This window comes from Bidens hawaiensis, unplaced genomic scaffold (assembly GCF_021521415.1).
Source record: "Bidens hawaiensis isolate Kalapana, Puna unplaced genomic scaffold, B.hawaiensis_p1.1 tig00000780_1, whole genome shotgun sequence".
Classification (NCBI taxonomy): domain Eukaryota; kingdom Viridiplantae; phylum Streptophyta; class Magnoliopsida; order Asterales; family Asteraceae; genus Bidens; species Bidens hawaiensis.
The window spans coordinates 864,637-1,005,314 of record NW_027491045.1 but is presented as its reverse complement, the minus strand read 5'-3'; the positions used below and the strand labels follow the sequence as shown (position 1 = coordinate 1,005,314).

The 140,678-nt window shown below is 36.0% G+C and overlaps 3 protein-coding genes, 1 long non-coding RNA gene and 4 pseudogenes across 8 annotated transcripts; 7 read left to right on the top strand and 1 right to left on the bottom strand.

The window, feature by feature from the left end:
- Positions 1 to 27,445: 27,445 nt before the first annotated feature.
- On the top strand, positions 27,446 to 45,389 carry LOC143535353 (protein LATERAL BRANCHING OXIDOREDUCTASE 1-like; annotated as a pseudogene).
- A 5,488-nt stretch (positions 45,390 to 50,877) lies between these two features.
- On the top strand, positions 50,878 to 66,896 carry LOC143537673 (protein LATERAL BRANCHING OXIDOREDUCTASE 1-like). 2 transcript variants are annotated; one of them, XM_077031399.1, is made up of 3 exons: positions 50,878 to 51,364; positions 66,024 to 66,351; positions 66,539 to 66,896. In XM_077031399.1, exons 1-3 carry the CDS (start codon positions 50,892 to 50,894, stop codon positions 66,845 to 66,847), a joined length of 1,110 nt encoding a protein of 369 aa, XP_076887514.1. In that variant the 5' UTR covers positions 50,878 to 50,891; the 3' UTR covers positions 66,848 to 66,896. The 2 variants fall into 2 exon arrangements, with proteins under 2 accessions (XP_076887514.1, XP_076887509.1); XM_077031394.1 differs by lacking the exon at positions 50,878 to 51,364 and adding an exon at positions 64,982 to 65,454.
- LOC143535142 (protein LATERAL BRANCHING OXIDOREDUCTASE 1 pseudogene) lies at positions 51,800 to 60,272 on the top strand (annotated as a pseudogene). Its single transcript, XR_013135663.1, has 3 exons — positions 51,800 to 51,853; positions 53,448 to 53,663; positions 59,884 to 60,272. The product of XR_013135663.1 is annotated as a protein LATERAL BRANCHING OXIDOREDUCTASE 1 pseudogene (transcript).
- An 11,670-nt stretch (positions 66,897 to 78,566) lies between the features above and the next one.
- On the top strand, positions 78,567 to 86,047 carry LOC143537688 (protein DMR6-LIKE OXYGENASE 2-like; annotated as a pseudogene). The gene is made up of 3 exons (XR_013136107.1): positions 78,567 to 79,151; positions 82,416 to 82,750; positions 85,634 to 86,047. The product of XR_013136107.1 is annotated as a protein DMR6-LIKE OXYGENASE 2-like (transcript).
- A 5,682-nt stretch (positions 86,048 to 91,729) lies between these two features.
- LOC143537700 (protein LATERAL BRANCHING OXIDOREDUCTASE 1-like) lies at positions 91,730 to 94,944 on the top strand (annotated as a pseudogene). The gene is made up of 3 exons (XR_013136111.1): positions 91,730 to 92,016; positions 92,940 to 93,267; positions 94,603 to 94,944. The product of XR_013136111.1 is annotated as a protein LATERAL BRANCHING OXIDOREDUCTASE 1-like (transcript).
- A 5,313-nt stretch (positions 94,945 to 100,257) lies between these two features.
- Positions 100,258 to 101,685, top strand: LOC143536431 (uncharacterized). The gene is made up of 4 exons (XR_013135889.1): positions 100,258 to 100,496; positions 101,045 to 101,100; positions 101,213 to 101,529; positions 101,617 to 101,685. It is a non-coding gene; the product is annotated as an uncharacterized LOC143536431 (long non-coding RNA).
- Positions 101,686 to 106,160: 4,475 nt separating this feature from the next.
- Positions 106,161 to 109,405, top strand: LOC143537663 (uncharacterized). Its single transcript, XM_077031384.1, has 4 exons — positions 106,161 to 106,308; positions 108,184 to 108,603; positions 108,690 to 108,920; positions 109,016 to 109,405. Exons 1-3 carry the CDS (start codon positions 106,231 to 106,233, stop codon positions 108,891 to 108,893), a joined length of 702 nt encoding a protein of 233 aa, XP_076887499.1. The 5' UTR covers positions 106,161 to 106,230; the 3' UTR covers positions 108,894 to 108,920; positions 109,016 to 109,405.
- Positions 109,406 to 113,712: 4,307 nt separating this feature from the next.
- On the bottom strand, positions 113,713 to 115,844 carry LOC143537653 (myb family transcription factor EFM-like). Its single transcript, XM_077031376.1, has 5 exons — positions 115,502 to 115,844; positions 115,015 to 115,253; positions 114,514 to 114,907; positions 114,301 to 114,377; positions 113,713 to 114,198 (listed from the first exon to the last, which is right to left on the bottom strand). The coding sequence occupies exons 1-5, from the start codon at positions 115,722 to 115,724 to the stop codon at positions 113,992 to 113,994; spliced, it is 1,140 nt and encodes a 379-aa protein (XP_076887491.1). The 5' UTR covers positions 115,725 to 115,844; the 3' UTR covers positions 113,713 to 113,991.
- Between the last annotated feature and the right edge of the window lie 24,834 nt (positions 115,845 to 140,678).

Genomic DNA, 140,678 nt, shown 5'->3' with positions numbered 1-140,678 from the left:
TCAAAACATTACAGCGAACTCACAGCAGTCAAAATCATGCGCGACAGAATGTTATTTGTTATTCCCGTTAAATGAAAAATCCAACTAATGCAAGACCAATTGGTTTAGGTTCTTAACTCAACAAGTTAACTTCCATAAGTGTAACCAACCCATTTGGTCTTGTAGTTCATGAGTTATGATATTTACAAAACAACCTAACAGCAGGTCTCACAATTCAGATTTGCACTTCAGTTTTGTAAAACAATAAAAGTTAACTTTTACTCGTCCAAAAATTACAATTTTGGACTTCATAGAAATTAGACTCAACATAGTACCCTGTAGTGTTAACAACCTCGACCAATTTCCACATTAACATTTAGTTACAGTTGTCTAAACATAACTTACAATCTGTCCAGTACCAGTTTTGACCTTTAATCACATTTAAATCGTTTGAATAACCAAAACACCTCCAAATTAGGCGTGGTTTGACTTTCTGAAAACTAGACTCAGAGTACTACCTTGTAGACTCATAAATAGCTCAGTTTGCTTTTATAATTAACAAGTTACATGTCGTTCAAGTTTAACAATTACTGCTGTCAAAACTCAGCAAACACAAACAATCATCTAACATGCATCCTAAGCATACGACATAACCCAAAACATGTAATACACATAATTAATCATAGAAATCAGTAGTAACCCTCTAGGGTTTACAAACAATCAATGATTCAATAATCTTTCACCGTTCAAAATCACATACGATCATCAACATCAATAGCTAACACATAATCAATCATCCTCTAGCAACAACCAATCATAAGAACACTTATTCATAATTTTCGTGACCTAGGGGTTTAGATTAACCCATTCAAGATCAAAATTAAACATGTAAAATACATAGGATAGTTGTTTATACCTTCCTAGCACTTTAATCTTCAACCAAACTTGAAAAATCTTGTGTGTATGTGTGTGTAATGTTGACGGCAGCCAAGGGAGGGAGAAGAAGAGGCCGATCGGTGTGAGGGAGGAAGAAAGAGATTAGGGTTTTGTTATTATTAAATAATAACATGTTACACATACGATTTTACGCGTTTTAAAATTATTATGATAGTTTTGCCATTATCTTTCAAGAAAGTTACAAACTTATAGTTTGTAATCTTCTTGAAAACTCTCATGCAAAACTTCATAGAAATTTTACTTTAAAGATCAAAATAGTTTACTTATTATTTCTCGATTTACAATGCCGGTCATTTAACTTACCATGATATTTTTGTTACACGATACTAAATAACGAACTTGGCAAAAAAAAATTCTCATTTCGCAACTTTGTTTTTCACAAAGACGACATTCATCATTTAATATTGAAACCTCATAACAAAGTTTAACATTCAATTTACGTATTTTAAATTTCCTCATAAGCAATAAATAATAAATTTATTTTAACCTTTATAAAAATTTATGTGATTCACACGCTCGGATCTCAAAAAAAAATTCTATTTATATATATATATATATATATTTATACATATATTAACTTGTAACTTTAATTATCAAAATTTTCATGGATGTTTCAAACATTAGTTATAAATTGTGATATTTTTAAAATTTATATTTATTACTAGTGAAAAATCTCCCTATACACAACCACAAGTTCCCAAACACTCGTATCCCATCTCAAACTACCGCCTTAAATCAAACCATCCTTACACTTCAAAAGTTTTCCCACGCACTTAAATCTTTCCTCAATATGAACGAAACCTAAACATCCAAAAGTATACCCTTATCTACCCAAACCCCCATGCAAGTCCAAGATATACAAAAATCAACCCAACAAAAGGCCGTAACAACCGACACTTCTACGCCACGAAAACTTATCAAACTCACCATCCTAATGCTTCAAAGACACCGACAAACACACTCACGAATGCTTGAAACATATACAAACCAAAGTTTACCCAACTATGACTCAAATCCTTCGACCCATGCTATGTCAAATCACCAAAACATATCGCCGCACCGTTCACATCCAACTATAGAGTTTGTGTGACACTCGTCAATTTCAGGTTAACTCCGTTAACTCAAACTCCGCCAATTCAAACTTAAGATCACTGGATCTATAACGCACATCTCGTTACATTTAAACTAGGGTTTAAATGACGCTTGACAATCACTACATGTGTAGTCTTTCGGGATTGCACCGAAACGCAAACGAGTTGACGCAAACCACTGGTGAATAAACGCAAAACATCAAAACAATAATTATGTGATAATTATGTGTTAGACTTATGTGTTATGTGATAACATGGTATAAAACGCTAACTCAAGATGCAAACGAGTTAATTTAAGCTAGAAAAGTAATACTAAAGAGTTGAGGGACCTATGTGTAACATGTTATTATTTAATAATAACAAAACCCTAATCTCTTTTTTCCTCCCTCACACCGATCGGCCTCTCTCTTTTCTTTAGTATTACTTTTCTAGCTTAAATTAACTCGTTTGCATCTTGAGTTAGCGTTTTATACCATGTTATCACATAACACATAAGTCTAACACATAATTATCGCATAATTATTGTTTTGATGTTTTTCGTTTATTCACCACTGGTTTGCGTCAACTCGTTTGCGTTTCGGTGCAATCCCGAAAGACTACACATGTAGTGATTGTCAAGCGTCATTTAAACCCTAGTTTAAATGTAATGAGATGTGCGTTATAGATCCAGTGATCTTAAGTTTGAATTGACGGAGTTTGAGTTAACGGAGTTAACCTGAAATTGACGAGTGTCACATCATTCCCATGTTAAAGAATTTTCGTCCCGAAAATTTGAGTCAAGTCGTGATGAGTGTCTGAAAAGTAAGAAAAATTTCAGTTTGTCATATCATCCCCTAGTAGAAAGAAATTTCGTCCCGAAATTTAATTCATACCTCCGGTGATTTCTGACGGTTTGTCGGGTTTTGCGGTTTTCTGTGTTTGGTCAGCCCTTCAAAAAGGTGAGGATACTTTTTCATCATTTGATCCTCGCATTCCCACGTGAACTCCGGTCCACGTCTCGTGTTCCAACGAACCTTAACGATTGGAATCTTGCTGTGCTTGAGTGTTTTGGTTTTCCAATCCAAAACTTCGACTGGTTCTTCAATGAAGCGTAACTGTTCATCAACTTGCAATTTGTCCAAAGGGACTGCTTGGGTTTCATCGGAAAGGCATTTCTTCAAATTGGATACATGGAATACATTGTGTACGCCACTGAGTTCTGTTGGTAAGTCCAGTCGGTACGCCACCGGACCAACGCGTTCAGTTATCCGGTAAGGACCAACGTATCGTGGGTTGAGTTTGTTTCGCTTCCCAAAGCGAACCACACCTTTCCAAGGTGAGACTTTGAGTAATACTTGGTCGTTCACTTGAAATTCAAGAGGCTTTCGGCGTTTGTCGGCGTAACTCTTTTGGCGATCTCGTGCTGCTGCCATGCGGTTTCGGATTTGAACAATCTTTTCAGAGGTTTCGAGTACTAGTTCTGGACCAGTGATTTGGCTATCACCCACCGCTGCCCAAGAGAGAGGTGATCGACACTTCCGTCCGTACAACGCTTCAAACGGCGCTGCCTTAATGCTTGCGTGGTAACTGTTATTATACGAAAACTCTACCAAAGGTAAGTGAGGTTCCCAACTTTTTCCGAAATCCAATACGCATGCACGCAACATGTCTTCCAAGGTCTGAATAGTGCGCTCACTTTGCCCATCCGTCTGAGGATAGTAGGCTGTGCTCATATCAAGGCGGGTGCCTAGCGCTCTGTAGTGACTTCCAGAAGTGCGAAGTGAAACGGGAATCTCGATCAGAAATGATTGAGACAGGCACTCCGTGTCTAGACACTACTTCTTTCATGTAGAGGCGAGTCAGTCTGTCCATCTTGTCCGATTCCTTAATCGCTAAAAAGTGTGCAGACTTAGTCAATCGGTCAACGATCACCCAGATGGTATCGCATCCCGTTGGTGTTTTGGGTAATCCCGTGATGAAATCCATTGAAATGTGTTCCCATTTCCACGTTGGAAGTTCCGGTTGTTGTAGCAGACCAGATGGTTTCTGATATTCTATTTTGACTCTTGCACAAGTCAAGCATTTGCTCACGTAGGTGGCAATGTCGGCTTTCATGTTTGGCCACCAGTAAAGTGCCTTTAAGTCATGGTACATCTTATCTCAGCCGGGGTGGATAGAATATCTGGACTTGTGTGCTTCGTCCATCACTAGAGTTCTCAACTCTCCGTATCGTGGAACCCAAATCCGGTTTTCGAAATATCGGACCCCGTCCGATTTGGTTTCAAGCTGCTTGTTCATGCCCCGCATGAGTTCTGATGGAAGATTATCATCTTTCAAGGCTTCGAGTTGCGCATCGCGAATCTGATCGGGTAAGTTGGCGTGAATCGTAAATTGTAATGCTCGCACTCGTCTGGGTTTATCGGTTTCTTTTCTGTTGAGAGCGTCGGCCACTACATTGGCCTTGCCAGGGTGGTACTTGATGGCACAATCATAATCCTTAAGCAGCTCGAGCCAACGACGCTGTCGCATGTTCAGCTCCTTCTGATCGTAGATATGTTGGAGACTCTTGTGGTCGGTGTAAATGGTAAACTTGGTACCGTACAAGTAATGCCTCCATATCTTGTGGTCGGTGTAGATGATCGCATAAATAAAAATCCAGGGTAGACAATTTCGAGACAAGGATTGAAGTCAAATGTTCTCAGCGTGAAGGAATAAGTAAATCATTAAAATCCATGGTTTAAAGTTGGGTCACTAAGTTAGTATAAAATCCGATGAGTGTAAAAGAGAAGCCCAATAAGTGAGTACATGAGGTCGGGGTAAACGCCGTTTCAATTAATAATAGCGTACGATGAGGTTCATACGTGAGCAAACTTGAGGTCATAAGTATTTAAGGATATAATTACATGAAATGCAACAACATGAGAAATAAGGTGAGTTTCTTTGGGGTGACGCATACGTGTATCAATATAAGTAAAATAGTATTTGATTAACAACCAAAACAATCGATGAAATGTGATAAAACGTGAATACGGCCACTATTGTCAAACCATTTATATAATCGTCATTATAATAAAGGTTTCTAATAGTGCCCAAACTTGTAGACAGCCACACATAGGCCATTAATAAATTAGATAAAATGATACAGATAACGTATAAAATCGTGTTCACATAAATGCTCAAATATAAATAACATAGTTAAGAAAGTATCGTTTAAAAGAGAAACGAGATTTTTGACGAAGTCAAAGTTTTGAAAGTATTACACAAATTGTTATTAAATAGTTTACATTCGGTCACAAAAATCAAACACAACAATGAAATCTCATGTGCAAGACATTGTCGTCGAAACATCTCATCAAATGAAAATAACATCGCAAAATTGTGAGACTCGAATTTAATGACTAAATATGTAAATCGCGTAACGTATAATAGACTAAAACTGAAAATGAGGTCTTAAGTAAGGTCGTTTTATTGTTTCTAAGAAATGTACATAATAACGAAGCATCGCGGTAACGCATTGTTAGGGAAAATATTTAAATCATTATTGAATGTAAATCTTGTAACCCAAATTGTTAAAGGAGTTTGTATACATAAAGCGGTTGTGATAAAAAAAATATTTATAAAATAATGCTTGCGATAATAAGAAGTAATAGTTTGCGTAAATCGTTATTGAGCAAAAATTTGTGTAACAATATAAAATCTTTATAAATGCGTCCCAAGATTTACAAAGCCGTGGTCATTGAGTTTATGCAATATGAAAAAAGTTGTAATTTATTACTAAATAAATTTCCGCATTCAACATTCAAAGTGAAACCTCGATTTATAAAGTTATTAAGAGATTTATCACCTTAGGTGACAATATTTAAAATCTTGAAATCATACATATAATCGTTTAATAACCCTTAAATACAATTCCTCATAATAAAATTTTGTTGTCATAACAATACCATATATATATTTAGGGTTTATAATTTTAAAAACGATTATTCGAACACATGAGGTTATTATAAGTACACTAATTGTATGTATGTATGTATGTATGTATGTATATAAACAAAATTTCAGGGAAAAACAAAACTTGCGTGTGTATGGAGAGGTTTTAGGCTTCGGATGGTGAATGGGTTGGAAATTTTAGTAGTAGGTGAAAGTGTTTAGGTCGGCTTGGGTAGTTGAGTTTTCTTAAGTTAAATCGATGGGGTTTGTTGGGTTTAGGTCTTTTGAGTGGGTTAAGCTTGGATGATTTGTGTGAGTAGTTGTTGGGCTATTAGGATGACGTATGCATACTTGAGTTCGGGTAAGTTGATGGGTTGGGTAAGTCGACCTTGACTAGCTTGGGTTTGGATTCAGTTTATACATGTATTTAGTAAGGAGTGTTTGGGTTTCTATTTTGATATCAAACTGTCACACCCTCAAAATCCACTAACGGAGTTTTACCGTCAGAGGGTGTGAACTAACAGGATCAGAATCATTAGTTACAATCAAACCATAAATAAAGTTTTCAAAAAACGAAAACATTTAAGTGTAAATAAGTGCGGAAGCGTAAAAACATAATCCAAGTGTTGCGCCACGCAGGACGACTTAAAAACCCACATAGTAACAGTTTAAAACAAGTTTGCATAATCAATAGTGTTCAAAGTAATGCATGATCCTATATCGCGTGCCCGCCTCGGCTACCTGAGAATAACATACTAAAAGTGTCAACACGGGGTTGGTGAGTTCACAAGTTTATATAAAATAAAGCGTTTAGCGTTTTGCGTTACCAGATAGTGTTAAATCGATTATATATCTATAGGTAGCTAGCCTATAAAGCAAGTATTACTAAGTGTTCGACACCGAAGCTGACTGTTTATCATGTGCCTTGCCACCAGGTCTATCCCGACCATGGTAATGTGTTTAGCCAAGATTACACCCACTCGACCTCCAGTCGAGCTTAGCGTTGGGTGGGGTTTGTCAAACCCAGTAGTACTACTCAACAATGACTCGCTATTTTCCAATACTAAACGGTTCGATGTGTGAAGGACTTCAATTATTTCATTTGCCACTTAGCCTTTACAAGTGATATATAATTTCATAACAAAATCTAAAAGCGTTTCGGAGTATGTTATCTCCCCCAAGTGAAAAACGTTTTAAAAGTTTAAAAGGGGAAAGTGAAACTCACTGTTTGCGAAGAATTCCAAAAACAAGTCACCCAAGTGATGTGCGTCGCAGAAAACCCTCGCTAGCGTTCTAAAGCAACAAGGAGATTTTCTAAGTTTCGGAACTATTATCGAGTCTCTAGACTCGGCACATAATACCTATGCACAATATACGTTTCATGTTTCGTTTGTGAATCGTGTGTGTCTCAACAACCACATTTGTGATACGTTACATGTGTGAACCACCAATTACATATCATGTATTAATATTGTACATTACTAGCAATTATTCCCCGCAAGGGTAATTTGGTCAAAACATAACAATTATTTAACAATTAGCACGTTTCATGTATTTTCACAAAGTTCAGCAGCTAGTTTCATCAATACAGAATTCTACTTGAAAGATTACTCTATTCAACAGGTCATAGAATCTCAATTAATTCACCAAAAATCGTCACAAAAGCATACATGAATTAGGTTTCTAGAACATATTTTATTGTATTTTTATTCTACATAGATTTCTCACAATGATCAAAACATTACAGCGAACTCACAGCAGTCAAAATCATGCGCGACAGAATGTTATTTGTTATTCCCGTTAAATGAAAAATCCAACTAATGCAAGACCAATTGGTTTAGGTTCTTAACTCAACAAGTTAACTTCCATAAGTGTAACCAACCCATTTGGTCTTGTAGTTCATGAGTTATGATATTTACAAAACAACCTAACAGCAGGTCTCACAATTCAGATTTGCACTTCAGTTTTGTAAAACAATAAAAGTTAACTTTTACTCGTCCAAAAATTACAATTTTGGACTTCATAGAAATTAGACTCAACATAGTACCCTGTAGTGTTAACAACCTCGACCAATTTCCACATTAACATTTAGTTACAGTTGTCTAAACATAACTTACAATCTGTCCAGTACCAGTTTTGACCTTTAATCACATTTAAATCGTTTGAATAACCAAAACACCTCCAAATTAGGCGTGGTTTGACTTTCTGAAAACTAGACTCAGAGTACTACCTTGTAGACTCATAAATAGCTCAGTTTGCTTTTATAATTAACAAGTTACATGTCGTTCAAGTTTAACAATTACTGCTGTCAAAACTCAGCAAACACAAACAATCATCTAACATGCATCCTAAGCATACGACATAACCCAAAACATGTAATACACATAATTAATCATAGAAATCAGTAGTAACCCTCTAGGGTTTACAAACAATCAATGATTCAATAATCTTTCACCCTTTAAAAATCACATACGATCATCAACATCAATAGCTAACACATAATCAATCATCCTCTAGCAACAACCAATCATAAGAACACTTATTCATAATTTTCGTGACCTAGGGGTTTAGATTAACCCATTCAAGATCAAAATTAAACATGTAAAATACATAGGATAGTTGTTTATACCTTCCTAGCACTTTAATCTTCAACCAAACTTGAAAAATCTTGTGTGTATGTGTGTGTAATGTTGACGGCAGCCAAGGGAGGGAGAAGAAGAGGCCGATCGGTGTGAGGGAGGAAGAAAGAGATTAGGGTTTTGTTATTATTAAATAATAACATGTTACACATACGATTTTACGCGTTTTAAAATTATTATGATAGTTTTGCCATTATCTTTCAAGAAAGTTACAAACTTATAGTTTGTAATCTTCTTGAAAACTCTCATGCAAAACTTCATAGAAATTTTACTTTAAAGATCAAAATAGTTTACTTATTATTTCTCGATTTACAATGCCGGTCATTTAACTTACCATGATATTTTTGTTACACGATACTAAATAACGAACTTGGCAAAAAAAAATTCTCATTTCGCAACTTTGTTTTTCACAAAGACGACATTCATCATTTAATATTGAAACCTCATAACAAAGTTTAACATTCAATTTACGTATTTTAAATTTCCTCATAAGCAATAAATAATAAATTTATTTTAACCTTTATAAAAATTTATGTGATTCACACGCTCGGATCTCAAAAAAAAATTCTATTTATATATATATATATATATTTATACATATATTAACTTGTAACTTTAATTATCAAAATTTTCATGGATGTTTCAAACATTAGTTATAAATTGTGATATTTTTAAAATTTATATTTATTACTAGTGAAAAATCTCCCTATACACAACCACAAGTTCCCAAACACTCGTATCCCATCTCAAACTACCGCCTTAAATCAAACCATCCTTACACTTCAAAAGTTTTCCCACGCACTTAAATCTTTCCTCAATATGAACGAAACCTAAACATCCAAAAGTATACCCTTATCTACCCAAACCCCCATGCAAGTCCAAGATATACAAAAATCAACCCAACAAAAGGCCGTAACAACCGACACTTCTACGCCACGAAAACTTATCAAACTCACCATCCTAATGCTTCAAAGACACCGACAAACACACTCACGAATGCTTGAAACATATACAAACCAAAGTTTACCCAACTATGACTCAAATCCTTCGACCCATGCTATGTCAAATCACCAAAACATATCGCCGCACCGTTCACATCCAACTATAGAGTTTGTGTGACACTCGTCAATTTCAGGTTAACTCCGTTAACTCAAACTCCGCCAATTCAAACTTAAGATCACTGGATCTATAACGCACATCTCGTTACATTTAAACTAGGGTTTAAATGACGCTTGACAATCACTACATGTGTAGTCTTTCGGGATTGCACCGAAACGCAAACGAGTTGACGCAAACCACTGGTGAATAAACGAAAAACATCAAAACAATAATTATGTGATAATTATGTGTTAGACTTATGTGTTATGTGATAACATGGTATAAAACGCTAACTCAAGATGCAAACGAGTTAATTTAAGCTAGAAAAGTAATACTAAAGAGTTGAGGGACCTATGTGTAACATGTTATTATTTAATAATAACAAAACCCTAATCTCTTTTTTCCTCCCTCACACCGATCGGCCTCTCTCTTTTCTTTAGTATTACTTTTCTAGCTTAAATTAACTCGTTTGCATCTTGAGTTAGCGTTTTATACCATGTTATCACATAACACATAAGTCTAACACATAATTATCGCATAATTATTGTTTTGATGTTTTTCGTTTATTCACCACTGGTTTGCGTCAACTCGTTTGCGTTTCGGTGCAATCCCGAAAGACTACACATGTAGTGATTGTCAAGCGTCATTTAAACCCTAGTTTAAATGTAATGAGATGTGCGTTATAGATCCAGTGATCTTAAGTTTGAATTGACGGAGTTTGAGTTAACGGAGTTAACCTGAAATTGACGAGTGTCACATCATTCCCATGTTAAAGAATTTTCGTCCCGAAAATTTGAGTCAAGTCGTGATGAGTGTCTGAAAAGTAAGAAAAATTTCAGTTTGTCATATCATCCCCTAGTAGAAAGAAATTTCGTCCCGAAATTTAATTCATACCTCCGGTGATTTCTGACGGTTTGTCGGGTTTTGTGGTTTTCTGTGTTTGGTCAGCCCTTCAAAAAGGTGAGGATACTTTTTCATCATTTGATCCTCGCATTCCCACGTGAACTCCGGTCCACGTCTCGTGTTCCAACGAACCTTAACGATTGGAATCTTGCTGTGCTTGAGTGTTTTGGTTTTCCAATCCAAAACTTCGACTGGTTCTTCAATGAAGCGTAACTGTTCATCAACTTGCAATTTGTCCAAAGGGACTGCTTGGGTTTCATCGGAAAGGCATTTCTTCAAATTGGATACATGGAATACATTGTGTACGCCACTGAGTTCTGTTGGTAAGTCCAGTCGGTACGCCACCGGACCAACGCGTTCAGTTATCCGGTAAGGACCAACGTATCGTGGGTTGAGTTTGTTTCGCTTCCCAAAGCGAACCACACCTTTCCAAGGTGAGACTTTGAGTAATACTTGGTCGTTCACTTGAAATTCAAGAGGCTTTCGGCGTTTGTCGGCGTAACTCTTTTGGCGATCTCGTGCTGCTGCCATGCGGTTTCGGATTTGAACAATCTTTTCAGAGGTTTCGAGTACTAGTTCTGGACCAGTGATTTGGCTATCACCCACCGCTGCCCAAGAGAGAGGTGATCGACACTTCCGTCCGTACAACGCTTCAAACGGCGCTGCCTTAATGCTTGCGTGGTAACTGTTATTATACGAAAACTCTACCAAAGGTAAGTGAGGTTCCCAACTTTTTCCGAAATCCAATACGCATGCACGCAACATGTCTTCCAAGGTCTGAATAGTGCGCTCACTTTGCCCATCCGTCTGAGGATAGTAGGCTGTGCTCATATCAAGGCGGGTGCCTAGCGCTCTGTAGTGACTTCCAGAAGTGCGAAGTGAAACGGGAATCTCGATCAGAAATGATTGAGACAGGCACTCCGTGTCTAGACACTACTTCTTTCATGTAGAGGCGAGTCAGTCTGTCCATCTTGTCCGATTCCTTAATCGCTAAAAAGTGTGCAGACTTAGTCAATCGGTCAACGATCACCCAGATGGTATCGCATCCCGTTGGTGTTTTGGGTAATCCCGTGATGAAATCCATTGAAATGTGTTCCCATTTCCACGTTGGAAGTTCCGGTTGTTGTAGCAGACCAGATGGTTTCTGATATTCTATTTTGACTCTTGCACAAGTCAAGCATTTGCTCACGTAGGTGGCAATGTCGGCTTTCATGTTTGGCCACCAGTAAAGTGCCTTTAAGTCATGGTACATCTTATCTCAGCCGGGGTGGATAGAATATCTGGACTTGTGTGCTTCGTCCATCACTAGAGTTCTCAACTCTCCGTATCGTGGAACCCAAATCCGGTTTTCGAAATATCGGACCCCGTCCGATTTGGTTTCAAGCTGCTTGTTCATGCCCCGCATGAGTTCTGATGGAAGATTATCATCTTTCAAGGCTTCGAGTTGCGCATCGCGAATCTGATCGGGTAAGTTGGCGTGAATCGTAAATTGTAATGCTCGCACTCGTCTGGGTTTATCGGTTTCTTTTCTGTTGAGAGCGTCGGCCACTACATTGGCCTTGCCAGGGTGGTACTTGATGGCACAATCATAATCCTTAAGCAGCTCGAGCCAACGACGCTGTCGCATGTTCAGCTCCTTCTGATCGTAGATATGTTGGAGACTCTTGTGGTCGGTGTAAATGGTAAACTTGGTACCGTACAAGTAATGCCTCCATATCTTAAGAGCAAATATCACGGCTCCGAGTTCCAAGTCATGGGTCGTGTAGTTCTTCTCGTGAATCCTTAGTTGTCGAGAGGCATAGGCTATAACCTTCTCGAGTTGCATCAGCACGCAACCGAGACCTTGTATCGATGCGTCACAATGCACCTCAAAATTCTCCGTTCCCTCGGGAAGGGCTAGAATAGGGGCGCTACAGAGTTTGGTTTTCAACAGTTGAAAAGCGGATTCTTGCGCGTCACCCCAATTGTACTTAGTATCCTTGTGGGTCAAAGCGGTGAGGGGTTGAGCAATCTTTTAAAATCCCTAGATGAAATGTCGGTAGTAGCCGGCCAGTCCTAGGAATTGTTGCACCTCAGTCGGAGTCTTGGGTGCTTCCCAGTTTTTGATGGCCTCTACCTTACCGGGATCGACATGGATACCATTCTCATTGATCACATGTCCTAAGAAGTGAACCTCGCGAAGCCAAAATTCGCATTTCGAGAGTTTAGCGTACAATTGTTCCTTCTTTAGTAATTCCAGAATTAACCTCAAGTGTTCTTCATGGTCTGTCTTGTCTTTGGAGTAGACGAGGATATCATCAATAAAAACAATCACAAACTTGTCGAGGTACGCCTTGTATACTCGATTCATGAGATCCATAAATACGGTTGGTGCGTTGGTTAAGCCAAAAGGCATAACCGAAAACTCGTAGTGACCATACCGAGTTCTGAAAGCCGTCTTGAAATATCTTCTTCGCGCACTCTTAATTGATGGTAACCAGATCTCAGATCGATATTCGAGTAGTAACTCGATCCTTGCAGCTGGTCGAAACAGATCATCAATTCGGTGGTAAGGGATAACGGTTCTTGATCGTCACCTTGTTCAGCTCTCGGTAGTCGATGCACATGCGAAAATTCCCGTCCTTCTTTTGAACAAATAAGACAGGGGCTCCCCATGGTGATGAGCTAGGTCGGATAAAACCTTTATCCAACAAATCTTGCAATTGATGTGGACAACTCCTGAAGCTCCGCCGGTGCAAGCCGATACGGGGCTCGTGCTATGGGTGCTGCACCGGGGGTCAATTCGATTTGGAATTCGACTTGTCGAATAGGAGGGAGTCCAGGCAAATCCTCCGGGAAAACTTTCGGAAAATCTCGCACAATCGGTATGTCTTCGATTCGCTTCTCCTCCACGGGTTTCTCAACAATATGGGCTAAAATTGCCGGATGACCCTTTCGTAAATATTTCTGCGCCTTCATGATGGTGATGACACTGGTGGTCATGCCGCTTTTCTCGCCCTGGATCGAAATGATCTCGCCGGAAGGGGTAGTGATGTGGACTATCTTGTCGTGACATATAATCTCCGCTCGGTTCTCGGATAACCAGTCCATGCCGACAACGACATCGAAACTACCAAGCGTAAAAGGTATGAGGTTGATATCAAAAGTATGACCTGACAGTTTCACCTTACATCCGCAAGTACATGAGTTGCTTCTATAGACTTACCATCAGCTAATTCAACGGGAAACTTAGCATCTAACGGGGTTGGAGTTAAGTCTAAGAGTTTACTAAAGGCCTTCGATACAAAGCTCCTATCAGCTCCAGTGTCAAACAAAACAGAAGCAAAACAGTCGTTCGCAGGAAACTTACCGGTCACCACATACGGGTCGCTGCGGGCTTGACCCGAACCAATGACGAAAGCTCTTCCTTTACCACTGCTTCCGCCACCGCTGCTGCCTACATTATTCTCGTTCTGCTTTAGTTTGGGACAATCCTTCCTGAAATGACCCTCTTGACCGCACTCGAAACACCCTTTAGTCGTCATAGGTGGTTTAGGAGCACCCTTTGCCGCTAGGTCTCCCCTACATTCCTTGGCCTGATGGCCCATTTTCCCGCATCTCAGACACTTGACACGGTCACACGGGCCAGCATGGTGATAGTTGCACCTGTTGCATTTCGGGTGTTTCCCAGCATAGCCGCTCGAACCCTGCCCGCCACCGTTGTTGTTATTGGGACCCTGATTATTGAAGCTCTGAGTGAGTTCGGGCTTACGGTAGTGTTGTTGCTGTGGGGGGTTCGATGATGAGGACCTGGTGTCGTCAAATTTCCTCTTTCCATTATCGGGTTGTTGTTGCTATCGTTGTCAGTGCTCGGGTTATCACGGGTTTTAGTGGTTGAACCTCTAGGTGGTAACGCACCTTGGGTCACTGCTTGATCCGTCAGTTTGTGAGCTAACCGGATCGCTTGTTGAATCGTAGCCGGTCTGGAAGACGTCACCATGCCCTGAATTTGCGGTACCAACCCATCGATGTACATCTCGATCCTTTTACTCGGCGGGTCTACCATCCGTGGACACATTACTGCTAGCTCGTGAGAACGGGTGGTGTAGGCTTCAATTTCGGAACCCACCATCTTCCCACCATCTTCAATGACCAAAACTCGGATTCCAGCTTCGCGATCTCCTCTCTAGGACAATACTCTTCCCAGATCATATTCTTGAACTCCTCCCAGTTCATAGCGTTCGCCAATTCTAATCCAAGAATTTGCACATTTGAGTTCCACCAAGTAAGAGCAGAATCTTCCAGTGTTCTAGCAGCAAATTTTACTCTACTGGCAGGTGGACAATTACACATCTCAAACGCTGATTCGGCCTTCTCAGCCAACGCAAGAAACCTATAGCTCCCTCCGTGCCCTTAAACGAATTGGGCTTGCAATCCAGGTAGTTCTTGAAAGTACACGTTCCAGTTGGACCTCCAGCTTGATTCTGAATATGTGCGGCTAGAGCGGCCGCCGCGTGGTCATTCAGCAGAGTTTGGAGTTCTGCTGCAGTCAAGTTCATGTTACCGCGACCGTGTCCAGCGTTTCTTCCTGCCATTTCCTATAATCATAGCATAAAATGTCAGACATGAATTCTCGGTTTCATATGCAACACACCATACATGTAATAAAAAGATAGGTAGGAAAGAAAAATAGAAGAAGTAAACATCACATCACAACCTATAATAATCCAAATAATAATTCATGATTAAAACCATTGTATTCGCTACAAAGTATTTAAAACCAATCCTTAAAATCATAGAAAATAATAGTTTGGATGGAGACAACCCCTCCATCTAAGTGTTATCATCCTTAGATGTCATCGTCTGAGGACACCTCTGAGTGTTCCTCCGGCTCAGCCGGTTCTTCCTCCGGTTCCTCTTCGGGTTCCTCCTCGAGATCTTCCTCAGGTTCCTCTTCGGGATTTTCTTCGGGTTCCTCTTCAGGTTCTGCCTCAGGTTCGGCTGCGTTCTGAGCAATTTGCATTTGTAAGACATCGCAACGCTCTAGCGCTATCTCTGTCCGGGTCCTTGCACTTGGAGTTGCTCTTGCAAGTCTATCATCTCGGCTTGCATTTTTCTCATAATCTTCATCTGCTGATCACTAGCATCTTGCATTTCCTTCATAGCCGCTGTCAGGTGGGAAATTTCCTCCTTAGTTTCGGTTTCATCTCTTAACAGTCCGGAAACGTTCGCTCTCGTCGAGCGCATAAAACCCACGTCACGCTCTAAGCAAGAGACAACAGCTGCGAGAACATGCTCTACAGGTTCGGTTATGGGTGTTAGGGTGTTGGGGTAAGCAGGACGACTCGGGTGAGGTAGTGGGGGAACTTGTTCGCGATAGACCATACGTCTGATCATATTCGGGTACCAATCCCAGCTAACTTCGTCTTCGTACATGCCTCCGGATAAGCGATACCTCTTCGGTGCAGGGGCTTCTAGCTCCGGGACTACTCGGTGGTGGCGAGGAGGTAGGTAACTGCGGTTCCTTCCCATGAGCATGAGTCATCTGATCGGATGATGATGATGGTAGCGTCGACATCCCTACAGGTAAGTCGTGTATGCGCGCGTATGAGTGGATAAGGTAAAGAGATAGAGATAACGAAAGACTACACAAAACATATGCAGTGCGTATAATTATAACTAATGGGTCGTTGCGGTTATAGTCTAGTATGCATGCAGTTTCTAGTTCGCTATAACCAATGGCTCTGATACCAATCTGTCACACCCTCAAAATCCACTAACGGAGTTTTACCGTCAGAGGTTTGAACTAACAGGATCGGAATCATTAGTTACAATCAAACCATAAATAAAGTTTTCAAAACACGAAAACATTTAAGTGTAAATAAGTGCGGAAGCGTAAAAACATAATCCAAGTGTTGCGCCACGCAGGACGACTTAAAAACCCACATAGTAACAGTTTAAAACAAGTTTGCATAATCAATTGTGTTCAAAGTAATGCATGACCCTATATCGCGCGCCCGCCTCGGCTACCTAAGAATAACATACTAAAAGTGTCAACACGGGGTTGGTGAGTTCACAAGTTTATATAAAATAAAGCGTTTAGCGTTTTGCGTTTAGCGTTTTGCGTTACCAGATAGTGTTAAATCGATTATATATCTATAGGTAGCTAGCCTATAAAGCAAGTATTACTAAGTGTTCGACACCGAAGCTGACTGTTTATCATGTGCCTTGCCACCAGGTCTATCCCGACCATGGTAATGTGTTTAGCCAAGATTACACCCACTCGACCTCCAGTCGAGCTTAGCGTTGGGTGGGGTTTGTCAAACCCAGTAGTACTACTCAACAATGACTCGCTATTTTCCAATACTAAACGGTTCGATGTGTGAAGGACTTCAATTATTTCGTTTGCCACTTAGCCTTTACAAGTGATATATAATTTCATAACAAAATCTAAAAGCGTTTCGGAGTATGTTATCTCCCCCAAGTGAAAAGCGTTTTAAAAGTTTAAAAGGGGAAAGTGAAACTCACTGTTTGCGAAGAATTCCAAAAACAAGTCACCCAAGTGATGTGCGTCGCAGAAAACCCTCGCTAGCGTTCTAAAACAACAAGGAGATTTTCTAAGTTTCGGAACTATTATCGAGTCTCTAGACTCGGCACATAATACCTATGCACAATATACGTTTCGGGTTTCGTTTGTGAATCGTGTGTGTCTCAACAACCACATTTGTGATACGTTACACGTGTGAACCACCAATTACATATCATGTATTAATATTGTACATTACTAGCAATTATTCCCCGCAAGGGCAATTTGGTCAAAACATAACAATTATTTAACAATTAGCACGTTTCATATATTTTCACAAAGTTCAGCAGCTAGTTTCATCAATACAGAATTCTACTTGAAAGATTACTCTATTCAACAGGTCATAGAATCTCAATTAATTCACTAAAAATCGTCACAAAAGCATACATGAATTAGGTTTCTAGAACATATTTTATTGTATTTTTATTCTACATAGATTTCTCACAATGATCAAAACATTACAGCGAACTCACAGCAGTCAAAATCATGCGCGACAGAATGTTATTTGTTATTCCCGTTAAATGAAAAATCCAACTAATGCAAGACCAATTGGTTTAGGTTCTTAACTCAACAAGTTAACTTCCATAAGTGTAACCAACCCATTTGGTCTTGTAGTTCATGAGTTATGATATTTACAAAACAACCTAACAGCAGGTCTCACAATTCAGATTTGCACTTCAGTTTTGTAAAACAATAAAAGTTAACTTTTACTCGTCCAAAAATTACAATTTTGGACTTCATAGAAATTAGACTCAACATAGTACCCTGTAGTGTTAACAACCTCGACCAATTTCCACATTAACATTTAGTTACAGTTGTCTAAACATAACTTACAATCTGTCCAGTACCAGTTTTGACCTTTAATCACATTTAAATCGTTTGAATAACCAAACCACCTCCAAATTAGGCGTGGTTTGACTTTCTGAAAACTAGACTCAGAGTACTACCTTGTAGACTCATAAATAGCTCAGTTTGCTTTTATAATTAACAAGTTACATGTCGTTCAAGTTTAACAATTACTGCTGTCAAAACTCAGCAAACACAAACAATCATCTAACATGCATCCTAAGCATATGACATAACCCAAAACATGTAATACACATAATTAATTATAGAAATCAGTAGTAACCCTCTAGGGTTTACAAACAATCAATGATTCAATAATATTTCACCGTTCAAAATCACATACGATCATCAACATCAATAGCTAACACAAAATCAATCATCCTCTAGCAACAATCAATCATAAGAACACTTATTCATAATTTTCGTGACCTAGGGTTTTAGATTAACCCATTCAAGATCAAAATTAAACATGTAAAATACATAGGATAGTTGTTTATACCTTCCTAGCACCTTAATCTTCAACCAAACTTGAAAAATCTTGTGTGTATGTGTGTGTAATGTTGACGGCAGCCAAGGGAGGGAGAAGAGAGAGGCCGATCGGTGTGAGGGAGGAAGAAAGAGATTAGGGTTTTGTTATTATTAAATAATAACATGTTACACATAGGTCCCTCAACTCTTTAGTATTACTTTTCTAGCTTAAATTAACTCGTTTGCATCTTGAGTTAGCGTTTTATACCATGTTATCACATAACACATAAGTCTAACACATAATTATCACATAATTATTGTTTTGATGTTTTTCGTTTATTCACCAGTGGTTTGCGTCAACTCGTTTGCGTTTCGGTGCAATCCCGAAAGACTACACATGTAGTGATTGTCAAGCGTCATTTAAACCCTAGTTTAAATGTAATGAGATGTGCGTTATAGATCCAGTGATCTTAAGTTTGAATTGGCGGAGTTTGAGTTAACGGAGTTAACCTGAAATTGACGAGTGTCACACAAACTCTATAGTTGGATGTGAACGGTGCGGCGATATGTTTTGGTGATTTGACATAGCATGGGTCGAAGGATTTGAGTCATAGTTGGGTAAACTTTGGTTTGTATATGTTTCAAGCATCCGTGAGTGTGTTTGTCGGTGTCTTTGAAGCATTAGGATGGTGAGTTTGATAAGTTTTCGTGGCGTAGAAGTGTCGGTAGTTACGGCCTTTTGTTGGGTTGATTTTTGTATATCTTGGACTTGCATGGGGGTTTGGGTAGATGAGGGTATACTTTTGGATGTTTAGGTTTCGTTCATATTGAGGAAAGATTTAAGTGCGTGGGAAAACTTTTGAAGTGTAAGGATGGTTTGATTTAAGGCGGTAGTTTGAGATGGGATACGAGTGTTTGGGAACTTGTGGTTGTGTATAGGGAGATTTTTCACTAGTAATAAATATAAATTTTAAAAATATCATAATTTATAACTAATGTTTGAAACATCCATGAAAATTTTGATAATTAAAGTTACAAGTTAATATATGTATAAATATATATATATATAAATAGAATTTTTTTTTGAGATCCGAGCGTGTGAATCACATAAATTTTTATAAAGGTTAAAATAAATTTATTATTTATTGCTTATGAGGAAATTTAAAATACGTAAATTGAATGTTAAACTTTGTTATGAGGTTTCAATATTAAATGATGAATGTCGTCTTTGGGAAAAACAAAGTTGCGAAATGAGAATTTTTTTTTGCCAAGTTCGTTATTTAGTATCGTGTAACAAAAATATCATGGTAAGTTAAATGACCGGCATTGTAAATCGAGAAATAATAAGTAAACTATTTTGATCTTTAAAGTAAAATTTCTATGAAGTTTTGCATGAGAGTTTTCAAGAAGATTACAAACTATAAGTTTGTAACTTTCTTGAAAGATAATGGCAAAACTATCATAATAATTTTAAAACGCGTAAAATCGTGTGATGTAATTTTTTTTTGTGAAAATTTATAACGAACCAAAGATTGCATGATGAAAGTTGTTATGAAAACAAATTTGGGTAGCGAAAATTCTACCACCTGTATTATATAATGTAGTATAATTAAAAATGTCTTGAAAAGTTTAAGTAATTTAAATTTTTGAAGTGGTCGTACAAAATAAACAGAATAGTTATAAAAATAAAATTTTATAAAATTTTGTATAAGGACTTTAAAGACAATTTTAAGGTTTATTCAATAAGAAATTTACTTGAAAAGTTGAGGTGAAATTTATCATAACCTTCTTGATATGATGAAATTTATATAATAAGATTTTTGTTTTGTAAATAGTCTTAATGAAAATAAATGGCATATTAAAATCATTATAAATAGATCAAACTATATATATACACATATAGTTATTATTATTATATATTTTTTTTAACTTATATCGAAGAGATTTTTAATGAACGAAATTTGCAATAAAATTCCTTGTGAAATCAAATTGAGAAAATTGGTGTAAAATTTTACTATATAAAATTCAAAAGATATAAAAGAATTAATAACAATAAGAAAAATTTAACATTTATAAATGAAGACTTGTGATAAGAATTTATAACAAAATAAAGGAAAAATGGTATAAATTCTTGAAATTTGTAAACAATATCTTAAGAATTTAAAGATGGAAAAATCGTGCATGAACCACCATGACTTGATATTTCAACTCTAAAAAAAATACATTTACAAATGTGCACGAACCACCGCGACTTTTCATGTTTTTGTCTCAAATAACAATAATAACACAATAAATCGAGATACAACGTCATGTCAAAACTCTAGTCCACGAACCACCGCGGTTCTGTTGTTTCAACACCGAAAATTTGGATGGCAAGCGGAACGCCCGCATTCGACTACTTAAAGTGGTCATCTCATATGAGACAATCTTTAAGGAGATTTGAAACAACGGGATCCAAGTTAAGCTCGTGATCCATATAACACAATAAAAATCTAATGTTTTTGCGTTTTAAGGTAAGGATACCTTGGAGTACTATGAAAGTGTGTGTATGTGTATATTTATGATTTGATAAAATAAATAAGTATATAAATAAACAAGTGCATTGAACAAATAAGTAGGGTAAACACATATAGGCAACACGTAAAAGGACCCTAAAGTAAAGAATATACTAGGCCGTTACGTCTAACCGCTTATCTTATAGTCTTGTGGCTCTGATACCAATCTGTCACACCCCGACCAAAGGCGGCGGAACATGCCGGGGTGCAACGTGATTGGACAAATACACAAGACACTATTTAAAGTGACAATATTTATTCAACTCGTTTTAGTTCAACAAATCAATAAACAACACATCTCATTCACACAAGCAAGTTAAATACAAGTAGCAAATATATTGTTCGTTTTACTAATATCCTAATAGTCTTGGTAACGTTTTCGTCAAGTCCTCGAGTCAACAATAGTCTAACCTGTAACATTTCATAAAACAAAGTTTGTCAGCATAAAGGTTGGTGAGCAATTCATCTGCTTATCATTAACAATAGTATATAATATGAAAAGCCACAAAACTAGTATACAAAACAATAAATAAGAGCTATAAACCTGGATAAAATAGTTATCGCTAAACAAGTTAGCAACACCTAGCTATTGGCAATTAGTTTAGGATTTTATTGACAATTGCTTATAAGCTTACATTAGCACCACCTAGCTACAAGGGGTTGCCAAGTAGTCTAGGATTTTATAGTTATCGTTAATTGCATTACGTTAACGACACCTTGCCATTGCCAAATGGTATAGGATTTATAGTTCCACCATCCAAAAGCTGTAAACACATAGGTAAATAAGCATAGAATACCAAATCGAGCAATTATTCAAGTCAAGTATACAATCACGTTTGTGGGTTTAAGACTCAAGTAAATGAAGCATTTAGTTTGATAAGTATGAAATGTTACCCCAAAACGAAATATGGAAAAAAGGGTATGAAAGTACTCACCTTGCAATAATAAAGTTAACGAGAAATTTAAGGATGTGGTTAAGCGAGCTGACTGGTCAGAAAATAAATAAACCTGAAACTTTGAGGGAATAATATACAATTAAAAGCGAGAACGTAGCCGCTGGAAGCAGGTCTAACGGATGTCTAGAATTTGAGTTATGAAATAAACAATGTTTAAGCGAGCTGGTACTGTTCAGAATCCGAACTGCGAGTCTGGAGTCGGCCTCTGACCACTACAATCAAAATATTATGACGAACAGAAAAATCTTCTGGTCCGAAAGCTAGTTCTAACCAGAAGATAGAGTACTCGAATTATTCCAAAATTGACTAAAATGCCCCTTAACGGGCCGGGATCGATTTGACCACCGAAAGCTCCAAATTTACAGATTTTGATTTAAGGCTTACGTTTATCATGCGTAAATGTACATCTTTTATAAAAACAACTTTACCCAAAAGATGGTGTCGGGTTTAAATAAGTTAGAGTTCGTTATTTATATTTATGATATATACATACATACATATATATATATATAGATATATATACATATATATTCATACATAAACACGAAAACCTTGAAACGAGATCAACATAAAAGTATCGGTTTTTATAAGTTTGTTATAAACTATTTTTAATATTTATTACGATTTTTAGTTAATTAAAACGTATTTATTAAACATTGTATAAATATATATTTATACATATATATATATATATATATATATATATATATAGATAGATAAAATTAGTTTAACGAGTCGAGCCGAGAAAACAGGTTATAATGATGTTCGGTTTACGAAAAATTTTATTCAAATTTAATATAAATTTCTATAAGTTTTATAAACTTTAAAATACTTAAGAAAAAAATAGTCGGATAACTCGAAACCATAACAAACAAACTCCGATTAAGGCAAATAAGATATCCCCGCATTCGTCTCATTGTACTCCACTATTTATAACTGTTTTCACCACTGGAAATCACCTTCACCATCGCCGGAAAACCAAACAGTCAGCTGGAGATACGAACCGTCAGCCGGAATACGAACCCTTTCTTGTTTTGCTCATAACTTGGTCATACGAGCTCGAAATCAAGCAAATAATATATCCACGCGACCGCGTCGCTGAGAGCTACCGCCCGAACCAGCGCCGTCGTCTGCTGCCACCGGAACTGTTGCTAGTGATGCAAACAGTGGCCGTATTTTCTGTCGAAAATTAAAGGGGGAGTAGCGATCGGTTGATGGAGAGGGAGCACGGCTCGGTTTTTCCGGTCGCCGGAAAAACGAGGGAAAGGGTGTGGTGGTGTCGGGTTGAGGGGGTGGCTGAGATGGTGGTGATGCAGTGCGAGGTGGTGGCCGGAGGTGTTTGGCGCCGCCGGATTCTCGCCGGAGCTATTCCGGTCGCCGGAAAACGGCTCAAGGTGGTGGCGGCTGTGGTTTAATATAAAGATAGGATTATGGTTGATTTTTCCTATATATATACATATTTACATAAAGGCCCCTCAAAGTTCAATCAAAGTTTAAAATGAGTTCAAAGGTTCTTAAAACTAATAATAACTTTACGAAAATCAATTTGGACCCCTTATGTTCTTCTTAACGACACTATATTATGACAAACACCGATTTATTTAAAATCGAGGTCCATAATAATATTATATAATAATTTAATAAGATTCTAAAAAAAGTTGAGTCGGGTTTACGTATTAAAAGTTTACAAAAACAAATATAATTCGAGATCTGAATTTGACGAATGTCACACGTTCTTACATACACACTTTCTTATCTTACTTATTGTACTTAGTACTTATTCATTCACAAATATTATAAGGGCCTGCCATCCCTAACCTCCACGTGTATTATAAGGGTCTGCCACCCTAACTTTCACATATTTTATAAGGGTCTGTCGCCCTAACCTTCATAGATTTTATAAGGGTCTGCCACCCTATAACCTTCACAGATATTATAAGGATTTTTCATCCTAACCTTCACAGATTTTATAAAGGTCTGCCACCCTAAAACCTTTGCAGATATTATAAGGGTTTGCCAACTTAACATTCACAGATTTTATAAAGGTCTGCCACCCTATAACCTTTGCAGATATTATAAGGGTCTGTCACCCTATCCTTCAAAGAAACTATTAGGGTCTGCCACCCTATCATTCACATAAATTATAAGGGTTTTCCACCCTATCATACATTATATAAACACTTAATATATAATACATATAAAACATTTACATACCATATACTATACTAATTAAAACAAGTATATTAACCTTCTTACTTACAAGTATATACACAACCCAAAACGTTTAAAAGAAAATGGGCTAGAAACTCACCTGGATGCAATTACGTTCGGATTGGTTCGTGATCCCTTTCTTCAACTATGCTCGGCTAACTGTTTTGTTGGTTAGCATTAAAGATTTGTGATATTCTTGTTTTGTAGGTATGGAGCAATGATGCATATGAGAGTGTTGAGCATAGGGTGAGAGTTAACTCCACTAGAGAAAGATTTTCAATCCCTTTTTTATGAATCCTGCACACTATACGATGGTGGAGCCGCTAGCGGAGTTGACGAATGAGCAAAGTCCGGCCAAATACAAGGCTTATAATCGGGGAAAGTTCTTTGTGGCGAGGAAGTATGGTAATTTTAAGAAACTTGATGTTGAAAACTTACAGGTTTATCATTTTAAAAAAAACTAGATGAGTGAAAAATCGACGATGTTTAATGTTGTTTCTCGTATCAAGAACGCTGCCATATAACTAAGAAAAGATTGTGCTATCATGTTGTAAATTAGCTGTCGTGGAACCTGTGTTGTTGTAATGACACCAGTTGTCAAGGATCCAGATTTGAGTCATTAATAAAAAGATACTTTATTATTTATTTTATATTCCACAAGGTTGTAGCTTCTTTTTTTCAAGTGTAGTTTAAGTCTAAATATGAATATGATAAACATTCATATTAGATGTAGCATAAGCTTATGCAGCGGCCATCAAATCTAATTCTTCTAAGGTTTTGTTAAAAAAGTCAATTTAAGATGAAGTCAACTCTTTTTATGAGGATCTGCATGTTAATCAGACCACAACCGTAGGCAAAATTCAGGATGGTTTACATTCTTGGCGGATGTTTTCAATGCCCGCTGTTTAAGTAAACCTCATCTTCATCGTCGTCGTCGTCATCGTACTCAATATATCCCACCAATAGAAAAGCTATGGTACAGTCTGAGAAGGGTAGGATGTAGGCAACCTTACCTCTACCCTTTAAGAATAGAGAGACTACTTCCGGTGAGACCTCGACTTCATAGTAGTTTTGTATCAAGCCTTGGACATAAGGCACATAACACTCAACCATCGGGACACCGCCGATTGGTGCATGCACCCTTGTCTTTCGGCTATCAACGGCACCACATGATGCCTGATTAACCTTCCGCCACTTTTAACGTTATTTTCACAAAATTAGTAAAATAACGTCAAAATTAGTACAATTTCACTTTTGCCCACCCGAGGGTTCACACATATATACGTTATATGCGTGCACCGCAAGCAGAGCTAAATGGATTGGGTTGGTAAACCTGACTCTTATATTTTTGTAATTCTTGTGTTGTATATATATACTAGTGGTGGCAAATAAATTGGGTTGGGTCGAAACGGGTCATGGGTTGAAACAGGTTGGATCGGAACGAGTCAATTAAAAAAAAAGTTATTTTGGTTCTGGTTGGAACGAGTCAGGGTTAACAAGTTCGGGTCGGAACGGGTCAAAACGGGTTTTGGGGTGTTTTTTTTTCTTTTTTGTTGAATGAGGACAATGGATAAAACATTTTTGTTTTTCTTTTTACATTTTTTGTTTTAGATTTATTGAGTTATGATTATTTTTGAATTTTTTAGGGGTTCTTATTAAGACAAAAAACCCCATAAAAAAATTCAAAAACACGAAAAAAAAAATCATAACTCAATATATGATTTGAAAACAAAAAATGTAAATAAACTAAAAATGTTTCCTCTGTTGTCCTAGTTCACAAAAAAAAAAAAAACAAAAAACGAAAAAAAACTGAAAGCGAATCCGAAATCGTCCAAAACGAAACAAAAGAAACCGAAACCCAATCTGTCCGGTGCGAAAACTCGTGTTGGCTTAAAACATGATCCGAGTCAAAACCTAAACCGAACTCGTTCCAATCCAAAACTCGTGTTAACCTGAACCCACCACTTTTCCTTAAGACACTAACCTATATCGACCAATTTTTTTAAATTTGTCGACCCATTTTGACTTGAAAACAAGAAGGTGAAATTTCAAGCGACCCATTTAACCAGTTTAGTTAAAATATAGATAGAATTACAAATTTTGTCCTTTAAAAAAAGCCAAATTACGGTTCGTGTCCTTTTTTTAGTTTCTTTGCAGGCGGTGTCTTTTAAACATTTTTTTCCTACACGATATGTCCTTTACGCTAACTGGGTTAGAAAAACTCAGTTAAATGACAACATGTGCATGGCATGTGAGGGCATTTTGGTCATTACACTTTTACTCTTATACTACCAATTAAACAAAAACAAACTTAGTTACACCGGGTCAAAAATCATCTTCATCCCATCAATTTATCTTCTATCTCCCTCCAACATCCCTCCTTACCTGGTGTCACACCCCGACCAAAGGCGGCGGAGCATGCCGGGGTGCAACAAAAGTCAAACCTGTAACATTTCATAAAATAAAGTTTGTCAACACAAAGGTTGGTGAGCAATTCATAAGTTTGAGCATATAAATATATAGTAATAAAAAGCCACAAAACTTGTATACAAAAATAATAAATAAAATCAACAACTTGGATAAATTGACAATCGCTAATAGCATTACGTTAGCGCCACCTAGCTACAAGGGGTTGCCAAGTAGTCTAGGATTTAATATAATATCGTTAATTGCATTACGTTAACGACACCTTGCTACAAGGGGATGCCAAGTAGTCTAGGATTTATAGACTTTCACCAACCAAAAGCGATAAACACATAGACAAATAAGCATAGAACACCAAATCGAGCAATTATTCAAATAAGGTATACAATCACGTTTGTGGGTTTAAGATTCAAGTAAATAAAGCATTTAGTTTGATAGGTATGAAATGTCACCCCAAAACGAAAGATGGAAAAAGGGGTATGAAAGTACTCACCTCGATTGACGAATCGAGAAATAATAAATGATCGACAAATAGAAAGCTTGTTAACGAAACGAACGAATCCGACTTGAAACGATAAACACCTTAGCTTTTGATGTTCACGAGTCATGGCTCTATACCGGGAAGGACCGAGCCGAACCCGATGGACACGAAGAAAATAACAGTCCCCGAGGCCGAGAGAGATAGAGACGAAGAGGGTGAGAGATACGGGGAGAGAGAGAGACGCAAGAAAGAGAGAGAGCGCTGCGGGGAGCGCCGGCGGCCGGTTTTTCGATCGCCGAGAAAACGCGTAGGGGGAAGGGAGCTGCGGGAAAGAGAAAGGGAGCCGAGGGAGATATTGTAGCCATGGCTGTGTTGTATGTGTGTGTTGGAGGTGGTGGCCGGAGTTGGCGGCGGCCGGAAATGGAGGTGGTGGTGGTTTGCTCGCCGGAAAATGAACGGGGAAAAGGGGTGTTGGCTGGAGAATGGGAGGTGGGTTCGGGGGTGGCTGCGGGTGATGGTGGTGGCCGGAAAATGGCTGGGGTCGCCGGAGGCCAGAAATCGGCGCAGAAAAACGCCAAGGGAGAAAGAGAGCGGCTGGTGTGTAAATAAGATAGGTTTAGGGTTTGGTGGGTTCTATATGTATGACATATTTTCATAAATGGTCCCTCATGTTCCAAGTGTTTTAAGGAAAGGTTTTAAACTTAACAAAATGATAATATAGATTCTAAAATGACAAGTACTACCCCTTGTGTTTTTCGTAACAACACTACAATATGACAAACATCGATTTATAGATAATCGAGGTCCATAATAATATTATATAATAAATAAGTTAAGGTTCTAAAAATGTTTGAGCGGTTTTACAACATAAAATTTTAAAATACGAATATAACTCGAGACTCAAATTTGACGAATGTCACATCTCCACTCCAACCACCATACCACAGCCACTCCCGCCACCATACCCCCACCCACCCCGTCGCAGAGAAGCTTTCACAAAGCCCAAACCCCCTAATCTAACCTAACCTAACATAACCCTCATCCTTACCCTAGATATTCCCCAAATTGGCATCAAACATAGGGTTTGTAAAAGCATCAATATTTGACGGATCTGGAGGATGAAAAAGCGTCGATGTAGATGGATTTTAAGGTGAATAAAGCGTTGGTGGCGGAGTATGGTGACTGCCATGGTGTTTCAGTTCTGCTCAGATTTTCCGGCGAGCCCACTTCACCTAACAGATCTTAGCGACCGGTGACAGTTGCAGGCGAGTGGCATTTCCGGCGAGCCCAATTCCATAGATTCAGTTGAAGGGGTAGGCGGCGGTGGCGTTTCCGGCAACAGTTGCAGGCGAGTCGGTGGCGTTGGAGTGGTGGTCGTGGCTTCAGGATGACGAAATTTAACGGTAGTGGTGGTTGTTTCCGGCGAGATTCGGCATATCTCGAACCACCATTGATTTTCTGGCGAGCTCCGGGCAGATCTCGGACCACCACGAAATTTAACGATTGAGGTTGTGCCTTCAATCTAAGTAGACAACGACGGGAAATGGGGTTGGTTTGGTGGTGGTCACGGCTGAGAGAAGGGGGTTGGTAGTGGTGGTGTAGAGAGAGAAGAAGACAAGAAGAGAGAGAGAGAGAGAGAGAGAGAGAGAGAGTATATTTGAACCACTTCGTTGAAAAGACAAAAATGCCCTCACATGCCATGCACATGTTGTCATTTAATTGTGTTTTTCTAACCCAGTTAGCGTAAAGGACATACCGTGTAGGAAAAAAATGTTTAAAGGACACCGCATGCAAAGAAACAAAAAAAAAGACACGAACCGTAATTTGGCTTTTTTTAAAGGACAAAATTTGTAATTCTGTCTAAAATATATGACCCAAAACAACCCATATGACTTATAAAGTAACCTAAATTAACCAATTTAAAATGGTTTGGGTGAAAATTATCACCCCAATATATACAATAGTTTTTGCTGTTAGTTCGGGACTACAAATTTATCATGTGTTTTTTTTTATTATATATACATGGATATGTAGTTATGTACTATTGCTTGTAACCTTAAAAGATGATACCATTCGACTAGGATTTTTTTGACTGTTGTGGCCATTGAATGTTGTGGCCATTGAAGGTCTTGGGCAACGGATGCCGGCAGTTGAATACATAGTCATCGTTAAATACCGGCTTATGATTCCTCTTTTCCTTCTAGACGAATCATACCCCATTTGTAAAAAGCATGTTTGGATAAATTTGGTGAGCATGCCCTCCACTATAAGGAATTGCCGGATTCAAGTATCTTCACGACCGGGTTAGAGATGTCTTATGGGATATGCTTAGGCGTGTTTGGATCTCAGCCAAGAAAGAGGCACCTGCAAACTTTTTGACTGATCTGCCAGAGGGGAGATATACCCTGCGTCCTGCGGACGTTCTTGTGTTTGGCTGGGCAGGGGGTAAGCATGCATGTGTCGACCTCGCTTGGGTGTCCCCGTTGGTGGGGCTGAGAGACAGTGGCTTCGTTCCGGGACAAACGGTTTTGAGGGCGGAATCTACGAAGGTTGCTAAGCATGTGGCATCGTGTTTGAAGAATCAGCACGTGCTCATTCCATTTGCCTTCGACACATTTGGCTCCTGGCTTCCGAGACGCATGGGCGGATCTAGTAGGTAAGTTGCGGGTTCACGGAAACCCACTGAGTTTCGGTTTATAAGTAGAATGCTTGTATAAAATATTGTATTGAACCCACATATAAAATGGTAAGTGAACCCATAAACAAAGTGAATTGTGGTCTGGTGGTAGACTTTTACTCCCTACATTGTGAACCCGGGTTCGAAACCCCTTAGTCACGTAATATTTTTTCCTTGTTTTCTGTTTTGTCTATTCCATTAAGTCACAGGTCATCAGATCTGAAAATCATATATATTCTTTACCTTTCTATCTTTCACTATAATTTTCTAAAGCCATAAAGAAAAAGCTCGAACCCATTTCTTCTTTATATATCACTTCCATTTTTCATCTATCAATATGTGAAATAAAGAAAATTGATAGTAATTTCATTTTTCATCTATCAATATGCCAAATACAAGGCTTATAACTGGGGTAAGTTTTATGTGGCGAGGAAGTATAGTAATTTCAAGAAACTTGATGTTGAAAACATACAAATTTATCATTTTAAAAAATCGGAAGAGCGGAAAATTGACGATGTTGTTTCTCGTATCGAGAATGTTGTATAAGTAAGAAAAGATTGTACTGTCATGTTGGAAAGATGTCGTGGACCCGTGTTGCTGTAATGACACCAGTTATCAAGAATCCAAGACTTTGGGCATTAATAAAAAAAGATGCTTTAAGGTTTGTTGTATATTCCATAAGGTTTTAACATTTTTTCCCCGTGTCTTTAAGTCTTTATATGCCCAACACATAATTTGTAAGGTTGAGTGTAGGGATAAACAAATGGTACTATATTAATAAAATTTTATGAACCATATATAAAGATGTTCATAGTCAAAAACTGAAAACCACCTTATTGAAAACAATTTTGTTAACATTCACCCGCGGTATATATTCGTCTATTCGATATTGTAGTTATATATTTTCACAAGAGTTCAAAAAATATGTGAAAGATAACTTCCTTACAAAGTCTTCAACCATTTTCATGACTTGAAGACGTTTTCATTATTTGGTTTGTATTTTCAACGATGCATACGTAAGTGCATATTCATCATAAATAATTACATATATTATCTGTCACATTCAGAAACAAACCAATAATTTTCTATATACACATCACAAAAAGACTTCCATACCATTTTTTTAAAGCAGTAGGTTTGTGAAGAAAAATAAAAAGTAGTATTTAGGTTTGTGTTTTTTGAAATAGTTGGATTAAGTTTATCTCTTCTAGTGATGCTCTATGCAAGCGACAACGACGACATCTCTTGAGACTATCTATCTCAAATAGCTGGATCTAAGTGTATACCCTTTAACACCACTCTTTGTCACGTGGCAACATAAGATGAGACCTGTCATTTGAGATAGCTATATTGAACTTCATATTTCCAATCATTCCAAGCTTACGGATCTCCCCTAAAGAGATTCCGGTTAAAGATGCAAATAGGATTTATAAGCATGTCATGTAAAAAGTTGATGGAATGAAATGAATTATCTTTTAAACATTATACTCACTAGTATTCTCATATAAAGTAACTGACTTACTCTACATGATAATTGTTTAGCAATTTTTATGATGGTAAATTAAGAAAACATAAATTTTCACTACATTAACAATACATATAAACGGGATCTACATTAAGAAAATATAGATTGTCACTTATTTAATTTGTCAAAATAAAAGTTTATGTTTTGATACAATAACAACTTACAATAACATATCTTGTAGTCTCTCACGATCAAGTGATACAACTCTTACTTATCATTAGTGGCGAAGCTTGGACGGAGATGCCCGGGGGGCGGACTCAAAATGTATTAAAAAAATCACAAATGCGGGGGGCCGAGCTAAAATTTTCGATCGAAAACGGCTAAATTTACACTATGTATAAAAAATTCAGGGCGAAAACGAGTAAATTTACACTACCACGCAAAAAAACAGGGGCCGGGCCCTAAGTATGCTTCGCCCCTGCTTATCATTAACTCGTTCGTTAGGACATATACCAAAAGTTACAAGAAGACACGACAACATGTCTCAAATATAATTAACGTGTTAAAGAATATATGATTATTAAACATTAACTAAATTAACTAAAGTCAGATAGGAAAAACAAAACTATAAACTAGTCAAAAATTTTACAAGCTGAATCAATCACTCAAATTTGTAATAACACATAATAACAGTAGTAACAAGCATACACTATATAACAACAAAACAATTTACCATAATAGAACATCGGTTTTTACTATGTTAAATTAAAAAATGGGAATACTCTACATGAGAATACTAGTGATCGAGTATAGTGTTTAAAAGATGTTTCATTCCATTAACTTTTTATGCGGCATGCTTTCAAATCCTATTTGAATAATCAAAAATCTCTTTAGAGGAGATCCGTGAGCTTGGGATGATTGAAAATATGAAGTTCAATCTAGCTATCTCACATGATCGGTCTCATATTGTGTTGCCATGTGGCGGAGTGGTGTTGAAGAGAATAAACTTGGATCCAACTATTTTAGATTTGTGGATCCCGTCACAAGGGTTGTCCACGTCATTGTTTACATGAAACGCCACTAGAAATAAACCATTGGATCAAAAAAGGTACCATGGTATGTTAGCGTCATTAACTCATTCATAACGACACATGCCAAAAGTTACAAGAAGACGCAACAAACATGTCTTAAAGTAATCAACGTGTTAAAGAATATATGATTATTAAACATTAACTAAAGTCAGATAGGAAAAACAAAACTATAAATTAGTCAAGAATTTTACAGGCTGAATCAATCACTCAAATTTGTAAATAACACATATAACAATAGTAACAAGCATACACTATATAACAACAAAATAATTTACCGTCATAGAGCGTCAGTTTTTACTATGTTAAACTAAAAGATGAGAATACTTTACATGAGAATACTAGTGATCAAGTATGGTGTTTAATAGATGTTTCATTACATTAACTTTTTACACGACTTGCTTTCAAATCCTATTTGAGTCTTCAAACAGAATCTCTTTAGAGGAGATTCGTGAGCTTGGAATGATTGTAAATATGAAGTTCAATCTAGCTATCTCACATGGTTGGTCTCATCTTGTGTTGTCACGTGGTGGGGTGGTGTTGAAGGGAATAAACTTGGATCCAGCTATCCGAGATAGGTGGATCCAATCACAAGAGTTGGCCACGTAGTCGTTTACATGGAAAATCACTAGGAGAGATAGACCCAATCCAACCATCTCATATGATGAGATTAGACACCTAAAATCCATTTGAGCTAAAAACCACAATTTTCTTCACAAACTTACTACTTAAAAAAAAATAAAAAAATCCGTCCAGATCCATAACACCAACCAAGTGCAGCCAAATTCATACACAACTTTTTTCTTCGCAAACCTACTACTTAAAATTTTTTTTCCCATAAATAGGAAACTTGCATAAGCCAGTGAAAGGTATAAAGGCACATGGAATAAAGTTTATATCAATTTATTATTGTCCAGATCCATAATGATAATAACACCAACCAAGTGCAGCCAAATGTAGCATCCACTCCACATTTTACTTCACAAATTCCCTATTATCACAACTCACCAGCCACGGGAGACTTTGATCCGGCCTTCGTCCACCCGAACACCGTCCTAAACCCGCAGTAATTGAAGCCGATGGTATCCCACAAATCGATCTCTCACCTTACATAACCTCATCTCCAAGCACAAACACAGAAGCAATACACAATCTGGTTGATCAAATCCGCGATGCATGCAAAAACTGGGGGTTTTTCTAAGTGATCAACCACGGGGTTCCAATCGAGAGCCGCGAAAAGATACAGTTGGCTGCGAAGAGGTTTTTTGATCAGTCGACTGAGGACAAGAGGAAGGTGAAAAGAAGTGAGAGGAATCCGCTTGGTTATTCTGATACTGAGCATACTAAGAATGTAAGAGATTGGAAAGAAGTGTTTGATTTCACGGTGAATGCTCCTGCGGTTATGCCGGCATCTTACGAGCCTGATGATGAAGAGACCGTAGAGTATAATCAATGGCCTCAATATCCTCCAGAATTAAGGAACTTTCATATGATTAGGATTCAGTTAAGAACATGACTGAACCGGAAGAACTCTTAAGTGAGAGGGTTATCACTATTAGAGTATGATAATATATGCAAAATTTGTTGGAAGTTTTAAGTAAAAGTGTGTGTGAATGAAGTCTTAATAAGGAAGTGGTAAAAGGTTGTACCACATTGGATTGGGAATAAAATAATGAGTGGTATATAAGGTAGAAAATCTTTATGACATGTTTTACCACAAGTCCTACGCAGAGCGGGTGCAAATTTGGGTAAGATTTCTATCAAAATTCTTTAATAACTAGGTTAAGGTTATTATAATTCGACTACTAGGATCCAACTCAAATTCTCTAATAACTAGGTTAAGGTTATTATAATTCGACTACTAGGATCCAACTCAAGTTTTTCTTAAAAGTATTCGCATTGTACATATAATTTTTTAACAATTTTCGGTGACCGGAGGGTCAGTGACCCCGATGACGTCCGTCGTCCTCCCTTGGTTCCACCAACACTAACAAGTTATATGAGTCACACGACATTTTGCATATATTATACACATCGTTTAACCTTATACAACATGTAGAGGTGTACGAATCCGGGTTTTTCCAAACCGAACCGGTTTCTGTTTTGCATGTTCAAAAGCGGTTTGACCTAAACCGGTTCGGTTTTGAAACGAGTTTAAGCATATAACTAGTCAAACTGATCTGGTTCAGTTCGGTTTAAAACTACCTTTAAACGGATTAAGACAAAAAAAATCGGTTTTAAAACCAATTTGATTGTGAATAATTAAACCGCTATACAAACCGGTAGTTTGATTCTGTTTGGCAGAAACTGGTTTTAGAAACGAACCGGTTCGGTTTTTGGTTAACCGGTTCTGGACCGGTTTTTTAACATCTCTAACAACATGTATAATGTTGAAAAAATATGTTGTATGGGCCTATATAAAAATAAAATACGGTTTTTATACGAGCTTAAATTATATGTGGAAAATGTTATATGGGCTTGTATGATATCTGAAGAGGAGCACGTATGATATGTGAAAAACGTTATATCTTATGATATGGCTGTAATCGCCATCTGTTACAGTTGAGTATTCTTCATAAGTTAGACGGTCAATATGATATGTGAGTCGTGTACAACAACGGATTTATGTGTGGGCAAGGAGGTATCTGGGATACCTTCAACTTTCTTGACAAAGTGCAATTTTATGTATGTATACCCATAACTTTAAGTCCCGTCATTTCATATAACAAAAGTACAAAATACTTTCTTTATATGCAACAAATTAAAATGCAATTGAGTTTTTCTTCTAAATTCGTCACCGATCGTTTACATGTAAAAACACTCAATGTTTTATACATAGATAATTGTAATGATAAATTAACATAATTTTATTATTTGGAATATAATTCGAAATGAGGTGACGTTTTATAAAACTTTTTATAACATATGCATGATTATATAAACTACAAGTATCCACCTCATTTCCTATATCTAATCTAACCTTCAAATCTAACTATACTAATAAAAGAAAATAATAAGGTTGATATGGTAATTTCACATTCACTCTTAGCTTAATCTCTCTTCTCATTAACCCTACCTAGAGGTGCACAAAAAACCCGAACCCGGAACCGGACCCGAAATAAAAACCCGGAACCGGTTTTTTTAATACCCGGGTTTTTAAACCCGTACCCGACCCTACTCGTAGGGTACGGATAAGGTATGTATTTCGGTACTAAAACCCGAACCCGAACCCGAACCAGACCCGATTTGTGCCCGGTAATACCCGAAAAAACCCGATTCCATATCCGGAACCGGGTTTTTCCAATACCCGAAACTGGGTATTTCAAATACTCGATGTATACCTGAAAAATACCTTAAAAGTACTCGAACGTACCCTTAAAAAATGCATCCTTTTAAAAAATCCAATATATATCGGAAAAATATCCGAAAAAAGCCCGAAAAAACCAACAAATAGGGTTTTTTCAACACCCGAAAATAGGGTATTCAAATACCCAGCTTTAAAATACCTGGTTCTATACCCTACCCGAACCTGACGCATAAGGTATGGTTTTTTGAGTCAATACCCGGACCCGACCCGGTTTTTACCAATACCCGATTTTTCTAATACCCTGTTCCATACCCGAACTCGGGTATTTGAAAAACGGATAGGTGCACCTCTAATCCTACCTATCAATGGGTTATGAAGCAAAATTATATTGGCAAATGAGTTATAATTTTCTTTCTAATTCTCTAATCTATCATCTCATTCATCTTGACTATCCATTGGTCATGGATCAAAATAATTTTGGCAAATGGGTTATAATATCATTTCTAATTATCTAATTTTTCATCTTATTTATCCTACTTATCCATGGGTCACGAGACAAAACAATTTTGAGAAATGGGTTAAAATGTTTCTTCTAATTCTCTAATCTCTCATCTCATTTATCATAGTTATCAACAGGTAATTGGTCAAAACAATATTTGTAAATGTTGTATATAAAAAATATTTGAATTTGTAAATTTGAGATTCTAGACTTCTTATTGTTTGTATTTTGTTATTTGACAAATTTCGTGTAATACATGGGTTCTAGTAATATATATATATATATGGGATGGATCATGCGAGAAGTGATATTAAAGAGAGAAGTGCGGGGAGTAAATGACAACCATTGATTATGTTTGATCAATGGCATACAATCAACATGACAATATTGTAATTTTGTGGTTCCTCATTTTAATGGTTTTAAAGACAAAAGGACATCTTAGTCTTTTGCAGAATAGATAGCATATTGAAACCTCTCTTATCATAATTAATATTTAAACTTTTAGCCACCTTCATATCTCACCATTAATTATTCCAAAATTATTAAAATCATCATTACTCACCAAATTACACCAATATTGTCGATCATTTGGAATCCAATTAGTCAGGTGAAAGTTTTAAATAATTAATATATGGATTTCTTTAACATTAAGGTCCAAACTCCTAAAATGAGACTACGGGGAATATGGTCAATTTTTGTAATAATCGACCCTAACAATTAGTAATTTGGTTTCGATTTTGACTTGTAGAAATGTGGGTTGTCAAAAATATTAGGTACGTTTATGCAAACACGTTCAAGTGTACGTACATACCTACGTACCTACATACTTGCGTACTTACATACCTACCTACATAGTAGATACATATATAGCGTACCTACCAACCTACGTACATACATACATGCGTGCGTACGTACACACGCACACATACATATACTTACGGACACACATACATATGTACGTACCTACATGCACACAAACATACCTACATACGTGTATGTACCTACACACACATACAAACATACCCACATACGTACATACATACGCAAATACATACATACATCCATCCATCCATACATACATACATACATACATACATCTAAAATTTAATGAATTTGATATTTTAATAAGAAATCTCTCACATATTTTTGGTACTTAACTAATAGGATTTCGGTTGAGATCTATATGAAAAATGATTGAATTGAAATAAAATGACTAACATTTGATAATAGCGTATAATAATCAATATGAATGTATTGCAAGTAATATTTAAATTGTTATAGTCAAAAAAAAGAAAAAAATAATAAAAATGGATCATGTTTACTAGATGATATAATCATACAGGAGAGTTGGATTCCTTGTATCATAATGCTATGAAAATCACAGATTATTGAATTGATTTATATCTAAAGTAATTTAGGATTATTCTAGTAGTGCAAAAATCCTTAAAATATTAAATATTAGGTTTGATGGTGAATTATTGATGTTTGAAGTTAGTGATAAACAAATAAAGAAGAAATAATATTGTTTGTAACCCCTCTGCAATCAATAGTTACTAAAATTAAACATATGTAGAGATTACCAATAAACCCTTATACATAATTTAAAGATAAAATAAAAAGAAAAATTATGATTGGTTGTAACGACTTCTCGCACTAAGAATAATTCTGAAATGAACCTAATCCATCATATATATATATATATATATATATATATATATATATATATATAGGATCAGGATCATGATCATGAGAGAACTTTTTTGAAATTGAGAACTATGAGAACCATTTTAGACCACAAAAAACCCAAAAATAAAAAAAATCATAAAATAAAAAAAACACAAAAATGAAAAAGTAAAAAAACCAAAATTCTTATTTTAACATCCAGGTTTCATAAAAAAAACCTCGGTTTAGCCAAATTATATACACATATGTATACTATATACATATATGTACATTTACATGATTTTTTTATACACATGTGTATAATTTAAGATTAATGATAGTGTACATATGTGTATATTACGTAACTAAAGATTAAATAAAATTATACATATGTGTATAATACGACGTTTTTTTTATTATTTATTTATTTTTTTTAATGAAACCGGAATGATATATAAGAATTTTGGTTTTTTTTACTTTTTAAAAATTTTTGTTTTATGATTTTTTTAAGTATTTTTTTTAAATGTGTTTTTATTGGTCCAAAATGGTTCTCAAAGCTCTCAATTTGCAAAGGGTTCTCTTAGGATCCTTACCATATATATATATATATATATATATATATATGAAGTAGGACTATCACTTTTACCCGAAACTCAACCCGAGAAAACACGTACCCGAACCCGAACTAACCCGACCCGAAAAACCCGAACCTGAACCGAAGTAATTCGGGTTGGTTCTCGGGTTTGATTTATAAGTTTCAGGTCAACCCGAATAAAATTTTAGTTCAGAAATTAAATATATTTTTAGGTATAATATGCTTAGTATTATCCACAAATGTTATCAGAATCTGGTCCTAATTGATTGTTGTCATTACAAATATTATAGATCGATTGTTTATTGTTAATTTATGTTTTCCGTTTGTTACTAATAGCAACCGTAATCGAACAACTAAATCACGCTTGATTGAAGACGATTATGGTTCGAATTAGTTTTACTTCTTATAGATTGTTTTATCAAGTTATGTTGGTTTATTATTTGATTATTTGCTTACGAGTAAAAAAATAATATGTTATTTTAATTTTAACATTGTAGTTTTTTGATTTTTTTTTGTTTTTTGTTTTGTTATCTAGGATACTTGAAACCCGATTAATCCAACCCAAAAAAACCCGAACCTGAAGTACCCGAACCCGAAAAACTCGTGAGAGATTCGGGATGGGTTTCGGGTCAAGATTTAAAGCTTTAAAACCCGAATAACCCAACCCAAAAAACCCGAAAAACGAACCCGAAAAACACCCCTAATATGAGGAATATAAGATTTTCATATAATGTGACACTACATTCCATTCCTGCACTACGTTATATTTCTCAAAATTGGGATGAAATTTAGGGGCTCACTTTCCTTTCCCCCGCATTTACTGCATTCTTAAGTTTTTTATTTAAGGGTTTGGAAAAAAAAAGATAAGAAAACTTTTCTTTTTTCGTTCTTGAATTTTTTTATTAAAATGAAAAGAAAAGAATAAAAAGATAACTTAGATATTTTTTCCTTCAAAACTTTCCTGCCAAATATGACATGATTGTGAAGGAAAGTTTATAAACCATTACAATATTACTAATTTGCCCTATCTTAATTATCTTTTCCATGTTACTATGATGACATAGTTATAAAATTATAATTTTTTTCCCTATATTTTCCTTCTGATTTTACTCAAGAATGTAATTAACACTTTCTTTTATTTTAACTCGAGAATTCCTTTTTAAGTATATGATTTCTTTTCCTTTCTTCCCCTATCCAATCTTATCATTTATTTTTCTTGTATTTTAAACCCGAGAATGCAGTGTTAGGGACTCGTTGCTTATTTCACATAGATAATTGTAAGGAACAACGAAAAAAGATAAGAAAAGGAAAATTAGATTTTGTTAATCCTAACTTTTTTATGTCGGATGATAATAATCTCATTGTAGAAAATTGTTGTAAGCAGTCCACCTTTCACACAATATTTTTTAATTGAACCCCGTTAAAAAAAACTTAACTTCATTACGTATTATTCGGATTTCAAAATAACGTTTTAGAGCTTTTGATCAGAAGAATGATACAGATGGTTTGATATAAAAGTTGATACAGATGGTTTGATATAAAAGTTATCTTGAAACAATTTTTCAAACAACTTCATTTTTGTTTATTGGAAGTTTAAAATCTAATTTGACATAATGTGGCACTTTATAACTATAACTTTGATGTATGTGAATAATTGTACGTGACTGTAGATTTTGTTATTTAGACCACATATCCCTATTCATATAAATACACTATAAATCATTACATTTTCTCTATCATTTTTATTATATAATACTTTTTCATATATTTATCATTACGTTTTATCTCTCCTATACTCATTATCACTTTAAAAAATTAATAGAGGGGAATATGAACTTTTCAAATACACAGATAAACACTAACATTTTTTACTCTCCTTCACTCAAAGTCATACCCTAAATTATGAAAACCAACTGACAACATATAAGGGAAAGAATGTGAATGCTCTTAAAATCTGGTTTGCATAGTCTTATATTGTGAGTTGAACTTGTAATCATTAACTTGAGTGTTTTATTGTTCAACAAAAGGGAGGTTTGTGAAGAGTATGTTAAAGATGTGCAAAAACTATCATACAAATTATTGGCATTTATCTCTTTGAGCTTGAACCTCCCGGAGGACCGGTTTAAGCCTTTTTTCAAGGACCATGGCTCTCTCGTTCGGCTCAGCCACTACCCACCTTGTCTCACACCTGACTTAGCCCTTGGTTTTGGCCGACACAAGGACGGCGGTGCTCTAACCATCTTGGCTTAAGACGATGTAGGCGGTTTAGAAGTTAAACGGAAATCCGATGGAGAGTGGATATCTGTCAAGCCTACACCAAATGCTTTTATTATCAATGTGGGGACGTTATTCAGGTAACAATATATCAAGATGATTGATTATAAAGATTTTATAAGATGAAAGTAGGGAATCATTAATTATTATTGAAGCACTTGTTACACATAATCATAATACCCTATACTTACCTATACCTTATAAAAACATGGTTTCCATTGGATCCAATCTCTAGTTACCTATTGCTCATAAAGATTAGACCAAGTCTGTAAAATAGTTTGCATTTCCAACAAATTATGTATTTACTAGCTTGAGCCTCATTTACTACATAGGCAACTGATGACAAAAATAATAGGAAAATTGGTTTTAAATACTCCCAACTATGCCTTATTGGCAAATAACATGTCTAACTTTGCATTTGGCGTGTGGCGGTCCAAACTAAAGGGGTATTTGTTTTTAATGGTCCGCGACTAACGGATGACTAACTCCGTTAGTCGGTTGCTGAGTTAGCACGCCTAGTTGTCAAATATTGCATATGTGGCAGCTTATGTGGCAATCAAAGTATATATATATATATATATATATATATATATATGTTGTATGTATGTATATATGTGTTGTCTACTTGTCTTCCTCCTCCCTGTTTAATTCTCTAGCAGCCACCAACATCGCCACTAGCAGACACCACCATCGCCATCACCTGCAACAATCGCCGGAAAACAAATCACCACTCCATCATGTTTTTCCGGCTCCTCCCTCCCACTACATATACCTACCCGCACCCACGTTTTTTCCGGCGAATAAACGAATCACCACCACCACCGGTGGGTAGTTTGAATCAAAAAAATCAAAAATCGTTTTTCCGGTGGGTTGTTTGAATTCCGGCAAGGTTCTTCGGGATATCAATTCGAACACCATTCGAGGTAATAAATATATCATTCAACTCGTTTTTATCAACCAAATAAAAGCCGTAAGATTTTAATTGCAATCTGTAATCAACTAACACAAATTATGGATTCGAATTGGAGCCCGTTTCTAGACTTCGAATGAAAAACCCACCATTGAAAACCTAGAACTAAAATTGACCTGAATTTTAGTCATCCGTTAGTCGCAAAACCTTTTAGGGTTTTTCTTCCAACGAGATGAAGAAGACGATTGGGAGCTCAATTCCATCAATTTGGTGTTTTAGGGTTCTTCAGTTTGCTCAATTAGGTATTTTAGGGTTATGATTTTGGTCAACTAAGTCACCTGATGTTTATAAAGAGATCACAACCACGTAATCGTTCCACGTCAGATGGTTTTTAACAGCTGGATGGCCAACTCAGCATAATACTAACGGAGTTATGAATCCGTTAGTCGCGGACTGTTAAAAACAAATAGGTCTTTAGTTTGGACCATCACCAGCCAAATGTAAAGTTGGGCCCGTTATTTGCCAACACATGATAGTTGGGAGTATTTAAAACCAATTTTCCACAAATATATAAAACTTAAGCAAAATACAACAAAAATAATATATAAAACTTAAGCAAAATACAAAAAAAAAAACAATAAATTTAATACACTAATAAGTTACTACATCTGTAGTTGTGTTTGGTTAATGCACTGCACAGGTTTAAGGAAAAAATAACATATAAACAATTACAATTAATAGAAAATATTAAAAATAAAGATAATATAATAGACAATCAATTTATCATATATTATTTATAAGATGTACATTATATATTACTATCAAAAGTAAAAACGTATACATGGTTGTAATAAATCAAAAATTAGTAAAAATGTTCTTTGCATGCTACGTTTGAAGTTGTATTAGTTTTTTCTTTTTTTTTTATCATAAACCATTTAATACTGGGATTTGAAATCAAATATTTATGATATTCAACAATCTAACTTTTGGAAACTCTAATCATAAATAAGTTATACAAATTAAGTATTCTAAAAATAGTTATCTTTAATAAAAGCTAAGTATTTATTATAATTACTATGTTATAACTCGTGTGATACACGTGTGGTTCACAAAATATAATAAAATAAATGAATTTAATATTATTTTAATAGCATACCTTATCCATTTCCAAAACACATCGAACCCTCCTAAGACCAGAACATAAAGAGTAACAGGGAACTCATACCCTTCTAGTTGTATCTTACAATTATTAACAATTCTCATAATTTTAACAGAAGTATCTCTAGCGGTTTCTAGGATAAAGGTCTCGGGTACACAACTACATTCTTCCTAGTATTCTCCTTTCACATTCGCTAAAAAAGGTAGCCTCATTCTTTGATGCGTTTTTCAATTAGAATACCTTCACAATCTTTCCTTCTTCTCGATCATATCTACTTTCTCAACATTCGCTTCAACAATAGCGATTTCAACAAGTTCCCTTTTGGAGTTAACTGTTGCATGCATACTACATATTTTAACTCTTTTCGGCAGACTTGTCTCGGTTTCTTTCATGTTGCTTCCATTTGGGTTCCCTGTATGGGCAACATTTATTTCTTCAACGAGCTTTGTTGGCATTACATTGCGGAACAAGCGAGAAACTCTCTACGTAATGGCATCTTTGACCACATACTCCAATTGGGATCATCCCTCATTACTTTCTGTAGTGCGAGTCATACTACTTTTGATTATCATGCTGCCATGCATTTCTTCAAAAGGTGTCTGGTTGGCATGTGTCATACCACAAAGTAGAGCATGACTTCCTCATCCCTTTGTAGCAGTCATCGTATCTTCTCTAAAGAAACAATCGTATCTTCTCTAAAGAAACACAAAAGTTATCACTCTAGAAACTATTTTGCACATAATTAGTAAGATAAGTAGTTAATGGCAAGGACCAATTGTAATTAACATTTTATATGACTCCTCAAGTCCTACATACTTCCCTTTATGATTTCACTTGTGCTATATTCTACTACTTACTTACACAATCAAGCAAACATACATATATAACATACATTCTTATCTCTAGCATAACACATACTTCCCTTTATGATTTCACATATGCTAGATTATACTACTTACTTGCACAATCATGAAAACTATAACATACATTCATATCCCTAGCAGTTAAGCTAGCATACTTATTCTTTTTTCTCTAGCAATTAAGCTAACAAGTATGCATTCTTCAACTTTCATTTAACATGCATATACATATATTCTTACATCTTTACATGAATTTAATCTTGTACTTTACCGTCCTCGAGCTTGCTTGAACGACACATAACTTTCTTGAACTGGTATCTTTCTTTCTTTCCTTCATTGGTTCCATTCTTTGTTTGAGTCTAAGCTTGTAGGATGCCTATTTCTCTGAAACTTATGCTTTGATACCAACTTGTAAGGCCGCAGACTCGGATTCCCGACTTTAGTGTTGGATTTACTCATAAGTACAGTTCTAGATATCATAGATAATTGAAACTTTATGCGGACTATAAACTTCAACCATTCTTATAATAAACATTCAATTATTCCATTAACAAACCTTTAAACCTTGTCTTCGATCATTCAGACGTAAATAAAACAACATTAAAGCTTTATTCTTCAAATGCCATACTTTCTTCAATTTCCATGTGTCCCTCTCAAGCCAGTTGCCTCATCTTATTTGCCTGCGTGCATACTGAAAGTCAGCTACGCTGGGTAAGTTCTAGTTTAACATGCAACATGTTGTACATTCACATTCACTCACATAATTCGATACTTAACCTGTCAACACACACACACACACACTTTCTTATCTTACTTATTGTACTTAGTACTTATTCATTCATAGATAATAAGGGTTTGCCATCCTAACTTTCACATATTTTATAAGGTTATGTCACCCTAACCTTCATAGATTTTAAAAGGGTTTGCCACCCTATAACCTTCATAGATATTATAAGGGTTTATAAGGGTATCCCACTCTATAACCTTCATAGATATTATAAGGGTCTGCCACCCTATCATTAAAAGAAATTATAAGGGTCCGCCACCCTAACCTTCATAGATATTATAAGGGTTCGTCACCCTATCCTTCACAGAAATTATAAGGATTTGCCACCCTATCATACATACATTATACATACACTTAATATATGATACTATATTAAACATTCACATACTATATATTATGCTAATTAAAGCAAGTATATTAACCTTCTTACTTACGAGTATGCACACAGTCCCAAAAGGCCAAAAACGTTTAAAAGGAGAGGGGCAATAAACTCACCCGGATACGATTACGTTCGGATTGGTTCATGATCCCTTTCTTCAACTATGCTCGGCTAACTGTTTTGTCGGTTAGCATCAAAGATATGTGATTCTTGTTTTGTAGGTATGGAGCAATGATGCATATGAGAGTTGAGCATAGGGTGAGAGTTAACTCCACCAGAGAAAGATTTTCAATCCCTTTTTTTATGAATCCTGCACACTATACGATGGTGGAGCCGCTAGCGGAGTTGACGAATGAGCAAATTCCGGCCAAATACAAGGCTTATAACCGGGGAAAGTTCTTTGTGGCGAGGAGTTATAGTAATTTCAAGAAACTTGATATCGAAAACTTGCAGATTTATCATTTTAAAAAAGTTGAATGATTGAAAATCGACGATGTTGTTTAATGTTGTTTCTCGTATCGAGAATGTTGTTATATAAGTAAGAAAAGATTGTGCTACCATGTTGTAAATTAGCCGTCGTGGACCCTGTGTAATTGTAAAGACACTAGTTGTCAAGGATTCAAAATTTGGGTCATTAATAAAAAGATGGTTTTTTATTTGTTTTAAATTCCACAAGGTTTTAACTGTTTTTTTTTTTCAATTGTAGTTTTAGTCTAAATATGAATATGATAAACATGCATATTAGATGTAGCAGAAGCTTATGCGGCACCCATCAAATCTAGTTCTTCTAAAGTTTGGTTAGAAAAGTTAATTCAAGATAAAGTCAACTCTTTTTCAGAGGATCTGCTTGTTAATCAGACCACATCCGTGGGTAAAATTCAGGATGGTTTACATTTCTTGGCGTGTGTTATCCTTTCTACTTTAATGCCCGCTGTTTAAGTGAACCCTAGTGGCGGATCCAGAAAATTTTCTCACAGGGTCGGGAATTTTTAAGGTCGGTACTAATACAACTGTCGGGTCGAATCGGGTCGGGTCGAATCGGGTCATATATATAAAAAAAGATTACCAAACAAAATATTAGATAACAAATATATTAAAGTTGTTCTCTAAGAGTTTTCATTTTTTGAAATCTAACAATTACATCATTTACTTTAACATTGACAAACAGGTTTTTCTCAATGTAACAAATACAACCGTCGCTTAAATTTTCATCACCCATTCGATTACGCAAATCGGACTTCACATACTTCATCGCCGAAAAGGATCTTTCAACGGTTGCGGTTGCGACGGGTAATACGAGAGCTAACTTTAATAAACGATACACCAATGCAAATGAATGGTGTTTCTTTGTTTTGAACCATCAATTGAACAAGACTTGCTAAACCATTCAAGTTTTTAAATCATTTATCTCCTTTCAAATTATCGATGTATGTCGCGAGTTCAACCGGGAGTCTTCTTTTATCATTTTCATCAAAATCATAAGGGTACAACTCGACTAATCGTAATATTTTTGGAATAGAAAATGCCCGAAAATTATCACAATGAGTCAAACAACTCAACGAAACAAGTAAGTCGGATGTTACCTCATTAAAACGGTCCCCAAACTCTTGGATTTGCAAATCTAGAACCGCATTGAAGCAATCATATTCATAATAGTGGCGATTTTTCATGTTTGTTTTTTTTCTTGGCGTTAGTATGTTAATGTAGTCATCATCGATCGAAAGGACGAAGTGAGGCAGCAGAGGCGATAAAAAAAATAAAGTTTAGAAGTTAGAATGGGATTTTGGGTTTTGGGCTAAAAATTGAGTAGCGTTTGAATTAGGTTTTGGGCTTAAAAGTTGGATTAGATATTGGACTAATGGACTTGTTAATATTAAAGTCAAATTTAATAGGAAAAATAGTTTATATAACGTTTATATAATTATATTTATAAAATTGTCATTGTATTTTTTGTTAGGGTTAGTCTCAAAATCTCATGGGGGTCGTCTCGAAATTATACAGGGTACGGCTTCGAAGTTTCACAGGGGTCGGTGCCAATATTTTTGGAATAGAAAATGCCCGAAAATTATCACAATGAGTCAAACAACTCAACGAAACAAGTAACTCGGATGTTACCTCATTAAAACGGTCCCCAAACTCTTGGATTTGCAAATCTAGAACCGCATTGAAGCAATCATATTCATAATAGTGGCGATTTTTCATGTTTGTTTTTTTTCTTGGCGTTAGTATGTTAATGTAGTCATCATCGATCGAAAGGACGAAGTGAGGCAGCAGAGGCGATAAAAAAAATAAAGTTTAGAAGTTAGAATGGGATTTTGGGTTTTGGGCTAAAAATTGAGTAGCGTTTGAATTAGGTTTTGGGCTTAAAAGTTGGATTAGATATTGGACTAATGGACTTGTTAATATTAAAGTCAAATTTAATAGGAAAAATAGTTTATATAACGCTCATATAATTATATTTATAAAATTGTCATTGTATTTTTTGTTAGGGTTAGTCTCAAAATCTCATGGGGGTCGTCTCGAAATTATACAGGGTACGGCTTCGAAGTTTCACAGGGGTCGGTGCCAATATTTTTGGAATAGAAAATGCCCGAAAATTGTCACAATGAGTCAAACAACTCAACGAAACAAGTAAGTCGGATGTTACCTCATTAAAACGGTCCCCAAACTCTTGGATTTGCAAATCTAGAACCGTATTGAAGCAATCATATTCATAATAGTGGCGATTTTTCATGTTTGTTTTTTTTCTTGGCGTTAGTATGTTAATGTAGTCATCATCGATCGAAAGGACGAAGTGAGGCAGCAGAGGCGATAAAAAAATAAAGTTTAGAAGTTAGAATGGGATTTTGGGTTTTGGGCTAAAAATTGAGTAGCGTTTGAATTAGGTTTTGGGCTTAAAAGTTGGATTAGATATTTGACTAATGGACTTGTTAATATTAAAGTCAAATTTAATAGGAAAAATAGTTTATATAACGTTTATATAATTATATTTATAAAATTGTCATTGTATTTTTTGTTAGGGTTAGTCTCAAAATCTCATGGGGGTCGTCTCGAAATTATACAGGGTACGGCTTCGAAGTTTCACAGGGGTCGGTGCCAATATTTTTGGAATAGAAAATGCCCGAAAATTATCACAATGAGTCAAACAACTCAACGAAACAAGTAAGTCGGATGTTACCTCATTAAAACGGTCCCCAAACTCTTGGATTTGCAAATCTAGAACCGCATTGAAGCAATCATATTCATAATAGTGGCGATTTTTCATGTTCGTTTTTTTTCTTGGCGTTAGTATGTTAATGTAGTCATCATCGATCGAAAGGACGAAGTGAGGCAGCAGAGGCGATAAAAAAAATAAAGTTTAGAAGTTAGAATGGGATTTTGGGTTTTGGGCTAAAAATTGAGTAGCGTTTGAATTAGGTTTTGGGCTTAAAAGTTAGATTAGATATTGGACTAATGGACTTGTTAATATTAAAGTCAAATTTAATAGGAAAAATAGTTTATATAACGTTTATATAATTATATTTATAAAATTGTCATTGTATTTTTTGTTAGGGTTAGTCTCAAAATCTCATGGGGGTCGTCTCGAAATTATACAGGGTACGGCTTCGAAGTTTCACAGGGGTCGGTGCCAAAATTTTACAGGGGTCGGTCAGGAATTTTTCGGTATATTAAAACTATTTTTTTTCACAGGGGACGGGGGACACCCCTCAATTGTGAGTGGCTACGCCACTGGTGAACCCGACTCTTACATTTTTGTAATTCTTGTGTTGTATATATTTATAAGAGGTGACAAATGGAATGGGTTGGTCGAAACCCGGTCATGGGTTGGAACGTGTTAGGGTCGGAATGAGTCAATTAAAAAAAGGGTTGTTTTGGTTTCGGTTGGAACGGGTTAGGGTCGAAACGGGTCCAATTCGAAACGGGTTTTGGGCCGTTTTTTCCTTTTTTTTGTTAAACGTGGACAACAGAGAAAACATTTTTGTTTTTGATTTTTATTTTGAGTTATGATTATTTTTTTATTTTTTATGGGGTTTTATTTTTTAGGGGTTCTTATTAAGATCAAAAACCCCATAAAAAATCATAACTCAAAACATAAATTGAAAACAAAAAATGTAAACATACAAAAATGTTACATGTGTTATCCTCGTTCACAAAAAAAAAAACCTTGAGAAATAAACCGAAAGCGAAACCCAATCTGTCCGGAGCGACAACTCGTGCCGGCTTAAAACCTGATCTAAGTCAAAACCTAAACCGAACTCGTTCCAATCTAAAACCCGTATTTACCTGAACCCACCACTTATCCTTAAGTCACTAACCCATATCGACCCATTTTTTTAAATTTGTTTGACCCATTATGACCCAAAAATAAGAAGGTGAAATTTCAAGCACCCATTTAACCTATTAAGTTAAAATTTATGACCCAAACCAATCCACTTAATTTTTAAAAGGGAAAATTCCCATAATAGCCCATTTTAGGAGAGAGAAATCATAAAATACCCCAAAATCCTCAAATATTCCCAAAATAGCCCACTAAATTTGGACTGAGGTGACGCATAGGGAAAAGATCCGACTAGATCTTTAAGCCGGTAGATATTTGACATGTGTAAAGTTTTTTGAAAAACTAACGAGATTTTTGAAAATATTGAGGGACCCCTCCCATATTCTCCACGAAATCTTCTTCTGATAAAACAGTCTTGCCCGACGGTTTAATATTTTCCTACTAGATCCTTTCAAATCCAAAAACATGGAAAATAATGCCTTTAAACATAGTATTTCAAGACACATTTGTGGTGAATTCGTACCAAGGAGACTATAATTTTGAAAATATTGAGGGACCCGTCCATATTTCTTACTAAATTTTATTCCCAAAAGCTGTCTTGCCAGATGGTTTTTTAAGGTTTCCTAACTGATCCCTACAACTTTTAAACGCATGAAAAAATGTGTCTTTCAACTCAGTCTTTCAAAACACATTAGTGGTAAATTTGTACGAAGGAGACCATAATTTTGAAAATATTAAGGGACCGTCCATATTTCTCACCAAATTTTATTCTCAAAAGCTGTCTTGCCAGACGATTTTTTAAGGTTTCCTACTTAACCCCAACAACTTTTTATTAAACACATGGAAAAAATATGTTGTTCAACATAGTCTTTCAAGACGCATATGTGGTGAATTTGTACTAAGAAGACAAGATTTTAGGTAATATCTTCTGGGTCCATCCATAATTTATATTATATGTAGAATCTCATCTTCCTCAATCATCCACCTTCTCTTCCACAATCATCTCACTAACACTTGTTCTTGAATTAAAAGCATGAAGTTTAAGAGGGGAGATCGTGTGGTTGTTATGGATAGGGGTTCTGGGTTCATTGGTTCTTATTACGATGGCAACATAATCTCAACGTTCGGGAACGAGTACATTATTCAGTTCCACACCCTACTCGAAAATGATGAAAAGGTTTAGAGTTGTATGAAGGTTTATAAATATATGGAGGAAGAAGAAGATGAAACATATATTTGTATATGGAAAATAATGAAAGTTATATTCTTTGGACGATCATGTTGGAGTAAACGGAATTATCCAGGCCGGCCCTCGGGGGTGGCGGGGTGGTCGACGGCCACAGGCCCGACAATCCTTTAGGCCCGATTTTTTTTAAAAAAAATTATATGTATTTTTGTTAAATACAATATGCATATGTAATGTTTAAACTCAATTACATAATCACTAGCTTGATAATGGTAAAGAGGTATTACTTCCAACCAAAAAGTTATGAGTTGTAGTCTCATTTAAGACATGTTTGTTACCTTCAACGATGATACCATTCGACTAGGACTTTTTAATTGACACATTCGTATTTGTCAATTATTATAACGTTAGTAAGAAAAGTAGATAATCCCTATAATATTCATAGTGAAAACCGCTTGATTGTAAACAATTTTTTAACATTCACCCTGACTTATACATCCGATATTAACTATTTAATTGTAGTTTTATACAATTAATATCAGTCACATTCCGAAACAACCCAATAATTATCAACGTACACAGCACAAAAAGACGTGCAGATTCATAACATCAAGTGCAGCCAAATTCAGACAAACATCTTTATTAACTCACAAATTTCCAATCATCTCATCAACAACCGGTCATGGGAGACTTTGATCCAGCGTTCATCCAAGAACCCGAACACCGTCCTAAACCCGCAGTAATCGAAGCGGATGGTATCCCACAAATCGACCTCTCACCATACATAACCTCATCTCCAAATACAAACCCTGAAGCAATACATGATCTGGTTGATCAAATCCGTGATGCATGCAAAAACTGGGGGTTTTTTCAGGTGATCAACCACGGGGTTCCAATCGAGAGCCGCGAAAAGATACAGTTGGCTGCTAAGAGGTTTTTTGATCAGTCGACTGAGGACGAGAGGAAGGTGAAAAGAGGTGAGAAGAATCCGTTTGGTTATTATGATACTGAGCATACAAGGAACGTTAGAGACTGGAAAGAAGTGTTTGATTTCACCGTGGATGCTCCCACGGTGATGCCGGTTTCGCATGAGCTAGATGATGAAGAGACCATAGAGTATGATAATCAATGGCCTCAATATCCTCCAGAATTAAGGTACTTTTTGTATGACTAGTATTCAATTAACAGCATGACGGAGTCAGAACTCTTTAGTGAGAGGGTCATCAGAAGGTTGTTTGACTACAACTAATAGACCCAACTCATGCTTTTCTAAAAAGTATTAGACTTTTATATATAAAAATTTAACAGCTTTTGGTAATGGACCTTCTTGATCCTCCCCTGGTTCCGGCAACACAATTAGGTCATTCTGCATATATTATACACATCGTTTAACCTTAACATGTATGATGTTGAAAAAAAATATTATATGGGCCTATATAAAATTAAAATACGGTTTTATACGAGCTTATATGATGCGTGGAATATGTTATATGAGCCTGTATGATCTGTGAAAAATGTTATGCGATCGTATGATGTGACTTTAATTGCCATATGCGACAGTTGAGTATTCTGCATAAGTTAGACGTCAATATGACATGTGTGGCCGTGTACAATGGCAAATCTATATGGGGGCCACGGGTGCTCGTGATACATTCAATTTTTTTGACGAAGTGTAATTTATGTATCGGATACCTCAAAAGTTTAAGATCCGTCGTATTCATATAACAATACAAAATCCTTCTTTGTATTAAAAAAACAAGGAAAATTGGTTTTTATTGGTCTCAACTATTGCCTTTTGGTCATTAACGGACCCAACTAATGAATTGGTCACAGATGGTCCCAACTTTTAATATATTCAACTTTTAATATATTTGTTCCTAACGGTCCGCGGCTAACAGAATCCTAACACCGTTAGTTTCAAGTCGCCGGAAAACATTTTTGGCCGGGAAAGTCAATTTTTTTAGCCGGAAAGCACCACCTGAACACCGCCACCAACACCAATCGACTAACCGCCAACCAACTACCATCACTTAAGCACCATTAACTGATTATGACGATGGTTCTAGGGTTCCGACGACCTCAATAATTGGGGCTTTTACTAGAAAAAAGTTCATAAAGGTACGATACAAAGTTACCATGATGTTTGGGACAAAATTGTTGAGTTTTCGGAAGAAAAAAATGTGTGTTTAATGGCCAAAAACGTTTTTCCGACGACCTGAAACTAACGACGTTAGAATTCTGTTAGTCGTGGATCGTTAGGAACAAATACGTCAAAAGTTATGGATCGTCGGCAGCCAATTCGTTAGTTGGGTCAGTCAGCGACCAAAAGACGATAGTTGAGACTAAAAAAACCAATCTTCCAAAAAACAATTAAGATACCTCTAAAATTTTCTTCTAGATCCGTCATGTACATGTAAAAATACTCTTTTTTTCAAAAATATTATTATACGTGATAATTGTAATGATAAATCTTTAACATATTTTTATTAATTAGAATATAATTTGACGTGAGGTGACATTTTATTAAACAGATGCATGATTCTATAAATTGCAAGAATCCACATCTTATTTCCTATATAATCTATATATTTATACCTGAAGAAACAATATAACAATTTCATCTAATGTGACTCTACATTCCCATTCCTACACTAAGATATTTCTCAAAATTTGGATGAAATTTAGGGGTCACTTTTCTTTCCCCACATTCAGGGACTGGTTGCTTATTTTACTGTGTTGCGAATGTTTGTAAGGAACAACAAAAAAAAATAAGAAAAGAAAAATTGGAAGTTGTTAATCCCCTCTTTTTTAGGTTGAGCGATAATAGTCTTCTCTCAGAAAAAAAATGTTGCTACCAGATTCACCTTTCATACTATTTGTTTTAATTGGAATCCCGTTAAAAAACTTAACTTTGTTTAAGTTTTTTTTTTCGAATTTCAGACTGATGTTTTAAATCTTTTGATCAGAAAGGGGACACGAATGAATGGATGTAAAAGTTATTTTGAAACGATTTTCCAAACAACTTCATTTTTTTAAACTGGAACTTTAAAATCTAATTTGTCACAATGTGACGTTATATAAATATAACTTTGTATAAGATATGTGGATAATTGTACGGGACTGTAGTGTTTTGTTATATAGAGTATTCACACCCCTTCTCTATCATTTTTAATTAAATAATACTTGTTAATATCTTTTATTATCTTTTCTATCTCCTATACTCACAATCACTTTCAAGGACCATGCCACTTTCGTTCGGCTCAACCACTACCCACCTTGTCTCGCACCTGACTTAGCCCTTGGTGTTGGTCGTCACAAGGACGGCGGTGCTCTATCCATCTTGGCTCAAGACGATGTAGGTGGTTTAGAAGTTAAACGGAAATCCGACGGAGAGTGGATCTTTGTCAAGCCTACACCAAATGCTTTCATTATCAATGTTGGGGACGTTATCCAGGTAACAATGTATCAAAATGATTGAAATATAAAGATTATGTTAGAGGAAAATTAATGAGGAATCATTAATTATTATTGAAGCATTTGTTACACATAAACATGATACCCTATACATGCCTATACCTTATAGAAAATATGGTTTCTATCAGATTCAATCTTTAGTCTCTACCTACTTATAGACCATCAAGATTGGACTGAGTATATAAAATAATTTGCATTTCTACCAAATTATTTATTTATTAGTTTGAGACTGTATGCTACATAAGTAAAATTAAAATAACATAATCATCATCATCATCATCATCGTACTCAGTATATCCCACCAATAGCAAAGCTATGGTAGGGTCTGAGGAGGGTAAGATGTAGACAGTCTTACCTCTACCCCATAGAGATAGAGAGGCTGCTTCCGATGAGACCCCGGCTCGATAGTGGTTTTGCATCAAGCCTTGGACATAAGACACATAGCACTCAATCATCGGGACATCGGTTGATTGGTGCATGTACCATTGTCTTTCGGTTATCAACGCCACCACATGATGCCTGATTAACCTTCAGCCACTTTTAACGTTATTTTCACGAGATTAGTAAAATAACGTTAAAATTAATGCAATTTTACTTTAGTTTAGAACTATGTTACACATGGCCTAACCTGGCACGTTATAATATATACACATAGTCTATGCTGCATGAAATGATCTTAACAAACAAACAAATTCAATAGAAAATGAGACATTAATATTTAGTTTAGAACTCTGTTACACAAATATCCAAATCCAACAAGATTCCATGTCAAGATAAAATAAAGTTATCTAACTTAGCGTTTAAATTATTTAAAACAAAATCCCAAACATGAGACTGTTTCAAATCCTTGAAGCACACAACACATAATCCAAAACAAATGTTTTTCATGAATAAATACAAGTCTCACTTTTGCATATCTCATCCTAAGTACAAATCCATCTTCAACTGGTTCAAGTTCTTCAAACCATTTTAGATCCTTGCATATATTACTCGTATGACCCGAGTCTACCCACCATGCAAGCATGTCATACTGTACATATTAGGAATAAGAAATAAACCACAAATAATTCTTCACCTGAATTATTTTATAACCATTAGACTTTTCGAGTCCAATAACAAACCCGAAGATCGAGTTTCATTTATTTCACATCCCAAAGTATTTTCCAACTTGTATACTTCTAATGAGTTAATTATTACCCGGGTCATGGTCCATTAACTCAATATTTGTACCATCGTGGCAAATGTTTTAAATATATTTATATTTCATTCAAACTATAAAATAAATATTGTTTCTCTGAATCAAATCCAAATTTTGTGTTTTGTAAATAATTAACATGCCCCGAATGATTTATTGAATCAACTACATAACTTATTAGTTCTGTCAAAATTAAAGTAGAATAATAAACGTAGCTTTTGTAACATTTGGGTCTTTCGACCTACTTGTCCATTCGCCCTCTTCACCCGACAATCTTTCTTGATATATCCCAGTTTACCACATCACATTTCCAACATCAATTTCTTGTTGGGTATTAATTGCCACATTGTGACACTTGAGTTTATGTCCCACATTTAATATTTCACATGCATTCCATAACATAAAATCATGGTACTTAGATATAAACAAAGTCGTATAAACCAAACCATCTACCGAAATAGATTTAAGATTCACATTCAATCTAAACAATCAAACAGCAGCCAATAGCATATTGTGATCTCATGCATAAAGGAATATGGCATTAATGTAATCTCACATATATAAATCGAATTCAGTGAATTGAGAGAATATATATATATATATATATATATATATATATATATATATATATATATATATGCGTATCGTATATTTCTTCATGTGCAGCATATCAGTTTGTGTAGTCACAAAACATAAAATCAATAAACAGAATCATTGGCTTTCAAATAGCCCATAATTAATTTGTTTTGTTGTAAAATCCTTTTCAAAACATGTCTCCAAATCAATTTTCAAAAAGTGAACAACAGATGATCCATCCATATTATCTAAAATAATACGTGGAAAGACTTTATATTGATTTTGAAATAGTTTACTTTCAAACTAATATGCATATGTGCGATGACTTTAATCCTCAAATACAAACGAAAGCCAGTTGGTTGATTAAGTCAGTAAGACTTTAAAACCCCACACCACAAATATTCCAAAATTGAAAAACGATTCTGGTCCATTATTTCCTTTGATGAAACCCAAATCATTATGTAAATCAAATTTCTATTTTCTTCTTCAAATAAGAATTGCAATATTCACTTTTTGATCATGTAAGGCCCGTTACCGGTAGTCATACTTTGGTGTTGGATTTACTCATAAACACAGTTCTACAAATCAGAGTTAATTAAAAGTTTCGCGGAATAATATAAAACATCAATCATTCGTTACATATATCCATAATTTGTCTTTCAAACATAACATAAATCATAACATTCAAAACATCATGACAATCTTCGGATGCCAGCCTCTTCAATCCTGTCATGTGTCCATCTCAAACTAGCTTTCTCAATCTGTTAACCTGCGTGCATACTAAAATTCAGCTACGCTGAGTGAGTTCTAGTTAATCACATCACTTACTTTACATACACATATACGTGCCCGAGGCTACGCATTACATACTTAACCTGTCCATCAATCATCATACGCAATCATAACTAACCTTACGTTATAAAGAGCATTCACCCTACATACCTCGGATACTATTAGGGTCCGGTACCCTCCATCCTCGGATATTATTAGGGTCCGGTACCCTCCATCCTCGGATATTATTAGGGTCCGGTACCCTCCATCCTCGGATATTATTAGGGTCCGGTACCCTCCATCCTCGGATATTATTAGGGTCCGGTACCCTTTCTTCCATACCTCCTTAACATACTTTCTATATACATAATCGTAAGTTTGGCACATACATACATCATTCATTCTTCATATTACAACATACATATACATCAACCATTTCCTGGCAGTACATGCAATTCCGAAGATCGTTCATGTACCGGCAAGAAACCATTCATACATTTCACATAATACATATATGGCATACACTTATCACTTAGGATAAGTGTATTAACTAATCATATTGAGTATGCACACAGCCCCGGAAACGTAACGAGGAATGGGGCTAGAAACTCACCTGAAGTCGGTTACGTTCACCGTTAATGGTTATTCCTTTCTTGAGCTGTGCACGACTAACTATATAACAATTACACATAACTATCACTATCTATATCGCGTTTCTAGTTTATTCATAACCCACAAAGAACGGGGGTCCGGGGGCAGCGGGGTCTAGGGGCGGCAGCCCCTAGCAGGGTCCAAGGGGCAGAGCCCCTGGCTGGGATCGAGCTGCCAGGTTAGCTTGGAAAAATTTTATTTCTATTAACTATCGTATCACATTTTCCATTAACATTTTGAATCGTTAATTAACTTGCTACCTAAAAGTTCAAGGGTTTCTTTGTAATTAAATCATTCTTCTATAAGTCCAGAGACCATTCAACAATTCTGTTAAACTTCTAGTTCGTTACTTATCCTTAACGAATTGACTTGTCATGACGAACTGGTTCTTGTAACGAATTGAACCCTCTAACGCACTGGACCCTTAACGAATCAGTCCATAGCGAACTAGTCTATGTAACGAATTGGACCTTCCAATTCGTTACCTTTTAACTGTAGCGAATCAAGGGTAATTCGCTATCTTTTCCCTTAACGAACTGAAGCTAGTTCGTTATTTTCCCATGGACGAATCAGCTAGCGAATTACTTCTAATTCGTTAGTTACTCCTTAGCGAACTAGGGTTAGGTCAGGGAATGTCAGAACATTCTCTGACATTCCTTAACCTCGTACCACTTTTCCGGGGCCGTTTTCGCCGGAAAACCGGAAATCTCGCCCGAAAAACGAGATTTCTTCGTTTCTCCACCATTTTTCACCGTTTTTCGTCCCGTTCGATCCAGATCTGAGCTAGGGTGACCCCTAAGCTCATCTTAGGTTCGGTTTATATCCGAATCCACCCGAATCTCGTGAATTAAACGGTTTAACGGTGTCGGCTCGTCGTTTCGCGATTATATCTAACGGGTTTAAGCTCATACAACATCATACTATTATTACCTCGGGTCGGGATCGATTCCTCTTTATTGGTTCGGCTAGACAAGGAGAGAACTAGAGATAGATCTTAAGTGTGTGTTTTGGGTGGTGTATGGAATATGTGAGAAATGAATGATTAAATGGGTAATTAAGGCTTATATAATTATGGATCATGGGCTTAAGCCCATGGTCTTTCCTTCTTTCCCTTATAACCCAAGTCCATAACCCATATCCATTTAACCCAACACTATCCCGACTCATAATAACTCGTATTTTCATTTATTTACTGAAACTAGAAAACGGGATGTTACAGATCAGTGAACGAAAGATTGAAATTGAAGATACAATCAGATCGTGCAACTAACAGGACCATGAAATTGATAATTAATAATTAAATCAAACCCTAATAGGTTTATCTTTGTTGTATATATTGCGTACCTGGAGGATGAATTCGATCATTAATGCAAACCTGTAACACTGATTTCAGTATTGATTAATCTCTGAATCGTGAATCACTTTCAGATAAACCAATTTGCGGGTTACACGCAATGATTTATCGGATAAGACAGAGATTTTTCTGTAGATGGAATTGAACTTTGATGATTCTATGTGATAATGAAGAACCAGAGAAGTAACCGCTTTCTGTTCTGTATATTCGATTGAGAGTTTTTATTCATCAGGAAAATATTGATCAATTTATTTGATCAATTTTCAGATGAGCCCAAATATTAACTGAGCCCACTTCACATACCACTTAAGCCAAAGTGAATTAATAACAAACTCATTGTTATAGTAAAGCCCAAATAACCTTTAGGATAAAATCGAGTCCGCACTCCCGCATCACCTAACTCGTTAATCTCTAACGTTATTTCCTCGATCGACAAGTTAATCCAATAACACTAAAATAACCAACATGTAATATATAAAAAATGAGTAAAATTTTTATTTTATGCTACATATGATTTTGTATTTGTTAGTTTATCTTGTTTATCACAAACCCGACAATACTGAGATTTGAAATCAAATATTTGTGATAATGACCGGTCTAACTTTTGGAAACTTTAATCATAAATACATTATATAAATTTAGGTATTCCAAAAATAGTTATCTTTAATAGAAGTTAAGTATTTATTTATATTTATATTTTTGTCAATAAATTATTAAGTATTTAATAGTTATAATATTACAAATAATTTGTAATGAAGATTTTAGGATTTAGTTGGTTTTAAGTTACGAGGATTAATAATGTAAGGTAGCGTTTGGTATGCAGGAATGACAGGGAGAATGAAATGATTCATTACGTGGGATTCATAAAGTGGTGTTAAGTTGCTCAATGGAATGAAATCATCCATTACACATGGAATCCTATTCCATCAAAATCATTCCTTCCCACCCCCCTTCTTTTTTTTCATTCCATTCCTCCCTCACCATACTTTCTCACACCACCACCACCTAACAACAACCACCACAACCTGACCGCCACCATTGCCGTCGCCGCCACCACCACCTTACCACAAGCGTTGCAATCGCCACTTGACCATAACCGCCACCACTGTCGCTGCCTGACCACCACCTCCGTCACGCCACCCTACCATCGCCATCACTACCAATGCTACCACCGCCACCCCCACCACCACAACCACCCCGCCTGACTGCCACCACCACCATTTACGTAGTCGGAGCTACCACCACCACCGTTGCCATTTCAACTTTTTTTTAGTAAAAAACATATATTTTGGGATACAAATATTTTTATTATTTCTATTTCATTTCTACGATTTTTTTGGATAACAAATAACATAAAGTAATTATTCATTGCATTCCATAGGTTAACCAAACAAGATAAAGGAATGGTAATGATTAATTTCATTCCCTTGTTCATTCCATTTCTTCTCTCATTCCATTCCCTCTTCATTCCATTACTTTCAACCAAACATACCCTAAGAGTAACAAGTGAAAACATTGTAGATTATTGTTAGGAAGTATAGATATAGATTATTATTAGCTTTTGAAAGGCTTCTTACAATTTATTTGTTGTTCTAAGTTTTTTTTTTGACATTTTGTGGGTTAGCATTAAAATTTGTGATTTATGTTTTGTAGGTATGGAGTATTGATGCATATGAGAGTGTTGAGCATAGGGTGAGAGTGAACTCCATTAAAGAAAGGTTTTCAATCCCTTTTTTTATGAATCCTGCACACTACACGGTGGTGGAGCCGCTAGCGGAGTTGACAAACGAGCAAAGTCCGGCCAAATACAAGGCTTATAACGTGAGTAAGTTCTATGCGGCAAGGAAGTATAGTAATTTCAAGAAACTTGATGTTGAAAACATACAAATTTATCATTTTAAAAAAACCGAATGAGCGGAAAGTTGACGATGTTTCTCGTATCGAGAATGTTGTTATATAAGTAAGAAAGATTGTGCTATCATGTTCGAAAGATGCTGTGGCCCTGTGTTGCTATAATGACATCAGTTATTAAGAATCCAAGACTTGGGTCATTAATAAAAAGATGTTTTGAGGTTTGTTTTATATTCCACAAGGTTTTAACATTTTTTTTTCAGTGTCGTTTTAAGTCTTTATATGCCCACTAAACAATTTGTGAGGTTGAGTGTAGGGATAAACAAATGGTATCATATTAATAAAAATATTATAAACCATATGTAAGGATGTTCATAGTGAAAAACTGAAAAACTACCTTATGCCCTTATGGAAAACAATTTTCTTAGCATTCACCCCTACTATACATTCGATATTAACTATTTACTAGTAGTTATATATTTTCACAAGAGTTCAAAAAATATGTGAAAGATAACTTCCTTACAAAGTCTTCAACCATTTTCATGACTAGACTGTGTATTTTCAACGATGCATACTAAGTGAATATTCATCATAATTAATTAATGTTATCTGTCACATTCAGAAACAAACCAATAATTTTCTATGTACATATCACAAAAGATGTCCATACCGATTTTTTTAAGTAGCAGGTTTGTGAAGAAGAAATAGTAGTTTTAGGTTTTTGATATTGGGTCAAATTTGAAATAGCTGGATAAGTTTCTCTTCCAGTGATGTTCTATGTAAGCGACGACGAGGACGTCTTTTGTGACTAGATGCATCTATCTCAAATAGTTGGATCTAAGTTTATCCCCTTCAACACCACTCAGTCACGTGACAACACAAGATGAGACCAGTCATCTGAGATAGCTATATTGAACTTCATATTTCTAATCATTCCAAGCTCACGATCTCCCCTAAAGAGATTCAGGATCTCCCCTAAAGAGATTTCGTTTGAAGATGCAAATAGGATTTGATTTGAAAGCATGCCGTGTAAAAAGTTGATGGAGTGTCACTTTATTTAATTTGTCAAAAAAGTTTATGTTTTGATACAATAACAAATTACAACAATATATCTTGTAGTCTCTCATGTTCAAGTGATACAACTCTTTTGTTGTATCAAAAAAGGTACCATCGTATGTTAGCATCATTAAGTCGTTCGTGAGGACACATACCAAAAGTTACAAGATGTTGGTCCCAAAACGACCACCGAACGATTTTGCTCTCGATAAACGTGTCGATACGGGTGCAGTGAATTCAAACGACCGAACAAAATAATGTAAATATAACAAGGATAGTGAACAATCTCGTTGTCGGTTTCAAAAGATTAAACATATTATAAACGAACCGCCCCCACCCGTAGTGAGCTCCCCCATGGGTGGCTGAAAACACCATAAAAACACAGACTAAAATGTAAACAAAGTTCTATTTGTAACCAAACACAAATAATCTAGAAGATCTCTCCCCGTTGAAGCTATACTCGTGTACCGAAGCTCTCGTCTCGTGTCCGGTTTTCTCGTCGGCTTTAATTATTAACTTAACCATAATATATTTAACGGGTTTCGTATTTTGATATCGAAAGTCACTAAAATTGGCCTTACACAGAAAGACGCGACAACATGTCTCAAACTAATTAACTTGTTAAAGAATATATGATTATTAAACATTAACTAAAGTTAGATAGGAAAAACAAAACTATAAACTAGTCAAAACTTTTACAGGCTGAATCAATCACTCAAATTTGTAAATAACACATAATAACAATAGTAACAAGCATACACTATATAACAACAAAACATTTTACCATCATAGAACATCGGTTTTTACTATGTTAAATTAAAATATGAGAATACTAAACATGAGACTACTAGTGATCGAGAATAGTGTTCAAAAGATGTTTCATTCCATTAATTTTTTACACGGCATGCTTTCAAATCCTATTTGAATCACTAGAAAATCTCTTTAGAGGAGATCCGTAAGCTTGGGATGATTAGAAATATGAAGTTCAATCTAGCTTTCTCACATGGTTGGTCTCATCTTGTGTTGCCACGTGGCAGAGTGGTGTTGATGGAAATAAACTTGGATCCAACTATCTGAGATAGTTGGATCCTGTCACAAGGGTTGTCCACGTCGTCGTTTACATGGAACGCCACTAGTGATAACCGTCGTATCAAGAAAGATACCATCGTATGTTAGCATCATGAACTCGTTTGTGAGGACACATACCAAAAGTTACAAAAAGACGCGACAACATGTCTTAAAGTAATTAACATGTTAAAGAATATATGATTATTAAACATTAACTAACGTCAGATAGGAAAAACAAAACTATATATTAGTCATGAATTTTGTAGGCTTAATCAATCACTCAAATTTGTGAATAACACATAATAACAGTAGTAACAAACATACACTATATAACAACAAAACAATTTACCATCATAGAACATCGGTTTTTACTATGTTAAATTAAAAGATGAGAATACTAAACATGAGAATACTAGTGATCGAGTATAGAGTTTAAAAGATGTCTCATTCCATTAACCTTTTACACGGCATTCTTTCAAATCCTATTTGAATCATAAAAATCTCTTTAGAGGAGATCCGTAAGCTTGGGATGATTGGAAATATGAAGTTCAATCTAGCTTTCTCACATGGTTGGTCCCATCTTGTGTTGTCACGTGGCAGAGTGGTGTTGATGGGAATAAACTTGGATCCAACTATCTGAGATAGTTGGATCCTGTCACAAGGGTTGTCCACGTCGTCGTTTACATGGAACGCCACTAGTGATAACCGTCGTATCAAGATACCATCGTATGTTAGCATCATGAACTCGTTTGTGAGGACACATACCAAAAGTTACAAAAAGACGCGACAACATGTCTTAAAGTAATTAACATGTTAAAGAATATATGATTATTAAACATTAACTAAAGTTAGATAGGAAAAACAGAACTATAAATTAGTCAAGAATTTTGTAGGCTTAATAAATCACTCAAATTTGTAAATAACACGTATAAAAATAGTAACAAGCATACACTATATAACAACAAAACAATTTACTGTCATAGAATGTCAGTTTTTATTATGTTAAATTAAAAGATGAGAATACTCTACATGAGAATACTAGTGATCAAGTATAGTGTTTAAAAGATGTTTCATTCCATTAACCTTTTACACGACATGCTTTCAAATTCTATTTGAATCTTCAAACGGAATCTCTTTAAAGGAGATCCATGAGCTTAGAATGATTGGATATATAAAGCTTAATCTAGCTATTTCAAATGGTTGGTTTCATCTTGTGTTGCCACACTGGTGTTGAAGGGAATAAACTTGGATCCAGCTATCCGAGATAGATGGATCTAGTCACAAGAGTTGTCCACGTCGTTGTTTACATGAAAAATCACTAGCAGAGATAAACCGAATCTAACCATCTCCTGTGGCTTGACACCTAAAATCCATTTAAGCTTAAAACACATTTTTCTTCACAAACCTACTACTTTAAAAAAAATTACGTCCGGTTTCATAACGCCAACCAAGTGCAGCCAAATTCAGCATCCTCACCAATAACCACCACATTTTAGTTCATAAATATCCTATCACAACTCGTCAATCATCAGCCATGGGAGACTTTGATCCAGCCTTCATCCAAGAACCCGTCCTAAACCCGCAGTAATCTAAGCCGATGGTATCCCATAAAACTAAACGAACCAAACCGCTTTTTATAACAAAACTAAACGAACAAAACCATTTTTTTTAAATCAACTAACCGAACAAACCATTATTTTCATGACTTGAAGACGTTTGTTTGCATTATTTATTGGTTTGCATTTTCACCGACACATACGTAAAATGCATATTCATCACAATTTAATTAATATAACCAGTCACATTCAGACACAAACCAATAATTTTCCACGTCTGTCCAGATCCATAATAACATCAACCAAGTGCAGCCAAATTCATACACAACTTTTTTCTTCGGGAAAATTCTCAAAATTTTCCACCTTTAAAGAGAGATTTTAAATATGTCCCTACAAAATTGAAATTACCTTTTTGTCCCTTTATTAACTCGTCTTCGGCTCTATGTTAGGAAATTGAGACGATATGTTTCTTAACTCGCCGCCTCCCTTCCATATTAGCTCATAACCCGTCGCCTTTTTCGCCATGTTAGCTCAAAACCCATCGCCTCCGCTTCATGTTAGCTCAAAACTCATCGTCTCCGCCCTATGTTAGCTAAAAAATTAAATCTAATATATCTTGTTATTTAAAAAATATATCTAAGAAAGGTACACATAAAATAATTTGATGGTATACATGACTTTTCTAAATCATATTATTATCCAAAATTTGATATACAAGAACTTAAAAACCAATAAAATTTAAAATATTCAAATATTTTTTAATTAAGTTTTGGATCCATGTTTTTTAACATGGCGAGGAGGCGACGAGTTATGAGCTAATATTAGGTCTGTTCACGAGCCGAGCCGACACTACTAGAAAATACACCTTTAATGACGCGCAATGCACGTCATTAAAGGTGTAGATGACACGCATGGTCGTGTCAAGGAAGGCCATGCCATAAAAGAAAGATGACATGTATTTGTGTGTCATCTATTTACGACAAGCATTTATGACACGTGTTTTTGACATGCATTTGTTTTTATGTCATGGTTTTAAGTAATTTAAAAAAATATATTTTTTTATAGAATTACTTTTCTCATTAAATGGCAGTTAATGTCTCATAATACAAATAATATACATATATAGTAAAAAAATCCATTTAATATAGTATTTTATAAAATACATATTACCAACATTTCAAAGTTAACATTTCATTTATGCCGATACAAAACTGAAGCCAATGGAAGACTTTGATCCAGCCTTCTTCCAAGAACCCGAACACCGTCCTAAACCCGCAGTAATTGAAGCCAATGGTATCCCCGAGATCGACCTCTCACCTTACATAACCTCATCTCCAAACACAAACACTGAAGCAATACACAATCTGGTTGATCAAGTCCGTGATGCATGCAAAAACAGGGGGTTTTTCCAAGTGATCAACCACGGGGTTCCAATCGAGAGCCGCGAGAAGATACAGTTGGCTGCTAAGAGGTTTTTTGATCAGTCGATGGAGGAGAAGAGGAAGGTGAAAAGAGGTGAGAGTAACCAGTTCGGTTATCATGATGCTGAGCATACTAGGAATGTAAGAGACTGGAAAGAGTTGTTTGATTTCATGGTGAATGCTCCTGCGGTTATGCCGGTTTCGCATGAGCTAGATGATGAAGAGACCATAGAGTATGACAATCAATGGCCACAATATCCTCCAGAATTAAGGTATTTATATGTATACGAATCTGTTTAAGGTGAAAGGTGATAGGTGATCGAAGTTATATGACACGTATAAGTAACTGATATCACTATTTAGTGTCAATTTTATATGACCCATGCAACCTTATAAAAGCTTAATAAATTACTCAACGCCCTTATCAAATAATAATAATAATTCAACTAATATAGAATGTTATGAAAAGATTTAAATGATGAATTTAGTGTTTTGTTATTCTAAAATTTTAATATGTCGTGAAAGTCTACAAATGTGTCCAAATATTCTGACACTTTGACCCACTAACCGACCCTTTCATACCATTGTCAGGTATGAATGATGTATATGAACCGTATAGCGATACTCGTATAGGTTTTAACAAGCTAGTGTATGTAAAAAGAGGATGATCTCCGGTTATCACATCCCTAAATATATACAAGTGTTTAAAATATGTGGATGATTGATTATATGACCCATGATGTTACATTGCCGGAAACAAAGTTCTATCTACAATTATTGAGTATTTATATTATTCTGAGTTGAAAATTTCTAATCACCAAGTTATGTTGTTTAACAAAAGAGAGGCTTGTGAAGAGTATGTTAAAGAGGTGCAAAAACTATTTTTCAAATTATTGGCATTGATCTCTTTGAGCTTGAACCTCCCCGAGGACCGGTTCGAGCCATTTTTCAAGAACCATACTGCTTTCGTTCGGCTCAACCACTACCCGCCTTGTCTCGCACCTGACTTAGCCCTTGGTGTTGGACGACACAAGGATGCCGGTGCTCTAACCATCTTGGCTCAAGACGATGTAGGCGGTTTAGAAGTTAAACGGAAAACTGATGGAGAGTGGATCTTTGTCAAGCCTACACCAAATGCTTTCATTATCAATGTTGGGGACATTATTCAGGTAACATCGTATCAAGATTATTAATTATAAGATGATTATGTAGTTTGCATTTCTAGCAAATTATTTATTTATTTGTTAGTATTACCATTACTTTGAAATGGCTTCTTAATTACAATTTATTTATTATTCCAAGTCTTTTGACATTTCATGGGTTAGACATTAGAGATTTGTGATTCTTGTTTTGTAGGTATGGAGCAATGTTGCATATGAGAGTGTTGAGCATAGGGTGAGACTAAACTCCACCAGAGAAAGGTTTTCAATCCCTTTCTTTTTTAATCCTGCACATCATACAGTGGTGGAGCCGCTAGCGGAGTTGACGAACGAGCAAAATCCGGCCAAATACAAGGCTTATAAATGGGGCAAGTTCTATGTGATGAGGAAGTATGGTAATTTCAAGAAACTTTACATTGAAAACATACAAATCTATCATTTTAAAATACCGGATGAGCGGAAAATCAAAGATGTTGTTTCCGGTATCGAGAATGTTGTTATATAAGTAAGAAAAGATTGTGCTATGATGTTTGAAAGATGTCGTGGACCCTGTGTTGTTGTAATGACACCATTTATCAAGGATCCAAAGTGGGTCATTAATAAAAATATATTTTATGGTTTGTTTCATATTCCAAGAGGTTTTAACTTTTTTTTTCCAATGTAGTTTTAAGTTTTATACGCCCAACAAATCATTTATGAGATTGAGTGAGGGATAAACAAATGATACCATATTAATGAAATATTATAAACCATATTCATAATTGGCTCATTTTATATTTCATAGAAACATTCAAACGATTTACAATGAAGTGGCAGGTAAACGGGCAACAAGCTACGCCGCAACCCCCTTGAAAAACCACCTTATGGAAAACAATTTTGTTAACATTCACCCATGCTATACATTCGATATTAACTATTTACTTATAGTTATATATTTTCACCCGAGTTCAAAAAACAAAATATAAGAAAGCTTCCCTACAAAGTCTTCAACCATTTTCATCTTGAAGACGTTTGTATTTTCACAGCTATATCATTGTTTGCACCGGACATCTTAAAACCGTATGTTATATCCAAATATAAAATAATGTGACCGCCTCAAATATAATTGTTGGGCCATCATGATCATCTGATGCTATTGACCTTGCAAGCAACTGGGCAGACTTTCTAATCCCAGTGTGTGCAATTGAGGCTACCAAGCATCCCGGGGAAAATCGTGTCTTTGTTAATGCACCTCGTATATTTTATGTATGTCACTTTGAGTCGGCCTCCTCAAAATATTTTATAATATAGTTGAGGAATACCTAACATTAATAATTTTAACAAAGTTTATAAAATTTACACTCAAAATAAGGAGGTTTAGAAATAAATAATTAAAATGATAATAATACACACCTTCACAGAACGTGTGAAGGGTTTCACGACGCACTGTCTCCGACGTCTGTAAATACTCTTCCATGGCGATGCTCGTAGTTCGTACGCTAGTTGGCGAATTGCTGACGTGCGTTTTTGCATAGGAGAAAATTCCTGTTTACCTCTTCCGCCTTCCCGTTGTTGGAAAAATGCATAATCATATTCTATATCACCAACTATTCGTAAAAATAGTTTGCGAATCATCTGAAATGGTTCCGGAATCGTTCCGAATCAAAAATCGCAACCGGTGAAAATTAATCTCTTATCAACCGATCATGAGCACATACACGATCCCGTTGAAGATGATGTCGTCTTGTTCGTGGTTGTGAGCTTTCACAATGCTTGACTAAGAGTTGGTTAACCTCTCGAATAACACTAAATATCGCTTCATCCTCTAAATCCGAATCTAAAATAATGTCGGGATCGGGGTAATAGTCGGGTGTCGGAGATGAGTCGGAAGACAATTTTGGAGAAAATTTTATAAGTTTAAAAAAGTGAATGAGATGTTTGTAGAAATTGAGTGAATGATTTATATATATACACACACATATATAGTTTTGAAATTTTTTTATTTCAAACGGTAATAGTTGAAAAAGAGGAGGGCCCACAAATTTTGAACAAATGTGCCGGTCGTTGTGAAGGCGCATCCCCCCCCCCCCAAATTTGAGCAGCCCTCGGTGGTGTGTTGGGCCTTCGGCGCCCAAAGACAGCCCCTTCCGCACCCCATAGCGTATGGTCTAAGTGCACATTCATCACAGTTAATTAATATTATTTGTCACATTCAGAAACAAACCAATAAATTTCCACGTACACATCACAAAAAGATGTACAGGTCGTGTCTTTTTTAAAGCAGTAGATTTCTGAAGAAAAAAGTGGTTTTTATGTTTTTGATATTGGGTCAAATGGATTTGAGGTGTTCAGTCATCTTATATGGTTGGATTGGATTTATCTCTTCTAGTGGTGTTCCATGTAAGCAACGACGTTGACATCTCTTGTGACTGGATGCAACTATCTCAAATAGCTGGATCCAAGTTTATTGCATTCAACACCACTTCGTCACATGGCAGCATAAGTTGAGACTAGTCATCTGAGATAGCTATGTTGAACTTCATATTTCCAATTCCAAACTCACGGATCTCCCATGAAGAGATTCAGTTTGAAGATGCAAACAGGATTTAAAAGCATGACGTGTAAAAAAGTTGATGGATTGAAACATCTTTTAAACACTATAGTCACTAGTATTCTCATGTAGGTAAATCACTTACTACATGAGAATTGTTTAGCAATTTTTATGACGGTAAATTAAGAAGATATAAGTTTTCACGACATTAACATAATATAAACATGATTTACATTAAGAAAAAAAAGATTGTCACTTTATTTAATTTGTCAAAAAATTTATGTTTTAATACAATAACAACTTACAATAATATATTTTGTAGTCTCGCACGCTTACGTGATACAACTTTTTCTCTGTATCAAAAAAGGTACCATCGTATGTTAGCATCATTAACATGTTCATGAGGACACATACCAAAAGTTACATGAAGACGCAACAACATGTCTCAAAGTAATTATCGTGTTAAAGAATATATGATTATTAAACATTAACTAAAGCCAGATAGGAAAAACAAAAGTATAAACTAGTCAAGAATTTTGCAGGCTAATCAATCACTCAAATTTGTAAATAACACATAAGAACAAGTAACTGTACCCGTGCGTTGCAGTTGGCCGAGTTGGTGTCACGGGTTTGACGACAACCTTTCTAAGATACCTAAAAGTGTTACTTATAATGTTCATTACAAAATAGGTTTAGTAAATGGTTACATAATATAAAAAAACATAAAGTATGCAACATAAAGACTTGAATTCTTTTATCAAGGCCTATTTGATCACCTATTGTTTCATCAATCTTTAGTTATCTTCAAACTCACAATAGCTATCTTGTAGTTTTGTAATTTTGTTTCTACTAGATGATCGAGTTCCAAATGTTGCTAATACAGTAAGCTCCAATACCATTGACCAAGCCATAGTCTTAAATTGGGTATCATTCTACAACAAATAATGAGATATAAATTCAGTCTGTTTTGGCGACACCATATGTTGTTAACATTTTGTCTTGTGCAAATGTACACCTATATTAACTTAGAGCAGGTGCTGAACTTGTAATCTGACACCATATGCAACCCCAAGAAACAAAGCTAGCTAGTCATATGAATTATTAACTATAAAATGCAATCTGCGCCTAACTACAAATAAAATCCAACCATCCTAGTGGTGAGCTTAACGAGTGATCTTAAAGTTATTTGAGCTTTTACAAACAGCTGGAAAAAGGCTGGACTACGGTTCACCATATTAAATTTTGTTGAAACCTACAATTAGATAAAAAAAAATAAAGACCTGTCTTCGTAACAGTTAGCTTCTAAATGATCTTAACGTTATTCGAGCCCTCACAAACGACGGGTAATGTCACACCCCAATCTACGCCGAAATATGCCGGAGTGCGACAACATAGCTCAGAAGACACTAAGTAAAATACACGTGTCAATATCTAAATTATTCATTCATATATCAAGTTCCAAAAGCACAAACATTGTTCTCAAATTAAATAACATTACAAAAGAAAATAAAAATCATATTATTTGACATGCAACTTAAAGTATAAAACTACTCTTTAACTTCCTTCTTCATCCAAAAAGGCTACATGCGCCATGCATGAAAATATATATTTTTGTCAACATAAAGTTGAGCAAGTAATAACAGTTTTGTGTATATATAATAATTAAAATACAATTCCATGCGATAAATACGAATCGCTACAACTAGCGTAAAGGGCTATTTCTCTCGTCCCAAACAAGTCAAGTCCAGTGGCGAATGATCATACTAATGAGGACGAGGATGAGATGCTAACCACCACAATAAAAGTAAACAAATAGTCACATTTTTACGTATCAACTAATCGAGCAATTTTAATTTACGCATATATTGGAATTGTAGTGAAAATCTAGAGTAAGTTTAATTTGTGAATGCATAACGCCCCGAATAAATTAGAAAATGGTTAAGCTTCTTGGGATTCGCCAACAAGGATTTTTAGTTGTTAAATATAAAATTAATTATTTACAAGCGAAACAATAACAGTATTTTATGATAGACTTGGGATTCGATTTGTACTTAGGAATCATCATAATTATTATTATTATTATTAAGGTTGTTGTTATTTTCATTATTATTATTATTATTATTATTATCATAATTATTATTATTACTACGACTACCACTACCAATAGTATAAATTTGCATTTATGTTTATAAATAAAGCTTTAATTATTGATAAATAAATAGATATTATATATTAACGGGAAAGGTAAACGGAAAAAAATAAGTTTATTATAAGTTTGTATTTATAGGGTTACTAGGACAATTAGGATGTGACTCATAATTTACGGAATTTGCTGTCAATTGTTAATGTTTTACCATGTTTAAAGTGTCGGTAGGCTCGTTTTTGGTTAACAAAATATTTGGTGAGATCAATTTTGTTGATTATGTCGTTAATTATGGATCAAGAAATTTGGGGGGGGGGGGGGGGGGTCGGCCATTGACGGGAGAGGAGAAGGAAAGGAGGGAAATATATTTTGTTATTTTGCAAGTTGCTCCTTGTGATTTGGAATTGGGTGCATAAGGGGATAATTTGTTTGTTACAGGGTTCATTTTGCACTATTTTCATAATTAATATCAATTTAAATTAAAGGTAAATAAAAATAAATAACTAAATAAATAAATATACTAAAAATGCGGGATTTTTATTGATAAATTACCCGAATACAAAACGGGTCTGGTAATGGTTACAAAATACAAGAAACGAAAAAAAACCCAAATGTTACAGCATTCCATGATCTCAACAGGTTTCTCGACAACGCGCATAGATCCATCAATTTTTTCTTCGTCAAGGGGTACGTGGAGTTCTCCTCGGCTAAGCATTTCTTGAGATTTGATACGTGAAAAGTCAGATGAACATTGGAGAGCTCATCGGGGAGATTGAGACGATACGCAACTCTACCAACCCTTTCAACGATCTCAAACGGGCCAACAAAATGAGGAGATAGCTTATTCCTTTTACCAAAACGAACCACCTCTTTTCAAAGAGATACTTTAAGGAGGACTCGATCAACAACATTGAACTCAAGAGGTTTACGGCGCTTATCGGCGTAGCTCTTTTGACAGCTACGAGCGGCAAGAAGATTTTGACGGATAAGAGCGATCCGGTCGAAAATTTCTTGAACAATCTCGGGACCGGTGATTTGCGATTCACCAACCTCGTTCCAACAAATCGATGAACGACATTTTCGGCCATAGAGAGCTTCAAATGGTGCAATGTCAATACTAGTGTAAAAACTATTATTGTAGGAAAATTTCACAAGTGGTAAGTGAGTATCCCAATTTCCACCAAAATCTAGTATGCATGAGCGGAGCATATCTTCGAGAGTTTGAATTGTTCGCTCGGATTGACCATCGGTTTGCAAGTGATAAGTTGTGGATAGGTCAATACGTGTACCCAAGGCGGATTGCAATGATCTATAAAAATGAGAGGTAAACCGACCATCACGATCGGAGATAATGGTCAAAGGTGTTTCATGGCGGAAAATGATATTCTTGACATAGAGTCGGGCTAAATCGCTTACGAAAGATTTTTCTCGGAAAGATATGAAGTGAGCCAACCTGGTCAAACGATCAACAATCATCCAAATACTATTATTGCGACTTTAAGTAGTGGGGATTTTGGTAACGAAATCCATAACGTCGTCCCATTTCCAAACGGAGATCGAAGGTTGCTCGAGCAAGCCAAACAACTTTTGATACTCAGCTTTAACCTTAGCACAAATGAGACATTTAGATAAATATCCCACAATATCTTTCTTCATTCTCGGCCACCAAAACATGGGATGAAGATCGGTATACATTTTATCCGCACCGGGATGAATAAAGTATCGTGACTTGTGAGCTTCATCGAGAATGAGCATGCAAAGACCGTAACGATCGAGACCCATAAACGGTCCAAATAGTAGAGTAAGTCGTTACGTTTGGTTTCAAGTTGGAGTTCGGCACCACACGACATCTCGTCGTATTGGTTACCCTCAGTGACGGAGACGTGTTGTGCGTCGAAGATGCTGTCACACCCCGACCAAAGGCGGCGGAACATGCCGGGGTGCAACATGATTGGACAAATACACAAGACACTATTAAAGTGTCAATATTTAATCAACTCATTTAATTTTACAAAATTATAAAGTCATATAACAATATGCATACGATAATCATAATAAAACATAGAAATTAATATATTGTTCATTTTGCTAATATCTTAAAGGTCTTGATAGCGTTTTTCCACAATCTCGAGTCAACCAAAAGTCAAACCTGTAACATTGCATAAAATAAAGTTTATCAACACAAAGGTTGGTGAGCAATTCATAGTTTTGAACAAATATGTATATAATAAGACATGCCACAACTTGTATACAAAACGATAAATAATAGCAACAATTAGGATAAATGAAATCGCTAATAAGAATACATTATCGACACCTTGCTATAAGAGAATACCAAATAGTCTAGGATTTTGTATGAAATCGTTAATAAGAATACATTAACGACACCTTGCTATAAGAGATGTAACATCCTAAATATTAAAATGTTGAATAAAGAAAGTTGTGTTAAGTTGTCGGGTGTTAATTATTAATTAGTATTAAATAAATAAAGGGTCATGGACTTGGATTAATTAAAGTGGATTTAAAGGTAATGGGCTTTAAGGGATATAAATACCCCCTTAAATCATCCCACAACCCTAATCCTCATTCTATCTTTCCATATTTGCCTACACACTCCACACACACCTCTCTCTCTCTCTCTCTCTCTCTCTCTCTCTCTATATATATATATATATATATATATATATATATATATATATATATATATATACACGGCCATGAGAGGGAGGGGCGAGATCCGTGACCAAAACCGAGCCCAATATATATAGATCTTCAATATACAAGATAGATACAAGATTCAAGTTCATAACCTAGCTAACCGAGACCAAACGAACACAAAAAGGTATGTTCTTGATCTTAAAGTTTATGTTTTTTTTATAAACGGTTAGCCATGAAACTTGAAACTATAACAGATTGGGCCTAAACGAAACGTAAAGTAACGAACTTGATGTTAGAACGAACCTAATGAACCCATAAACATGTACGGTTCGTTCAAAGAAAACCTTAGATTTAGTATTGAAAGTTTTTAAGCTTAAAGGTTCAAACTTTATGCGTTTTCGGGACGAGTCTTATTCGAAAATGACCATGGGAATGTTCACGAGATTGGTTAAAATCATATCGAAGGGTTACAGGTTGATAAGAGATGTTTATAGGGTTAAAAATAAAAACCCGTCGCTACTTTAGATAACTTCGCTTGTATATAAGTTCGCGTGAATATAAGTTCGCTTGTATATAAGTTCGCCTGATGATAAGCTCGCTTAATACTAAGTTCGCTTAAAGCTAAGTTCACTTGACACTACGTTCACTTAATGCTAAGTTCGCTTAATGCTAAGTTTGCTTAAAATCTAAGTAAAAGTAATCTGATACGATAGGACGAGTATTGATACGCGTAACTCATATACAGTTAGCAGAGCACAATTAAAGAAGGGAATTACGATAAACGGAGAAAGGAACATAATTCAGGTGAGTTTCTAGCCCCATTTCCTTGTTATGTTTTCGGGGATGTGTGCATACTCAGTGTGAATATTAATACACTTACCTTAAATGGTAAGTGTATGTCTTAATGACGAATGTGATAGTTATGGATGAGTGCTTGACATTACGTGAACGACCTTCGGGTATTGCACGTGTTGTTAAGGAAAGTTTAGTGTTGTATGTATGATATATGTATGTGATTAAGGAAGTATGTACGACTATGATATGTATGATATTACATGTATGGATGTGATAATGGAACTGATAATGAAAGGTAAGGTAATGTTAAAGGGTTGCGTACCCTAACAATATAAGTGAAGGTTAAAGGGTTGCATACCCTAATAATATATGCGAAGGTTAAAGGGTTGCATACCTTAATAATATATGCGAAGGTTATAGGGCGTAATGCACTTTAAAACGTAAGGTATGAATATGAAAGAAAGAAAGTATGAAGGTAAGCAAGTATGAAAGTATGAAGTATGTATGAAAGTATGTAGTTATGACTGTATTGTATGTTGTATGATTATCTAGAACTCACTCAGCGTAGCTGACTTTTAGTATGCACGCATGTGAGTAGAATGAGACAGCTGGCTTGAGCGGGGGCACATGGCAGAAGAATAAGAGTCGGGCAGAAGAATAAGAGTCGGGCATCTGAAGACTCAAGACATTTTATAATTTATGTTTTACTTTGAAAGACAAGATGTTTGTTTAAGACGTGTTATGAATTAATATTTACTGTTTTATGAAAGTTTTAATATTTCGTGTATGTTTTAATTAACTCTGATATTTAGAGTTGTGTTTATGAGTAAATCTAACGTCCAATGTATGGCACCAGTAACGGGGCCTTACAAGAGAATACCAAATAGCTTAGGATTTAGGAATCAACCCTCCTAAAGCGGTACACATTAGCATATAAGCATGTAAGCATAGAACACCAAATCGAGCATTTATTTAAGTAAAGTATACAATAACGTCTATGGTTTAAGACTCAAGTATAAAGTATTTAGTTCGAAATAAGTATGCAATATCACCTCCAAAACGAAAGATAGAAAAACAGGGTATGAAAGTACTCACGTTCAATAAACAAACTTGAAAGATTGATGATTTGGAGTTTAACCGGAACGACGGGTTTAACGAACAAAGCCTAAAAGGAAATAAGTCTTATATTAGAAAAGTTGTCTTGGAAACCTTTAAATAAAAGTAAATGATGAGAAATGTAAACAATTAAAGTTTAAGGGTTAAAATGTAAATAATTAGGAATTTATAACAATAGTCCTTTAAAATATAAGTTTGCTCGAAACCGGGTTAAAGTATCTAGCCTTAATATTTACTCAACCTATGTTAAGTAATAAGGTGGGTAAAAATGCAAGAATGCAAATCCCTTTATAATATAGATACTAAAACGGGTTTTAACGAGTGTTCGGGTTGTTGGTTTGAGTCTTGATAATTGGTCATACCCAAATTCAACTTTCCAAAATATTAAACGTTATGAGATAACTCATAAAAATCAAGTAAGACTTAACCAAGCATGTAGGTCTATTGTTTTAGAACTAACAACGTTCATTAAGCGAGTGTTCGGTTTTGTCGGTCCAACTTTGTTATAAGATCAAGTTGGATTCAACATTCCAAGTACTTTGATAAAATACTTAAAATCAGTTTATAAATGATTTTTAAAGAAATATACAAGTCTTGATAGCTAAAAACACACTTGTGTGTCTTAAGCGAGTGAAAATCGGTTTAGTTCGGTTTGGTTCGGTTTTCATCTCACAATAAGTTCATAGTTGTTTGCCACATGTACAAATATCAAAGAACTTGTATAATAATTTATAAATGAAGATACTTAAGTTTTACAACCAAAGAGTTAACAATAAAGTCTTTAAACAAAAGTTCGGTTTTCTGTTCGTCTTTTATCACTGAGTGTGTTTTTTGTTTATTTTCGTCATTGAGTGTGTCTTTTTTCATTGACGATATGTTATATATTTCTCGGCAATATGCTTGTGATCTATTGTGTCTTTTTTTATTTATCGTTTTGTTTTTTGTTTATTTTCCTCTTTGTGTCTTTATTCCTCGAAAATTGTGTGTTTTTTTTGGTGAACGAGAATGACAGAGTAAACATTTTAATTTTGTTTATTTTTTCGATTTTTATTTATATTTTGAGTTATGATTTTTTTTATTATTTTTCTTAAAATTGTTTTAGGGTTTATTTATGCCACAAATCCTTCTCACTCTTCTTATATGTGTCTCCCTTTGTATTTTAACCTGACCCCTTTAGTACAAACTAAGCATTTATTTATAAGTTATTGTCGACATTGAAATTCGTATTTAATAGTTATAATATGACAAATAAATTGTAATGAGTGATTTTAGAATTTAGTTGATTTTAAATTACCATATTAAAGTAATAAGTGACAAAACATTATAGGTTATTGTTAGAAAGTATAGATATGGATTATTGTTACGTTTAGAAAATTTATTATTATAAGTCTTTTGACATTTTGTTGGTTAGAATTTAGAGATTTGTGACCGTTGTTATTTTGTAGGTATGAAAGAATGATGCATATGAGAGAGAGGAGCATAGGGTGAGAGTCAACTCCACCAGAGAACGGTTTTCAATACTTTTTTTTATTAATCCTGCACACCATATATACGGTGGTGGAGCGCTAGCGGAGTTAACGAATGAGCAAAATCCGGTCAAATACAAGGCTTATAAATGGGGCAAGTTCTATGTGACGAGGAAGTATGGTAATTTCAAGAAACTTGACGTTAAAAACATACAGATCTATCATTTTATAATATCGGATGAGCGGAAAATCGACGATATTAATGTTGTTTCTCGTATCGAGAAAATTGTTATCTATACTATATATAATACACCAAAGAGGAGTAAATTAAGACACTTCAAATTAATGAATTTACAAGTGATGCTACATATGATACAACCTTGAATTGGGGCAAAAGAGTAATTCTCACAATAAAACTAACGTTTATTTAATATAGTTACCATATTGGTTTCTCAATTATAATTAAACTTAAAGAATAATTACAACAATAACACTTAATCTATTACCTATATATTATTTTAATTTTCACTTTTAACCCAAATTCTTCCACAATTTTTAAACTTTAATAATTTTTTCATACTTTAATATTTTTTTTAAAAAATTACACCATAAAAATAAGCATATTTTTATCTTTAATTTGAGTATGATATTGTCATAATTTTTTTCAGTTAAAAAAATTACATTTTATGCATGTGTGCTTGCGGTCTGTTTTTGATTGTTTTAAATTAAACCGTAAACCAAACCTTTTGCAACAGCTTTTTGTCATCGAAAACTAATACATAACTTTTGAAAATTGAAAATTGGCCAAAAGTGAAAGAAAAAAAATCAACAGTCAAATCAAACCGATGAACGGTTTTATGGTTTCAAACCGAACAATAAACACCCATAAATTTATTACGTGATTATCAATGTTTGCGTTTCCCGCTGCAAGGCGCGGGCACCCATCTAGTATAAGTAAGAAAAGGTTGTGGTATTATGTTGGAAAGATGTCGTGGACCATGTGTCGTTGTAATGGCATCAGTTATAAAGGATCATTTGGGTCATTAATAAAAAGAAGTTTTAAGGTTTGTTTAATTTTATATTTCACAAGGTTTTAATTTTTTTTCCAATGTATTAACTCTTTATATGTCAAGCAAATAATTTGTGAGGTTGAGCGTAAAAATAAGCAAATGGCACCATATTAGTGAAATATTATAAATCGTATATTGAAAACATTTTTGTTAACATTCACCTGATCTATACATTCGATATTAACAATTTAGTCGTAGACTACAAGTAAATTGTTAATATCTGATTAATAACTATAAGTTAAGAATTCAAAAAACAAAATATATTAAAGATAAAAGTCTTCAACCATCAACCATCAACCATCAACCATTTTCATGACTTGAAGACGTTTGCCGTATTTTATTGGTTTGTATTTTCACCAATGAATATAAGTGCATATTCATCACAATTAATTAATAAATATTATCAGTCACATTCAAAAACAAACCAATAATTTTCCACATACACATCACAAAAAAAGACGTCGATCCGCATTCATATAACACCAACCAAGTGCAGCCAAATTCACACACAAATCCATCTACACCACAACCTTTTAACTCACAAATATCCTATCACAACTCATGATCAACAACCGGTCATGGGAGACTTTGATCCAGCGTTCATCCAAGAACCCAAACACCGTCCTAAACCCGCAGTAATCGAAGCCGATGGTATCCCACAAATCGACCTCTCACCTTACATAACCTCATCTCCAAACACAAACCCTGAAGCAATACATGATCTGGTTGATCAAATCCGTGATGCATGCAAAAACTGGGGGTTTTTTCAGGTGATCAACCACGGGGTTCCAATCGAGAGCCGCGAAAAGATACAGTTGGCTGCTAAGAGGTTTTAAGAGGAAGGTGAAAAGAGGTGAGAAGAATCCGTTTGGTTATTATGATACTGAGCATACAAAGAACGTTAGAGACTGGAAAGAAGTGTTTGATTTCAGCGTGGATGCTCCCACGGTGATGCCGGTTTCGCATGAGCTAGATGATGAAGAGACCATAGAGTATGATAATCAATGGCCTCAATATCCTCCAGAATTAAGGTACTTTTTGTATGACTAGTATTCAATTAACAGCATGACGGAGTCAGAACTCTTTAGTGAGAGGGTCATCAGAAGGTTGTTTGACTACAACTAATAGACCCAACTCATTCTTTTCTAAAAAGTATTAGACTTTTATATATAAAAATTTAACAGCTTTTGGTAATGGACCTTCTTGATCCTTCCCTGGTTCCGGCAAACACAATTAGGTCTTTCTGCATATATTATACACATCGTTTAACCTTAACATGTATGATGTTGAAAAAAAATGTTATATGGGCCTATATAAAATTAAAATACGCTTTTTATGCGAGCTTACATGATGCTAGGAAAATGCTATATGAGCCTGTGTGATATGTGAATACAAGCACGTATATGTGAAAAATGTTATGAGATTGTATGATGTGACTTTAATTACCATATGTGACAGTTGAGTATCCTGCATAAGTTAGACAGCCAGACAGTCAATGTGATATTTGGCGTCGTGTACAGTGGCAGATCTATATGGGGCCAGGGGATGCTCGGGATTCCTTCAATTTTTCTTGGAGAAGCGCAATTTTATGTATTGTATACCCCCCAAAACTTTAAGATCCGTCATTTTCATATAACAAAAGTACAAAACCATTCTTTATATTAAAAAAGAACAATTGAGATACTTTGAGTTTTTCTTCTAGATCCGCCAGCAGTCGCGTACATCTAAAAATACTCTTTTTTTTCAAAAATATTATTATACGCTGATAATTGTAATGATAAATTGTTAAAGTATTTTTTTATTTAGAATACAACTAGTGTTTTACCCGACGCATTACGCCGGGGCAATTAGTAAAACCCAAGCGTTGTCGGTCGCAAGTGTTGAGACGGTAAGTCAGACGCGAATTCAGTCGGTTCCGGTTACGTTTATTATTGTACCGCAACTAAGGGGGTGTTTGGGATTCTTTATTTTGGCTTCTTATAGCTTATAACTTATGAGTTATAAGTTATAAGGTGTTTGGGAAAGTTAGGCTTTGTGAGTGTATAAGCTATAAGTTACAACTTTGTAACTTATACCTTATGCCTTAAATAAGTTATAAGGAGGTAAAATAAGATATCCCAAACACCCGCTAAAACAAAAGAATAATAAAATATGAGGTGAACCAGTAAGGTGGTGTCGGCCGGTAAAACTCAAACGTTGGTAAAACCCGACCGTTGTTAATCTCGAGCGTTTAGGCAGTGAGTCTATGCAATCGATTGATTTTTGTCACATTCATTACCGTGCCCGAACTAAAAAAAATCGTCATTTGGTCGGTTTTTGTTATGTTAAAAGAACTAAAACAAAACGTGTTGAGTCTTCTCGAATTCGTTCGGTTTTCGTCATGTTCATTACATTACCAGAACTAAAACAAAATTAACATTCAGTCGGTTTTTCGTTACATTTGTTACGTACCGAAACTAAAACAAACCAATAAGGTGCCGCAAAATTGCCCCATCGGGACTTTACGGCACCAAACCTTTCTTGCTTGTATTATATAATAACAATTTGACATGAGATGACATTTTATAAATATAACTTTTTATTAAACATATGCATGATTTTATAAACTACAAGAATCCACATCTCATGTCTAATATAATCTATCTATAATCTATAATATATATAAACGTAAACATAAAAATCCTACGTGTCGCGATGTGGTCGCTCCCTCTTTTTTTGAAGTCACCATATTTGCTTGATTTTTAAATGGAGGCTTCTCATGCATTTGACCCGAATTCATGGGTATGGGTCTTACCAAACCCAGATATTCCTTAAACGGGTTATAACATCTCATTAAATTAAAAATTATTCTCACCAAATTATTGATGTAAAAATATTATAAAATAGGATATACTAAAAATTAATATCTTATTTATTTTAAAAAAGTTATATATATTATTTAAATTATAAAACCAATTTTATAGTAAAAAAATAAACGGGTCTTGGGTCTCATCAAACCATAAATATATTATTAACTTTCATAAATATTATTTATAATTAAAAGACCAATTTTATAGTAAATAAAAAATAAACGGGTCTTGGGTCTCATCAAACTATAAGTATATTATTAACTTTCATAAATATTATTTATAATTAAAAAACCAATTTTATAGTGAATAAAATAAATGGGTCTTGGGTCTCATCAAAACCACATAGCTTTTAAACCGAATTATAGCATCTCATTTATTTGTGAAACAATTTATCATCAAACCATAAGTATATTATTAACTTTTATACAATAAAAAATAAAAATTCAAAAAATAAATAAATATTAGAAATAATATAAAAAACCCCGTAATACGGGGGATAAAAACTAGTATCTTTATAATTGAAGAAACAATATAAACATTTTCATCAAATTTGACACTACATTCCATTTCTACACTAAGTTATATTCTCAAAATTTGGATGAGATTTAGGGGTCACTTTCCTTTCTCCGCATTCAGGGACTCGTTGCTTATTTCACTCGTTGCTTATTTCACTCTGTTGTTAATGTGACACAATGTGACGCTTTATAAATATAACTCGGTATAAGATATGTGGATAATTGTACGAGACTGTAGTTTTTTGTTATATAGAGCAATCACACCCCTTTATTAAATAATACATGTTAATATCTTTATCATTATTTTTTCTCTCTCCTATACTTACAATCATTTTAAAAAATATTAAAAAAAAATTAAAAGAATGAAATAGGAACTCATATTTACCTTATTAATTAAAGTTAAGGATTTTTATGGAGAAAGGAATAGGGACTTCTATTTACCTTATTTCTGCTCACACACCGTTATGTTATTTTTTTTTCATATATTATATATATTTTTATCTTATTTATGTATTAGTTTTATTATTCTACTATGTGCAATTATTAATTATATTACTGTTAAACTTTGACCTCCTCTTATATTCTCTCATAAATATGTTATTTAGAGCTGAAGGTCTCTTTGAAAGTCACATCTCTATCTCATTGGATAGAGGTATGGTGTGCCTATATCTCACTCTCCCCAGACTCCTCTTATAGCTTTGCTATTGGTGGAACTTTGCTGGGTATGATTGATTGATTGAAATATGAACTTTTCAAATATATACACACCTGGCACCCTAAATTATGAAAGTCCTACTCGCAATATACAGGGGAAGGGTTGTGAATTCTCTTAAAAACTTATTTGAAAAGTTTTATTTGCAATGACCGAGTCTTATAATGTGAGTTGAAAACTTGTAATCGTTAACTTGGGTGTTTGATTGTTTAACAAAAGGGAGGCTTGTGAAGAGTATGTTAAGGATGTGCAAAAGCTATCTTACAAATTATTGGCATTGATCTCTTTAAGCTTGAACCTCCCCGAGGACCGTTTCGAGCCTTTTTTCAAGGACCATGCCACTTACCACTTACGTTCGGCTCAACTACTACCCACCTTGTCCCACACCTGACTTAGCCCTTGGTGTTGGTCATCACAAGGACTGGGGTGCTCTAACCATCTTGGCTCAAGACGATGTAGGTGGTTTAGAAGTTAAACGAAAGTCCGATGGAGAGTGGATCTTTGTCAAGCCTACGCCAAATGCTTTCATTATTAATGTTGGGGACGTTATTCAGGTAACAATGAATCAAGATGATTTAATATAAAGATTATATTAGATGAAATGGGGAATCATTAATTATTATCGAAGCATTTGTTTCACATAAACATGATACCCTATAATTGCCTATACCTTATAGATAGCATGGTTTCTACTGGATTCAATACATGGGTAACTGATGAAAATACTAATATTTAATAATTAAGTAAGATACAAATAACAATAAACCTAAACAAATACATTAATAAGTTACTATATTTGTTGTTGTTTTGGTTAGTGTATTGCACGGTTTCAAGAAAATATAACATATAAACAATTAAAATTAATAGAAAATAATAAACCTAAAGATAATATAATAGATAATAAAATTATCATATATTATTAATAAGTTATACATTTTATATTACGATTACAGATAAACACTGGTGTAATAAATCAAAAATGAGTAAAAATTTCTTTTTATGCTACATTTGATTTTGTATTTGTTAGTTTATCTTGTTTGTCATAAACCCGACAATACTGAGATTTGAATAAAATATTTGTGATATTGACTGGTCTAACTTTTGTAAACTTTAATCATAAATCAATGGGGCAACTCTATAAAATAGTAATAAAGTTTTGAAACTATTTCAATCAGGTCACTCGTAAAACATTTTGTTTCAATCAGGTCACTAAAGTTTTCTTTTTGTTCTAATCCTATATATTTTACCTTAATATTAATTCATGTAGGTCTTTTTTTTATATAGTTTGACATTGCAAAATATTTTTTAAAATTGAGAAAAATAAATTTTAAAATGTGAAAAATCGCAAATAAATAATAATAATAATAATAATAATAATAATAATAATCTAGAAACATAAAAAAATGAATAATATAAAAAAACAGAAAAATAATAAAAATATATATATATTATTTTTTTTGGCAATTTTCCAGTTTTTGTTTTTTCAAAAATTGCAAAAAATAATAATCCGGAAAATTGCAACAAAAAAAACTGAAAATTAAAAAAAATCTTATTTTTTGTATTTTATTTTTGCATTTTTCCACAATTAAATTTTTTTCTCAATTTTTACTAGTTTTGTCACTTTTAAAAAAATTATTTTGCAATGTTAAACTATTTAAAAATAAAAAAAACCTGCTATCCAGGTAAAATATTTAGGATTAGAACAAAAAAGAAACTTTAGTAACCTAATCGAAACAAAAGATTTTATGAGTGACCTGATTGGAACAATTTCAAAACTTAGTTATTATTCTATAGGGTAATCCCTAAATCAATTATATAAATTTAAGTATTCCAAATTATCTTTAATACAAGCTAAGTATTTATTATAGTTATTTTTGTAAAAAAAAATATTTTAGTAATTAATTGTTATAATATTACAAATAATTTGAAATGAATGCTTTTAAGATTTAATTGGTTTTAAGTTATGATGATTAATGATCTACGAGTGATAAGTGAAAACATTGTATATTATTGTTAGAAAGTATAGATATAGATTTTTATTATTATTAAGCAAAATTACCAAAATAAACAATTTTAACCCAATTTTTTTATTAAAATAAACATGTCTATTTTAGCTTACATTTCTCTAATCATTGAGTTTTTCAACAAAAAACAAGTGATACGTCAACGAAGCCGGCTAAGCCTTAGCCGCCACTTTATGGACACAAAGTTTTATGAAAAGTAAACGGGAGCCACCTTTAGCTTATAAAAATTCGACACGTGTCAAAGGTGGCTAAACTTAGCCTACATCTATGTTATTTAGCCGACATCCTCGACTCTTAGCCGGCTTCGAGATATGTGTCTATTCACTTAGCCAGCTCCAAATATTTCTTCTTAGCCGGCTCCAACTCGGCTTGTAGGCTAAAGTTTCACTTAGCCGTCCTCTTTTTTCATTTAGCCGTCTAAATTTAGCCGCCAAAATTGAATACTTTACCAACCTTACCAACTCTATTAAATATTTAGCCGGCTTCTTTCTTTTTATCTTTTAGCCGTCTTGTTAGCCGGTGTAAATTTACCCCCAAAAATTAAATATTTTATCTACTCAATTAATTATTTAGCAAGTTTCTATTATTTTTTTCTCTTAGCCGTCAATTTTTTCTCCTAGAAATAAATACATTTACCTACCCAAATCTAATTTTTCATCAACCATTCTTATAAAACTATACAACCATCTTCACAACCATTGAGTAGGAGGCTAGCTAGGAGAAAAAAATTGACGGCTAAGAGAAAAAAATAATAGAAACCAGCTAATAATTAATTGAGTAGGTAAAAATATTTAATTTTGGGGGCTAAATTTACACCGGCTAACAATACGGCTAAGAGATAAAAAAAAGCCGGCTAAATATTTAATAGAGTTGGTAAGGTTGGTAAAATATTCAATTTTGGCGGCTAAAATTAAATGGCTAAATGAGAAAAAGAATACGGCTAAGTGAAGTTTTAGCCTACAAGCTGAGTTGGGGCCGGCTAAGAAGAAATATTTGGAGCCGACCAAGTGAATAAGCACGTATCTCAAAGCCGGATAAGAGTCAAGGATGTCTGCTAAATAACCATAGATGTAGACTAAGTTTACCCGCCTTTGATAAGTGTCGAATTTTTATAGGCTAAAGGCGGGTCCCTTTTACTTTTCATAAAATTCTGTGTCCGTAAAGTAGCGGCTAAGGCTTAGCCGGCTTCGCTGACTTGTCACTTGTTTATTAGTCAAAAACTTAATGATTGAAGAGATGTAGGCTAAAATTGACATGACTATTTTGAAAACAATTAGGTCAAAATTGTTTATTTTGGTAATTTACCCTTATTGTTACCTTTTGAATGGCTTCTTACCATTTATATACTATTATAAGTTTTTTTTTTTACATTTTGTGGGTTAGCATTAAAGATTTGTGATTATTGTTTTGTAGGTATGGAGCAATGATGTATATGAGAGTGTTGAGCATAGGGCCAGAGTGAACTCCACCAAAGAAAGGTTTTCAATCCCTTTTCTTATGAATCCTGTACACTACACAGTGGTGGAGCCACTAGCGGAGTTGACGAATGAGCAAAGTCCAGCCAAATACAAGGCTTATAACTGGCGTAAGTTCTATGCGGCGAGGAAGAATAGTAATTTCAAGAAACTTGACGTTGAAAACATACAAATTTATCATTTTAAAAAACCGAATGAGTGGAAAATTGACGATGTTGTTTCTCGTATTGAAAATGTTGTATAAGTAAGAAAAGATTGTGCCATCATGTTTGAAAGATGTTGTGGACCCTAGTTCGCTGTAATGACACCAGTTATCAAGGATCCAAGACTTGGGTCATTAATAAAAAGATGTTTTAAGGTTTGTTTTATATTTCACAAAGTTTTAACTTCTTTTTCTCCGGTGTAGTTTAAGTCTTTATATGTCCGTCCAGAAGATATTCATAGTGAAAACTTGAAAACCACCCTACTGAAAACAATTTTGTTAACATTCACCCATGTTATACATTCGATATTAACTATTTACTTGTAGTTATATAATTTCACACGAGTTCAAAATTTTAAATATGTGAAAGATAAGTCTTCAACCATTTTCATGACTTGAAGGCGTTTGCATTATTGATTGGTTTGTATTTTCAAAGATACATACGTAAGAACATTTCCGACAGCTTCTCTATCCATATCTCTATAATTACACTAAAACACACTACATTTTCTCTCTCGTTAAAAAATAAACACTACGTTTTTACATATTTATCACTATATTTTCTCTCTCATCCACTCACAACCACTTTCACAACCATTTAAAAGATAAATATATGATAAACAGTGTTCCTTCAAATTTACTCATCTTTTTAAAAAATTTTCTCTCCTTCACTCACAATCATTTACAACCCTCTAAGAGAATTTAGAGAACTCTCTTACATAAATATAAAGGAACTGCTGAGAATGCTCTAAGTACACATTCATCAATATTAATTAATATTACCTGTCACATTCAGAAACAAACCGATAATTTTCTATGTACACATCACAAAAAGATGTCGAGATCGATCTTTAAAGTAGTAGGTTTGTGAGGAAAAAAATAGTTTTTAGGATTCTGATATTGAGTCAAATGGATTTAGGTTGATATTGGCTCAAATGGATTTTAGGTGTCCAGTTATTTGAAACAGTTAGATTGAGTATCTCTCTCCTAGTGGCGTTCTATGTAAGCGCAACAGGCTCATCTCTAGTGACTGGACACATCTATCTCATATAGTCATATAGCTGGATCCAAGTTTATCTCCTTCAACACCACTATGTCATGTGGCCACACAAGATGAGACCAGCTATCTCATAGCTATATTGAACTTCATATTTCCGGTCATTCCAAGCTCACGGATCTCCCCTATAGAGATTTCGCTTGAAGATGCAAATAGGATTTGAAATCATGCATGTCGTGTAAAAAGTTGATGGAATGAAATGAATCATTTTTTAAACACTATACTCACTAGTATTCTGATATAGAGTAACCGATTTACTCTACATGAGAATTGTTTAGCAATTTTTATGACGGTAAATTAAGAAAACATAAGTTTCACTACATTAACAGTATATATAAACGGGATCTACATTAAGAAAATATAGATTGTCACTTTATTTAATTTGTCAAAAAAGTTTATATTTTGATACAATAACAACTTGCAATAATATATCTTTTAGTCTCTCATGGTCAAGTGATACAACTCTTTCTCTGTATCAAAAAGGTACCATAGTATGTTAGTATCGTTAACTCGTACGTGAGGATACATACCAAAAGATACAAGAAAACATGACAACATGTTTTAAAAGTAATTAACGTGTTAAAGAATATATGATTATTAAACATTAACTGATAGAAAAAACAAAATTACAAATTAGTCAAGAATTTTATTGGCTGAATCAATCACTCAAATTTGTTAATAATGCATAATAACAATAGTAACAAGCATACACTACATAAAAACATAACAAATTACCGTCAAAGAACATCGGTTTTTACTATGTTAAATTAAAAGATGAAAATACTCTAGCCACATGAGAATACTCGTGAGTATAGTGTTTAAAGATGTTTCATTCCATTAACTTTTTACACGGCGTGCTTTCAAATCCTATTTGAATCTTCAAACAGAATCTCTTTCGAGGAGATTCGTAGATTAGAATGATTGGATTTATGAAGTTCAATCTAGCTATCTAACATGGTTGGACTCATCTTGTATTGCCATGTTGCGGAGTGGTGTTGAAAGGAATAATCTTGGATCCAGCTATTTAAGATAGTGGATCCGGTCACAAGAGTTGTCCACATCGTCGTTAACATGTAACGCCACTAGAAGAGATAAATCCAACGCAATCATCTCATGTGGCAAGACACCTAAAATCCATTTGAATTAAAAACCACATTTTTCTTCACAAATCTACTATTTTTAATAAAACAAAAAAAAAATCCATCCATATCCATAACATCAACCAAGTGCAGCCACACTAAGCATCCTCACCAATAACCACCGCATTTTAATTCACAAGCTAGGATTTAAGACCCCGTGCTTCGCGACGAGATCATTTAATTGACAAAAAAAACATGTGTATTACTATGTATTTTTGTGTTTAATTGAATATATTCAATATTTGTATTGTATATGTGCAGTGGTGTTGTATTTTACGCACAACAAAATAAAAAATAAAAATCGATATAGTGCACATGTGCACTAATGTTGTATTACACATATGTACTAATGTGTATTCGATGTGTGTGTTATTCTTATATTATATATGTACAATTGTGTACATTAAATATGTGCAATAGTGTTGTATTTTATGCAATACAACACTCTTTCATATATGTAATGCACACTATTACACATGTGCATTACACCAACGATATTTTTTTTAACAATATCAACATATAAGAATAATGGGAAATAAATAAATAAACTACAAAAAAATTTAAAATAATAATAATAATAATAATAATAATAATAATAATAATTCTTTAGGAGTTTTTAAGTTTTCTCGTTAAGGTTTGGATCAAATTCAAATGAAATTAACGTGCTAAACGTGATAATCAAGTAGAGTAATAATATATATACAAGTGGAGTAATTATGTAATTACTCTATGATAATTACTCTACTTGTATATATAATTACTCTACCTGATTCTCACGTTTAGCACGTTAATTTCATTTGTACGCTAGCTTTCCCTTCTCTTTAAAAGAAGTTTTAATTTGATCACATGTAAAGCCCCGATCCCGATGCCTTACATTAACGTTGGATTTACTCATAAACACAGTTTTAAATATCATAGTTAATAAAAACTTTTCGCAGAATATAAAACTTCAACAATATATTACATAACCATTCAAATCTTTTCATAACAATAAAACTTTTGTCTTTAACATAATATAAAAAGTCATAACTAAACATCACAACATTATTCTAAAGATGTCAGCCTCTTTAGTCCAATGCCATGTGTCTTCATTCAAGCGAGTTGCCTTGGCCTATCACCTGCGTGCATACTAAAATTCAGCTACGCTGATTGAGTTTAGTTAATCATGCAATATACTTTACATACACATATACGTGCCCGAAGGCACGTATTACATACTTAACATGTACGTTCTTTCATTATTTCATACTTTCTTTTTTTAACATACACAGTTCATTCATAAATATTCTTTCATTATAAAGATCATGTAACATCCCGAAATTTCAAGGTAATATTAATTATGTTACTTAATAATAGAATAGGAGTTGGTATGGGTCGGGCTAGTGTTGGGTATTGGATGTGGGTTGTGGACTTGGATTAATTAGGATGGGTTAAATGAGAATGGGCCTTAGGTCCATGGGATCTCAGGGATATAAATACCCTAACACCCCAAAATATCTTCACTCTATCTTTATCCAAGCACACTCCACACACACATACACTAACTTCGCCGGAACCGGGCCGAGCCAAGGGAAGAATCGGACTGATCCGAGAGTGAGAGAGGGCGACTAGTTGCGTTAACAAGTTAAAGGAGATCCAAACAAGCCCAAAAAGGTATGATTCTTGATCTTTGAAGTTTAAAGATCCAAGCTTTTAGTGTATAAACGACCAAAAAATGGTCGGGTAGCGTAGTGGGTGATATTGAACCATAGCAAGGGTGTTAAAATCGCTCGAAATGCCGATCAGAAACTAAAACAGCGGCTGCCTGGGCAACTTCGCCTTCATCTGGGCAACTTCGCCTTCAAAGTGACGAACTTCGCCTGCAAGCTAAGTTCTCCTGATGAACTTCGCCTGCAAGCTAAGTTCGCACATATGCAATATATCGATTTTTTTTTAATGCACATATGCAATATATCGATTTTTTTTAATTTTTGTATATAATATAACACTATTGAAAATATACAATACAAAAAACTATATATATGCTATTCAACACTATTTCAAATATCAAAATGCACACCATTGCACATATGCATTATAAAAAAAGTCGGTGTATTGCATATATGCATTACTCGTTAATTTTTTTTAATTTTTTTTTATTTTTATATTTTTTTGTGGTGAAGAATAACAACATATAAGAAGGATGAAAGAAAAAAATTTGAAATTTTTTTTAATTAAATTAAAAATACTTCATTATTAGTTCTCTAGTTCTCTCCATAAAATGGAGTTCTCTCATGATCCTCTCCCTATATATATATATATATATATATATATATATAAAGTCAACTAAATGAATAGTTTGTGAGTTCACACAAGTTTTGAAGTAAGTACATAAAAATCATACAATTCCATGAACAAGTGTAATGAGCAAGTAAAGTCCTTTCCAGTTGGGATTGTGCACCAACGTACTCGGATAATGAGACCCTTTTCCACTCATAACAACAAGGTCTTGAGCGCAAAGGGGGCGTATGATCATACTTATTGAGGAAACCATGAGCAAGTAGTCGTTGAGCAAGTAAGCAAATAAACACACAAGTCCATGTAACGAATTGTAGTTTGTAAATAATGAATAAACGAAATTATAATGTTGATAGGATATATATTCTAACCCCAAAATAGTTAAAAAGGGTAAACAGGGGGTGTGAGAAACTCACCTTTAAGATTGAAGACAACTTGAAATAATAACTGAAAGCGTGTTAACAAACCGAAGCGATCGAATCCCATGAAACTATAAGTAATAACGAAGATACAAAATTAAGGACTAGCTAACGGGATTGTAGATTTTAAAGAATACTAAATTAAAGGATTAAATAATAAGATAAAAACAAGGAAAAAATCAAAAAGGAAGATGAAATACAAAATTGGTTTTTGGATAGAAAACAGTTCTGTTTTGTTTAAGGTATTTAAAATATCAAACATAAATCAAGACTTTCCATTCTACTAAATTAGAATGTTTTGAACAACTTTCATTTAGAAAAGTTTTACAAATTAATAACCTAAATAGGCCAAAAAAAGCCATGTAAATCAGAAGGTACGAATCTGCGCACTGTTTATAAAATATTGATTGCGAATTCATACGAATGAATTAAAATAAGTAAAAGTAGTTTTTAGAACCTTATTTCAATGAATTGTATCATAAAATCTAGTATTGCACTTTTTCAGTTTGTTATGAACAAGATATGCCTATTTCTTTTACGGCTATATCTAATGTCAAAACTGAAATATTGCTAGAAGCAATAATTTCACGATTTCGAAAAGAATTTTGATGAAATAAAATTATGGACATTTTTGGATATTATTATATAATATTTATGAGCATATATCATCAAAAATCCTTGGGTCATTTGAATAAAAAAATAAAGATTCAAAACAGATAAATAAAGATGTAATAACGTTTCAAGTGGGACCTTCGTGTAATCGATCATCTCCTTGTGTTCTTTGTCTCATCCACCCTATACACCATGGTGTATGGATTATGTAAATTCTTAGACATGATTGTGTTATGTTCATGTGATCATTTGATTAACTAGTATGAACAAGAATTAAAATAAATAGAAATAAGATGAAGAAGACTTGAATAAATAAAATCCGTGGTTTTTTCAGGTGATCAACCACGGGGTTCCAATCAAGAGCCGCGAAAAGATACAGTTGGCTGCTAAGAGGTTTTTTGACTAGTCGACTGAGGACAAGAGGAAGGTGAAAAGAGGTGAGAAGAATCCGTTTGGATATTATGATACTGAGCATACTAAGAATGTTAGAGACTGGAAAGAAGTGTTTGATTTCACCGTGGATGCTCCTGCGGTTATGCCGGTTTCTTATGAGTCTGATGATGAAGAGACCATAGAGTATGATAATCAATGGCCTCAATATCCTCCAGAATTAAGGTATTTTTATGTATACGAATCGTTTATGGTGTGATATGTGGTAATCTGTGAAAGTTATATGACTAGTTTAATGTAATATAACACGTATAATTTTACTGAAACTGACTGATATCAATATTTAGTTTCGAATTTATATGGCGCTTACAACCTTATAAAAGCTTAATATATCATTCAACGCCCTTATCAATTGCTTTCAAAGGTTAATTATGCATAGATAATTATAGTGGCAAATGATTAAAGTATTTCATTATTTAGATTATAATTTGACATGACATGAGACCTAACATCTTAATTATAGATATTGTTATGTGAAAAATATCTGGATAAACATTTGAGTTGTAAAGATTTATATCTCAAGGACGACTTCATCTGTAATTTGAAGAATAAAATTAAAATTTTCATCTAACACATATGAAGAAGAAATTTTGTGTAGCTTTTTTCCTATTCTCTGCATATAAAGACTCCCATTATTTTGTGAGTGTTTGTAAATAATAATAATAATAATAATAATAATAATAAATAAATAAATAAAAAGATATATAGAGTATTATGAAAAGATTTAAATACATGGATAATGAAACTAGTGTTTTTGTTATTTTAAAATCTAATTTGATATGACAGGAAAGTTCATAAATGTGTCCAGATATTCAGACATTTGGACCCACTAACCGGACATCTCCATATCATTGTCATGCATGAATCATCTATACGAGTCGCATAGTGGTTTACGACCCGTATAGATTTTGACAAATTGGTGTTTGCGAGAGGAGGATGGTGTCTGATATATGTGGATGATTGATTATATGAACACATGATGTGACATTACCGGAACCATAGTTTTATCTACAATTATTGAGTATTTATTTTATTATAAGTTGAAAACTTCTAATCACCAAGTTGTGTGTTTGATTGTTTAAAAAAAGGGAGGCTTGTGAAGAGTATGTTAAAGAAGTGCAAAAACTATCTTTTAAATTATTGGCATTGATCGCTTTGAGCTTGAACCTTCCCGAGGACCGTTTCAAGCCATTTTTCAAGGAGCATACCACTTTCGTTCGGCTCAACCACTACCCACCTTGTCTCGCACCTGACTTAGCCCTTGGTGTTGGTCGACACAAGGATGCCGGTGCTCTAACCATCTTGGCTCAAGACGATGTAGGCGGTTTAGAAGTTAAACGGAAAACTGATGGAGAGTGGATCTTTGTCAATCCTACACCAAATGCTTTCATTATCAATGTTGGGGACATTATTCAGGTAACATCGTATATATCAAGATCACTAATTATAATATGTAAAAAGGGAAATCACCTATTAGTGGAGTTATTATTGAAACATACGATGCATACAAATATATGTATCAATACATAGATGGACATAGGAAATTTTCTCACAAGATTAGTAAATTTTTCCGGTTAATTATCGTCACATATTCACAGGGTTCGGTTTAGAGTTTTACATTATAAAAGTACTATAAAATATTTTTCACATGGGACGGCAGACCTAGGCCGACCCCCGTACCACAAGGGTAGGTCGCCTAGTATCAATACACTATATATGGTCTAAAGCACATAAATTTTGAGCTTATCGAGTCTATAAAATGGTTTGTATATCTAGCAAATTATTATCATTATCGTGATTATTATTCTTTTTAAAAAGGCTTCTAAAATATCATTTATCATTGATCTAGTCTTTGTATCGTGTGGTAGAGGTTCACAAAAAACCCGAACCCAGAACCGGATCCAAGAAAAAAAAAACCGGAACCGGTTTTTTTAAAACCCGGGTTTTTAATATCTGAACTCGACCATACCCGTAGGGTACGGATAGGGTATGAATTTCAATGTTGAACCCCGAACCCGTAATCGTACCTGATCTAAACCCGATACTACCCGAATTCCGGTTCTAGGTATACCCAACACCCGGTTTAATCTATACCCGAAACCCGGTTCTAGTTATACCCGAAACACGGGTTTTTTGCATACCCGAGCCGGGTTTTCTACATACCAAGGATATTAGTATTTGTGCACATGTTTTTGTGTGGCTGCCCACAGATCGTTCTTCAACGGATCATTTTTGAAGCACATATATGATATAAATATTTATTAGAGCAACACCTTTTGATATACAAAACATCTGAAAAAACATAAAATATATGTTTTTTGTATCATTGTTTAGTTGTTTATATATGTTTGAATGAACTTTGAAGTTTGTATGCAAAAAAATGGATTACGTTAGGATAAAAAAAATGAAGCAGTCCCGTTGACATAAGAAAGTTGTAGAAAATGGGCTTTTTTTTTAATATCGGAAAATAGGGTATTCAAAACTCATAAAACAATTTTTTTAAATATCCGGAAATAGGGTATTCAAATACCCCTGTATTGAAGACCTGATTTAATACCCGTCCCAAACCCGTTACACAGGGTATGGTTTTTCAAGCCAATACCCGACCCGATTATTTCTAATACCCGATTTTTCAATATCTGATCATACCTTAACCCGGTTACATACCCGAACCCGGGTTTTTCTAATACCCGATTTGTGCACCTCTATTGTGTGGGTTAGCATCGAAGATTTGCAATTCTTGTTTTGTAGGTATGGAGCAATGATGCATATGAGAGTGTTGAGCATAGGGTGAGAGTGAACTCCACCAGAGAAAGGTTTTCAATCCCTTTTTTTATGAATCCTGCACACTATACTGTTGTGGAGCCGCTAGCAGAGTTGACAAATGAGCAAAATCCGGCCAAATACAAGGCTTATAACCGGGGCAAGTTCTTTGTGACGAGGAAGTATAGTAATTTCAAGAAACTTGATGTCGAAAACATACAAATATATCATTTTAAAAAATCAGATGAGCGAAAAATCAACGATGTTGTTTCTCGTATCGAGAATGTTATATAAGTACGAAAAATATTGTGTTATCATGTTGAAAAGATGTCGTGGACCCTGTGTTGTTGTAATGACATCTAGAATCTAAGATTTGGGTCACTAATAAAAATAATAATAAAAAGGATGTTATATGGTTGTTTTATCTTATACAAGATTTTAACTTTTTTTTTTCATTGTGATTTTAAGTCTTTAGATTTCCAATAAATAATTTTTGAAGTCTGCCTCATCCAAAATGACCAAATACAAAAATTTCGATGGTACACATAAACAATATCTCGACTTAAAATTGTAACACCTTTATCACATGCCGGTCAATTAAAATATCTTAAATATATAAAAACGAACTCTTTAAAAGTTTTTTGGTTGTTCCCTACATTTTCTCAAGCAATCAGATTATTTTATTTGTAAATGAAGGTTTCTCATGCCAAATTCACATGTGATAGCCTTTAAATGAGTTATAACATCTCATTATATTAAAAATTAATCTCAACAAATATTTAATATGAAAATTCTATAAAATAAGGATATACTAAAAATTAATATACATTTAAAAAAGATATTATTTACAATTAATAAACAATTTTATAGTAAAAAAATAAGGGGGTCATGAGTCTTACCAAACCTAAATAGCTTTTGAACTGAGCTATAACATATCATTTATTTGTGAAACTCTTTCATCAAATATGGGTCTCACAACCCCGTAATAAGGGAGATAAAAGCTAGTATAATATATATCCGACAACATATATGCGTAAACATACGCTACATTTCTCTATAAAGATTCAATCATACAACTTTGCAAGCAGACAAAGAATTGCAGTGTATATGAACATCCGATCGAACTTGAGAAAAAGAACAAAAAGCTTACAAAGTATGGGTGAGAGAGGCGGGAACTCTTTATCAACAGGAATAACACGCTATCCAACTACATCATCAACCCAGATGTTGTCATGTCTCCTCCATTCATAAGTAACTGTTGTGTCACACGACTGAAGTAATACACGATACACTAATAGTCATAAGACTATGTTGAAATCCATGGCAAATGATAAGAATAAAACAAGAAATTGCCACCAAATACATAATTTTTTTTTCTAAATTAAACCATGATAAAGAAGGGATAAAAATGGAAGAAATTTATTTACATGATTAAGAAGGGATATGGTAGCTAGGGAAGAAGACCAATGTTGAGATGGGGATAAAGAGTTGAAGAGTAAAATGGGTGTGATTGCTTGGCTTGATGAATAAGATTATCCATTGCTTCAATGAACACTACCACAAACTCATATGCCAACTTTAGTAACTGGATACACAATTCCACTTTCTGAATCATCATCTTCTTAATTTCTGTTCCTCATCTTTTTATAACATCCTTATCATAGATGCTATGTGTTTATCATCTTCTATCTATAAGCATGCATGCTTCATATATATAGTTTGTTGGCAACGGTCAAACTAAAAGTAATATATGGCTTTTGGTACTCATGAATGGCCGTTATATGTTATTAAATATATATATATATATATATCAATCTTTGTCAATATATACATACACACACAGTATATATATAACATGATGTTATCAATATTTGTATAATAAACTCTATAAATTATTTAATATTTAATATAATAATATCTAATATTGTAGCTAAAGATGTGGACAAGCCTTTGTAGTTGGAAGATGTGAATACATGTGTAGTGGGCCTCTATTTGATCAATAATTAAATTGCACCCACTATTTGGTATTTAGTAATATGTGCTAGAAATGTCCATGTTTAATATAAGTAAACGTCTATTGGATTAGGTAATTTACGCATAAGGAAATGGAAAGGCGTAACCTGTTAGATCTTAAGCAAAGGTCTAGGATTAAATGGGCGATTGAAGGAGACGAAAATTCAGCATTCTTCCATGGTATCATAAACAGTCACCACAAAGTCAATAGGATCAATGGTCTACTGTTTAACGATTGCTGGATTTCCAAACCGATTGAGCTTATGGCAAATATTAAGGAATTCTTTGATAAGAAATTTTCTGAACCGGTTCAGGAGAGACCAATCTTCTTTTTGTCCAAATTATCCACAACTGAAGCTGAGAACCTGATTATTCCATTCACCCGGGAAGAAATTAAATGTGCTATTTGGGATTGTGGAGGGGAGAAGGGGGGAGAAGGCACCAGGTCCTGATGGGTACATTCAAATTCATTAGGAAATTTTGGGGTTATTTTGAGAACATGTGTTAAATATGATGAATCAATTTTATGATCATGGCAAAATTAGTAATGGTTGTAATTCTAGTTTCATCACCCTTATACCAAAAGTACTAGACCCACAGAAAATTGAGGAATTTAGACCAATAAATCTCATCGGATGCATTCCAAAAATGATCTCCAAGATTTTAGCAAATCGCTTGAGAAAGGTGATGGGATCAATTATAGGTAAGGAACAATAAGCTTATGTTGCTGGGAGAAACATTACAGAGGGGGTGCTTATTTTAAACGAGATTGTGTCTTGGTGTAAAAAATCTAACCAACAGGCGATGGTTCTCAAAATTGACATTGAGAAAGCGTTCGATTCGGTAAACTGGCGGTTCCTTGATTCGATTATGGCCCAAATGAGATTCCCGTATAAATGACGTCTTTGGATTCGTGGTACTTTTATGTCGGCCAGGTCTTCGATTCTGGTAAATGGGTCGCCTACAGAAGAATTTGACATCAAAAGAGGGGTTCGTCAAGGTGACGCTCTTTCGCCATTTCTATTTATTATGGCAATGGAAGCACTCAACGTCGCGATGAAAACGGCTTGTTCTGAAGGTTTATTTAAAGGCATTAAAACACCGAAAAATGGCCCACTTATATCACATTTGTTCTATGCGGATGATGCGGTTTTTATAGGACAATGGTGCTCGTCGAATATTCTGAATCTGAATCGTATTTTAAGATGCTTTCATGTATCATCCGGTTTGAAGATTAATTTGAAAAAAAAGTACTTTGTTTGGGGTAAAGGTACAAATTTCAAATGTGGAAATGTACGCATCGGCCTTGAGGTGTAAATCTGGAAAATTACCATTTCTATACCTGGGTCTTCCAATTGGGGCTAATATGAGCTTGAGTCGAAACTGGCAACCTATTCTAGATAAGTTTGACACGAAACTATCAAGATGGAAGGCAAAATCATTATCGTTTGGAGGCCGATTAACTGTAATTAAATCAATTTTGAGTAGCTTGGGGTTGTACTACTTCTCAATCTTTAAAGCCCCGGTAAAAGTTCTAAAATTACTCGAAACCAAAAGGCGTAGATTCCTTTGGGGAGGTTCAGAACTAAAGGAGAAGATTAGTTGGGTCTCATGGAGTAAAATTATTCTGGATAAAGAACATGGCGGTTTAGGTGTTGGGTCATCAAAAGCGGCTAACAAGGCATTATTAGCTAAGTGGTTAGCCCGGTTTAGAAATGACAATACTTCTCTTTGGGTAAAAGTTATCACAGCGGTTCATAGAGGGTCACATAAATGGGAGTCGTTACCGATTAAAAAATCCATTGGGACACATGGAGATGTATAGGTCGGATGGATCAAGCAAAGGAGTTTGGCAATCTAAAAGTATTGGAAAGATTAAAAGTAAAGATTGGTATTGGTGATAAAATCTTTTTTGGCTTGATTGCTGGGCTTGTGCTCAGCCTTTAAAAGAGTTGTTCCCTTCTTTATTTTTGTTAGAATGCATAAAGGATGTGAAGCTTGTGGAGTGTTATGTTCAGACCAATAATGAATTTCAATGGATCTGGCGGTGGCGGAGGGAACCAACCTCGACTCAACATATGGATGAATTGTGCAGGTGCCTTAATTTGATATCTAAAGTTTCGTTTACTCATGGTCCAGATTTGTGGTTATGGTATGGTGTTGATGGTAAGCTATCTCCTTTCTCGGTTAAAATGTTGAGGTGGGAAATAGATAATATGGACCACCAGGTTGTGGGGTCTTCTTTTTGGTTAAAATGGGTTCCGATTAAAATCAATTGTTTTATTTGGAAACTATTAATGGATCGCATTGCAACGAAAACGACATTGTCACATAGGGGCGTTGTTTTCGGAGATCAGAGTTGTAGCTTTTGTGGATTAGTTGCGGAATCATCCGAGCATCTCTTTGTTCACTGTAGGGCATCTAAATGGGTATGGTCGATCATATATAATTGGGTCAAGCTATCGAACTTGACTAATTTGGATTCAGTAAAGGAGTTGCTTGAATTCCTAAGAAAACAAAACCTAAATAAAGAGGAGTGTCTGGCAGTGCAATCCATTTTGGCGGTTACATGTTGGATGATTTGGAAATCAAGGAATGATCTCATTTTTGATAATGTCCCATTTTCGGTATTTAAAGTGGTGAACGACATAAAAACGACTACCTATTTATGGGTGAAGCATAGAAGCAAAAGTGCCACTCTTGATTGGGAGAAGTGGTGCAAGTTTAATTTTGTTAATTTTCCATTGTAATTGTTTGTCTTTTATTTACATTCCTTGTATGTCTTTGGCCTTTGCTTCTTGTAATGGCCCTTTGGTTTTTAATATTATTGGCATTTAAAAAAAAAAGGTAATTTACGCATAAACAAAAATAAAACGTGTATACAAGTAATATAATTTTGTTTTCTATATCCTACCAACAAACATTATTGGCCTCATAAAAAGGGGCCATACATAAGCCCGTAAAGGGTATAAAGGCACATGGAATATTATGTCAATTATTGATGCGCAGTTATACTATATATTAAATATCAACTTTCTTAACAGGAATGGTGCATTGAAAGTTGTATTTGATGCTTTCATTTCGCTATACCTTTTGCTGTGTGGTTTTACGAGTGGAAATTCAGAATGCGTGGCATTTCTATTTCATGGAAGAGTATGATTTCCTATCAGCTACAAATCAACGTCAAGGCTACGATATTTATACCTTCTTTTCCGTCAAGGTTCGATTCCCCTCTTATATTTTGTGTTTGCTCTTCCTTTGTTGGCTGAAATAGGTTGTACGCTTGCTTGGACGGTCATGACGACAACAAAATAGGAGAGCTTAATAACAGTCAGTTCTTATAAATGCGTATTTTTGTTTTCAGATATGTTGATGATAACTAAATCGGTCCCTGATGAAATCGTCAACACCATCATCCCATTACATCAAAGGTTTTATTTTAATTTCTTTTGATTACTGATTAGAGGAGGCCTCCAAATCAATCGAATGTATTTGTTTTTCAAGGGCTTTCCATTAACTTATCTAATTTATATGTTATTGTTAATTTGTGGTTTGAAGAAGCCAATGCCAGATATTATTGTTTTTATTGCAATCGTTTTAACAGTTTTGATTTTTTTCTTTGCCTCTTTATGTTCATGTTGGATGCAGTTATTGGTTCACTGTTGTCTTTGAAAGTGGGATTCATCAATGAAGAGGTTACTTATTTTTACATCCTTTTTTTTTGTCTGATTGTTCGTCTCCTAAGGTTTGTTTTATGTTAGTCTGCTTTAATTTGCTTATGCCTGATACATGCTGTTTGTTTGCTTTGGGTGCAGCTCTTCGTTTGCTTTTTGTGCCAACTGCCAAGTGTGACCTTCATCAGTTAAAAGGTTGGTTTACATTTGCTTTTATAAGTAGTTTTTTTACATCTTAGGCCACATTGTTTACTTTGTTAGTTTATCATTAAACTTGCACTTATATGGTCCGAGCTGGTCTCTCATTAGAGATAAAACATAAAACATTTGACCAGTTAAGCCAAATCGACATATTAAGAGAGAATATATAACCCAAATCGATACCTTAGAAATAAAACGTAACTCGAGTCCAACCCATTGGATAGACTATACTCAATTAAATCGACCCGTTATGTTTCCTGTCATGTTAAAGATTGATTTCCATTATTATAGTAGGTAATATAAATTCCAATCACTAATTTTCTAAACTCAGTGAAGTGAACTTCTAATCTCTAATGAACTAAATTAATCTTCTAAGTTTTTGTGTTTGTTAGTCATGTTTGCAAATTGATTTACTTTATTCAAATTTTGGTTTCCACATTTCATTAAATATTATATAATTCAAAGGGGGTTTTGAGTCATGAATATGGTTCTTAATTTCTTTCTCTGTATGTATGAAAAGTGAGCTGTTTTAATATATGTAGGTGGAGACAGTTGATGACTATGATGAGTATTGTAGCTTTAGCTGGGTTCGCATGAGGTAGTTTATTGATTGTTAGTGATATTTTTTAGATTTATGAATGCCATGGATATATAACCTTTTCTAACTTTTTGCTTATTTATACAACTTCATGTTTGTTATTGTATTTTAGGGTGTGTGAAATGTCGGTAGAAAGTGAAAAAACAATTAACTTTGTACCACGACGATAACACACTGGAATCCCGTTGCAATGTGCGGGTTCGAAATACTAACCTAATTTGGTGTTTAATGTAATGAAGAGAAAACATGTGAAACAGGTTTCTTTAATACTTATTTATATATTTTGCAATATAAAATTTGCAAGTTGAAACTAACTTTTTTTTAAATTATGATTTCAGCCTTATGTAAATTCATGAAACGTAATTTTGGGAGTATTGTCTGCTAATATGTATTCTGCATTCTACACATAATTGGATTCACAACTTAAAAGTAAGTTTGATGCTGTGATTATTTGCATTTGTTTAGTAAACCATTTTCATTTCTTAATATTTAACGCATGTTTTTTTATTTCTAAAGGTAGTCAACAGGATGAGTTGAATACTGGGGCTGCTATGGCAAGCATCCTTACTTAATCCAGATGAGGTACATATTTGTGATCTTTTTTTATGCATAGTAATTGGTTATATTCATATTTATGTATTTCACAAGAAAACAAGTTGGTGACTTTATATTTAAAGTTATCCTTTTGTTTTAATTAGTCAGGGTATTTGCTTTCGGGGTCTCAATTTCTGAATGTCGGAAGGCACTGCAGCTGTGCAGCTTGACGGAGAGCCGTTGGCAGAGGATATTTTTTTGACTTCTTTGGACTAGAAAGGTAAACTGATTTTGTTTACTTCAATGGTGCCATAGTTGTGTCGTGTTGCTGGTGGATGTTTGGAACTCTTTTGGAGAATACACTAGACGCCTTCATGTTTCAACAGTATTCTAACCCTGCAAACACGTAAGTTTCATCACCCATTCAGTTAGTAAAAACTGTTTATATTAATCATTTGTTGGTGTGAAGTAGGTACACGTTTTAACACAACGGGTCTAGAGATTTAGGATGATTATTTGGAGCATTATCTGGACAATGGAGAGTTCATTGAACGCGGTTGGAGAAGTGCTCAAAGCAAATTAGTGATAAGTTTATGATTTCGTAATATGAAATTGTAATTTTTCTTTTTTAACTTTTATGTTGCGGCGGGTCTAAATACTAGTTAGTCTTTAAATACATGCTTAACTTGTCTCTTTAGAGCTAGATTATTCTAAATATAATTTTTATTTAATATGATAGTTTAAAAACAAAGTATGACGTTTTAACAACTTATGATACTCTTTCTTTGAAGTAGTTGAATTAATCAAAGAGGATGATACAACATACATCCAAATCTGGGACTTCGTTATAGCTGTTATTCTAATAAAATGCCGTTTCAAATATTATTTTTTTTAAATGTAGTAGAGGGAACTAAATATATTGTAAATTTGTAATTATATGTTTGTATACATAGAGAAAAATTAGGTAGCTTTGCCACCAACGTTTTGGAGGAAAACGCGGGGGGTACACCGCCCCCCCTGCGTTATGTAATTTTATTTTTCCGGACGTTTTGTATAAAACGCTAGATCTGGCTCAAATATCAAAAAACTATCCGTTGGGGGTTACCTTTGGAGATGGAGATGGAGATGGGTTACTGTTCACCGCCGGTGAGTAACTCCGGCAACGGCTGCGGAGGAGGAGGAGGTGTTGGAAGGAAACCTTGTTTTCTGATTTGGCTTCGAGCTTGCGGCGGCGGAGGAGGAGGAGGTGTCTTGGGTGTTGGGTTGGTGTGTTGGTGGATAACAAACCGGCGAAGAAGGAGGTTTCAGATTTGGTTTTGGAATGAAATGGAAGAAGATCTGATTTGGGTTTGGTATTTTTTTAATATTAATGTAGTTTTTTAATTATATATTTAATTATTTAAATGATTTATAATTTAAAAAAACAAATAAAATTAATAGTGATTGAGCGCCACGTGGCGCATAACCCCTGGTAGTGGAGAGTTATGACTACAGCCTGTTTTTGTACAAAATCATAACTCTGACTGGGCGCCACGTGTCGCATAACCCTTGGTAGTGGAGCTTTACGACTACACATGGTCTAAGTATGGATTGTAGGAAAAGATGTTTATTTGAATTTTGAATATTGTATTTCTATCATGAATACATGAATATCATGAATACATGAATAAGTCTATAAATACAATCACAAGAATTATTAACCCACAAGAAGTGTGAGTATTGGAGAAAGGATTTGTTCTCTTCATAAACCTACAATCAATTTTTTTCAAAACATAGGTTTAGATTAAAATTGCAACTGATAGAAGTTAAATTTGATGGAAAGTGTAAAAGATAAAGGAATATTGGATTTTAATAATCTCTATTGAATGGTATTGGCCGATAATAATTCCTATTCATTTTATCGTCACTGGCGGTTCCAAATTCAAAAAAGTTGGCCCCCAATGGTCCCCCGTTAAAAATGACTTAACGGCGTTATACTTTTTTCCGAATTTCAAACTAACTTTTTAGGGCTATTAATCGGAAGGAATATACGAGTCGAATGATATAAAACTTAGCTCCAAATAATGATCTAAACGACTTGATTTTGGTTAATTGTAAGTTTAAACATCCGAATTGAAGCATTGATTCGTCATTTTGAAGCACTATTTCGAACTAAGTTTTACACCAATCGACTCGTATCCTCCTAACGATCAAAAGCCTTAAAACATTGGTTTGAAATTCAGAAAAAACTATAACGCCGTTAAGTCATATTTAACGGGGGACCATTGAGGGCCAACGTTTTTGAATCTGGGACCGTCAGTGGGGATAAAATGAATAGGGATTGTTATCGGTCAATACCATTCAGTAAGGATTATTAAAATCCAATATTCCAAAGATAAATCATAGTTGTTGAGTTTTATTGTCGTTCTAAAAAAAAGTTGTTGAAGTTTTACTTGTAATTAAATGGTGTGAAACATCCGGTGTCGGGTGGCAACACCATCTTTCGGTTTTCCACTTCAATTTTCACTGCAAATCAATAAATAATCCCTTGCCATTTTCTCATATTTTTTTCACTCTCCCAGTTCTATATATATACTCCCTCGAATTTCTATTCAACATAATTTTAACCGTAAATGTAAACAACCCGTGGACCAAAACAACAATGTCAACTGAGTGGGCTTATGCAACGGTTCACAAGCATCGTGGATGATTGGGGAGGAAGCAATGTTAGCAATGGCGTGAGTCGATACCATCAATGATCCAATTATTGGTCCCAATGTTCAAATTTGGTTAAACATTCATGACAACTTTCATACCTGCAAAGGTGTCGTTCAATTGAACAAATATCAGGAAACATAGGCAGATTCTTCACAAAGTTGAAAAGTTTAACATGATCTACCAACACACCATGATGAACTGGCCTATTAACTAGACCAAATAAGAAGTTATGAATTTTACGGTCGCTGATTATAAGAAGCAATACAGTTCACGGTTTAAGATGTTTCATTGTGATTACCGTAGGCTATCAAAAGCGACATCAAAGGAAGTTGCATGAGGTACACTTGGAGGAATGTATCAAAGATAATATTGGTAATAATAATAATGTTAATTAGTTGTTTCTATTTTAACAGCCAATGTATTTTTAGATAAGATTGTGGAGGTTGTTGACCATTATAACCTTAGCCTTGATGTCCTCCTGTAAATCAGCGTAGATGACATCTTGTACATTAATTCCTTATGCTGTAATCGGCTTATATAAGCCATGTAATATTCTTCATATAATCATGCAATTATTCAGTTATCATAGAATGATGATAAATGATGAACTAAGATTTTGGAATGTGGAAAAAAGGCCTATGCATAGATATAGATGGAGGTAAGAGTTTAGAAAGTTAATGTGTAAATGGGCCGGGCCGAGAGAAATTTTAATTTAGGTAACATAAATTTTAATTTTTAACATCTATAAATTATTTCGTAACGTTAGACAACATAATGAAAGTTTAGTATCTTTAAATTAAAAAAGTTTGAGTGGCTTTAGTTAAATCATTTATGGGTTTAGATAAGAGATTTGAGCTTTAAAATACCACTCCTTGCAAAACAATTCAAATGAATGTGGGCTTAAATGATATTTTTTACACACTATTGATGGTTTATACACACAATACTAAAATTTTATAAGGAACGGTCGAGATTTTTAACGGGTATATAACACTATTTATTTTAATGTGGGCAGCAGCTGCCCTCGTGAGTCAACCAATGAGTCGGCCCCTAGTTAAACATGTGCCCGAGCCTAAACTTCATATACCAAGCTCGAAATGAAACAATCGCGATCAAGGCATAGGATATATGTTCCTAATTAGAGGTGAGCATAAAACCGAATTAACTGAACCGAAAACGAATTAACCCAAAAAACCGCACCGAAAAAACCAAACCGAAGCATTAACCGACGGTTAATTTTTTGTTTTTTTTTTTTTGGAAAACCGAATTTTCGGTTTCGATTCGGTTATCCAATTTTAAAAACCCGAACCGAACTGATTGATGGTGATGAAAATACTCAATATGATGGGGAATGAACTAAACTTTGAAGATAAATAAGATGATAAATGAAGACTGGGACTAAACTTATAATGGTTTTTAATGGAGAACTTGGTTGAATTCTAAACTCTATTTAGCAACTCTGTATTCGTATAGTTTCACGTAACACATGCCTATTTTTGTTTTTCGGATTCAATATATATGTAGTACTCTAATACGCTCTAAAATATGCATTTTCATTTTTAATCTTCTTTTCTTTTTTTCTTTTTGCAATGTCTACACGTAATTGAAGAAAAAAACCGAAAACAACCGAACCGAAACCGAAAATAACCGAAAAACCAAAAAAAATGGTTTGTGTATTCAAATAACCGATTACTTAGGTTTCAGCTTGGGTTTCACCTAATAACCAAAGTGAACCGAACCGAACTGAACCATGCTCAGCCATATTCTTAATTTATTCAACCTTAAACAAGGACCTGAAAACAAGACTATAAAACCTTGAGTACCAAAGTACAAATAAAAACAAGGTTTACACATTTATCCAATTCACCCAAAAGCTTCAGAACCAAAACCCTTGTAACAATGGCGTCCTTGTTTCCCCTAAACCATTCGTATCGGATGGCACTCAGACCTAATTCACCTCCTGTAATGTCCTTCAAGGTACGTTTCAAACTCTCTTAATTCGAAACTACCGGTTTATTGCAACGATTATCCCTGTTATGTTATATTTAGGGCTTCATTGTTTCTGTATTAACAAGTTTGAATTTTTAATGTGTGAAATGATGAGAGGACAATTAATATATATTGTTTTATAATTTGACATGTAATTCAATATCGCAATCGAATAAACTTGTTAGATAGTAGTTTCTGAATTGTCTCATCGTTGCGTATCAATACCGTAGAATAAACAAAATCAGTCTTATCCATTCCAAATCACTGTGAAACAACAATGGAATCACATAATGTTATAGCAACATCCCTACGCAGAGCTCGGTCTGGAAAAAATGTTTCATTGTTTTAAGTGATTTTCTTTCATTCACACGAGCTTGAAGGTATAGTTTTATCGTATTCAATACCCTTGAAAGTGTAAGAATTTGTCTAAGAGAGTCTCGTGAGATGTGTGGAGAGCTTAATCAGTTTATCGATGAAAGATATAATCTTGCATGATGTTCAAGCCATTAATGATTACACGAGAGATAACATTGAAGAGAAATTAATGATTACATAAATGGAATCTAACACTCGGAAATCATGCGTTGGGGACCATACGGGATGTTGATTAGACATACAACAGCTCGATTCATAAAATTTCAAGGAAGCAACATGAAGTTCTTAGGCTTACAAAATACAAAACAAGCCATCATTAGTCAATGAATGCTCTTATTTTGTCGGACAAGATGCATAAGTATGAAGTATCTCTTCCATTTTTCCTTTTGTTGGTATTCAATTGTTCAAACAAGGTTACGATGATCTCTTACATGGGGAAAGAGTTTGGCCTTTGGTCAAAATTCATATAGCCTACTATTAGGAAAGTCAATTTGAACTTTGTATGGAGGAGACGGAGTACTTTGACGTTTCTAGCCCGTCCCGCTTGCCAACTCACCAACAAGGACGGATATTGTTTTTGAGCAAAGTTGCCTGGCTGTCATAAAATTACTTCTTCGGTCTTTGGTTTCACCCAATGTTTTAAAAACCTGTTTTTTAGTCATACCGAATTAGGCTAAAAAATGGTACAACCGGTTGAACTGGGTTGTACCAGGAGGTTCAACCGGGTTGAATGTTAACCCTATTACTTCATATAAATGTAATTTCAACTCAGAAAATAACCTAAACATACATGATTTCATAATAAAAAATAGTTCAAAGGCTAATTCATAATAAAAAAAAACAATACAAAAGCACTTGATTTTCAAACAAAGTTTCTTTAAAAGTAAAAGTGTGCAATATGTTTATGACATCGTTTCCTAGTTTGCTCGTTTTAATTTTATCTTCTAGGTTAAAAGTCATCTTTCAAAAACATGGGCCGCAAAAATTTATCAAAAACTATTGGACATAAATCCGGGTTGCCGGTTTAAACCGAAATTTTTGAAAAAACCGGTGGTTCGATGTTCGATCAAACCGCCCAAACTCGTAGTAACAAAAGGACCACATATTTTGCGTTTAAAGTTTAATTGTTTGGATCAATAGTAAGTTACTACTCGCATATATGTTTATTTTTTTGCCCATCTTTAAATTGCAGTTCTAACAACGGGTCGCTCTTGAAGCTTGCATTTTTTTCTTTTCTACTTTTGTTAGTCACTTTAGTCAACGCAATCCCTTATATACCACAGAAATGAAAGTTTCGGTTATATCTATTGTTCTACAAGTTATATGCTAAGAAATTGGGGAAAGTAGTACTCCCTTTGTTTCATTGGACAATATATGCATTGAAAGTGTTTTGATTTCGTTATGCGGTGGTTACAAAGTTTAATGTAGTTTTGTGGTTATTGATTTTATACTTACATGTGGACTAACATATCTTTTATTATCACACAGGGTTGGCCCTCTCAATCCAACATGTTAACCTCTAAACCAAACACCTTAACGCATAAAAGAACCTGTTCAAACATCTTATGCACAATGAATCTAAACGCGTCACAACCCGACCCACACGGAAAGTCAACTCTTGACCTTGTAACCGACAAGGCAAGAAAATTGTGGGATAATTCTCCCCAAGAAGTCAAGATCTTCCCCTGGACCACCGCCTTGGAAAATTTCACACAACTTATTATTGACATTGTTTTGGTAGTCACACAATTACTATATATACCCGTAATGGCAATTACTTCTGTTAGTGAGATGTCATATTGTGCTCATGAAAGAAAGCTGGTTTTAATTCCGGTTCCAATACTTATTGGTGTTGCTGTTGCGGGAATGTTGAAAAACCGAGCCTTGAAATTATCTCCATATCTTAAGGTGAATACCATCATATAGTTTTTTAAAGTTCTTGAAATTATATAATGAAGTTATGATGTTTTAATAATTTCTTTTTTGTGTGTCAGGATGCGAAAGTTCCATGGCATTTGTATGCGAATATGCTGTTTTTCACATTGATCAAATTGCCAGGCCCATATTATCCGTTCTGGGGACGAATATTTATTCCGCATTTTGCAAATGGAGGGTTGTTTAGGACTCTATGGTTTTTGTTTCTATGGTACAGGATGCCTAGGAAGGACGTGCATACTGATGTTGAACAAAAGGCGTAAGATAATGGTGTCAAGTATTTCAAACAGGTAATAATATTTCTAAAAACCACTCATCTCTTTATGTACCAAACCTTTTAGCATTTTTTTTATGGTTTTCGATTCTTGAATTTTGATTGGTACAGATCTTTTTGTCCTCAATATCATATTTCACACCAACACTTTTACTGTTAAAGAAACTTGCTGTTTTGGGTCAGCAATTCTGAAAGAAATTTCCTGGAAAGCGATGAAGTCACGTTTTTGTTATATTATGAAGGATTGTGTAGGGCAGTATACAGCAGTAATAGGAATTTTGTTTTTTTAGCAGATTGGCCTGTACCCGTGTCTGTACCGTGTCATTTGGTGTATTTGCAGAAGGATATTTAGTGAAGACGAGTTTTTTAGTCCGACCCAATGGGTTTTAACAAGATGGCAAACTTCGAAACTCCCGGATTGTTGTTTAATAAACTAGTTTGTAGTGTATAATAGAGCTTTAGCATCGAACCTTACGGTAAACCCGTTAAAACGGGCCATCCTTTTTCTCCATTGTGAAACCCTTTGCTCCACCTAGCATTCTTGGCCCTTGGGCCTTTAGGACTGTTTCGCTGGTGATGCTTCCAAATGGGCCGACCCGGTTTCAACCCAACCGGCCTGGCTCAAAACCGGATTTGTGCACATTTACTTGGTACGTTAGTAACTTGACATTGATTTATAATGCACTTACATAGTTACATACTTACATTATTGTCAACCACTGGTTCTGAAGTTGCTCTACTGGGTTCATGGGCTGTGATGCTTTGGATCAGTCTGAGTCGTCAAAGCCGATTTCCTAGTTTTCAAAACCCACTTTTGCTGGACGTTTTGAAATTCAAAAGTTGGTTATAAACTTATAATAATAAGAAATGAGCTGATTATATATTAATTTGTACAAGATTATAAGATGAGCATGTCAGGACCGGCACACATATAACTAAGATACGAGTTAAGGTAGCCCAAAAGTGTTGTGATGTGAACAGGGCATGCATTTGGGTTCATGTGCATTTAAAAGGCGCAGGACCCGAAAACAAGGTTAACTAATATTTTGAAATAGTCACAAGTGTGCTCAAATGGCTCAAGAACATTGACTTTATGCAAAGGCTTAGAAATGGTTCTAGCCGAAACCAGCTGTCTCAAGAGCCTCACAAGGCATCGATTAGAACTTTTCAAAATTCAAAATAAAAATCGACGCCAGTTGACCTCCTGACGTAGTTTAATTTAGTCGTTTACCTATTTAAAAAATTTAAGTGTGATGGTATTTAGTATTTACAGTAAAATTGTTTGTAAAAATATTATCTGCCACATTTAGAATTTATAAATTTTTTAAAAAATTACAAGGATATAAATTATTAAGTGTTTGCAAATTAGAATAGAACTCTTTTAGCGTCAATGTAATTATAATGTTGAGATATATTATGATGATGCACGATATATCATGATTGTTCTTTTCACTAAATTTTGTTAGTAGATGATGATGATAATCAAGTCAAGATATTTGTTGCTTAAAGTGGTCAACGAAAATAGAACTACTTGATGAACGAGCTAGGCCAACTTTAGCTCAAGCTTGGATCGAAATTATACGAGTCAGCTCGGCCCATAAGCTCTTAATGAGCTGAAGTATAATCTTGAACTCGACTTGGATAATGCTTGAAGCAACTCACTTAGCGCATTCACACCCGATTTAGCTAAAACCAACACACCCTGAAATTTATTTATTTTCCAAGTACTTTTACATTTAATACCACACATGTATCAATATTTAATTAAATAATCTCTTTTTATTCATTTTATTAAATTTTCTTTTTCTTCCACTTAAAACAACTTACACAAATTATAAAAAATAGTTATAGAGAATGAATAACAAGTCCATGAATAATGAGAAGTTCTTAAACTGATTCATATTCTCAAAAATTGATGGAGTGTCAAGGTTTATTAGTAAAACAACAGGAATTTGAAGTTATGTGAATGAATGGTGATACGCATGGTTGTGAAAATCGTTGCTAGGCGCCAATTAATCAATAATTGGTATCCCACTGACTATTGTCGATTAATCGTTATTTTGGTCAAAATCGGTTAATATTGAAAACTTTATATACAAAATTTGATATATTTAAAAATTTACATGTAAATCCTAATTCAATTCAATCAATTAATCAAGCCCTGTATATCCCACCGCATAGCACGCTATCGGTAGGGTCAGGGGTAAATCCTAATCCAATTAATCACGATTATTAATCGTTAGTTCCTACCCCACTACCTACTTAGTGTCTAACAACTTCTAATAACACTAGTGATATGTGACAACAGATCATGTTAAGAATGTATCTATCAGTGGTGTAAAAGGTATAAATGGGTGATAATTGATAAAAGGTGACTCATCATTTATGTTGCGTTAAACATATTTTTCATAAATATTTGATGTTGATGTAATGTTTATCTTATAAGGCACATATAAGTATTTATTTTATTTCTTATTAAATACTTTTTATTAAATAGTTGATGTTGATGTTATGAGAAGCCCAAAATTATGCCATGTGCTATGCATTAATCATACTTTATTATCAAATCTCTGTCTCATCTCAATTCTCATCTCATCACCGTCTTCACTATTATCCCACCACTCAGTCTATGACTATGTTATACTGACTTTTTATAACCTTTTTTTATATTTTTTAATAAAAATTATATATGTAAAAAAATAACATATGTAATTAATAAATTAGTTAAAAAAATACGCATATTTAATAGAAAAAATATACATATAATAGTACCTTAAATTATATATAATATTTATTTTATTTTTAATATAGAATTATTTAAAATTATTACAAAATTGCTTATATGGAGTTTAAAAAAGGAATCTTTTAATATATATATACACACACCATAACGGTGATTGAGAGAGAGATTCTACTTATTGATAAATGTTTTGAGTGGTTACCAAAAAGGCATCTTGAAAAGTACAAATTGGATGGTTTGCAAATTCCATGTGTTTAAAAAATAAAGAAAAGAATAAAAAAAATAGGTTCGTATTCTTGTTTGTGTTTGCCAAAAGGAATCTTTTAAAGTATATCTCTTCTAATAAAAGCTTACAATTTTTGCTATTTGTCAATATCATAGCCCTCTTTATTTTATTTAATCAATTTTCATATATGGTCCTTATCTTTTAAGTTATTTCAATATATGACATTAAAATTACAGGTTTATTCCAACTAAATTCGTTACCACATATAATAAGTATTCTCCGTATGGATTGACAATAGACGATTAATCATAAGTGTTTATTATGGTTTTTATTCAAAATAATAAACAATAAACATTCGATTCATAATATGTGAAATGAGAACAATCAACTTGGACTAAATCATGATAGCATCAGCGGCTAAGGCTTAGCCTTTAATACCTAAAAATACATATGATTTTAAAACTAAAAGTTTTCAGGTCGACCTGAAACCTAGAATTCGGACCCAAGAACCAACCCGAGTTACTTCGGTTCAGGTTCTGGTTAGTATTTTCTTGGGTTCGAATTTCTTGGGTCGGGTTAGTTTGGGTTCAAGTACGGGTTTTCTTGGGTTAGGTTTCATGTTACGGGTAAAAGTGACAGCCCTACTTTCAACGATTATATGTAAGAATCACTACATTCATTTTATGCAACTTTAAATCTTATAATATTCTTCTAACTCAGAATAATCACTATTATTTGAACATGGTTTTAATGTTAGTATGTATTTTTCATTTTCCTGACAATTACATTCATATGAAACAAACAAATATTTAAATTTTCGGTTTTTATTTTGCTTGATTAATTAATTTTTAATTGTAAAATATAAAATTAATTAAAAATTTGTCATACACGGAATATTAATAACAACAAATTTATCATGATCAATCAATTTCAAATCGTAAAGATTCTAAGGATGATTATATCATCAAAGTTCAGGTATATGGTTTTTGAGATAATCATGTTTTTTATAAACATGAGCAGATATTCTCAAATGACATGATATTTTATGTGTATGAATATTTTTTTATTAGTATCATATATATATATATATATATATATTATCATTTATCTAGAGTTGGTATGTACTTGGAGAACCTTTTTTGTCACACAGACAACTATATATGGCTATATCAAGAGTTATAAGCAGGCCTATATGTTACTTTATTAATAGCTACAAGCAAACATGGACAAAAGATTTTGATTATTGATAAACAATGTATACATGTTAATACAATCACAAATGTAGTGTAAAAGAAAGTTTTTACCTATTTGTAATATATTTGTGTAATCTTAGTTATGTAATTTATGTAATTTTAATTTAATTGTAATTGTATTAACAGTATATAATCAATTTCTTGAATATATTTCACTCAAAGTTTAAAATTTTCAACAATTACCCGTGTAATACACGGGTCTCAAACTAGTAAAGTAATATAGTAACAAACAAAGATCAAGAGAGAACCAATTTCAATTTCAAGTAGAATATTATGAAAAATCAAACCAATTTTAAGTAGAGAATCATAAGAATCGAATGGTACAATTATACATTTATACGTATGTTTGACAAATACAATTGGAGATAGAAAGTGCGGGATAAACAGTTACAAAACCGTTTTATGTATCACTAATCAAATTAACATATGCAAATGTTTGAGGTTTCTTATAATACATATACACAAGTGTGTGTGTGTAATTGAAACTAAGCCCAAAATAAAGGAACCTTTTTACCATCCCAAACAAAAGAAGTTGATTGATAAAGTAAATCCCAAGGGCAAAAAGATTCAAGATTTCATAAAGATAGTATCAGAGGAATCATATGCATAAAATAGTGCATACCTTAATCATCATGTTTCTCAACTCAAATACAAATGTGAAGCTACTTGGACAACAAAGAATCCAAGAAAATTTCAACAACTCAAATTTGTAAAAAGTTTAATATAATAGAACTCAAAAAAGGGAAACTAAGCCTGCAAAATTTCATCAATCTTTATGTATAAGTTATTTTTTTTTCAGGTTGTCTATTTTATATATAAACTCACCTATATATAATTAACCGATTATTTCTCAAAAAAAATCAAGATTTTATACACCTTTCCAGCAATAATTCTCAGATTTAGCATCTTCTCCATCATCCATGCTGTCACCGCCAGTCGTGGTGGTGGTGCCCGTAAGAAACGGGCCATCAGGAGAACTTGACTGCTCTTGTGGCGGCATCCACATGCCACCGCCAGTTTGATTTGCAGATGTGTTGTTAGAAGACGGAAGTCTTCGCGTGTGAAGCCTGTATTTCTACAATTTATAGACAAAAAGATTGACATATGCTTAATATTATTTCCACAAATTAACCTGATAAAGTTCTAAACTTTATGTAAATTGAATATTAAAACTCACTTGCAGATGACTTTTAACTTCATCATTAGTAAGACCTTCAACTTGCATAAGTTCTCTAATTTGTTTAGGTGTTGCAGCTGCAAACATTCAAACAATCCATGCTTTAAAATAATGATCAAAACTAGTATGCGAAGAGTAAATAAATACGTTGTAAACATAATCACGAAATACAAAGATAACCAAAACCCTATATCAATCAGTTGAAGGGCTAACCTTGAGAACCACCAAGTTGCTGCAACGCGTTGACAAATCGTCTATGCAACTCAGTTGACCAACATCTTCTTTGTTTTCTAGATGCTTGTTGCTGAGTCGGTTGACCATGAGGGGCGGCGCTGGTTGGTTGATCATTCGGTGCAAAACAAGGGGTCAATTTGGTATTGGGACTAGTTTTGGCGAGTAAATTGTTTCCCCTCACGGAATTCTTGATTCCGATTCCTGGAGTAATAAGAGAAAGCCCGGGAATCGGTAACTCCTCCCTATCTTTCTCTATCGGCGCACCCACCATTGTAAACCCAAAACATCCTTTCAAAGGGATAAAAGATCTTGCAGGGTTTGTAAACGGTTGACCCGATCCAATGGTCACTAGGTCATCTTGCTCAACACCTCTCTGCAGGAATATTATTATTATTATTATTATTATTATTATTATTATTATTATTATCATATCAAACATTTGAATCTAAATTCTAAACACATTTGCTTATTTGATTATACCTTTTTAGTTGAATCCGGTTTCTGATTCTGGGTTTGATCCGTGTTCGTGTTCGGGTTCCAAAGCTGTGTGGAGCTCAACCAATTCTTCTTATTATCTCCAACACCCTTTTCTTCCCTGATCATATCCACTTTTGCATCCTCATCACAACTCTTTTTAAGCGGTATAAACTCTTCAAGCACCGGCTCAGCATTCGACGATTTCTTGAACACCATTGCCTCCTCTTTCAATGCAATAATAGCTGAAAAACAATTCATAAAACAAATTATTCAACACTCAAAATTTCAGCTAGGCATTTCATCAAACACTTGGTGTGCACAAACCAAACAAACACATTTTCAACACAAACTCAAATTCAAGAAATACCCAGATCACAAAATCGAAAAACAAACAAAACCCTGTAATTATATTCTCAATTGAATCACCAATCACGAGATATCAACAATTTACACCCACAAACAAAACCCTAGAGAAGAGAAACAAACGAACCATCATTAATAAGGATCATGCAAAGGGGTAGTTCGCGTTTAAAGGCGTCAATTTTCCGCATTTCGGATTCCAATCGGGTGACGAAATCATCAAGCTTGATAATCTTGTCAGACACGGTACCGATTCTGGAAACTTGACGGAGAAATTGAGCGATTGATTTGGGGATAAAAGTGGGTTTGTAATCGAGAGTAAGCTGATCAGGTGGTGGATTTAAGCTCCCCATGTTATTATTATTATTATTGGATTTGATTATCAATTGATGTTGATGATCAAAAGGAATGGGGAGTGAGGGTGTATGTATAGTTGTTGTAATTATATATGCAGCAGGTGAATAATATTAATAATAATATTATGTGAAGAAGAAGAAGAAGAAAGAGAATGAATGAATGAATGAATGAATAAACGAATCTAGAGAGATGAAAGATTCTGAGTGTGGGTTATCTGTCACACCCTCGGCTCGTCGCGTAATAATATTATCTTAGCCCACTACTATAAGTTATAACTACACTCACCGGGTTCTTAATTTCTAAAACACCTAAACTACCCTCACACCACTATAACTCACAAAGCTAAAAGATTGTGACATGTATATAAATAATAATTTCGGTATATAAATAATAATTTCGGTTCAGTTATTAGCATTAACCGAGTCGATCGGTTATTAGCAGGATTGACTTTGCTATTCAAAAGAGGGTTGCGGCGCAGCTTGTTGCCCGTTTGCCTGCCACTCTATTATAATCGTTTTATAGTGAATTATATATAAAATATTTCATCGGTTATCGTTTCGATTTGGTTAATTTTGGTTAATAACCAATATTAAACTTGGGTTAAAAATTTGCTTAAAAATGCATGAAATGAACTCTTAAATACATTAAATGAATGGATAATTACATGAAATGAAAGTATAAAATATATGAAATTGAGATATTAATACATGAAATATAGATATAAATACATGAAAATGATAGTGTTAAACAATTAATACATATAATACATGAAATAGATGAAAAAAGGCTTAAAACATGAAAAATATGAAGAGTTCGGTGCGATTCGGTTAAATCAGTTTTCGTTTTTTTCGGTTCAGTTTCGTCGATTTTCGGTTTGGTTTCGGTTAACGATTAGATTATTGCTCACCCCTAGATAATATGTTGTTTCATAACACTAAATTCATTGTTGATGATGGTGTTGTGAGGTGATTTGGTTCTTTTGACCAGGTAATTGTATGAGTTAATATAAAGTATTTTGATTGGTTTTCATGTATTTGGTACTATTTTAATATTAGTAATGAATTTTTTTTGTTTAGGTGGTCTTATTTATTGCATCAAATGTTGTAATGCGTTTATACTTGGTAGTGGATTTGGCGATGGCGCTTTGCTTGGAACTCTAATTTCAAGTTATTGCCCCATCGTACATTGTGGATAGGAATACCATTTGTGATCGAAAATCATCTTGGTCAGTTTAAAAGCTGGTAACATTATAACATCTTATAGTGAGCTGTTATTCAACTCCATCATGTATCAAGAGCATGTCTTAAGTTCTTTTTGGGTAGCTAAGGATATTGTTAACAGCAATCCTGTGACTCTTACCAAGATTGTGTTGTTATCTACTCGCCATGCTAAAAGCACATAATACATCAGGTCTAGTGCATACTTCGAAGTTTCCTCATAATCGGTTCATTGAGTTTGAGTAAACCCTTTCACGACAAGCCTGACAAGGTGTACATACTTCCCTTTATGTCAGTTTTCCTCTTAAAACCCTTTATTTATTTCATATAGTCCAACTTCAGGGGGTAAATCAACTGGTTCTCATACTTAAAATCCACAACTCTCGGGCGTATGTCGAACTCTACTAATTCTATGAAGATTATGTGTTACAACTAATTTTTGAATCACATCTGGTTCAAGTATAATGATACCTTGGTTTTTTATGGTTACAACCTTAGGTACAGTTATTTGTGGTTTTTGAATTTCCTCAAGATCCACAATATTTTATTTCGACCCTATAAAAAGAAATTCTTTTTCCAATAAATGTCGTCTACGTTTAATGAAAACCATGTATTCAGTCAAATGTTAGAAATTATGATGCAGCGGTAAAACAAAAACGGAGATCGGGTCACGTTGATTCAGTGAATTCCCATTGATCTTCCAAACCACCCCCCCCCCCCCGCCCCCAAAAAAAATCACACCCGAAGGTTAAGGAAAGTGAAGAGAAAAATAATTATTATCAAAATTCAAGTCTGTCTCTCCAAATTACATAAGAAACATATAAATAGAGTCTCTAATACGAAATTGGCCCAAAAAAGGCCATGGGCCAAACACAAACCCAAAAACAAAAATGCAAAAACTGCTGAAAAATAATAAAAGACCCATAACTTTATTTAGAAGGCGTTTTTGGGCTTCGGACAGGTGCCAAACCGCCGTAGGCTGTTTGCCACAACGTGCTCCTCGTTTCAAGCTTCGATTCGACTGTAATGGGCTTGAAACGGATCTTCGTGAGTCAAGTTATCCACGTTTTCGTGGGCCACCTTTGGAAGCACGATCATGGGCTTTCAAGTATAACATGGCCCGTTCTTCAATACCTGGGCCTCCATCAAATAATAACCCCTTGTTTCTTTAAGGTAACCGACGAAAACTGTCATTTCGCATGTGGGATCTAATTTGTTTGCACCTCACATTTAATCTAAACGACACAAACCTAGACCCTTAAGTAGGACAATTTAGGACTTTCTCATGTCATATCTCATATGGCGTTTTGTCTACTTTCTTGGTTATATCCATAACATATAACAATTTGAGCAACAATTTTAACAACACAAATCACGAAGGAGTGAGGCAAATTCACATGACTCATCATAGATAAAAGTCATATCCAATAAGGTTCCACTTCCCCTTTCATAAACTTAACTATGTCGCGATGTTCCTAGTGGTGTGAGTCGTAAAATGATACAACATTTCTTTAGACAGTCATCGAATCTGTAGCTTAGATATTCGCCAGATCGAATAGATCGTATGACTTTTTTAATTTAGTGGTTTAAATTTGTACTTCATGTAGCACCCTACGTTTATCTATATGATTACTTTGAATATTTATGTTAGCAGAATGACGTGTAAGGACGTCACGTCTCTGCGGGAACAGCTTTCGTACTGCGCGTAAAGACGTCACGTCTCTGAGCATGGTTGGTCCTGCGGATCCAGTTGGTTTCTGCGCAGACGTTCCTCTTCAAGGTGAGTCTTGGGGGTCCAACTGGGCTCTGCTGGGACCTACCTCTTCAAGTCCCCCCAGTCCAATGTTCTTCTCATGAGTGTTTAATAAAGTGAGGTGAACTTTTGGACTTAAGCAAAGGGTTTTTGAAAAGGGTTTTTTAAGGTTTTCCATGGGGATTCTTCCCGCGGAAGTCCTTGTCACTTGCAGAAATTCCCGAGTTTCCTGCTTGATCTTTGGGTATGATGCGGGTATGCTGTAACCTCCTCGCAAGTCAGGAGCGTTGAGTCCCACTTGTGTGGATTCTCCGTGAGGTTTTGGTAGTTTTAAACATAGTGATCAATTATGTTAAAACCACCAATTCCATCCTGGAGCTTCAAACAACGTAGTTCTCGACGTTCCCGAGGTATACTTGGCTTCAATTCCCTGCGGGTGCTAGGTATGTGAAGGGTTTTGCCTTAACACTGTACCCGCATCCGTCTTACGGTTACTTGTTTGCCAAGGTTTTCTTGGCTTCAATTCCCTGCGGGTGCTAGGTATGTGAAGGGTTTTGCCTTAACACTATACCCGCATCCGTCTTACGGTTACTTGTTTGCCAAGGTTTTCTTGGCTTCAATTCCCTGCGGGTGCTAGGTATGTGAAGGGTTTTGCCTTAACACTGTACCCGCATCCGTCTTACGGTTACTTGTTTGCCAAGGTTTTCTTGGCTTCAATTCCCTGCGGGTGCTAGGTATGTGAAGGGTTTTGCCTTAACACTGTACCCGCATCCATCTTACGGTTACTTGTTTGCCAAGGTTTTCTTGGCTTCAATTCCCTGCGGGTGCTAGGTATATGAAGGGTTTTGCCTTAACACTGTACCCGCATCCGTCTTACGGTTACTTGGTTGCCAAGGTAAGGGGTATTTTCCCGCTTACTTTTTAATCTTTTTGAATTTTGAATTTTGAAATTCGAAGAGTTGGTGGAAAGATAAGAACAGTCCAAACCTCTTAAACGTCGTGCGACGGTTTCTTCTGACTGTGTCAGGACGTGCAGGAAGTTATGGTGACGTGACAGTACATGGTCATTCCAGACGCTTTTTCAGGCGCGTGGGCGCGATTTTTCGGGCGCGTGGCCGCGAAATTAATGGTATGCGTCCTGTCAACAGCTGTTGCCAGCTTGCTTGTTGCCACGTGTCATAGTTTCATTGCACCTTCGTTTTCTCTCTCTTCCGCATTAATTTCATCGCATTAATTGCGATTAGTATATAAAGAGGGAGAGGGTTCTTTGTAATCCACACTTTCACTCTTCTCGTCTTCTAAGCGACTTCCGGCGAATACTCACCTTTTCAGGCAAGCATTCTCCCGAAATCGTTTTCTTCTTCTTTTACAAGATGTCTCGTGATCTCGAATCTACAGCCGATGACAAGAGTACTGCTGGCGAGTGCCAGTGTGCTCTACCTGTCGATCTGTACCAGTACGTCGTCAGGAAGTTCATGCTCGAGTCTCTCGAGACTGAGTTTCCTGAACCCCATCAGACTGTGTACGATACCCCAGAGGCAAGATCGGGGTATATGCTGCATCCTTTATCTATGGGAATCTTAGGTTCCCACTGACAAAGTTTGTTTACCGTGTCCTTGAGAGGCACGGTGTGCACCTGACCGAGGTGCATCCGATGGCGATTGCCAAGGTTCGCCACTTCGAGTGGGTGTGCCGGATTCTGGGCATTGAGCCCTATGTTGACCGCCTGATGACCTTCTACACTTGGAGGTGCATTCAGGGGTGGTATACCCTGATAACCCGAATCAAGGGTTTGAAGATTTGCGCGACCGAGCGCAGTCTTCGCGCGTGGAAGCGGGAGTTCTTCTTCATCTCCGCTCGCGCCATCCCCCTTGCCATGAAGTTTAAGAATGGGCAAGCTCTCCCAAGCCTTCACGCCTCCAACTACCAGGAGGCGGAATGGTTCTCGAAGATATCTCGGGTCCAATCTCCGGTTTACCGGTTTGCGGAGTCCGGGATGGTGATGCTGGGGATGAGCCGGGTGTGGAAGGCTGCCGATGCGCAAAAGATCCCAATCGTCCTCGAATACGGTTCGAACTCTGTTCCTTACGGTATGCTTTGTTTCTCTTTGTTATTTTAGAATTTCTTCTAATCTTCTTTCCTGTTTATTTCAGAGGGGAACGACTTGAAGTCGCTCCTGTACCCGCGGGAGGCTGATGGTCCCGCTCGGATGGGTACTCGCGCTCTAGACGAGAACGAGTTGCCCATCCTAGAACAAACGGCAGATCGGTTCGTGGAGGTCTATCCGCTAGGCCACGAGATCCTTAGCGCCAGGCGGCCAGGTAAGGCGCTATTCGACCCTCGACCCCTCAATGTTGAAACCTCTGCTGGAATTCCTTTAATCGTATGTTCTGATGAGGAATCCGCAGATGGTCCTCCGTTGGTGCGGAAGAAGAAGGCTGCCGGCGGGAAGAGGAAGGAGAAGGTGGCCTCCACTGCCGATCCGGTGCCTCGGTCTGACTCGGAGACCGAGAGCGAAGAGGTGGCGGGGAATCCCGGTGGTGATAAGATCACCATTCCGGAGGCTGTGACAACTGTCACCGAAGAGCCCAGGATGACGACGGTGACCGGCGTGAAGAGGCCAGCTCCATCGGGTTCATCCCCGCCCGTCCGCACTTTCAGGCTCAAGAAAACCCGTAAGTACAACTTCCTTTAGCTTTTATCTTCATAGTTTAATATCGTTAACACTTATCTTCTTTACGCAGGCGTGGATGTTGACGCATTCCAGGGTGGAGTGCAGAGTACCTCTCCGCCAATGACGGTAGGCTTGGTCAGCCTACCTGAGGCGTCGACCCAGGCGCCTGCGCCTGCTTCCGCTGGTTCAGTTGCTCACTCCTTTGAGCCGACTGTTCCAGCTGTGATGACGTCACCCCCGGCTGTGAGTGCTATTTTTACAGCATCCTTCACCGAGCCGGCGGTTACTATTGCTGCGGATTCCGCGGCGGCTTCTACCATGCCTCCGTCATCGGCAACGACGGCCGATCCGTCAGGTATGCATGGGGCTTCTCGCCAATCTCTGCCACCTTCCCATCTGCCTGACCTCTTGGATGGATTTCCCTTGGGTTCAGGTGATGGGTTCGGCGGCTATCGGCCTGTTATTGACCCTACAGGTGCGTAGGGTTCTTTTGGCCCTTTTCATATTTTTTCTTATCATCTTTTCCTAACTGCTTTATGTTTTTTGCAGTGTCGGATTCCAATGAAGTGTATGTTCCACGATGGAACATTCTCCGAGGAACAACCCTTCGCACCCCTGTGGAGTGCGTGGAGTGGGCTCGTCACGCTGCTCCTAGTGGTGCGTTGGGGGAAGCCATGGCTAGCTACCAGGAGGGTAGGCTAAGCAATGAGCTTCGGGTTCTCCTGGCCCGGATACAGCCGCGCGTCGAGCTGCTTTGTCGTGAAAACGACAAGTTAAAAGCAGCTCGCGTTAAAGAAGTAGCTCAGGCGCGGGCTGTCCGGGAGGAGAACCAAAAACTTACCGCAGTGGCTGCGGAGAAGGAGAAGGCCTTCAACGCCCTCGAGGTTGAAGTTCAGGCCCGGCTCGAGGCCCATTCCAAGGCTGCCCAAGCTGTTAATGAACAGCTTCGGCTGGCTAAGGAAACTGCAAGGAACGCAACCGAGAGGGCCACCAAGGCTGAAGCTGTTGCTGAGCCTCTACGCGTGGAGAATGAGGAGCTTAAAGCCAAATTAGAGGCTCTCCAGCAGGCTCATGATGCCTTGGCGATGGAAGACGCCAAAAAGCTCCAAGAAATCATGGACCAGAGGGGGGTGCTTGACCATGCTGAGCGTAAGCTAAAGGGCGTCGAAGAGGCTGCGGCTAAAGAAGTGTTGCTTGCCAACCTCAACAAGAGTGAAGCCGATCGCGCCCGTAACGAAGCTCAAGCTGCCCTCCAAGAAGCCCTGGTTGCCAAGGAATGGCTTCTTCGAGAAGCGTTGTCTCAGGTAAGCTTTTCTTGTCTTTACGCTTTTCTTTGTAAATAGAAAAGGTTTTGACACTTGTATATTTTCTTGTAGGTTGTGCATCGGGTCTTCTCAGAGACCTCTTATGATGATGCTATGAGCGCAGCCCTCAACGCTTCTCACGAGGATGGGGAAAAGGTCGGCTTCCTGCTTGGTCTAGGGTTCGTTGAGAAAGGCATCCCGCCTTCCAACTTCCCTTTGTACAATGTTGATACTGAAGCTGTTTACGACCAAGCAGTGAATCAGTACGCCGCCTTCCCGCATCCGGTGGTGGAGAAGGTGAATCAAGTTGCTGCTGCTGATGATGGGTTAGCTATCTTTAAAGCTTTCCTTGAACTGCCACGATCTACTGATGGTGCTGGTCCAAGTGGAAGTGGCCCTGAAGCCTGATCCTGAAGATCCCTTCCCACTGCTAGGATAGATTTAGCTTGTATAGATTTATTTTCTTGTAGGCGGGTAGTTACCCGGCCATTCTTGTAATGAATATTTATAAAATATAAATCTTTGTGCGGGTAAGACCGCTACTTTCTCTGGATTCCTTGCTTTATAAACGTTATATGACTTGCATACTTTAGTTTAAATTAGAAATTTTCCAAGTGTAGAATAAGTTAACCTTTGAACGTGGTAGATAATAGGTGTGAAGTTTTGCTTCCTCTTTCGTGATTGTGCGGGTAGGACCGTCACTTGCACTTAGTAGGATGGCTAAACTTTACCTATATCTGACCTGCGTGTAGGTTTTCCTCATCCTTTTTGAGGATAAGTTAACCTTTGAACGTGGTAGATAATAGGTGTGAAGTTTTGCTTCCTCTTTTGTGATTGTGCGGTAGGACCGTCACTTGCACTTAGTAGGATGGCTAAACTTTACCTATATCTGACCTGCGTGTAGGTTTTCCTCATCCTTTTTTGAAATTTCTAAGTGTTTAGGATAAGTTAACCTTTGAACGTGGTAGATAATAGGTTGAAGTTTTGCTTCCTCTTTCGTGATTGTGCGGGTAGGACCGTCACTTGCACTTAGTAGGATGGCTAAACTTTAACCTATATCCGACCTGCGTGTAGGTTTTCCTCATCCTTTTGTTAGAAATTCTGTTTTGAATAACCGTTCGACGCGCGGTTGTTAATAGGTTAGTGTTCAGTATCCTCTCATGATTCATGCGGATAGACCGGCACTTTCATTTAGTGGGATAACTGAACTTTTCCCCTTCAACTGACCTGCGTGAAGGTTTGTCGTTTTTTAGGTTTATGCGGGTTTTGCCGCCTTCCCCATGCAACAACTTTCCACGTAATTATGCGGTGAAAACCGGCATATTAGTGTTGAATAAATTAACCGTTCGACGCGCGGTTGTTAATAGGTTAGTGTTCAGTTTCCTCTTATCATGATTCATGCGGATAGACCGGCACTTTCATTTAGTGGGATAACTGAACTTTTCCCCTTCAACTGACCTGCGTGAAGGTTTTTCGTTTTTTGGGTTTATGCGGGTTTTGCCGCCTTCCCCATGCAACAACTTTCCACGTAATTATGCGGTGAAAACCGGCATATTAGTGTTGAATAAATTAACCGTTCGACGCGCGGTTGTTAATAGGTTAGTGTTCAGTTTCCTCTTATCATGATTCATGCGGATAGACCGGCACTTTCATTTATTGGGATGACTGAACTTTTCCTTTTCAACTGACCTGCGTGAAGGTTTGCCGTTTTTTGGGTTTATGCGGGTTTTACCGCCTTCCCCATGCAACGACTTTTCACGTAATTATGCGGTGAAAACCGGCATATCCGTGTTGATAGTTCGTAAAAGTATAAATGTAAAATCATCAGCGTCGATGTTTTAAGGAGAATCATTTCCATTAGAAGTGGCTCTTGGCCTTTTCTTTACAAATTTGGAATTGATTTACATGCAAACTGTGTAAATGAGCTCCCTTCCATGTTGTTGGGATGGGAGTGCCATCGAGCCGATACGCACCTGGTTCGGGATCTCGTTCTTTACGCAGCATGTAGTCTCCACATTGAAGCTGGAATTTTATTCGTGTTTTCCCCAGCTGGGGTTCTACACGCATCAGCCTGCTCAGCGTTCATTGCGCCACGAGGTGCGCGAGCGTCCCATCTCTGACAAATGCTTCGACCATGTCCTTTACGTCTATGCATTCTTCGGTGTTGTGGCCTTTTGTCCTGTGAAAGTCACAGTATTTGCTCCGATCAGCATTGTGACGATGTCGGATTATTTGAGGCTTTGGCCATGGGAGCTCCTCAGTAGCGAATATCTCGGTGACGCTTTTGGTGAGCGGCGTCCATCTGGAGTTCTTGTTTGACTGTACGTTATCCCTTCCGCTTAACCGATGCTGCAAGCCGGATGAGGTGTCAAAGTTTACCCTTGACTGCCAAATGCCTAGCTTCCGCTTTTTGTTTAATCGGGCGGTAAGGACGTTGTCTTCTCTTGTTTTCTGGGTGTAGAGGTTTGTGCTCTGTGGGAGATCTCTACCCAGTTGCTTCTCCGTTTCCGCAAAGCGTTTAGCTGCTGTCATGATGGCATCCCATGTGGATGGCATGCCATCTTTACCCGTTAAGGTGCGGATGAGCTCTGGGTCGTTCGCGCCCTGAATAAAGGCGGCGCGAACAAGATCTTCGCTAATGTTACCCAGACTTAGCTTCTTCGAATTGAAGCGAGTGATGAAGTCTAGCAAAGATTCGTCTTTTTCTCGAATGCACTTGAGGATTGTCCATTGCTCCTCGGTATACTTTCTTTGCTGGCTGAAGTGTTGGCTAAACTTCTGTTGGAAGTCTACCCAGTCGTAGATGTGGTTGACCGGTAGACGATCGAACCACGCTCTAGCAGCCCCGACAAGCGTCATTTGGAACATGTAACACCACGTGGGTTCCGTCCAACTACTGACGGTTGCCCCCGCTATGAATCTGTTCAAATGATCATCTGGGTCGGATATACCATCATATGTGCCTATGCTGGACATTTGTTTGGCACTTTTTGGGGCAATTGCTTCTGCAATGTCCCTTGCAAATTTGGACGTTCCTGCATTTGCAACATTTGGTCTGAATGTTTTGAAGAAGTCACGTGGACTTCCACCTGTGTTTTTTGGTTTGAAGGCTTCTCCAAAATGCCTTCTTGGTTGGGAGTCCGTTTCCTTACGCTTCCCTTTTGCCCTATGGCGAGGGTTCGCGTCGGAGTCGGACTCCGAGTCATCGTCCCAGTGTTCTTCAAATTCGTCAGCCTGTTGGACGGAACGCAAGCGTTCGTCCAACTCAGCTTGGAATTCCTTTTGACGTGCCTCCGCCCATGCCTTAACTTCATCGAGTGTTTGGCGGGGGAGTCTTGTTCGTTTCTGTAACTGGGTATCGGTGATTCCCAGTGAGCGATTATTTACTGCACTTGCCCCAGCTTGGGTAACTGGGGTAGTGTTCGTAAAATTTACTTCACTTGCCCCGGCTTGGGTAGCCGGGGTAGTGTTTGTAAAAACTGTGTTGCCGGTATTCCCCCCAGTAGCTGGGGTTGTGGTTACCGGAGTTTCTTTAACCATCTTTCTAGAAGTTTGAAAAAACTGGAGAAAAATGAAGTTCTAGCTTTATGCACGGATGGCGCCAATGAAGAAACACTACCGGACCCCGGGCAGATTACTGGTAACCTGGGGGTTAGATAGATGTTTCCCACGAGGGGTTAGACCCAGAGAAGATGGTTCTTCTGATAACCTGCAAAACAGACACCGTGAGCTTGTCACTGAGAAGGGGGGTTCCTCCTTGTGACCACCCTCCGGCGTGAGAATCAGACTAGATTGCTCTTTAAATATAAGTGTATATTAAGAGATTGCTAGAGCAGATATCAGGTATAATATGATGATACAAGATAAGATGAGATGGTCATACCATTTGTGGTATTTATAGCCGAATGTAGGTTTCCAAGGAGGTGTGGCCGGCTGCAACAGTATTCCTGTTCCACCAACAGTGGACTACGCACGTGCCCTGCTGGTAGTTGGTGGGTAGGCAGCGGCTGATAGTGACCAGGCCTGCTGTGTACTATTCCTTTTACACCAACTGCCGGCTATGCACGTGGTATGGCAGTAGTTGGTGAGTAGGCAGCGGCTAATAGTGACATACAGTACAGGAGCATGCTACTCGCCATACTGTTGTCAATAAGCTGTCGTATCTTTAGTCAGATCTTTTGCCCATACCTCGTCAGGTACAGTACAGAAGATCTTCCCGTATCGTACGGACTGGCTTATTTGGGCGGGAGTATCCCCCTCCCGCCCTTGTGCGGGATTGTTCCCGGCTTTGCTCATTCCTTCAGGTGACACTGAGTGATTGAGAGCTAAGTGCCTTGTGCGTGTAGCCTTGCTGCGCGGGTGGCCTTCCCTGATGGCTTGTATCCGAGGCTGCGGGGACAGGCGGAGTCCTTCACCATTGGGAGGCATTTCCTGCGGGAACAGCTTGCGTACTGCCCGTAAGGACGTCACGTCTCTGAGCATGGTTGGTTCTGCGGATCCAGTTGGTTTCTGCGCAGACGTTCCTCTTCAAGGTGAGTCTTGCGGGTCCAACTGGGCTCTGCTGGGACCTACCTCTTCAATTACTTTGAATATTTATGTTAGCAGAAAATGTTTTATAAAAAAACCCGATTTAAAATTATGAAAAAACTTGTGATTTGGACAAACCATTAAAAATGGTTTAATTCATGTAAGTGATCAATATCAAGTAGATTATTGAATCATGATATACAAATTTGTAATATCATGTTTACAAGACTATGATCTCAATGAATGATGGTTTATATAATCTTAAACTATGGTTTATAAAATCTTAAACAACAGAATACTAATATTAAATATTTTTTTTCACTATGCAAAATGTGTGTTAAAAACATAGATTTTATGGTTAGTCCAATTATAGGAAATTTTAATGTCCATTGGTGAAATATAAGTGTTTATTAATTGTTGTACTAGTAAAAAGACAATTTCACCCCTCATGGGAGGGATATAATTGATGGAATTAACCTAAAGCCATCCATAGTGGGCGGATTGTTTGGGCGACGATGGGCTACAACACCGCCCCCCGAGGCGATTTGTTAGGCGATAGGGGGGGGCGAACTATTTATCGCCGGGCCTTGTGTTGGGTAATTAATATTACTATATTGTTTGTGAGATATATATATATATATATACATATATATATGTGTGTGTATGGGGCTACAACACCATTACACCCTCAAAACAAAAACCCACTATTTACTGACTGGACGTCACATGACGTAAAACGCCTCATTTTGTAGCCCCTCCACTACACATATCCTAGGGGATAAAGTTGCAAACAAGTTTAGACCGTCAATGGTTCATTTTCCAAAAGATATATTTTTGGCTGTTAGAATATTTAACATAGCAATTTAATCTATATTTAAATTATTTCAAAAATTAATTATTCATAGTCACTCTTGCGTGGTAGAATATTTAACTCATTAAATATACTTTTTGTACGTTGCTTGGGACGTAACTCTTTGGACCATACATTATCAATAGCTTTTATTCATGATGTTTCAACGTTTTGAGTTTATCATCATTTGTGTATACAACAAGAAAGGTAAGTATTTAGAAATCATTGTAACACAATGCGGTTTGTTCATTGTGTTCAGGCTATTTTTCAAAGCTAGTTTCTTAGGTTGTATGGGCTAAAATACTTGTTAACCCCACTCTACACACCAGAGTTTAGTTGATAAAAAGATTGATAAAAAGATTGTATTAATCAATATAATACAAATGAGCACATTAACTGTAAGATAATGTGAAAAAGTGTATTCGGCCCCCTTACATACATTCAAAACATAGCAATTGTAAAATGGACCAACAAGTTATTATGTTCAAGTGACTTAAAACCTTCAAAACACAAAGAATACAAGTTAATATGATATGAACAATGTGTATTATGTATACACTATGGTCCACTAAAAAATGGAAGATGGGTAAGCATTAATATGAACACTTAAATGAAACAACATTCCGAAAAGCATTAATAGGTTCTTCTTTTGTAATCGTCACAAATCACAATGAGTGTACCTAATGGCCTATTGTTGGTGATATCTTACTTTAATCTGGGCCATATATAGTCTAACATCGTTTAGATTATGTTGTCAAATCATAAGTACATAACTCCTTTACAAAAGAGAAAATGAATATAGTGAATGGAACCTAATTCTCATCCAAACGTGAATGAAGACATGATAAGGATTGCAACGTCATAATGTCAATTTGTAAGGGCTAAATGTGAGATTCCAAAGTGCTTTCTCTACCGCTAAAGTGACCGTTTATTTATAAGATAACTTTTACTTGTCATTTTTGATTTATCATTCATAAGAGTAATGTAATATTATATTTTATCTTATTTTTTATTTTGATGGTTTACATATCAACACAATAAACTCCTATATTTTACTTTTAGACTTAAAAACCCAAAATCAATTTGGAATAAATGAGATCATTATCTCTTTGATTAAGGGACTACAAATCTTTCTTAATTAGTAAGAGCAATTGAGGCCGTTATCACTTTAATATATAATATATTAAAGACCAACTGAATTGAAAATACGTGTAACATCGAAGTTTAAACTTGATACCGATGGCAAGGAGTTAACCATATAGTTGAGTCATTGGGTCTTTAAATTTTATGTTAAATTAGTTGAGTCAGATGATTAATGATAATGCGCTCATTTGCGGTTTTAACCAGGTAGACAGGTAGTCGCACATGCTTCCTTATTTCAGTTTAACAAAATTGGCGAAATTATGCATTTATAATTCACTATTTCAGGTTTAGAAGAACGGATTAGATGGAGATCTTATGATTCATTTATCAAGATCGGGATCATTGCAAGATATTATGCTTGTAGATATCACCTTTTAGTGAGAAAAAAAAATCACGAAAGCATAAGATCTTAAGATCGAGAATTCGAGATGCTTTAGCTATTGTAGTCCTTTTTGTCTCAAAAAGATGTAATAGCTAGAATGAATAATTAAGTATTTGAGATAATCAACTAACAACTTGATAGTTGATACAATATTTAGATTGTACTTAAGATCGTCCAAGCAGTTTTTTGACCCTATATGTGCATGGGTTACAGGCAAGGATTAACTAAGTATTATGTATGTGCTTATAGACAATGTATATATTATGTGTAGACGAATAATTGTCAATAAGGGAGTAGGGGACTATCCTTGAACTCTTATCACTTTTCGTGTCCAAAATTAGATAAGCTCATACAATACATTGTACACCTCCTAACCCATTTTAGACATTTATGTAGCATTCCTTCGGTCTTACATAGCTTTTAATCACGTAAATGAATGATTATACAAACCAAAACAAAAAAAAAACAAATACAAATTAATGAAAAAGTGTCATGAATATTTAATTCCCATCTTGGTCTATCAGATAGAACATATACTCAAGAATTAGTGTGTCCAATGGATTGAACCATTCTATTTTCAACTCATAGTAGTTGCTTTACAATATTATAGCATAAAAATATGCAATGCATATATATATATATATTTGTTTTATTCGGAAAACTGGAATTTATATTTATATGCAATATATATTTAAATATTTATAGGTTATAAGCTTCTCTTTTATTTTCATTTTTTTGAATGACAAATTTCTATCATCTGAGTCACTCACACCCAAGACCTCCCACCAACCCTATTGGTTTATCATTTATAAGTTAATAAACAAAAAAACAAGGTATGCTACTAAGTTCTGAAAAAATATGCATGAATTGTAAAAATTCTATAACATGAAAGTGGGACAAATAAGTAAAATATAATTAAAAAACAAATATGTGAAGCCAAAATTAGAGTGCATTATCGTGCATGTAAATGGGTGGTTGGACATTCATGACTAAAGCACGTGCCCAAATAATTTTGGAGATGGTAAATATGGAATCTTGGTGCATGAGTGGGGGCTTGTTAAACCCCAGCCTACGGTGAAAATGTTGAATGTGAGCTAATTGTCGCAGCTCTCAAGGTACTATCATGTAATATGAGAAATTTCAATATCTATTTAATAAATTTAAATAAATACAAAGTAATCAATACAATATTCAAAGGCAAATAATTCACATCAATCATAAGTCATAAAATAAACAAAAGTCTTGTTTATGTTCAGTATCTTCATTCCTAAGTGATCTTTCAAAACTTGCACTAACTTCACGTCACATGATAACCTGCATATGTGTTAAAAATAAAGTAAATTTGTCAACACAAGGCTGAGTGAGCAACACACCAATGTTCATATAGAAAATAAATAAATGCAACAAGTCATATGGGAATAACAAAATAACCAAATGAGCAAGTATAACTGAGATGTCGAGAAGCACAAAGCTATAACGACTGGCGTATGATCATACTATTCTGCGATTATGTTGGACCTCTCCGAATGCGAAAGCATCTAAGCATATAAACAAGTAAAGTATAAGTTGTTAACACATAAGACAATAGTTGCAGTTTTGTGTATAAGTATATATGAGAAATACAATTTACGCATATGTCCCCAAAACAGAGAAAACGAGTAAAAAGAGGGGGAATGTGATACTCACTTCGATAGACGAACAAGGGTGATTGAGATATTAAGAATGCGGGAATCACGCGCGGACGTTAAAGCCTAAAACGATGATCTGGAGAAGGTTAATTGCTTCACACAAGTGCCGGCCAAGAACAACGACGAATGAGCAAGTAAACGCCAAGGTTAATATAATTACTTATAGGTTATTAACGGCGACGGGTTAAGGAAGCTGTGGGATGGTTCAATTGCAGATATCATGCTCGTTTATATAGGAAATCGATTTTTAGGGTTTATGGTTCGATATTGCGGGATAAGAATGAATGATTTGAAAATAATTAACACGTTTATATCATTCAATAAACCGATATTATGATAATCATGATAATTCCGAGATCAAATACGAAGATTCAAAGTTCAAATTATAGATTAAACAAATCGGGTATAAAAATTGTATATGGATTCGGGTTTGGATCCAAGGGTACCCAGATTGGTGAAAATGGGTTATAACTATATTTCAGTTTGGACCATAGAGTTTGAATATGGACACAACTGAGATAAAAATGTATAATTTGATGCTAAAAGTGTAATAACAATAAAGATTTAATTATAATTTAATATTAATAAAATATTCAAACTAACTCAATAAACACAATACTTTTAGTAAAAATAAGCCGAACGTCGAACCGAGTCGGGTAAAAGTACAAGTTCAAAAGCCCGAGTTGTTATAGGCCTAGCTACAAAGGTATATTCACACATTGTAAATAAATAATTTTCGTAATTAAAAGCAAAGAGTTATCATTATTTAAAGTTGTGTATGGGGACATTAGTCTTAGATCAAAGTATCAAACCGGTTTGTTTTGAGTTCTAGAACTGGCCATATTTGCTTTGAGTAAAATAGGTCAAATCAAGAATCAAAGTTTGGAAAAAACTTCGAATTAAAATCATCTATAAATATATCCCATATTTTGAAGTAAACCAAATCATGACATGTCCCAACATGAATTGGTCAAGACACGTGTACATATTCACTTTTGTGTTTTGAGACCAACTTTTAATCGAGACCATTACAACATGAAACCTGAGGTAATAGAAAACCTAAATGACACGGTTAAATGACAGAGTTGATCAGGTCTTATCCATTCAGAAAAGGTTAATTACATTATATTTTGAATCATAAAACAAAGATTTTCAAATTCTTGAATGCAGTCACAACTATTTTTTTCATACTTTTATCTCATCTCTTGACTTACAAAAACTTAAAAAAACCTCGTCAAATTACATAAGAAAAATAACCACTAGTCTAGTTCACCTAGAAATAAATTTAATCAGTAAATCCTATTTTTGGATAAACATAGTTGGTGTATAGGTGTCCTATAATAGTGTATATCTTTTAATGATGATAAAGTTATTAATAAGTGATTATATACTCTTTCTCTCTCTAAATGCTGCTATGTTTATAATATAATCTTATTTAATGTATAACTAATCAAAACTCTCACCAAAAGATTACGATATACAAACTAAGAGTCAATTGTCCACGTCACAGATCCTCCAAAATGAATTAATGGTTATCTTATGGCCCTTCATGAAGGTGAGATTGGGGGGGGGGGGGGGGGGGGGGGTGGGGTTGCGCATATTGTACCAAGAAGTCAATACTTATCATGAAGTTCATAGCATACCATTTCTACGTGTTCTCCTCTTCATATTTATATTCATTAGAGATTTGATTCGACTTGAATAGAAATGTATCAAATGACGCTTTCAGCAACGTACTGGATGTCTCCTCCCCGTGAATCTTTGAATGTCGAAGTATCCCTTGTTGCCTAGGCCAATGCTCTCACTTCCGGTTCCAAAGAGAAATCTCTAAGGTTTGATGCCTTCGCAACCCAAATCATATCTAAAACCAACCTAACTACGCAAAAATTTAACGTTGTTTGACGGTTACATTTACTAGCCTATGCTACCAAGCTCGAATAACTTAGTAATTATATCATTTGCCTACCGAATGAAGCCTTGCTTAATTATTTACTGTCGGTTCTCCAATAACATGTTCAACAAGAGCTAGCCATTTAAAAACCTCATTCTTTCACACGTTGGTTGGGTTAGCCAAGTATTCTCTCTAAGCCAAACCCTCCTTTTCGTACCTCACCTAAAAAAACCATCTTATTCGCCCTAAGCTAAACCTCTTTTCACACCTCATCTCATGTTTCCTTCCTACCGCTAAAATTGACCAATAATTCCAAACTACACATCATAAAATCTCTACACCGCTAGTATTACTATTACTGACACCACTAGTGACCATACCAACTTTGCCTCTTAATAGATTATCCCATGAGAACATTCAACAATGAAAACGATCGATCTATGTTTTTGTTTCGCTAAGAAGTATCACCCATGTCGCCGCTGAAACTCTCCTCAATTACATCCTATTTTCAACAATGATTATCTTACACTCCTTTGGCACTGTTTAATCTGGGCGACAGCCCCTAGTCACATACCATGATTGACCAAACGATCGAGCGGCTCTGATACCACTGTTAGGTTAACCATTCTTGATGTACACCAATAGCGCTCACCATTAGTCCAGTTGCAAGTAAATTAATACACAAAAACAACCATATAAAGTTTAGAATGTTTTATCGTGGTTGGTTATAGAGTTTGACTTGACTATGAGGTATTAAACGTCTAAACGATCATTGTGTGCCAGCCCTTTACACGCAAATGACCAAAATCGAACGCCTTTTGTTAGGTAGTGCCTAGTATAGGGGGTTAGAAGTTATATGTGTAAAAGTAGGAGGGGGTTAACTGTAACATTTGTAATACTCCAGTTCGTTAAATAGACGAACAATATACGTAATGAGTAGTGAATGATATAGAGAGTTTCTCTCCCTCTTATCTATATTCTTCTTCTTCTTCTTCTCCTAACTTTCACTCTAAATCTTTTGATTACCGTTTGTATACTAACAAGTGGTAATCAAAGGATTAAGAGTGAAATATAAGAGAAGAAGAAGAAGAAGAATACATATAAGAGGGAGAGAAACTCTCTAAATCATTCACTACTCATTACGTATATTGTTCGTCTATTTAACGAACTGGAGTATTACAAATGTTACAGTTAACCCCCTCCTACTTTTACACATTTAACTCCTAACCCCTATACTATTTACTACCTAACACCTTTAGTTTGTTTTTGATGCACCATCGCCCAAAACACAAAGCTTCGTCTTTGATTCTTTTTTCCATAGCTCACGATCCAACTTAAAGAAAGAGAGAGAGTGGCTGCCAAGTTGTTTGTGGTGGCTAGGGTTTCTGAAGAAACACTAATCGACCCCGGGCAGATTACGGATAATCTGGGGGTTAAATAGATGTTTCCCACGAGGGGTTAGACCCGGCAAAGATGGTTCTTCTGATAACCTGCAAAACAGACACCGTGAGCTCGTCACTGAGAAGGGGGGGGGGTACCTCCTTGTGACCACCCTCCGGCGTGAGAATCAGACTAGATTGCTCTTGAATATAAGTGTATATTAAGAGATTGCTAGAGCAGATATCAGGTATAAGATATAAGATACTAGGAAAGATGAGATGATCATACCATTTGGGGTATTTATAGCCGAAGGTAGGTTTCCAAGAAAGTGTAGTCGGCTGAATAGTATTCCTGTTCTACCAACTGTGGCCTACGCACGTGCCATGCTGGTAGTTGGTGGGTAGGCAGCGGCTGACAGTGACCAGGCCTGCTGTGTACTATTCCTTTTCCACCAACTGCAGGCTATGCACGTGGTATGACAGGAGTTGGTGAGTAGGCAGCGGCTAATAGTAACATACAGTACAAGAGCATGCTGCTCGCCATACTGTTGTCAATGAGCTGTCGTATCTCTGGTTAGATCTTTTGCCCATACCTCGTCAGGTACAGTACAAAAGATCCTCCAGTATCGTACGGACTGGCTCATTTGGGCGGGAGTATTCCCCCTCCCGCCTTTGTGAGGGATTGTTCCCGGCTTTGCTCATTCCTTCTTCAGGTGACTACTGAATTATTGAGAGCTAAGTGCCTTGTGCGTGTAGCCTTGCTGCGCGGGTGGCCTTCCCTGATGGCTTGTATCCGCAGCTGCGGGAACAGGCGGAGTACACCATTGGGAGGCATTTCCTGCGGGAACAGCTTGCGTACTGCGCGTAAGGACGTCACGTCTCTGAGCATGGTGTGTCCTGCGGATCCAGTTGGTTTCTGCGCAGACGTCACTCTTCAAGGTGAGTCTTGCGGGTCCAACTGGGCTCTGCTGGGACCTACCTCTTCAAGTCCCCCCAGTCCAATGTTCTTCTCATGAATGTTTAATAAGTGAGGTGAACTTTTGGACTTAAGCAAAGGGTTTTTGAAAAGGGTTTAGTTTTAAGGTTTTCCACGGGAATTCTTCCGCGGAAGTCCTAATGTCACTTGCAGAAATTCCCGACTTTCCTGCTTGATCTTTGGGTATGATGCGAGTAGGTCTGTAACCTCCTCGCAAGTCAGGAGCGTTGAGTCCCACTTGTGTGGATTCTCCATGAGGTTTTGGTATTTTTGAACATAGTGATCAATTATGTTAAAACCACCAATTCCATCTTGGAGCTTCAAACAATATAGTTCTCGACGTTCCCGCTATGCGGGGATGTTATTCCTGTTTCCGCAAGCATGGCCCAGAAGATCCTTCTTGGTTTCAATTCCCAGCGGAGCGCTAGGTATGTGAAGGGTTTTGCCTTGACACTGTACCCGCACTCGTCTTACGGTTACTTTACTTCCAAGGTGTTCCTGGCGTCAATTCCCTGCGGGTGCTAAGTATGTGAAGGGTTTTGCCTTAACACTGTACCCGCACCCGTCTTATAGTTACTTGGTCGCCGAGGTATTCTTGGCTTCAATTCCCTGCCGGGTGCTAAGTATGTGAAGGGTTTTGCCTTAACACTGTACTCGCACCTGTCTTATAGTTTTTTGGTTGCCAAGGTAAGGGGTATTTTCCCGCTTACTTTTGAATCTTTTTGAAATTTTGAAATTCGAAGAGTTGGGTAAAGGATAAGAACAGTCCAAACTGTTGAAACGTCGTCCGACGGTTTCTTTTGACTGTGTCAGGACGTGCAGGAAGTTATGACAACGTGACAGTACATGGTCATTCCAGACGCTTTTTCAGGCGCGTGGGCGCGATTTTTCGGGCGCGTGGCCGCGAAATTAATGGCACGCGTCCTTTCAACAGCTGTTGCCAGCTTGCACTTTGCCACGTGTCATAGTTTCATTGCACCTGTGATTTCTCTCTCTTCCGCATTAAATTCATCGCATTAATTGCGATGAGTATATAAAGGGGGAGAGGGTCCTTTGTAATTCACACTTTCACTCCTCTTCTTGCAAACGATTTCCGGCGAATACTTTCTGCCAAGCATTCTCCTGAAATCATTCCTTTACCTCCAAACCATGTCTTCTACTCACGATTTCGAAGCTGCTGCCGAGGAATCTGACGTGCACGTCGAGATCCCGACGTCTACGTCTGATAAAGACGATAAGAGCACTGCTGGCGAATGCCAGTGTGCTCTTCCCACTGAGCTTTTTCAGTACATCGTCCGGAAGTTCATGCTCGAGCCGTTCGAGCCTGAGTTTCCGGAGCCACACCAGACGGTGTACGATGCCCCCAAGGGCAAGATAGGGGTGTACGCTGCATTCTTCATTTATGGGAATCTCAGGTTCCCATTAACGAAGTTTGTATGAGGCACGGGGTGCATTTGACGGAGGTACACCCGATGGCGATCGCTAAGATCCGCCACTTTGAGTGGGTGTGCCTCATTCTGGGCGTGGAGCCCCATGTTGACCGGTTGATGACCTTCTATTCTTGGAGGTGCATCCAGGGGTGGTACACCTTGGTCAACCGGATCAAGGGGCTGAAGATCTGCGCAACCGAGCGCAGTCTTCGGTCGTGAAAGAGGGAGTTTTTTTATATCTCCGCTCGCATCGTCCCGATAGCGATGACGTTTAAGAATGGGATAACACTCCCCGCCCTTCACGCCCCAAACTACCAGGAGGCGGAATGGTTCGCCAAGATCTCCCGGATCCAGAATCCGGTGTACCGCTTTGCGGAGTCTGGGATGGTGACGCTTGGGATGAGCCGGGTGTGGAAGGAGGCGTCACAGGTTCCCATCGTCCTCGAATACGGTTTGAACTCTGTCCCTTACGGTATGCTTTGTCTTATTTGTTTATATAGGTTTGTCGTCTAACTGTTTCTTTTATTTCAGAGGGGAACGACTTGCAGTCTCTCCTGCAGCCGCGGGAGAGTGATGGTCCCGCTCGGATGGGTACTCGTGCTCTCGATGAGAACGAGTTGCCCATCTTGGAGCAAACGAGGGATCGGTTTGTGGAGGTCTACCCGCCAGGCCACCCTATTCTGAGCGCCACGCGGCCAGGTAAGGCGTTATTCAACCCTCGACCTCTCAATGCTGAAACCTCTGCTGGAATTCCTCTAATCTTGTCATCTTCTGATGAGGAATCCGCAGATGGTCCTCCGTTGGTGCGGAAGAAGAAGGCTGCCGGCGGGAAGGGGAAGGCGAAGGTTGCCTCCACTGCCGATCCGGTGCATCGGTCTGATTCAGAGACCGAAAGTGAGGAGGTGGCGGGGAACCCTGGTGGTGCTAAGACCACTGCTCCGGAGGCTGAGACGACCGTCACCTCCGAGCGGCCCAGGACAACGACGGTGAGCGGCGTGAAGAGGCCGGCTCCATCGGGTTCGTCCCCGCCTGTTCGCACTTTTAGGCTCAAGAAAACCCGTAAGTACAAACTTCCTTTACTTTTTAACTTCATATCTTTCCGCCATTATACTTATATCTTCTTTGTGCAGGCGTGGATGCTACCGCATTCCAGGGTGGAGCGGGGAGGAGCACCTCCGGACCCATGACGGTAGGCTTGGTCAACCTACCTGAGGCGATGACCCAGGCGGCTGCGCCTGCTTCAGTTGGTTCAGTTGCTCACCCAGTTGAGCCAACTGTTCCAACTGTGATGACATCTCCGCCGGCTGTCAGTGCCATATTTACTGAATCTTTCACTGAGCCGGCGGTGACTATTTCTGCGGGTACTTCCGCAGCGGCGACCACGGTTGTGAGTTCACCTCCGGTGAGTTCACCTCCATTGGTTTCTTCCGCGGCGGCCTCTATGCCTCCTCCGACGTCGGCAGCTACGGCCGATCCTTCAGGTATGCTTGGGGCTTCTCGCCAACCTCTGCCTCCTTCCCATCTGCCTGACCTCTTGGATGGATTTCTCTTGGGTTCAGGTGATGGGTTTGGCGGCTATCGGCCTGTTGTCGACCCTACAGGTGCGTAGGGTTCTTTTGGCCTTTTTATATATATATATATCATCTTTTCCTAACTGCTTTTTGTTTTTTGCAGTGTCGGATTCCAATGAAGTGTATGTTCCACGAAGGAACATCCGCCGAGGAACAACCCTTCGCACGCCTGTGGAGTGCGTGGAGTGGGCTCGTCACGCAGCTCCCAGTGGTGCGTTAGGGGAAGCAATGGCTAGCTACCAGGAGGGTAGGCTAACCAACGAGCTTCGGATTCTCCTGGCCCGGATGCAGCCGCGCGTCGAGCTGCTCTGTCGTGAAAACGACAAGTTAAAAGCAGCTCGCATTCAAGAAGTAGCTCAGGCGCGGGCTGTCCGGGAGGAGAACCAAAAACTTACCGCAGTGGCTGCGGAGAAGGAGAAGGCCTTCAAGGCCCTCGAGGTTGAAGTTCAGGCCCGGCTCGAGGCCCATTCCAAGGCTGCCCAAGCTGTTAATGAACAGCTTCGGCTGGCTAAGGAAACTGCAAGGAACGCAACCGAGAGGGCCACCAAGGCTGAAGCTGTTGCTGAGCCTCTACGCGTGGAGAATGAGGAGCTTAAAGCCAAATTAGAGGCTCTCCAGCAGGCTCATGATGCCTTGGCGATGGAAGACGCCAAAAAGCTCCAAGAAATCATGGACCAGAGGGGGGTGCTTGACCATGCTGAGCGTAAGCTAAAGGGCGTCGAAGAGGCTGCGGCTAAAGAAGTGTTGCTTGCCAACCTCAACAAGAGTGAAGTCGAACGCGCCCGTAACCAAGCTCAAGCCGCCCTCCAGGAGGCTCTGGTTGCCAAGGAATGGCTTCTTCGAGAAGCGTTGTCTCAGGTATGTTTAATTTCATTATATCTTTACGCTTTTCTTTGTAAATAGAAAAGGTTTTGATACTTGTATGTTTTCTTTTTGTAGGTTGTGCATCGGGTCTTTACGGATACATCTTATGACGATGCTATGAACGCAGCCCTCAACGCTTCTCATGAGGATGGGGAAAAGGCCGGCTTCCTGCTTGGTCTAGGGTTCGTTGAGAAAGGCATCCCGCCTTCCAACTTCCCTTTATATGACGTTGATACTGAAGCTGTATATGACCAAGCAGTGAATCAGTATGCCGCCTTCCCGCATCCGGTGGTGGAGAAGGTGAACGAAGTTGCTGTTGCTGATGATGGGCTAGCTATCCTTAAAGCTTTCCTTGAACCGCCACGCTCTACTGATGGTGCGGGTCCAAGTGGAAGTGGTCCTGAAACTTGATCCTGAAGATCCCTTTCCACCATTATAGATTTTTATTTTTGTATAGCTTCTTTTGTATGCGGGTATGTACCCAGCAATCTGTAATATTTGAATTTCGATGGAATAAAGATTATTTGCCAATTCCTTGCCTTGTTTATTTCACGCATATTTTGTTTTAACTTAGCAATTTCTTTAGTACTTAGATAAGTTAACTTTTCAACGTGGCAGATAATAAGTTAAAAGTTTTGTGTCCTCTTTCGTGATTGTGCGGATAAGACCGTCACTTGCACTTAGTAGGATGGCTAAGCTTTACCTATATCTGACCTGCGTGGAAGTTTTCCTCATCTTTTCCTTTGAAATTTTCTAAGTGTTTTGAATAAGTTAACCTTTGAACGTGGTAGATAATAGGCTAAAGTTTTGCTTCCTCGTTCGTGATTGTGCGGGTAAGACCGTCACTTGCACTTAGTAGGATGGCTAACCTTTACCTACATCTGACCTGCGTGTAGGTTTTCGTCATCGTTTTGTTAGAAATTTTCTAAGTATTTTGAATAAGTTAACCGTTCGACGCGTGGTTGTCAATTGGTTAGTTCGGTTTCTTCTATCATGATTTGTGTGGTTAGGACCGGCACTTTCATTTAGTGGGATCACCAAACTTTACCTATGACTGACCTGCGTGAAGGTTTGTCGTTTTTTGTGTTTATGAGGGTTTTGCCGCCTTCCACAAGCAACAATTTCTTTATACTTATTTATGCGGTGAAAGCCGGCATCAGTGTTGAATAAATTAACCGTTCGACGCGCGGTTGTCAATGGGTTCAGTTTATCATGATTTGTGCGGTTAGGACCGGCACTTTCACTTAGTGGGATCACCAAACTTTACCTATGACTGACCTGCGTGAAGGTTTGTCGTTTTT

Bases quoted from the DNA above. Each gene is read 5' to 3' on its own strand.
- LOC143537673 (XM_077031399.1), top strand. From the start codon at position 50,892: ATGGGAGACTTTGATCCAGCGTTCATCCAAGAACCCGAACACCGTCCT. The intron at 51,365-66,023 runs GTACTTTTTGTA...GTTTAACAAAAG, and splicing joins CAATATCCTCCAGAATTAAG to AGAGGCTTGTGAAGAGTATG. The intron at 66,352-66,538 runs GTAACATCGTAT...CTTGTTTTGTAG, and splicing joins ATGTTGGGGACATTATTCAG to GTATGGAGCAATGTTGCATA.
- LOC143537663 (XM_077031384.1), top strand. From the start codon at position 106,231: ATGGCGTCCTTGTTTCCCCTAAACCATTCGTATCGGATGGCACTCAGA. The intron at 106,309-108,183 runs GTACGTTTCAAA...ATTATCACACAG, and splicing joins CTCCTGTAATGTCCTTCAAG to GGTTGGCCCTCTCAATCCAA. The intron at 108,604-108,689 runs GTGAATACCATC...TTTGTGTGTCAG, and splicing joins AATTATCTCCATATCTTAAG to GATGCGAAAGTTCCATGGCA.
- LOC143537653 (XM_077031376.1), bottom strand. From the start codon at position 115,724: ATGGGGAGCTTAAATCCACCACCTGATCAGCTTACTCTCGATTACAAA. The intron at 115,254-115,501 runs GTTCGTTTGTTT...ATTGTTTTTCAG, and splicing joins CATGATCCTTATTAATGATG to CTATTATTGCATTGAAAGAG. The intron at 114,378-114,513 runs GTTAGCCCTTCA...GAATGTTTGCAG, and splicing joins GCAACTTGGTGGTTCTCAAG to CTGCAACACCTAAACAAATT.